At 42.3% G+C, this 144179-nt stretch overlaps 2 protein-coding genes, 1 long non-coding RNA gene and 1 other non-coding gene across 10 annotated transcripts; 1 reads left to right on the top strand and 3 right to left on the bottom strand.

The window, feature by feature from the left end:
* Positions 1-23415: 23415 nt before the first annotated feature.
* On the bottom strand, positions 23416-23518 carry LOC113835432. Its single transcript, XR_003484977.1, has one exon. It is a non-coding gene; the product is annotated as a U6 spliceosomal RNA (small nuclear RNA).
* Positions 23519-54444: 30926 nt separating this feature from the next.
* Positions 54445-84208, bottom strand: Nfkbiz (NFKB inhibitor zeta). Of its 3 annotated transcripts, XM_027412517.2 has the most exons (13): positions 83806-84208; positions 81901-81975; positions 62750-62889; positions 62164-62194; positions 61932-62035; positions 60917-61746; positions 60246-60351; positions 59711-59857; positions 59459-59522; positions 59005-59174; positions 57442-57552; positions 57183-57350; positions 54445-55769 (listed from the first exon to the last, which is right to left on the bottom strand). In XM_027412517.2, the coding sequence occupies exons 3-13, from the start codon at positions 62876-62878 to the stop codon at positions 55716-55718; spliced, it is 1914 nt and encodes a 637-aa protein (XP_027268318.1). In that variant the 5' UTR covers positions 62879-62889; positions 81901-81975; positions 83806-84208; the 3' UTR covers positions 54445-55715. The 3 variants fall into 3 exon arrangements, with proteins under 3 accessions (XP_027268318.1, XP_027268317.1, XP_027268316.1); XM_027412516.2 differs by lacking the exons at positions 81901-81975; positions 83806-84208 and adding an exon at positions 65105-65499 and having other exon boundaries at positions 61932-62032; XM_027412515.2 differs by lacking the exons at positions 81901-81975; positions 83806-84208 and adding an exon at positions 65105-65498.
* An 8062-nt stretch (positions 84209-92270) lies between these two features.
* On the bottom strand, positions 92271-137285 carry Nxpe3 (neurexophilin and PC-esterase domain family member 3). Of its 3 annotated transcripts, none has more exons than XM_027412512.2 (6): positions 137264-137285; positions 130105-130352; positions 111715-112469; positions 105405-105478; positions 97578-97784; positions 92271-93602 (listed from the first exon to the last, which is right to left on the bottom strand). In XM_027412512.2, the coding sequence occupies exons 2-6, from the start codon at positions 130195-130197 to the stop codon at positions 93052-93054; spliced, it is 1680 nt and encodes a 559-aa protein (XP_027268313.1). In that variant the 5' UTR covers positions 130198-130352; positions 137264-137285; the 3' UTR covers positions 92271-93051. The 3 variants fall into 3 exon arrangements, with proteins under 3 accessions (XP_027268313.1, XP_027268312.1, XP_027268315.1); XM_027412511.2 differs by lacking the exon at positions 137264-137285 and adding an exon at positions 136818-136960; XM_027412514.2 differs by lacking the exons at positions 97578-97784; positions 137264-137285 and adding an exon at positions 136818-136960.
* Positions 136849-141681, top strand: LOC107980238. 3 transcript variants are annotated; one of them, XR_004769898.1, is made up of 3 exons: positions 136849-137085; positions 137174-140172; positions 141473-141681. It is a non-coding gene; the product is annotated as an uncharacterized LOC107980238 (long non-coding RNA). The 3 variants fall into 3 exon arrangements; XR_004769897.1 differs by having other exon boundaries at positions 136852-137085; positions 137174-139359; positions 140070-141681; XR_004769896.1 differs by having other exon boundaries at positions 136850-137085; positions 137174-141681.
* Positions 141682-144179: the final 2498 nt, after the last annotated feature.

Genomic DNA, 144179 nt, shown 5'->3' with positions numbered 1-144179 from the left:
ACATAGCATCTTTGCAAGTCTCTAGAACTTCACAGTTGTTGTTTTACAATGAGTGTATTTCATTGTAAGCCAGGGTGATGAAGTTGGAGAGATATCTCTGAAGTTAAGAGCACTTGCTGCTATTCCAGAGGCCTGGAGTTCAGTTCCCAGCACCCACATAATACAGATCGTAACTGCCTGCAACTCCAGCCATAGGGGACTTGAAGCCTCTGGGCTCCTCAGACACCTGCACTCATGTGCACATACCCACAGGCACACAAATACACACACACACACACACACACACACACACACACACACACACACACACACTAAAAACTAATAATCTTAAAAATGGACCTTTTAAAAGGAGCCATTATCATTTAATTGTTGATGTAAAAAAGTAATGATGAAATAATAAGATTTTAATTTCTGTATATATGCATCACCACATACATATTCCTTCTCTAAACACATCAAGTTCTCATAATACAAATAACCTGAAGTCTGAAGAACATTTTGTGCTGTAAGATTGTATTATATTTAACTTTTTCAAGTGAACAGTTTCAAATTATAGTTTCATGCAGGAGCAAGGATCGGTGGTTAAAAACAGGAAGTTCCATGAGTAAACTCGAAACCAGTGAAAATGCAGAAGATAATGAGGGAAATTCAGACAAATCTGAAATTGTCCACAGATGTGACAGTTGTGACTGTTTCCTCAGTTTTCCCATGTGAGCCTGGAGTGAAAAATGATTGGAACACCCTACCAGGCAATCGGGCAACTTATCAACAGAGGGCGGCCACACGCTGTCTTCACTCACTTGCCAACTGAAAAGATTTGCCATAGTCTTGGGCAGATTTAATTAAGAACTGTTAATTTTGTTAAAGAGAACTTGGATAAGACCTTGGTGTTCACAGAACTACTGAAAATCGATCATATAAAGTCTCAACAACCCAGAAGTTAATGGAAAGCTCAAGTCAGAAGAGCCAAGCTCATGAAGTTTTCCTTCAGAGGGACTTCAGATACACACACCCAAATGTCCAGGGGAAGAAGCAGGGCCATGCTAGGAGCACAGTCATTCTCCACACTAGAAGAATTGCAGACCTGAGCTGAAGAAGCAGCAGCATGAGGAAGAAAGAAGGAAAACACAACAGGAGATGGACACCTATGTCAGCAGCTGTGTGAAACCCCTTGGAACATATAACTCCATGAATGGAGAGCAAAAGTGGAAATGAGAGACATGGCTTGGATAAAGGGAAAGAATAGGAATAAAATGTGCAGCTCTCATCCAGTCTTCTCAATTAGCCATACAGGGCATGTTAATTTCCTATTTTGTACATAAGGGTACCAAGACTCCACAAGCTTATGCAATTTGCTCAGGACAGAAGGGTCATTAGTAAGTAGCAAACCGTGCTTCTGAACTCAGATGCCTCTGTCTCCAAAACAGAAACCCTGTATCGTATCCTGAGTGCCATAAAGTCAACAACATCTGCTTAGTAAACTCCTCGCACGGAACCTCAGATGTAAGGAATAATTTAAAAATTACTTAAGACTTTATAAGATGACTCATTAATAGTGACATCGTTAACAGAACATACAGAAGCAACCCTGTAGACTTCGGAGTTCGATGGCATCCATGAATTTTGTTTTAGATATTCTGAGTTTGAACTGACAGCTGCCTATGGAAGCCCCCGTATCAGTTGGAAATTGTTAAAATTTATGAATTATCAAGAGGGAGAGTTCTAGATGAAAGGTAACTGAAGGAATTCAAGTGTAAAGCAATGAGTGGATCAGAACTTTTCTGAGACAAAGAATGGAGAGGAGTATTTTTATCACGGGGGCAGGTAGAAAGCAAAGCAGCTAGTTGGGGGACGATGAAAGAGACTCAGAAAAATGAAAGGACACAGAGGCATAAGAAAACTCCAAGAGATGGGATTTTTCTCAGAGATGGAGAAGTATTTAGGCTTTTCCATATCTAGCCTGGATATAGGATGCCTGTTGATTTCCAGATGGCTTGGTAGAGAAATAAAGGAAGGAGCCATGTTGTGAGGGATTTAGGGGGTGGGGGGGGCTTGTGAAGAGGAAGTGAAAGCAAAGTTTGTACTCTTTGAGAAGTGTGGTGTGAACGGAAGAGAGATAAGGTTGGAGCCTGCTACAACAGCAGGGTCAGAGGAGGGTTATTTTAGGATAGGGAGGGCCCTGGGCACATATGTGGGTGGAAGAAAGACTGAAGACAAAATAAAGCTAGGACAGGAGAGTGGCACACACACACACACACACACACACACACACACACACACACACACACACACACACACAAACTTACTTACTTACTTTCTCCTCCCCTCCCCATCATCCCATTTGTTCCTTTCCATCTCAACTTCCTCCCCATTCCTTCCCCTCCCCTCTTCTTCAACCTCTCCTCATTCCACACATCTTTTCTTCCCCCTCCTTCTCCTTCTCCCTTCCACTTCTCTTCCCCAGGCTCTTCCTTTCCTTCCCCTTCCTCTTAAGCAGGGACAGAATCAAGAGCAGGCTTCTTAGGGAGGAAATCCAGCTCACCTTCCAAGGTAAAGGAAAAGAGTGTTCAGGTGACACTGAGGGAAGAGAGTTTGCTTAGCCTCACAGGACTGGCTACATCCTCAATTAAACATATGATAAAAATGATCTCCATGAAGAGGGTGGGTCTCATCTCTAAAAGGAAGAAGGCATGTTTATGTAGGTCAAAGAATAAAATTCCATTCTGAAAAGTTATCAAACATCAACAGTTTCCTTGGGTGCTTTCTACAGCAGTTACTCTCCTTCTTTACAAATTAAAACTGATATTCTTAGGCTAGGAAGATGGCTCAGTGGGTAATAGCACTTGCTGTGTAAACATGAAGACCTGGGGCCCTGGATTCAAATCCCCAGCACATACAGAAATTCCAGGCGTGACCACATGCACCTGTAACCCCACTGCTATGGGAAGTGAAAACACAAGGATCACTGGGGTTTTCTGGCCACCAGCCCAGGTCCAGGTACAGAGACTCTGTCACAAAGAAATAAGATAGTGATAGAACATGGCGTCTGTCATTGCCTGGCTTGCACATACACACAGGGAAGCGTAAACTACATACATACATATACCAAACACATTCACATTGATATAGACAATTTTTTAAAAAGACACAAACTGTTATTCTCTAAAGGTACACAGTACCAAGAGAGGGCAGTTAGAGTGTGTACCCCTTTTCCAGGAAAACCAAGTTTGAGTTCCAATCCCCACTTGGGGCAGCTCACAATTCCCCCGTAACTCCAGATCCAGGGAATCTGATGCCTCTGGCTTCCTGCACTCATACACAGACACATAATTAAAAGTAGCAAGCACATTGTTTGGCAAGCAGGGTGAGAGAAAGTAGGTATTTAGAAGAAAAAGTGCATGTTTCTCTCTTAGACGGCAAGGCTATTCTGCTCTAGATAATGAAGACAGCCTTCACGTTATCAGAAATGAAGCAACTGTCTGGATTTCAAATCTACACTCTTGTTTCAGCTGCAGATATCCATACCAGTGCAGTCTACCTGCGTAACTTTTCATCTCAGTGCTCATCATCAAGACCTATCAAGCTATTATATAGCTAGTCTCATTCATTTAAAAATAGCATAAGCTGTTTTTCAATCTTTTTCCCTTCCAAGATTCTTTGTGGGTACTCATTGTAATGGCACTTCATTACATAAGGACAGAAAATGACACATTTAATAAATCATATGTGGATTAACAACAAATAATGTAAAATAAAATCAAGAGCCTGGGAGATAGCTCATGGATAGAGTGCTTGCTATTCAAGCCTAGGTCTGTGTTCAGATCCCCAGCATCCAAGGCCAAGTCCGGCATGGCAACTCATACCCATAATCACAGTGCTGGGGAAGGGAATATCAGAGAGAGGTGGATTGCCAGAGTGCATTGGCTAGTCAAGTCAAGCTGAAATGGTGAGCTTCAGATTCAAGGGGAGACAATTTGAGACAACTCTGTCTAAAAAAAGGAAGAGGGAGAGAGCTAGAGTAAGCCACCCAACATTAATCTCTGCTCTCCACGAATGTGTGCACGCATACACACACACCCCACACTAAATAAATCAGATAATAAATTATAATAAAAAAGCAGTTCCCAGAGCTGTATTACTGACGAATGCTTCCCAGTGCCACTCTTCATCACTCAGTGCTCACATTCCTCACATTCGTTAGTACTCTGCCTTGAAGGTGTGAGGTAAATGAATGGTTTCACTTGTTCCTCATAGCAACCTTCTGCTGTGGGTATTATTCCCATTCTCATCCTGAAAATGCACAGATAAGGACCAGGGCAAGTGACTCCCCTAGGGTCTCAGATGAAGGGGAGAACCAGCATTGATCCTGGTTTGAATTAAAAGTTGTCTAGCTAAATTGCTAAAGAGAACAATTTGGTTGGATTTTGTTCTCTTTTTTGCCTGGTTCCTCTCCCTAACAGTAATTGAAATTAGACATAAAGTATCCCTGGAACATTGTATGTACTCAAAAAATGTGAAAATATGTTTGAAATTCTAAAATAAATTTAGAAAAGATTGGCATTTGGAGATGAGGATATAGCCTGGTGTTGGAGTGCTTACCCAACATGTAGAAGGCCTTAGGTGTTTTTCTTCATTCTCCACCACAATTTTACTCCTACTTCCTATTTTCATTACTCCTTGGTCTTGGCAAATATTCAAGTTTGAAGATGTGACTATTGATATGAAATAACACTATTAAAATGGTTTGCATAAAACAAGGCACTTTTTGCAAGCATGGAAGTGCCATGATGAGGATTCTTTCATTAGCTCAAACCCAGGAAGATCTGAGCCCAGAACATCATCCACACAATGTTGATAGTCGGTGGTTCATTCACAGGCTGCTCTCTGAGTACATTCTATTTCTTTAACTCAATTCTCAGACAAGTGATGGAGACAGATAGGTGTGAACGGATGATAAAAACAGCTTGGTGATACCAAAGAAGAGGGAATGAGGATGGCTGAGCAACAGCTTGGTACAACATGTGTATTTCAACCCGAGTTCCCAATATGGGCTCATTTCCTTTTTGCATCAACATGAAGCCTCAAATGAAACCACAGAGTGTATTTCATTTCAAAATGAAACTCATGACACAGCGAAGCAATGAGTCATCCTTAGAGTCTGTGAAATTTCAATCCCAGCGGTTTAAAAAATCAACTGGGTCTTTTCCATCATTAAGCTCTATTGTGAATTCTCAAGCTTTAAAAAAAAAAATAGCATTCCTTGTCATTGGAATCTCAGAACTGCCCTTTGTGTTGTAACTTTCCTGTTAATAAAAAACTGAGTTTGGAGCAAAAGTGAAAGAAAGTAGGGAAACCTTTCTCCTTACTGGCCTAGATAATGGAAGAAAGTAGAGATTTGATCCCAGTTTTTCCACACTGACTAACCTGAAAGTCTAACCTACATGACAATTATAATTAACTGCATATTTTATGAAAATTTTCTAAGTTAACAAAAAGCTTTATCCTTTTACTTTGGACTGCAAAGCTAAACAGATAGATCCAGGAACTCTTACAGTAATGAATGCAGCCAAGTCAACAACACATTTCAGAATTCATGATGAGATCACAAAAGTAGCTTCCTATGTTACATGGGTGGCAACGTCATAATTGCTTGTCTGTTGCTCATCTTCCTTTTAGGTTGGAAAAAAAAGCCTCAATGGTTTCTCAGAGACAGAACACCAGTCAACCAGTCACTATGAACCAAAACCCCAGCACAGTTCATTGGATGCCCTTACTAAATGGGCATCCTGACACACAAAAATAAGTCCACAAATCCCAAGAGGAAACTGGCAACTGTCCCAGTGGTAAGGAAACAAATTCATCTTTGTCTCAACTTTCAGCTCCTTTTTCAAAGCCAGAGCAATTGAAATCTGTGTGCCCTCCATCATAACTCCAGCCTTCACTGCCGTGGTCATCTCTTCTGACAGCTATGGACATGAGTTCCACTGAAGGCTGCCAACCACAGTTACATAAACAGTGTACAGAGGAACCAGGAAGTTTAAAACCTTCACAGAGGCTTCAGATCACATGCAAACTGTGATAACTCCCGTGGCCCTGACAAGCATAAAGACAAGAAATTTATTAGAAGTGGTACTGGAATATCCGAAAGAATCACAAACTGTGTGAAAAGGGAAACTAAGACCTCCTTAGTCTATAATGCCAACATGACAAGATAAGGAAGGTGCTTAGACTTCGTAACTGCCCATACTTTGGTTTTGTTCAAGATCAAGGTCCTTCCTGAAGACTTATCATATAGAAAGTGGGACACCAGAAACACTTCTACTCTCAATATTCCTCTGTCAACCCTACTAACTTTGATGTAAACTTAGATCAAATTCTAGTCTTTTCTTTCTTCTTTCCTTCCTGCCTTCCTTCTTGACTTTCTTTTTTCTTTATAAATAGAGTCACATCTTATTCCATGATGAGGTGTGTGGGTCCAAAAAAGTGGGAAAAAAAACTCATGTAATTCAAATTACCCTTGAAAGCCCCTGAAGTCTCCCACTGACTTTGTGTCTCCTCTGGGTGATCTTATCAACACCTGTAATATAAGTGTCTCTCTCTCTCTCTCTCTCTCTCTCTCTCTCTCTCTCTCTCTCTCTCTCTCTCTCATCTTATTTTTTTTGAAACATGGTCTCCTATAAACCATCCTAGCTTTAAACTCACTATATAGCCAAAGATGACTTTAAAGTCCTGATCCTCCTGCCTCTGCCTCCCCAAGAACAGGGATTATAGATATGAGCCACCAAGCCTTGCTTAAGTGTTTTAATTTTCAATTCCTATATTGAGTGACAATACTCTCTCCCCACTCACCAAGTCCTTTAAACACATTTTGCATACCGAAAAACTCTAATAGCATTCATGAAGGAGTTAGAGAAATGGCTCATCAGTTCACAGTACTTATGGCTCTTGCAGAGGGCCCAGGTTCGATTTCCAGCATCCACTAGAAGTCCACAGCCACCTGTAACTCCAGTTCAAGGGAATCCAATGCCTTTTTCTGACCTCCTAGATTACCAAGCATGTACATGGTGTATATGCATATATGCTAGCAAAACACACCCATACAATTTTTAAACTAAAAAATATTAATGATTCGTACATATGGGTTGTCATCTAAGACATTGACTTTTTCGGATTTGATTAAGTCCTTTTCCACTAGTTTGGACAAATAACTATAGCACTAGTCACCTATACTTTCCTCCATCTTTCTATCACCCCTCCTACATCCCTGACTCTGTCTCTGCCGCCACGTCTTTCCTTGTCCTTTTTTTATTCCACAAAGTTCAAGTGGGCTTAATTAAAATTAACATCTACTAAGGAGCATGTGTAAACCCAGATTCCCTTCCTTCACAATAGTCCTTTTTATTGCTCTCACTAATTCGCTCTTTCATGGACTCACACTTCGGTGCATGCTCAGTTTGTACCAGCTCCATACCATCCGCCATTCCAGGGGTTGCCAATACATGTTTACAATAGGCCAAGTCCCTGCTTCAAGGGATTTGCTTTCCAAGGGAATGCACTAGCACTGCTACACAACGGCGACACAATGCAAATAACACATGACTTGTGCCCTGAGAGACCATCAGAGCTGAGATGTGGAAAACAGGTGGTAGGGAATTGAGTAAGGACAAAAGTGCTGTAGCAGACTTTTATGAGAGGAGGAGGAGGAGGAGGAGGAGGAGGAGGAGGAGGAGGAGGAGGAGAAGAAGAAGAAGAAGAAGAAGAAGAAGAAGAAGAAGAAGAAGAAGAAGAAGAAGAAGAAGAGGTGAAGCTAAAGGAACAAAGGCCAGTTAGAAAGAGAACTGACTGAACTCTCATACACTTTACGGTCAAGTTTTCTTTCCTTACCAAATCTCAATTGGTTCTCTCAGGGATTTCCCCCATAAAAGCTGATAGCACTCTAGAACTCCATAAGTGAAGTTCAGAGGCAGCCTTATTGAGTAATCTGCTTGATTTGCCTACAAATAAACATAATAAGTACTATTAATGAGTTTACTCAAGAATTTGAGTACTCCAGTGTGCCAGTATCAAAGAAAAGGTACTAGTTGCAGACGTGGTATGAAAAATACAGTAGTGTTTTATAACAACCACAGAGTTAAGAGTGCTAAAGTCCTGGTTAAACAGCTATCATTCATTATTCTCATATACTTCCTGATACCTCTGATACCTGAGTGGAAAAAGGGCAAGGCTAGAGTATTAGCACTGGCTGAATCTGGCACACCTACCCAGAAGGCTGCCCTTCCTAAAGACCACTCAGAAGGAAATTCAGACTGTCTCAGAGCACATTTTAAAAGGAACTGTCCATGTCAGGGGGAAATTCTTTTTGCTTTTCATTCAAAGGCAAATGACTAGACCAGGAGTAGGCTCGAGACACCATTTCCCTAGATGCCAGCTTATTAAACTGTGGGTCACAGCTCTCGTGAGGTCAGGAGTTCACTGCAGTCTTGGTTCTGAGTACACAATATGTACACTTTGCACTGTGCATACCAACAAGGCACTCAACAAACAGCTCAGGTTCAAGACTATTGTGTCTGCTTGCAATGTTTTTACTATATCTTTAGGGTTCTCTGCCTTTATAGAAACAATGGTTTAATTATAGAAAACAACGACTTTTAATACCTGAACTCGGATGTCAATGAGGAGGCCTCAGCACTCTATGGGGCCCCTGGTAGTGGATCAGTATTTATCCCTGGTGTAAGAAGGGACTTTGAGAGCCCATCCCACATGGAGGGATGCTCTCTCAGCCTGGACATGAGGGAGAGCCTAGGCCCTGCCCAGGATGATATGACAGACTTTGGGGGAACCCCCATGGAGGGCCTTACCCTCCCTGGGGAGCAGAGGGGTGTATGAGGTGGGGGGCTGGTGGAGGGTTGGGAGGAGAGGAGGGAGAGGGAGAAGGGATTGACATGTGAAGCAAGCTTGTTTCTAATTTGAACTAATAAAAAAATAAATATTTTCCTGCCCTCAGAATTAGGTGTATCTTTGGATTATATTGTGTTAGAATGTTTGGTTTCAAAAGTTGCTATTTGAGTCGCTGACACATAAACCACAAAAAGAGGAAATCCATCTGTGAAGAAATGGCCAGAGACAGCTCAAAAATTATAATGTGTCTACCATCTTAATCCAGCAGCCATTTTTCAAAGACATTAAGCCAAGCCCAAGTCCAAGTGAAAATAGAATTACTAAGCATACCCACCTATAGCGAAACAAATTTCTTGACCTTTGCAGATAAGTGGTTGTCAATAAATCAAGAAAGAGTGGCCAACTGAACTATACTCTGAACTGCCTGTGTGGGAGCATTAATGTTGCTATCATTGTTATTATTTGTTTGGTTACCTAGCTGCATAATAAAGCACCTGAGAACACACTGGCATAAACACAAACCATTCTGATCCTCACTCTGAGTGCTGGAATTTTAACAGGACACACGAGAGATGATTTATGTCTATTCACTGACATCTGGACCTCAGCCATGATGTCTCTGGAAGGATGCAAAGTGACTCGAGGGTTACGTCTGGGACAATAGAAATAGGAGAACCCACTTTCAATCTCACTTCCTTTAATCACACGGCTGGGTCCTGGCCAGGATAGAAGGACAAACTCAGCTGGGACTGACAACTAGAGTTCCTACATATGCTGTGCTGGTTAGTCACCATGACACAGCTAGAGTTATGTGGGAAGAGGGAATCCTAGGTGAGGAGCTGGCTCCATCAGGTTGGCCTGTAGCTAAGTCTATGGGGCATTTTCTTGATTAACGATAGATGCTGAAGGGCCCAGTCCATTGTGGGCAATGCTACCCCTGGACAGGTGGTTCTGTATTGTATAAGAAAGCAAATTGAGACAGCCATGGGAAGCAAGCCAGTAAGCAGCTATCCCCTGGGGTCTCTGCCAAATCCAGATGCCTAGATGCCAACATAAAAACACAATCAATAACAGCCAGGGCAATATGTCTCTACTTGGACCCAGCAATCCTACCACAGTAGGCCCTGAGAATTGCAACATAACTTAAGCACAAGAAAAAGACTTTAAATAGCCTTTATGCATATGATGGAGGTCCTTAAAAAGGAAATGAATAAATCCCTTAAAGAAATCTATGAAAACACAGACAGTGGAAGGAAATGAATAAAACTATTTGAGATATGTAAGTGGAAATAGAATCAATAAGGAAAACTTAAACTGAGGGAGATCTAGAAATGATAAATTTAGAAATTTGAACAGGAATCTCAGAGGCAAACCTCACCAACACAATATCAGAGATGGAAGAGAAACTGGGGATTGGAACCACAATAGAAGAAATGGATATCTCAGTCAAAGAAAATGTTAAATCAAAAAAAAAACACCTGGCATAAAACATTTAAGAAATCTGGAACACTATGAAAATACCAAATCTAAGAATAATAGGAATAGAAGAAAGAGAAGAAACCTAGGTCAAAGGCACAGGAAATATTTTCAATAAGTCATAGAAGAAAATTTCCTTAATCTAAAGGGGATGCCTATCAAAGGACAAGAATCGTGCAGTATACCAATTAGACTGTACCAGAAAGGAAAATAAATTGGAAAATTTTATACTGATAACTTAACAACACACCTGAAAGCTCTACAATAAAATAGAAGAATCACACCCAAAAGGGATAGATGGCAAGAAATAAGAAACTAGGCCTGAAATCAATAAAACATAAACAAACAAAAATACAGACTCAATAAAACAAAGAAAAGAATTGTTATCATTGTTTTATGACAATAAGATTGAGAAACTCTTATATAAATTAAGTAAAAGGCAGGCAGAAAATCCAAATTAAGAAAATTATAAATAAAAAAGTAGGGCGTATATAACAACAGATACCGAGGAAATCTAGAGAATCATTAGGACAAACTTTAAAAACCTGTACAGTACAAAATTGGAATAATCTAAAAGAAATGTATAATTTTCGATACATGCCACTTACCAAAGTTAAATCAAAATTAAAATAAGCAATATAAACAGACCTATAGCCCCTAGTGAAATGGAAGCAGTTATTAAAAGTCTCCCAACCAAAAAAAGGCTAGAACCAGATGGTTTTAGCACAGAATTCTAGCAGATTATCAAAGAAAACTTAATATTTCACAAAATAGAAATGGAAGGAACATTGCCCAATTTGTTTTATTGAGCCACAGTTACCCTGATTCCCAAACCACATAAATATCCATCAAAGAAAGTGACATACCAACTTTCCTTATGAACATAGACACAAAAATACTCAAGGAAGTACACGAAAAATAAATCCAAGAAAACATCAAGAAGGTCATCCACCATGATCAAGTAACCTTCATCCCAGAGATACAGGGAGTCTTCAACACATGTAAATCGAGAAATGTAATCTACCATATTTGTTTGAAATGTCTCACTAGATACAGAACAGGCCTTTGACAAAACCCAACACCGCTTCATGATGAAGGCCCTGGAGAGATTAGGGAAATGAGGGCCTCAACATAAATAATTAAGGCAGTTTACAGAAGCCTATAGTCAGCACAAATTAAGTGGAGAGAAACTCAAAACAATTCTACTAAAATCAGGAACAAGAAAATGTTGTCCACTTTCTCCACACCTATTCAATGTAGTACTTGAAGTCTTAGCTAGAGCAATAAGACAACTGAAGAAGATCAACAAAACACAAATTGGAAAGGAAAAGTCAAAGTATCTTTATTTGCAGATAATATGACTCAAAAAATCCCACCAGGAAACTCCTACAGCTGATGCAGCAAAGTAGCTGGATACAAAATTAACTTACAAAAAGAAACAGTAGCCCTCCAGTACACAAATGACAGACAAAGAAATCGGGAAACAACACCTTTCACACTAGCCTCAAATAATGTAAAATATCTTGGGGTAACTCTAATAGAGCAAGTGAAAGATTTGAATAATAAGAACTTCAAGTCTCTGAAAAAGACATTAGAAGATGGAAAGATATCCCATGCTCACAGATTGTAGGATTAACATACTAAAGAAAAAAAAAGACCATCCTACCAAAAACAATCTACAGACTCAATGCAATTCCTATAAAAATTCCAACAGACTTCTTCACAGATATTGAAAGGATAATTTTCAGCTTCACATAGAAACATACAGGAAAGCTCAAAACAATCCTGAATAACCAAGGAACTGTATCACTAATTCCAACTTCAAATTGTACTGCAGAGCTATAGCAGCAACACACACACACACACACACACACACACACACACACACACACACACGCACGCACGCACGCACCACGCACGCACACACACACACACACACACACGCCATTGGCATAAAAACAGACATATTGATCACTATAACTAAATTGAAGACATAACTCCTACATAACTCACTGAACATAGAGATGTTGAACTGGTTCCTACATAGAACCTTCATTCCTGTGTACTAGCATCTTTGGTGCACGAACACAACTGCATACTATCAAAGAGGAAACAAACACCAAGTTGCCACAAACCCTTTGATCTACTATGGTATATATATGATAGGGCGATGGTGGCACAAAATTTGTGGGAATAACCAACCAATGTCTTATTTGACTTAATACCCACCCCAAGAGATGTAACCTACACTTGACACTGCTTGCGAGACCAAGAACCAGAGACTAGACAGCCCAGAAACCAAACCAAATATTACTGTTCTAAAAAGCAAAACAAACAACAAATGTACTCAGAGTTTTCCTACCCCAGAAAACACTTCCAAATAACCACACAGAGGCTTATATTAGTTGTAAATGCCCACTCAATAGCTCAAGCTTAACACTAACTAGCACTCACATTTTAAGTTAACCCATATATCTATTTATGTTTTGCCACATGGCTTGTTACCTTATTTTCTGGACATCCTGCTTCCCCTGCAGCTGGCTGGCTTCTCCTCTGACTCCACCCTCCTTCTTCCCATCATTCTCAGTTTGGCTTTCCCACCCAACTTCTTGCCCAGCTACCAGCCTGCCAGCCTTTTATTTCCTAGTTTCTTTGGTGAAGAGGATTGTAGGCTGGTAATCCTTTGTTCTATGTCTAAAATTCATATATGAGTGAGTACATGCCATGTTTGTCTTTTTGTGACTTGGTTACCTCACTCAGCATGGTTTTTTCTAGTTCTATCCATATACCTGCAAATTTCAAGATTCCATTGCTTTTTTCTGCTGAGTAGTACTCCATTGTATAATTCTTCAGTTGAGGGGCATCTAGGTTGCTTCCAGATTCTGGCTATTACAAACAATGCTGCTATGAACATGGCTGAACATATGTCCTTATTGTATGAACATGCATTATTTGGGTATATGCCCAAGAGAGGAATTGCTGGATCTTGAGGTAGACTGATTCCCATTTTTCTGAGCAACCACCATACTGATTTCCAGAGTGGCCTTACAAGTTTGCACTCCCACCAGCAATGGAGGAGTGTTCCTTTTTCTCCACATCCTCTCCAGCATAGATTGTCATTGGTGTTTTTGATTTTAGCCATTCTGGCTGGTGTAAGATGGTATCTCAGAGTTGTTTTGAGTTGCATTTCTCTGATGGCCAAGGATTTTGAGCACTTTCTTTAAGTGTCTTTCAGCCAAGTAGACTAATGGAATTGAATTGAAAACCCTGATATTAACCCACACACCTATGAACACCTGATTTTTGACAAAGATGCTAAATCTATACAATGGAAAAAAGATAGCATCTTCATCAAATGGTGCTGGCACAACTGGATTCGGACATGCAGAAGATTGCAGATAAATCCATATCTGTCACCATGCCCAAAACTTAAGTGCAAATGGATCAAAGATCTCAACATAAATCCAGCCACACTGAATCTTCTAGAAGAGAAAGTGGGAGATACCCTTAAATGAATTGGCACAGGAGACTGCTTCCTGAACATTATACCAGTAGCACAGACAGTTAATAAATGGGACCTCCTGAAACTGAGAAGCTTCTGTAAGGCAAAGGACACAGTCAGTAAGACAAATCGACAGCCCACAGAATGGGAAAAGATCTTCACCAACCCCACATCTGACAGAGGGCTGATTTCCAAAATATACAATGAACTCAAGAAGCTAGCCACCAAAACACCAAACAATGAAATTAAAAAGAGGGGTGCAGAACTAAATAGAGAATTCTCAACAGAGGCCTATCAGTTTTTTTATTAACCAATTAAAGTAATACATATTCACAGTATACAGAAGGATTTTTCCTCTGCAAACAACAACAACAAAAAAAACTAGCAATAAAATGACTCCTAATGACATTCTGCTATACTCATAGATCAGAGTCTTGCTCAGCAGCCGTCATCAGAGAAGTTTCCTCTACTAGCAGGTGGGAATAAATACATAGTCCTACAGCAGACATTATGCAGAGAGTGAGAGACCTTGGAACACTCAGCCCTAAATGGGATATCTCCATCAAATCCCTCCCTTCAAATCTCGGGGAACCATGGAAGGGAGACAGAAGGAGTGTAAGAGACAAAGAGGATGGAGCACATTAAGAAAACACAGCTCTCTAATGCAGCAGGATTGACACCCAAATGAACTCAAAGAGACTGCAGTCGCACACATAGGGCCTGCACGGGTCTGTCCCTGATCTGGTCCTAGAGCGCAAAGGAGATGTAGACACATGCTCCCATCCCTAACCTAGAAGCTACCTCCTCCAATTGATTTAGTTTTCTCCAAGGAAGTCTCACTGGGAAGCAAACTACTCTTAGGGGTAGGCTGCACGCCTACCCATGCGGTAGGTGGCCAACAGAAAATAAAGTCAGTGGCATCTTTAGAGGCACCTTGTCTCATAATGTTATGTCAGGTCTTTTTGGGTTTTGGTTGTTGCTGTTGTTATTGTTGTTGTTCATTTTGTATTATTTTTATTTTTTATTTTATTTACATGTTTTCTCTATTTACCCTGAAGTTCCTTTGCATATATATTAAGGCTTCCAGTTTAGAGTTCCTCTGGGATTCCTGAGTGGGTCTCTGCATCTATTTCCTGTGCTTTTACTTTAGTTCTTTTCCTTCTGTTTGTTTGTTCTGTCCTATTTGGATGTGTTAGTGTTTGTTATCCTATTTTATTTTATCTTATTATTATCCCTTAGAAACCTGTTTGTTTTCTAATGAGGGACAGAAAGGGGATGAATCAAGATAGGAGGGGAGGTGGAGAAGAACTGGGAGGGATAGAGGAGGGGGAAAGTGTAATCAGGATATAGTTTATGAGAAAAATCTATTGTAAATAAAAAGGAAAAAAGAATACAAATAATACCATGAACTTAAAATTTTGAAAACCGACCCCCCCATGGAAGGCCTCACCTTACCTGGTGAGCAGAAAGGATATGGGATGGGTAGGGCGTTAGTTGGGGGGGGGTGGAGGGCAGGGGAGAAGGGGGGAGAGGGACCTGGGATTGACATGTAAAATAATGTTCTATCTAATAAAAAAATTTGAAAATCTAAGTGGCATATAAATTTTTATTAAAATATCACTTCCAACAGGGTATGGTGGCTCACATACCCTGTATGTGTCAATACTCAGGAGGCGGAAGCAAAAAGATTGCTGTAAGCCTTTTGCCAGCATGGGCTACAGAATGAAACCCTGCCTCAGAAACCCTATCTCAGGGACCAGGGAGATAGGTCCATCAGTCAGTAAAATTCTTTCTCGGTAAACATGAGGAACTGAGTCCAACCCCAGTACCATGGGGAAATCAGACATGGCACCCACTTATAATCCCAGAACTCAAGAGGAGAGAAGAAGCCAACCAAGCCCCCCCAAAAGGTTGTCTAATATACTGAAATGTTCTATTTCCTGATCTAGCTGGTGGGTACCTTGAGTTTTTTAAATCATTATCTTTTACTGAATGAATATCATCCAAGTATATTTTATATACTATTTATAGGAAGTACATACTCAAAAGAATCAAAGAATTTCCAGGAACACTTGACACTCAGACATCTTCCCCAGATGCCTGCTCTTCTCTGAACCTCCTTAGTTGGTGCCACACAACTCTGTTATGCACAACTTGGCAGCAGCATCTGGGGCGGGGTGGGGGTTTGTTTAAAATGAGTATTCTGGACCCCACTGCAGACTTTTGCAGACACCGGGCTCAAGAATACTTGTCTTTGATGTTTTTGTTATCATTGTTTGAGGCAAAGTATTACTTGGTAGTTCAGACTGGCCTAGCCCTTACTATGTAACAAAGGCCGGCCTTGAACTCATGGTAGGCCTCTTGTATCAGCCTCCCAAATGCTAGGATTACAGGTGTGAGCACGCCACCACACCCAGCAAGAATACCTTTTAACAAATCCCTCAGGCTCTATGAAGGCTTGCTCAAGTTTAAAAGGCTCCACTCTGTTTAACAGTGCCAACCAGTGAAAGACATAAAAGCAAAAGGCCGGGACATGAGACCGACCGGTAGAACTTGAGCCAGACACATTGTGCCCAGGATTATACCCACAGCCCTCCCTGCAACCCATGTTGCCCCATGCTGGGTTTTCCTTCTCTGAGAGATCAGCCTCACCTGGACCAGCCTTATTTTGTAATGGGAATGATCAGTTTCCAGTGACTCACATCCAAACATCACGGCCCTTTACAAGGTTCTTTATTTTAAGAGATTCCTGCTCTACACTCATCACCATGGAAGCCAGGTAAACTCATTTTTCTGGCTCTGCATGAAAGGGAAATGTTCATTCAGAATTATCTAGAACAGGGACTCTGCTTAAGTCTTTAATTCATAGAACAATCACCCATTTGTGGGAATATACAAACGCCACCTCCCTTTGTCCTTCCTACTGTTCTTCAGAATAAAAGTCCTGTTTAGGGCTGTGTAATCATCTGTCACTTATTTTCACACCTTGTGCATACATGAGTCTCTGCATTCACCACTGTTCACTGGAAAGAGAGTCCTCTCTGATTATGTCTGAGAGTAGCATTTGTTTATGGATATAAACATAAATATTTTGGAGACACTTTGATGCTATGTCAACTTAGCAAAACAACTATATTCTCTCTCACACACACACACACACACACACACACACACACACACACCTATGACCTCACCCAATATGGATTTTTGACCAAGTTTTTACATTACCAGATATGGATTCCCTATGTATGAGTGGATCTTAAATCCACTTGAAAAATAATAGTTGCATTAAAACAGTAGAGTCACTACTGCACAATGGGCACATCTTACCCTGCAGTTTGACGCCATAGATCATAGTGTTCACAGCTGGGTAAAACCATTGATTCCTTTCCCCCTGGCAGCCTGCGTAGCACCTTCTGAGACTACACAGAAAGTCTCCAGCTCAGTTACACCAGCTTTCTCTGTATCTTGCCACCAAAGTATGTGATGTCTTGAAAATAAAGCCTTATCATCTAGTTCCAGTGGCCAATCAAGAGTACAAACAAAATCTTGTATTGTTTGGGGAATCTCTTGGGGCCTCCCTAACCAACAACTCATAAGGAGGTAACCCAGCCCTGGCACTCAGATTTTTGTCTAATAACCCACAATGTTTTGGAGCAGCTTTGTTTTTGTTTGTTGTTTTTAGCTGTGCTGGGTATTCCTCTTCAATCTTAATCTCAACCCCCAAACTCAAACTTGCTTATTTTTATTTCATGTGTTTGCCTGCATAGTATGTATACATACTATGTGCAAGCTAGTGCCTGAGGAAGCCAGAAGAGGGCATCAGATCCCCTGGAGTTACAGATGGTTGTGATCTACTATGTGGCTGCTGGGAATTTGTTAGTCAAATTCAGGTCCCACTGTGGACCTACTGAAAAACATGTGTTTCTCACTTCAGCTAGATCCCCAAGGAATTTGTATGCACAATGAAGCTTGCCACCAAACCCCTTTTTGAATCAGAAGATACTGTCACATATAGGCTATTGTTATTAGACATGATCACCCTGAAATTGCTGTAGACATGCTTTGTAGCTGCATTCCAACTCCAATAAGTACATGGGGCTGAGAAAGCCCTATTTCTGTTTTAAAAGTGAAGCCTTTATTCCCAGCACATGGGAGACAGGCAGATAGATGTCTGCTTGAGTTTGAGGTCTGCTTAGTCCACATTGTGAGTTCCAGGACAGCCAGGGATATGTTAGAGAGAATCGGTCTTAAATAAAAATAATAAAAAAAGACAACTGTTACTTTGATGCATTCTCTTTCTGTTGCTTTTTTTTTTAAGTTGGTCTCAATTTTCCAAGTCAATAGACCAATGCCTGGGTAAGGAAACACAATTGGTGAGCTTTATTAATGAGTGGTTTTTTTTTTTTTTCAGTTAGATAAACACCATTTCCTGGTAAGTCAACAGTGATGGCAGGAAGAATACTCCAGCGGAGTAATAAAACTCTGAAATGGGGCTAGGAAAACAGCTCTGTCAGTAAAACCTTTGCTATGCAAGCATGTAGACCCAAGTCTGATTCCCAGAACCTGTATAAAAAACCAGGCACGCTAGCACTCACTTGTAATCCTGTTGCTAAGGAAACTGAGACAGGAGAATCCTAGCAGTCTGGCCAGCCAGCCTAGCCCACTTGTCAAATTCCAAGCCAGTGAGAGCCTTCCACAAAGAAAAAGGCCAAGCACAGCTACTCAAGGTGGTCCCAGACCTCCACATGTACATGTCTACACACACAAACAAGAACACATACACAAACATGCACACACACATGCATGCTCAAGCACACACACACACAATTAAGTGTAGACTTCAGATTGGCAAAGTTTTATGGATGCATTAGTGTGCCCAAGATTCATCTGTGTCTTGCGTCTCCTAACTTGGCAGCTGTCACCTTCTCTGGCAAGCTGGCTGGGGGATCTCCAGTCAGCTCTGTTTCAGCAAAGCTCCTGTGGCAGTTAGAGTCCAGGAAGCCACTGATTGTCTGGTAGGAGAGGATGTTATTCTAGGCTCAGAGACTAATCAGACCTTCAGCAATTCTCTTGTGAGAGGAAAGATGCTTTGTCAATTTTTCCAGTGGTAGTGTTTATTTAAGATATAATGTGAGTATAAATCACCCAGAAATCATTTTACAACACAGTTTAGGATTCAATAGGTCTGGGGAGGGGATAAAATTCCTTATCTCTAAGATGTTCTCAGTTGATGCTGATAATACTGATTCCCAGACCACAGTGAGTAACAAATTCCCATCTTACCAGAATTCAGGCAAACCAGACAGTAGTGTCGAATCGTGGATTCCTCCAACATAACTCACCAACCCAATGAAGCAAAGCTGATTTAATGATTCTTTAATAATGTGGGGTTCGGGCGTTGGTGGCACACGCCTTTAATCCCAGCACTCGGGAGGCAGAGGCAGGCGGATCTCTCTGAGTTGGAGGACAGCCTGGTCTCCAGAGTGAGTGCCAGGATAGGCTCCAAAGCTACACAGAGAAACCCTGTCTCGAAAAAAAAAAAAGAAGAAGAAGAATGTGGGGTTTAAATACCCATATTAAAACTATGAATGGAACTGGTGATGCAGACCTGTAATCTTAGCTACTCAAGAGGCAGAAGCAGGAGGATGACAAGCGAGGTATACCAAGGAAGTGCAAGGCAGCCTAGGCAAATTAGTGAGACTTTGTCTCGAAAGAAAAAGTAAAAAGAAGGATGGGCAATACAGCTCATAGATAGAGCACTTGCTTAGTTTGTTCATGCTGGTTCAATACCAGCAGTGAAGAAAGAAACTCTACTAGTGTTTAGACATATTATATAAAAACTGAGAGGAAGTACATCAAATGTTGAATTTTTCTATTATTTTATTTCTGCTTTCTATTTTTTCTAAAATAAATATCATTTAATATTGTAACATAAAATTAAAATAACTCCTAAAACATATTCTGTAACAAATTATACTAGGCAGGGTATGGTGGCATGCACCTTTAATCTCAGCACTCAGGAGGCAAAGACAAGAGAATCTCTTAGTTCAAGGACAGCCAGGGCTCCACAGAGAGACCCTGCCTCAAAAAACAAACAAACAAAAAATTCTAATCTTGTGCAATGAACATTGAATACTGGAATAAAAGACTTTGAAATTTCCATAAATATATATCCAGGTTTTCTCTGCCTTCCCACTGGCAGGTGTCACAGAGTCAGCTCTGGGGGCTGTGGAAGGTCAAGTTGTAATGACGCCAATTGTTTTCTAAAGTAAAAAAGTGCTTGTTAGTTTCTAATTTTGCCATCTCAACGGTCTTCATTAATAATAAGTACCTGCCACTCAAAGCCACCATTACCAGCTTCCTCATCAGAAAGACCAGGGTATCCCAGAAGCGCTTGATAAACATTTTCTTTGACTGATAAATTCATGGTTATCTGAAAGCAATTCAAAAAATGCTTCATTTTTAAACTCAGGAAATTATTAATGATTGGGTCCTATAAGCAAGTAGAAATTTTTCACGAAATAACCACTGAAAAAAATTTAATTATGTAACCTTCCTTGTCTTGGACAGCATCTGTTGATTTATATAAAACACCTCACTGACTGGCAAGTACTGAGGGATGACAGTAATCACACATACAAGGAACAAGTAACACTTGGGAGCTAAAAAGACAGGCATTTAACAGAGAGTGGTTTATTGTGGTGACATTTTGACGTAAAAGCCATTGCTGTCTGCTTCCTGATGTTCTTGTTATTGTGCCTTGTGATGTTGTCATCATCTCACAACTGTTTATACAATGGTATATTATTTGAGTTGTATTCATAGCCCAGTGCTGCAGAGAACAGATGGTTGAGAAAATGCTGGAATTTCCTCTGACACATGAGTCAAACAGGAAACCACTCGGTCTTCACGTTCCACTGAGGAAGCCCTGGAAGCACCATGGGAGATCCCCAGAAGTGCAGGGCTGAGCAGTCCTGAGCCAGGATCAGCCTGACTGCTTTGCTCCAGGAATGCACAGCTTGCCACAAAGTAGAATGACAGGTGACTGACCCAGAGGAAATGGGGAACAGGTGACGTTGAGACGAAACCCTGCACACGGCAGTGAAATTTTCTACAGTGCCTCTGGAAAGTAGAATGCAGATAAAACACAGCAAGCTCTTCCTTGACTCCTTTGGGAATACAGATTTGGGGCAGAATCCTGGCAGATAGCTCAGTGCACCCTTAAAGGATAACTGTGGCAGGTTCTGAGGACCAGCTGCCTGGGTTGTGTCACACTTGTGACCTGGACAAGTTCTGTGCTTTATAGCGCTTACTCAACCTCTCTGAGACTCAACTTCATGGTATATGAAACAAATAATTGACCTAACACAAAGAGGCTACAAAGATTAAATGAGGCAATGTTTATAAAGTGCTAAATGTAAAAAAGCATATAGTGGGTGGCATGTATCAGGCCTAAAAAAAATACATTTAACTATTATTAATTATGTGTCTGTGTCTATGCACTTTCTGTGTGTTAAATTACATGGTTATGCTTGGGGTACCTAGGATATCTCTTGACCAGGAAAGATGAGAAGCAGTTTGGTTTTAGACTTGTTAAATGTAATTAAAGTATATGGAATATTTTATATGACAGGACCCCGGTAATGACTCCAAGTAACCGCGTACCATGACAAAGCTATCCTGTGTTCTAAGTTACTGGTTTTTCAAACTCACTGGGGAATTAGTTAAGGAAAATAGTATTCAAGTTTCTATACATCATAGAAATATTCCACCAGGTAGAGTTAAACAAAAAAAAACACATCATTGAAGATTGCTGCAATAAATGGCTAAAGTTAACAGAGGAACCCACAACTGGTCAAAGGGCAGAGAGTCAGTATATGTGGAGTGCTCAGCCGTAAATGAGAACGTCATTACACCCCTCCAGCCACGGCTCAGGAACCACAAAGGAAGAGGGGACAGAACGATTATAAGAGACACAGGTCAGGGTAGACTGCTGTGACAATGGTCTTCTGGGGTGATAGGTCCACTGCACTCATGAATTTCTGGCGGCTGTTGTTGCCTGCACAATACCAAGCCAGTCACCATTCCAGCATGGAGAGGATAGGGACTCACTAGCCACCACCCCTAGCTGAGGAGCTACTGATGGCTTCTAGAAGAGGGGCAGTCAAAAAAAATTGGGGGGGGTGGTTTTGCTTTTTTTGGTTTTTGTTTTTTAGGTTTTTTTGTTTTTTCGTTGTGGTTTGGTTTGGTTTGGTTTGGTTTGGTTTGGTTTGGTTTTTCAAGACAGGGTTCAGTTTTTGGGTTTTTCTTTTTGGGAGGGGAGGCATGAACCTTAAAGGACAAGGGTAGGTCGGCCATGAAATGACCTCACATCCATGAGTATATGGGCAGCACAAATTTGACTTAATGGTTCATAAAAAAAAGAAAGAAAAAAAGGAAAAAGGAAGGGAAAAGGATACAAAAAAGTAAAAAGAGGGCACAGAGTTGAAATGGGGAAAGGCATGGAGTCAGGAGGGAGTGGGTTTGGAAGGAGTTAGGAAGAGGAGTAGAATGAAAATTATCAAAATGCTTTGAACACATTGATGAAATTCTTAAAGAAAAATAATAAAAATATTATATGGAGGGGAGAGACTACTACCAGTAGGAGTCAAGCCTGGTGTGATAAAGGAGACCAAATTCAATTCCCTTTCAACAGAAGGCGTGTGTGTGTGTGTGTGTGTGTGTGTGTGTGTGTGTGTGTGTGTGTGTGTTTAAAATACTATTTCTTTCATTTTTAAGATCATAATATAATTCCATAATTCCCTCTTTCCTTTCCTCCCTCTAAACTCTCCCATATATCCTCCTTGCTATCTTTCAAAGTCATGATCTCCTCTTTCACTGTTGTTTTATATATATATATATATATATACATATATATATATATATAAAACATGTACATATATATATATATATATATAACATGTACATACACACTACTAAATATAGCGTTCTCTGTCTATATAATGTTACTTGTATGTGTTATCAGAACTGACCATTTGGCATTGGATAACCACTTGGTGTGCTCTTCCCTGGGGAAGACTCTTTCCCCCACTCTCAGCATGCTTAGTTACTTACAGTTCTTTGTGTTCTTTGTGTAGGGTTGAGGCCTTGTGGGCTTTCCCCCAACCATGTCAGCATGTCTACTGTCGTCCTTGTTCAGTGCCTATGTAAGCAATAATAGTGAAAGTTTATGGGTGTAGATTCTGAGATTACTAGGAGACAGTCTCACAGCAAACACACTGATCCTGTGGCTCCTACAATCATTCTGCCCCTTCCCCTGCATTGTTCCCTGAGCCTTAGATGCAGGAATTGTTTTGTAGATGTATCCATTAGATCTGGGCTTCTCAACTCTGTATTTTGATTGACTGTAGTTTTCAGGAATGGCATCCATCTATTGCAAAGAGAAGTCTCCTTGATGAGGAGTAAGGGCTATACTTAACTGTGGGTACAAGGACAAATATTTAGAAAGTATTTAGGGACTATGCTGATTTAGTAAAAACAATATGGAACATTTCATGAGTTTGTATGTCATCCTTGTGCAGGGTCCATGCTAATCTTCTCTGGGTTGTTCCAATTTTAGTATACATGCTGCTGAAGCAAACATGGTAATGGAGTTTTTAAGCATAAACAGTGACCTAGTGAGCATATATAAAGGACACTGAAAAGAGAGGTTTGTCAAAGTAAAATGGTCATCTGTTTGCCAGTTGGCACTCTCTGAAATTGGTCCTCACACAGGTACCAAGAGACAGAGGCCCCATCTTTTTTCTTGGTGATCACATTTCAAATAGAAGTCCTTCAGGCAACTGGTACTTGTTGCCCCTACACCTCCAGGGTAGTCTCATGGGGCAGAGTGCCACCACCTGAATATCAGGCACTGAGTGGAACATGGGTGATGCTCATGTGACTGGCTAGAGCTTTGGGGGTAGGGTGGGGCTAATTTTTTTGGCCATGATCTCTTTTCCCTTTTTTAAAAAATTAAATAAATGGATCAAAATTAAATAATTCAAGCCCTGCCTTCAAAATGGAAAATAAAAAACTTTTTTTTTAGTATTGTTTAGCAAAAACAATAAAACCCAAATTTTTTTAACCATCAAAAAAAAAAGTCCTTCAGGCCCTGAAGAAAAACATTCCTGGCTTATAACATTGGTATAAGGCCAGGAGAAGATTTGCTGGAGTAAGTACTCTAAGAAGGGGGGTGGAGGGGATGTCAGGAGCCAGCAGTCAAAGAGAAGCCTAAATTTTAGATAAGCTAAGAGACTTCAGTACCACTGTAGAGCCATGTCCCGATTGACAAATACACTAGTCAGCTTTTCACTACTGGAACAAAATACTGAGATATCAACTTTAAAGGAGAAAGGTTCATTTTGCCTCTGAGGTTTCAATCCATGATTGTTTAACCCTACTGCTTTGGGTCTGTAGTGGCAGAGTATGTGAGGGAGGACTCACAGTGAGGGAGGACTCACATGATACAGGAAGTCTGTTGACCTAATGGTGGTCAGGGAAAAGACAGGAAGGGCCTAGATCCCAACATCCCCCTGAAGGGCAAGGGTTAGCGTTAATTATCATCTTGATAGAGTCTAGAATCACCTGGGAGTCAGGCTCCTGGGTGTGCCTGTGAGGGATCCTCTTAATTCTTGATGACCTTTGTGGATTTAGACCCATCATAATTGCAGCTGGGATCATTCCCTGGGCAGGTGGTCCGAAACAGTATGAAAACAGAGAAGTGAGCTGAGCAGGGCAAGCATGTGATCAGCCCTCTCTGCTCCTTTTTGTGGATACAAGTGAACAGCCGTTGTCACCTCAGGACTGACTTCCCTCCCATAATGCTTTGGATTGTGAGCTAAAACAAACCCTTTCTCACTTCAGGAGCTTTTGTCAGGGTGTTTTGTCACAAGACAAGAAGCTAAAACAGCACACAACCCAGGTGACTTCACTTCCTCCTCTTTAAGGCCCAAGTAGCTCCCAGTCACACCGCAAGCTAGAGACCACACCTTTAACACATACGTGGGCCCTTGGGGGACATTTAGGCTTTAAATTACAGGTCTGTACTAAGGGTGAAAGGGTGCCCATCTATGGTGAAAGTCTCCTGCTCCACCAGGCACCACCTGTGCAAAACAAGCTTCTCACTCCTATTTTCCAGGAGACCATTATTTTGGGTATTCACTTTAAAATCTAATTTTAAAACTATAAAAACTGTAAACTTTTTTTAAAAAAAAGGTTACACCAAAGAAGATAGAGACAAGTGTTTTCCTTCACTCATTTCTTTGTCTCAGCTGAATTCTAGAAGTTTAAAGAAAATGCAGGGCTATACCCAAAGGATGTACATTCATGTTCATAGCAGCATTATCTGTAATAGCCAGGACCTAGATGCCCCTCAACTGAAGGATGGATAGAGAAAATGTGGTTCATTTACACAATGGAGTACTACTCAGGGGGAAAAAAAAACAATGAAATCTTGAAATTCACAGGCAAATGGATGGAACTAGAAGAAACCATCCTGAGTGAGGTAACCAGTCACAGAAAGACTAACATGGTATGTATTCACTCATATATGGATCTTAGACATAGAGAAAAGGATTACCAGCCTACAGTCCACACCTCCAGAGAAGCTAAGAAACAAGGAGGACCCTAAGAGAGACATACATGGTCCCCCAGAGAAGGGGAAAGGGACAAGATCTCCAGAGCAAATTGGAAGCACAAGGGAGGGAGACTGAGAAGGGAAAGAAGAGAAGAGGAGGGGGAAGGAGAGCATGAGGAAGCAGAAAGATTGAGTCAGGGGATGAATAGAGGAGAGCAAGAAAAGAGATACCTTAACAGAGGGAGCCATTATAGGTTTAAAAGAAATCCGGCACTAGGGAAATGTTCAGAGATCCACAAGGATGATCCTAACTAAGAATCTAAGCAATAGTGGAGGGGTTACCTTAAATGCCCTTCCCCTATAATGAGATTGATGACTATCTTATATGCCATCCTAGAGCCTTCATCCAGTAGCTGATAGAAGCAGAAGCAGACACCCACAGCTAAGCGCTGAGCCCAACTACTGGAATCCAGTTGCAAAGACGGAGGAATGATGAGCAAAGGGGTCAAGACCATGCTGAGAAAACCCACAGAAACAGCTGACCTGAGCAAGTGAGAGCTCATGGACCCCAGCCAGACAGCTTGGGAACCAGCATAGGACCAAATAAGGCCCCCTGAACTTGGGTGACAGTTAGGAGGACTGGGCAGTCTATGGGACCTCTGGCAGTGGAACCAGTATTTACTCCTAGTACATGAATGCACTTTGGGAGCCCATTCCTCCATGGAGAAATACTCTCTCATACTGAATACCTGGGGAGCCAGGGCTAGGCCCGCCCCAAATGATGTGGCAGACTTTGATGATCCCCCATGGAAGGCCTCACTCTCCATGGAGAGTGAATGAGGGCATCAGTGGGGAGCATGGGAGGATCGGAGGGAGAGGGAACTGGGATTGATATGTAAAATAAGATTTTTTCTAATTTAAATTAAAAAACACATAGGGGAAAAAAAGAGAAAATGCAGGTCTGAGAGAAGGGCTCTGCTGCTGTCCCTTAGGGATAGTCTGAAGTGTTTTTTCTGGCTCAAAACTCTTTTGGAAGGTAGAGGTTCTCCTTCTCCACATACCACCTTAATTGTTTCTGCATTTTAGTCCCTCCAAATAATGTATTTGTGTATCTAAGGAACAGTTAAATGAATTAAAATAGAGAAAACAGCACTATAGTGTGTAGGTAAGTGATACATGTCAGCTATTATTTTACAGGGTGGTGGAGGCGGTAGTGGTGGTGGAGGCGGTAGTGGTGGCAGTCACACAACTCTAATTGTAGGGGAATTTGGCAATGGCAGAGTACATATGGCAATACTGTCATTATAGCCACTACATCAGCTGCTACTAAAGAGCCCATTACATTTCTGTGCAGAAAAATGTAATCATTGTGTCTTTTATAAAGAATAACATTTTTCTAGAGTCAGACTTCCACAAGAATACTGGTCTCTCCCTCTACTCTATCAAGCCTACCATAGGCACATGTAAGATCTGAACTGGAAAATTTCTGGCTCCACAGATCCTCTTCAGATGGTATGTTTCTTGTAGGAAACATATCAGAAGAAAAAAAAAGACAAGAGAAAGTCCTGTGTCACTTGAAGAATGGTCTCTCTTAGCTCTTGTCAGCATCCTCTAAAGGGGCATGCTTTTAATTTTGCAATATTCAGACACAGCAGCCTCAACTGCTATTCCTGGGAAAAGCCAACTTGTAAAATTCATTCTAGAATTATTCATACAACTCTGCTTCAGTGCTTAATTGACCCAACAGGGTCATGGGTGGGGGCTTTTAAAGGGGAAGAATGCCTCAAAGATAGTTTGTTTTTATGCCTGACCTAAATCTTTCGCTTCCTCTCACAAGACAGAAGCAGATGTTCAGTGCAGGGGAGGGGAGGGAATGGGGGAGATAAGGGAAACAAAATACATTGTGGTCCAAGTTATTCTTTAAAACACCAGCCAGATGCTCATTCTCTCCTGTTGGCATTTAGAATTTCAACTCAGACCATTTTCTACCCCACCTGTAAATGAAGTCCTCTTGCCTGCCCTCCTATGGGTATAGTCTAGAGGCCCAAACAAAACAAAAATTTTAAAAGCATGGTCAGTAATACAGGAGCCATCTTCTCAACAAGTGACGTTGGCTCTGTTAGACATGTTCAAGGAATAAAGATTCATCTGAACCCTTATCTCACAACATATGCAAACATTAACTCAAAATGAACCAAAGCTTTCACCTACATATAAGAAGAAAAAATACGATAAAATATTTGGGGGAAAATCTTTATGCTCTTGGGTTAAGCTAGAATTCATAAACAAAAAAGATTGACGAGTTGGACTGCATCAAAATGTTAGTCTTACATTTTAAATGATACTGTTAAAAAAAAAAAGACAAGTTGCAAACCTGTAGAAGGTGCTTGCAGATCTACTAAGGAACTATATTTGGATTATACACAGAACTCTTACAACAAAGGTAAAGAAGAACTCGATTTTTACAATATGCAAAGGATTTGAAACAAACACTAAGGGAGCTAAGGGAAGGACCAGGAAAGATGCTTAATAACACTTGTAACTACAGAAATTCAAAAGGCAAAAGAGAGACCCACTGAAGGAATACAATCCCAGGACAGACAAAGGCAAGTTTTAACAAGGAGGTAAAGACCTTGGCACACTGCTGATGGAAGTGTAGAACAGCTCCTTTGGAAACAGGCAGATTTTGTTTTTAATTACACATAAACTAACAGTAAGATTCAGCAACTCTAATCCTAGCTACTCAATGGAAATAGGGAGCTGGAGAGATAACCTAGTTAGTAGAGTGTTTGCCAGGCTCACTTAAGGCCCTGGGTCCAATTCCAATATCAGGTAATCAGGTGGAGTGGCACATCCTTAAAATCCTAGAACTCAAGAGATGGAGGCAAGACCATCAGACTTCCAAGGTCATTCTCAGGGTTAGGGATTTAGCTGGGTGGTAAAATGTTTGCACTAGGTTTGGTCCTCAGCTCCATGGAAGAAGCAAATTTATTAAACACATACACACACACACACACACACACACACACACACACACACACACGGTAATGTGGTCATCCTCAGCTACAGCAAGTTCAAAGCCAGCCTGGGTTGCATGACCCTGTATCAAAAAGACAGGAAGAGTGCTGAGGAAATGGTCCGGTGGTTAAAAGCAGAACCACATAAAAATGTCAGCTGTGTGTAATAGCCTGCCTACACTTCAGCCTCAGAAGGCAGAGACACGGGTCCTCAGAGCAAGCTGGCAAGCTGGCTACAGACAGTCAGTGGTGGTGCGTACCTTTAATCCCAATACTCTGAGTTCAATGCCAGCCTGGTCTACAGAGCAAGTTCCAGGACAGCTCAGGGATATACAGAGAAACTGTGTCTCAAGAAACAAAACAAAACAAAACAAAATTAAAAAATAAAAAAGATATAAGCAAACTAGCTACAAAACTAGCTACACTGATCAATTCTGGGAGACCCTGACTCAATGAATGTCACAGAATGATGGAGGATGATTACTGACATCAATATCAGACCTCCACACAAGTGTATGTACACCCACATACACATACAATATAGGTGTACACTCATGAGTGTACCCCACAGCCACTCAAAACTGGGAAAAGTAATAAAAGAAAGAGAAAGAGAGAGGTAAGATATATATCAACAGAAAGACTTGCACTCATAAAAACATTGCTGATAATGTCCAAAACCTAGAAACTCTCCAGCTGCCTGTCAAAGGAGAACCGTAAACTAATAATCCATGTGATAAAGTGTTAGATAGTTCTTGTCAGACACTGGGCTCAATGAAATAAGCCAATCAAAAAAGGCTCCATACTGGATGATACCCCAAATTGGCAGATCTGGAGACAGAGAGTAGACTGAGGACGACTGAGACCAAAGGGTTCTTTGGCACATAGTGAAAATCTTTTGAGAGAGAATTGTGATGATGGCAACCAAATCCTGTGAATTTAGTAAAAAAATCATAGAATCGGAAGCATATCTGGCTGGGTTTGTGGCATATAAACCATACTTCAATACTCTGAGATCCTAAAACATAAATATGCTTACATGTTCAGTAGAGCTATGTAGCTCTCGTTGAAAGCCACACTTGACATTCAGCTGTTACCTCTGATGAAAACCAGCCATGCAGGCAGGACCACATCTCTACCAACAGGAACAGCAGGCATCTTCCTGTAGATCAAGATTCACAGCATCTAGCCAGGCCTGAAAACACAGGCCTGTAATCTCAGCCACTTGGGAAGATGGCATGGTCAAAGCCTGCCTGGACATCTGACAGCAAGACCCTGACTCAAAACACGAAGTTAAAGTGGGGGAGGGGCTGGGATACAGCTCAGTGATGGAATTCTTGTCCTGGCTGCAATCCCTAGTACTGAAAAGGAGAGTGGGAAGGGCCTGACTTACCTAAACAACAGCACATATCATGTTAAAATAAAGGAAGTACCGGGACAACACTCACTGGCATTTAAAGTTGAGAGTGATTGACTACTAAGGAGCCCACTGTTGCACAGAAGGCTCTATAATCACCAGGAAAAAAAAGAAAAAGAAAAACCTTCATAAGACCCAGCAATGCTGCAAAATTCATGCTGCAAAAATTGTATTCTTTCTCTTGACAACAATAAAACCTGATTCAAAATGGGTATAGGACTTGCATAAACATTTCCCTGAAGAAAATATACTAATGGCACATGAAAAAAATGTTCAACATCACTAAATATTAAATAAATGAAAATCATAGCCACAGTGAGATTCTGCTTCATACCTACAAGGATGACTATAATAATAATTAAAAAAGAAAACACAGAGAAAGTACCAAGTGTTGTCCTGGAGGTGGAGAAATTGGAATTTTGTGTGTGTGTGCATTGCCAGGAGGGGTAAGGAATGATGCAGGGGCAGGAGAACAGAGTCCTGCAGTTCCTTAAAAATTCTCTGCAGCAGATATCCCTGCATCCATGTTCATAGACACAGAATTCATAACAGACGGAAGGTGGGAAGTACCCAATAGCAGGATACGGGCTAAACAAAGCATGGCATGCGTGAACATGCAGGTTAGTGCTGCAACATAGAAAGACTTTAAGGACATTGTGTCAGGGGAAATACGCTAACCAAAAGAAGGCAAATTCTGTGTAATTCCACTTCTGGGAGGTGCCTAAAGTCATCAACTTAGTGCACACAAAATATAGAATGCTAGTTTCCAGAATCTAGGGGTCAGGCAAAGAGAGCCATTTACCCTGGGAGCTTCAGTTTTACACAAAAACAGAGGTCTGGAGATAATTACACAAAAAAGTGAATCTTAACCCTAATAAATTGTGCATTTTAAAATAGATAGGTAACAAATTTTGTATGTATCTTACCATACATAATTTTTTAATCTTTAAAATTTTTGTGCCATGCCATAATTCTACATTTTACATGATTCTTAATTTCTCCATAAGAAAATCATCCTGAGGCTGGAGAGATGGCTCAGTGATTAAGAGTACTCACTGGCTTCTCTTCCAATAGACCCAGGTTCAGTTCCCAGAACCTTCATGGTGGCCCACAGCCATCTGTAATTCCACTTACAGAGATATGATATTCTCTTTTGGCCTTCATGAGTGTAAGACATATACATGGTGTGCAGACTCAAATGCAGGCAAAACACCCGTACACATAAAAATAAATAAGTAATTTTAAAAGGAAAAAAATCAACTTGTCAGATTATTGTAATCCAAGCTACTCTAAAAACTGAGGCTGGAGAATGAAAAGGCCTACCTGAAGTAAAGAGAAAGCTCAAAGCCATCCTGGACAAACTAACCAGACCCTATCTCAAAATAAAAAGTTAAAAAGGTGCAGGGGAGGGGGCGAACTGGGGATGAAGCTCCTGGTAGAACGTGAGTTCAAAACTGGCTGATTCTAACAGGATGTTGAACCAAGTGAGCCAGGCCTGTGGCTGACATTAAAAGCCAATATATTTTTGAGCTTATCTGTCAGGGCCTTCCCAAAAATTTCCCAGGCTTGAGCTTTGAGAAATAAATATAAAAACAGGAATATGAAGATGTAAGGTCACTAGACCAGAAACCTGGCCCATCCTAATCTCACTGGACCTCATTTGGGGAAGACAGTAAATGCTCCAGCATTTAATATTTTCCAACACCCTCAATCAAACAGCCAGCCTCATGGAAGTAAAGCACACTCTGGTTACGTAGTGGTGCTGGCTGACTACCAGGCTTTCAGTGTCTGTAATATAAATTAAAAAATAATAATACTCATGGTCGGTGGTGGCCACGTTCTGACATAAGGGGAGGACGCGGTTCTAGTCTTCATTCATGCGTGTTTCCTCCTTGCCTCGGCTAACCGAAGTCCTGCTGCAACTGTTCTCTCCACTGTCATCGGCAATCCTTCTGCACCAATAGAGAGATGCGATTGTGTTGCACTGCTCTGCAATACAGACCCTGCTTCCCAGGGCCCCTGACACAGTCAGCCTCCTCTGCCTGTTCTCCATTGGTTTTCCCCCTTCCTCAGTCCCCCTCCCCCTCGGACTCAGATGCCCACTCACAGGGCAGGGAACCGGTGCACATCACCTCTTTTTCTCTCCACCACGGGAATACTTATCAAATGCCTAAAGACACTGGTTGGTGGACTCAGGCACATCAACCGAGCTTCGCATTAAACTCACCAGCGAGTTTTCAGCTCACTGGAAATAGTTCTGATTTCACTGTTCTTGGATGAAACTCAGAGGTCAGTATTTCCTGAGTTTCCGTCTTCAGCTCAAGGGCTCACGGATAACATGCGAGGGCTCCAAGGACAGGAAAGTTGGAAAAGATGTAATTATCGTTCTCAAATTTAAATTTTTCAGTTAGATTTTTCAAGTAGAGCCTTGGGATTCTGAGACAACAACTTGGCAAGTCTCCTTAAAAGTTTGCATTAGGGGGGGAAATGTGTTTAAAATGGGCTTATTCGGGGCTACAGTGGCAAGAGACTCTTCTAAGCCTCTTTCAGCCAGGAACCCAAATGCAAACCAAGTCAGAAATGGTGTTGAGTGATTAAATGGCCCCAATGGCTGTGAAGATGAGATTGCTCTTCCTCTCCCTTCTAAGTTTGCCAGGGTTCTTGGGAGTGTCTCTGCCCCACCCTCCTCCAGCTTCCAAGAACCTACAGGTCCTTGCCCAGACTCGCTGGCCTTCCTCTCCCAGTCCATTACGAACCTGCCTCGCTAGAGAATTTTGCCTCTTACTGCTGGCGGGGCGGTGTCTGTCATGGGGATAGCGTGACCAGAGAGACATATTCACACACCGGCAGTTTTATTTGTTTCGTGCACTTAATTATTTAACTGTGGTTGTGGTTTTGGGGGGTGGGGCTGAGGGTAAAGAGGTGGGAAGGGGTTGCTTTAAAGAAGGCAATAGGAGTAGAGGCAAAACAACCAGCAGAGGCTGTGAGACTCAACCACACAAAAATGACTCCATTCCCCAACCCACCTCTTCCTCCTGCTTTGCTACACAGGCACCCCAACATTCATGCTAGAGGAAGGGGAAGGAAGGTCACAGATAGAAGCAATGCTTCAAAACTGCATCTTGAGCCACGGCTAATCTGAGTTGTTTTAAGATAATTTAAATAGTCACCTTAGGAGAAAGGAAATTAAGTGGTAATGATCCAACAGAGGTTGTGGTAAAGTCTAGGAATCTCGTTTCTGGGAGACAAAAAGTCGAGATATTCTCTCTCCTATGTCCTCTCAGCACAGATGCAATGTTTCCATGAGGCTCTGGGAGGAGTATGTCTACACACGTGAACTGGTAGAAACTCAGCTGTTAACGTGAAGCTCGGGGTGACAGTAGCACATGCTGAATCATATTGGAAATAGCTTCAGAAGCAAACACACTGAGCAAAGCACTTGTCATGCAATCATGAGGACTTGAGTTCAGATCCCCAAAACCCACCTAAAGCTGGACACAATGATGCCCCTAGGCAGGAAAAGAGTTGGAGATGGGAGAATCCCCAGGAGCTCATGGCCAGCTGACCTGATATACAAAGTACTGAAAGACGAGGTGTAAGGCAAGGACTGACACCAGAGATTATCCTGTGACCTCCGTGTGGGCACCATGGGAAACATGTAACCATAGTCACACACGAACACACACACACACACACACACACACACACGCTTAACAATTTTAAAAGTAATAAAATAAGTACAGAGCCAAGTTTATGTTAATGTTGGTAAAGATGCGTTCTATATATTTCATATTCTTAACAAATGGACTCAAAGGAAGGATGGGTTGGGGGAAAGTAGGAACAGAGGAAGAGCAGTCCACCTGCCAAGGAAAGAAAGTCAAAGAGTGATTACTACAAAACACTGTGTTGCCCCCCCCCCCATTTGCACCAGACAATGATGGCTGGGTTGTGGTTTCTACCCCAGTTTTGTCCCCCCTCTCTACTAAAAGTCAAGGTTGTTTCATGTAAGAAAGTGGAATTGTGGGTAGAGAGTAAGCACGGGGGGGAGGGAGGACCGGGGGAGAAGGTCTACTGCCAGCTGGTCACATTCATAAGCAGGGTAAGGTCATAGGGGAGGATTAAGTCAGAGACATTGGTCCAGGGACTTGGTGATTACAACACAGATTTTTGAAATTGTCATTCCATCCCCAGTGATCAATACAACTGTATCTAACTCCTGCTTCCTTGTTTCTACATAACCTTTAAATAAGTTTATTGGAAGTGTTCCAGAGTGATCAAGTTCACAGCACAGGTATAGGTTTTCTGAAGAAGAAGAAAATGTGAGATGAATTTCATTAGAGAGAAAACTAAAGAACAAAGACGTCTAATCAGGCAAGAAAACTCAGAAGGTCCCAGAACCCCTGGAAATCTTTCTTTCTCCATAATAATGGCAATCCCCCGCCCCGTAGAGAACCCAGCTGCTCCAGGGTTGTGCCTGGATGCTCCCCGGATTGACTCATTTTCACCCAAGGGTTGGGTGGCAAAATCAGAATGAGTTATTTGCTGGTTCTCAGCCACACTTATAAATCTAGCCTAGCCCAGGCTCCATGTAGGTTTTATTGCCAGTTGCCTCTCCTTGGTGATTAATGCAGTTCCACAGGAACTGTCTGTTCTCTCCTCCTACTACTACCTGGGGCAAGTACCAAGGATTCCCAGGATAGCTAAGAGAAATGGTAAAATGTGGCAAAATAATTAAGCCTGATGCCTTGATTAGAATGAGAGGCCTGAGTTAAAGTAACAGTAGATTGCTTTCCCCATGCTCACTGTGGACCATAGACCACCTCTCTACAAGCTCCAGGGCATCATAAATTGCAACCAAGGCCCGGGTCTTACATGACTGAGTTGTTTCTGGAGACTCTTCTCTTACATGTTCTTACTCAACCAACAATAAATCCCTTCAGTAGCTATCTCTGAAGCCAGGCGTGGTCACAGACACCTGCAGTCCTGCCACTTGAAAGAAAGAGGCAGGAGGATTGGGAGTTCCAAAGTCATCTTCAGACACATAAATTGAAGGCCAGCTTGGATTATAGAGACTACTTTAAAAAAAAAAAAAAAAAAAGCAAACAAGTGAACTCTCCAGCTCTGGCTGTCCAGGCTCATGTCCTAACATTCCAGCCCTCAAATCCTTGCAAAAGAGTTAAAACAAAATTATCTTTTCTATGTACACTTTTGTACATGTCTTTCCCTCTTTCCGATGTTGGAATGACTGCTCCATGAACTCAAAGTTACCTGAAGATGTAGTCAGTCCTGTTTTTCCTGAGTTGGAGCAAATAAAGGCCATTCCCTGGGACATAATATAACTGAAGCCATGAGATACAAGCAAGATTGCTTGCTCAATTTGACTTGCCATACACAATCAACTTAACTAGACTCCTCCAGATCTCACTTTTTGTGTGAAAAATGAACAAGCAGCAACCTCTTTGGGGTCAGCCCTCCATGCCAAAAAGGAAGGTGAGAGAGGGAGACAAGATGGTGCTTTTCCCTAAGGCTTATCTTCTGAGAAGCTCCCATGAAACAAAGGTTCATACCCTAACGTTGGAACCAAGGACTTGGATCTGAGAGTCCTACCTGGTATTGCCCCTTCCTCTCAGTCTTTCTCCACACTTTGCTCCATTTCCACTAAGTTTAGTGTTTTCTGGTAACTGGACTTGCATTAGTGATTTAGCAGCTGTTATGGAAAAGTAATTTTCTCTGGGTGTTACATGGCCATCAGCCATCATGGACAGAAGTTGTCAGGGTGACCTACAGATTGCGTGATTCCAAAGTCCAGGCAACAAATAAGAACACAACAGTAACATTGAAGTCTGTAATAGTGATGATACTGTGAACACTCCCTAGTCAAGAGAAGCAGGGGAGGATCACAGGGTCTCCATGGCCAGTCCAACCATTACTCTTCTAACCACGGGATGCACATAGTCTTACGGGAAGTTCTGGAGTAGAGTCAGAAAGTTGAATGAAGCTGGGATACGAGTAATGCAGCTTTGGAAAGTATCACCTGCATTAGGTTGGGACCCATAATCCTACAAGTGTTGGCTAACCTATACTTCTGTAAGCATGTTCACTAAACTCATTCATTCACCAAGTTACACTTGGGTGGGATCAATACTTTGGTATCCTACTGAAGTCTTATCCAGGGTGCATAGACATTTGTTCGAATCTGTCCAGGAAACCCAATTCAGCAAAGCAGTAAGTAATGAATTCAAATGATTATTTCTTCAAATATTTAAAAAATCATGTTAGAATTTGGATATAAAATGTTTCCCAAAGGCCTTTGTAATGGTGGCTTTGTCACTAAGTAGCAACGATGAGAGGCAGGGCCTTTGAAGAGAGATGAGTCATTAGGATTCATAATAATGCACAGTTGAGAAACATTGAGTTGGGGGAAGAATAGAGGAGAGAGAGCAGGATGAGAGATACCATATCAGAGGGAGCCATTATAGGTCCGAGAAGAGATCTGGAACCAGGGAGATCTCCAGAGACCTACAAGGATGACACGATCTGACAATCCAGGCAATGGTAGAGAGGATAACCTAAAAGCCCTTCCCCTAAAATGAGATTGATGACTTCTCTTTATGCCATCCTAGAGCCCTCACCCAGTGGCTGATGAAAGCAGAGATAGACATCCACAGATATACACTGAGCCGAAATCGGGAATTTAGTTGAAGAGAGGGAGGAATGAAGAATGAAGGGGTCTGTACCAGGTTGGAGAAACCCACAGAAACAGTTGACCTGAACAAGGGAGAGCACATCGACCCCAGATGCTGTCGGGGAGGCCAGTACAAGACTGATCCAGACCCCTGAACATGGATGTCAATAAGGAGGCCTCTGCACTCCAGGGAGCCTCTGATGGTGGATTAGTATTTTTCCCTGGTGCAAGAAGGGACTTTGAGAGCCCATCCCACATGAAGGGTTACACTCTGGCCCTGGACACATGGGGAAGGGCCCAGGACCAGCACAGGAAGATTTGGTGGACTTTGCAGAGCCCCCGTTGAGGGCCCTACCCTGCCTGGGGAGTGGTGGGTGGATGGGGTGGGGGTGGCTGGGGGTGGGGGAGGAGGGTGGGGGTGAGGGGAGGGAGAGGGAAAAGGGACTTGAAACAAGCTTGTTCCCTAACTAGAACTAATAAATAAATTTTTAAAAAAAGAATTTTAATTAACAGATAAAAAACAATTCTTAAATCATAAAATAATAATAATAATAATAATAATGCACTGTTGAGCGGTGGTAGGAACTTGGGAGATAAGGTGTAGTTTGCAAAAGTGGATCTTTGCTCCATGGCTACTTTGAGGTAAGCAGCTTTGTTCTACTCCATCCCACCCCCCCACTATGACCCCATGATGACCCCACCCCCATGATGACCCTACCCCCAAGATGACTCCACCCCCACAATGACCCCACCCCCACAATGACCTCTGTTTTGCCTGTGGTGTTCCACCTTGCCACAGGCCTACCGTGATGCGGCCAAGCAACCATGGACCAGAACTTCTGAAAGCCTGAGCCAAAATAAGTCTTTGCTCATTCTGAGTTTATTTCCTCAGGCATTTTGTCCTAGTGACAGAAGCCTGACTAACACAAGTCACACACAGATTTTTGAAAACACATGTTCTATGCTTTCTTTGGGGGGTGGTATACAAGGTATTTCATAATACAAATCTCAGAGTTAAATATTTGGTCTTCACCTTTGCAGAGTGTGTATTTTACCATTGAACATAGAGGATTACACTGCATCTTTGTATCTGTTCAAAGGCCTGGGTTTTTTTTGTTTTGTTTTGTTTTTATTATTTTATTAGTTCTAGTTAGGGAACAAGCTTATTTCAAGTCCCTTCTCCCTCTCCCTCCCCTCACCCCCAAACTTCCTCCCCCACCCCATCCACCCACCCCATCCACCCACCACTCCCCAGGCAGGGTAGGGCCCTCAACGGGGGCTCTGCAAAGTCCACCAAGTCTTCCTATGCTGATCCTGGGCCCTTCCCCATGTGTCCAGGGCCAGAGTGTAACCCTTCATATGGGATGGGCTCTCAAAGTCCCTTCTTGCACCAGGGAAAAATACTAATCCACCACCAGAGGCTCCCTGGAGTGCAGAGGCCTCCTTATTGACATCCATGTTCAGGGGTCTGGATCAGTCTTGTACTGGCCTCCTGGACAGCATCTGGGGTCGATGTGCTCTCCCTTGTTCAGGTCAACTGTTCCTGTGGGTTTCTCCAACCTGGTACAGACCCCTTCGTTCTTCATTCCTCCCTCTCTTCAACTAAATTCCCGATTTCGGCTCATTGTATATCTGTGGATGTCTGTCTCTGTTTCCATCAGCAAAGGCCTGGTTTTAAATTCTATCTTTTTTGTCCCTTAAAATATGCCCGACACAAACAACTCCCCATTTAGCCTTTGCTTCTAGGCTCAGACTTTCATCAACCCTCTATTGACCTTTTAAATCTTTGAATCCTCGTGCTAAACAGATTACCAGCCATACTGTTTTGCATTCCCCTCCCACACTCCCTATTGTCTGTTGCTCCTGTGCTTTCTAAATCTCAGCCCAAGCCTGTTGTTAGTATGATCTAATTACATTGGTGGCTCCCTTTGCCAGTACACACAAGGTTCAGACTCCTCCACATAATTGCACAAAGTTCTCCAAAAGCTGCCCTTTGGCTGCCTTTAATCTTGTTTGTCACTCTCTAGACTTCAAGTTTGTATAGTTAGCCACAGATACATACATGCTTGCTTATGTGCTTATGACTCTGCAAACCTCTCCAGTTCTCAAACACCTTGTTGGTCTTTATCCACTTGCTAATGTCTCCTCACCATTTGAGACACCGATCTGCGGTTTCCCATTCTGTGAACTATCCCCCATTTCCCTAAGGCAGAGCTACCTGATCTCTCCTCTTGTCACAGTGCAACCCTGTACCTAGTCATAAGATGATTTTTAACTGTTTTTGCAGTGTATTCATTATACATTAATTCCTCTAAGAAACTATGAAAACTCCATGAAGAGAACTAATGCCATATCTTTATCTTCTAACAGATTACACAGTTTGATACAGTTAATTTATAATTCATTGTTAAATAAGCGAAAAATGAATGCCAAGAACGAATGAACAAATGAGTGAGTGAATGAATGAATGAGTGAGGAGAAAAGAAAGGTTACCATAGGCTTATTAATTCTAGTCAGACTTAAAAGGGAAATGAGCCAGATTCAGGGAAGCTAAGCCTCTTGCTCAGATCAACCTAGTAGCAAGTTGTAGAAATAGACCTCAAACCAATGTATTCTCATGTCAGACCCAGAGGTCTCTCTTCAACTATCTTCTTCCAGTCAAACGCACACAGTAACTGCACATCTGAGATAAACCTGAACTCTATATTCTCATCTCTAATGCAAAGCTGATAACATAATGTGTGTGATTTGTAAATCAAACTTTGTGACCTGTACTTGGTGTGCAAGATAGACTGCTTATTTATGACCACATAAACCAAAGTGAGCAACTTGAAGCATCATATAATGGGACTAGGGCACCAATCCAGCCACAAAACCTTCGACCTACAACCTTCCTGTCTGCAACATGTGCTGGGGCAATGGAGAACACAGAATGTGGAGAGTGGCCAACCTAGTGCCTGGTCTAATTTGAGGCCCACACCATGAGAGGGAGCTCATGCCAGACACTGCCTGAAATGACCAGAAACCAGATGCTAGACAACCCAGAGACCCAGAATAGAACCAAGCATGACTGGGGAAAAAATACAATGAAATGATTACTAATGGTATTGTGCTGTACTCATAGATCGGTGCCTAGCCCAATCATCAGAAATGTCCACAGGCAACAGATGGGAGCAGATGCAGAGACAGCCAAACAACAGGCAGAGAGAGAGAGAGAGAGAACACAAATTGGAGATCCATCTGATCCTTCCCCTTGGAGCTTGGGGAACCCCACAAAAGAGAGGGAGGAAGAATGATGGGAGCCAGAATGATAGAGAACCTGGCCCACAGAATCAACTTAACAGGGCTCATAGGGGCTCAGAGAGGCTTATGCACCAATCATGAAGCCTGCATGAGTCTTCCCTTGGCCCTCCACATATATGTAATGGTTGTTAACTCAGTGTTTTTGTGGGACTCATAAGAGTGGCAATAGGGGTGTCCCTGACTCTTTTGCCTGCTCAAGGGAAGACCCTTTTCTCCCCTTGGGGTTGCCTCACCCAGCCTTGATATAAGGGTTTGTGCCTAGACTTATTGTTTGTAACTTGTTATGCCATGTTTGGCTGATATCCCCAGGAGGCCTGATCTTTTCCGAAGAGGAACAGAGAAGTGGATTCAGGGAGGAGGGACTGGGAGGAGACAAGGGGAAGGAGGGAAAACTGTGGTATTGAAAACAAAGAAAAAAGAAAAGAAAACTTTAAAAGAAAAGAGTGTCTGCCATTAAGTCACCAACCAATACCAAAGCAAACTAACCCTGAAGCACTTTTCCCTCCCTGCTTCTTCAGCCCAATTCGATTAATATAAAGCATGAATTTGTGGGATAGACAGCTCATTGGCTCAGAATATATACTGCCCAGCACCCAAGTTAAGTCCATTTAAATTGTCTATAATCTCAACTCCAGGTGGTCCAATGCCCTCCTCTGACCACTATGGGCCCCTGCACCCATCTGCGCATACCTATACACACACATAGAGACTCACAAATAAAAATAAAATGAAGTGTTCTTATTGTATCTATTTATTATTCTCTCATACAATGCAGCTCAGTTATAACCTCCCCTCCTTCCCTTCCTCCCAGTCCCCCCAACCTCCCCTCTTCCCCAGATCCACTTTTCTTGTTTCCCTTCTGAAAATAACAGACTTCTCAGTTGTAGATAGCAACCAAACTCGGCATAACAAGATAAGACTAGACATGAGTTTCAACTGCAAAAACTGCCATGAAGGAGAATCAAGGATTTTACAGAGTATGATTAAGGTTATTAGTTTGATTTATGTCTTGGCTTCAATGACATAAGAGAAAAATATTTGCCAGCATCTAGGGGACATTGTAAAATTTAAACAAACTTGAAGCTAAGGCTACAGCCCCATAGATGCATCCTAAGTGTTGGTGTTCTTCCTTTAGAATTACGTACAGTCAGCTGTATAAGACTGCCCCTCATACTTTAAATAGCTCTTTCTTGCATAAAATTCATCTCACAACCACAACAGGGAACTGGCAGAAGAGTCTGGTTTTTTCCAGCCATTTTTGTCCCACTGGCTGCTGAGTAAGGTTCTAAAATAGCATTCAGGAAATCTCTCAGCAGCAAGAAGGCAGAAGCGTGTAGGTTATAGACGCACAATTATTCAAATGATGTTTTATGTTAATAACCCGAATGTCCTCTCTTTTCATGTTAAGCAATAGGTTTCCTGTTATTTTAGGAATTGTTTTATTCTAGGTGTATTACACTCCAGAAGTCCATATTATTTTTTTTAACTTTTATTGATTCTTTGTGGATTTCACATCATGCATTCCCATCCCACTTATCTCTCTATTCCCTCGAATCTGCCCTGGGCCCTTGCAACAACCCCCCCCAAAAAAAATTTAAAAGAAAAACCAAAACCAAACCAAACAAAAAGAAAGAAAAAGAGAGAAAGAAAGACAGAAGGGGTGGGGGGAATCTTGTGGAAGCTGTAGTGTGGCCTATTGAGTCACTCAGTTTACCCATAAGTCGGTTCATCCTTACTCACAAGTGTTCATTGCCTCTCGCCGTTAGTCTGGCGGGAGGTCTCTGGTTTCTGCTACACCACCCCACCAATAAAGGGCTCTCACTGGGGCTACTCTTGGGGATCCCGTTGCTGTCCTGTGTCATGGAGATTCTACTGTTTTGGACTTGTAGGTCTGTCCCCTTCACATGTTCCAACTGTCCATACATGAGGTGGATGTTGGGGTGGCAACTCAAAGCTCTGGTTCTGGGGCCTGGGTGGTAGCTGTGTCGGTGAGCCTGTCAGCTTTCCCTCTTCATCAGTACCCAGGCAAGCTCTCCAGCACCGCCTCAGCTAGCTCATCCAAGGCAGCCTGTAGGAAGGGGAGGGGCCAGTTCTCCTGATCTTAGGTCCTCAGATCCTGCTCATCCACACACACAACTGTTTTGCCCAGGCAAGGTGCAGAGCCCTCTCCAGATTGCTGTAGGGGGTATATGAGTGGAAGGTGAGGTTAGCTCTCCTGCTCTCATGCCCTCAGGGTTGGCTCTGCTGCACCCCTGACAACAGGGTCAGCTCTAGTGTGCTCCCCAGGCAGGATACAGGGCCAGTTCTCCTGGTGCAGCTGGTGAGGGGAGGGGCTAGTTCTCTAACCACCCTGCTGCAGGTGGTAATGGGTCAGGGGGGACGACATCTTTCCCTCACCCATGCCACCACACGGCAGACGAGGGGGACAAGGTCAACTCTGTTGATCTCACACCCTCTGAGTTGGCTCACCTGTATCCTTGACCATAGGGTCAGCTGTAGTGTGCTGCCCAGGTGAAGTGCACACCTGTGGTTAGGGGTGGGGACATCTTTCCTGGGTGCATGGTGGGGCAACTCTCCCCTGGGAAGCAAGACCAGCTATCCCAGAGTCAGTGAAAGAAGGGACTGGCTCAAACGAGCATGGCTCAAATGACCTCCTGCACTAACACTGGCCACGGACATCATCACAGACCCCAGATGATTCATGGACCCAGACATGGCCCCTTGGCAGCAGATTGGACCCAAATGTCACCATTGTCCCAATGGCATCATAGGCCACCCAGATCAGTATGGTCATCGAGCATCAAAATGGTCTCAGTGGCTACCAGACTCTGGGCATCTGTACAGCCCTCGGTGGAAACAGGAACCATGGACATCACCCTAGACCCAGGTTGCTGCAGGGCCATGGACCAAGATATGGCCCAGGCCACTTGCCTCCATGGCCCCAGGGGGCAGCACCAGCCACCCAGATCCTGTTTCTTTTCTTTTTTATCATGAGAAGTTTGGTTACCATAACAACTTCCCATTCAACCCTCATAACATAGAAGTCCATAAATACAGAAATCTCCATAAAGTACCACCCTGATAAATAGTGCCAAGATTCACAGTGTTTTTTAATTAGGAATAGAGAAACAACTAGTCAATACCAGATTCTTTTCTGCAAAGGAGGTAGTGTTGTAAGATAAATGAAGGTGATGATTAGTTAAATATAGGATGGGCTGTGCCATGATCTGGTATTGTTTTCTTTGACACTTCTTTCAACATCAGTTTTTTCACTCCTCACTTGGCTACCATGCAAGGCTGTTAGAAAGAGTGAACCAAAACCAGGCCTCTGAAATCAAAGTAACCAAGAGGCTTTCCAAAGTGCTACTCTTGGCATTACAGTGGCAAGTTGCCAATTCTGGATACTCTATCCAAGAAAATGAGAAAAGGGTGGGAGCCTAGAAGCTGGGGAGAGCCAGGGAAGCAAGTTGTGGAAGGAATTGGGGGGCAGTCAAGGAAGGGTGAAAGCTAGGCTGGGCAGAGTGGCAGAGGAGGTGATAAGGTAGGCCAGCACCAAATTGTGAGAAGGAAATGAAAGAAGTAAAATGTATTGGTTAAAAACTTGCAGCTACAGCACAGCAAGATTTGGTGGACTTTGCAGAGCCCCCGTTGAGGGCCCTACTCTGCCTGGGGAGTGGTGGGTGGATGGGGTGGGGGTTAGGTTGGGGGTGAGGGAGGAGGGATGGGGATGAGGGGAGGGAGAGGGAGAAGGGACTTACATTTGAAACAAGCTTGTTCCCTAACTTGAACTAATAAAAAAAATTAAAAAAAAAAACTTGCAGCTGGAGAGATGGCTCAGCAGTTAGGAGCACTGACTGCTCTTCCAGAGGACCTGGGTTCAATGCCCAGCACCCACCTGGCAGCTCACAACTGTCTGTAACTCTAAGATCTGATAACCTCACACAAACATACATGCAGGCAAAGCATCAATGTACGTAAAATAAATAAATTAAAAAAAACTTGCTTGCACAACACACAACAACTTTCAGTAACATGTTTTCAAGGACTTTCCTTTTCAGGGTGTTTGCCACAGATGCAATTGTTGTTAGAGCCTGTTCTTAGTATAGCATCCAAGAAGAGTTGCATGTCTGTGTGCTTTTGCCAGAGTGAAAACAGGATTAACAGCCTGCTTAAGCTAAAGAGAATCACCTCAGATTGTTGTCCTTCAACAATCCTGGCCCCTACTCTTCAAACTTTGTGTGTGTGTGTGTGTGTGTGTGTGCTTTCCTTCTTTAGGTCTACTCTTGATGATCCTATTTTAGAAGAATGCAATCAGCAAAGGGAGAATGATTTTAATATTATCATAAAATGTTATTTGGTCCTAGAAAAAGTGTATAAGCTATGTATCTATCTTATACCAAGAATTTTACAACACTTAAATAATGATTCAATCTATGTAAGTTATAGGTGGTAATATCATACAGATGAAAACACAAGGGCTTGACAGATGGACTGACATGATCAGAGTCATACAAACACGCAAAGCGCAATCTGGTTTTTGACTCAAAGAAAGTTTGCCAGCAAGAGAACTAGAATCAGGACTTTGTGCTCTACCCAAATGAATCCTTGTCCAAAAGTTTGAATTAAACTTTATGAGTTTGGGAACAGCAAGTGCTGGAACACTGCACTCTGGAGTGGCATAGGCAGGTCATTGATCCTTGCCAAGCCCTGTGAATGTCAGTGACATCAAGGAAGAATAACCTGGGCTAATATTGTTTTGTCATTAGGAAGACAGACAACTGCCTGACTTATAGGGATGAAAGTAACTCCAAGAAGTTGAGACTAATGTCTCTAAGGTCCTTTCCTTCTCTATTCCATATTCAGTTTGTTAGCACCATTGTTAGGAATTGTAACGTAAATATCTGATATGCAGGATATTTTGGCCCCTTGAAAGGGTCACTTGACCCCCAAATTTTGAGACCTGCTGTCCTCAAAGTTAAAGCACCTCCAAAAAGGCTACAATTCACTGAACAAGGCTTCATCCAACACTTAAGCCTTCAGGAGAATAATGTTCAGATTCCAACAGTAAGAATGGACAACTTCTAATTCCCTCAGACCTAGAACTAGGACTGTATAGATAGAAAATTGTTCGTTACAGTCCCATGAAAGCTTTTCTTCAAGAAGACACCAACCAAAGGCCTGTCCTTGGGCACACATGCCATTTATATCACTGAGATATGTGTATGTGTTTCTGGAGTCTGCTGTGATATTTTGGCAGGCCCCCTCACCTCAAATTCCTCATCATCAAGGCAACATTCGAGAAACAGTTGCTTTAAGGCTCTCTCTGAAAGTGTCTTGTGTCTCCGGGATGTTATGTAACTTATAATTCTATGAACCTCATGCCGAATTACCCTCCACCACTCCACTAATCACCTCCAATTCCAGAGCCTAAAAACAGAAGAATGCTACAGTGAGACCAAACCTATATTTTGGAGACCTGTACCAAACCTGGAGACCTGAACCAGCTTTTTGAGTCATAGGTAAAAGCAGGTTAGGAGACAGCACATCTGTTGTATTCTTCAGCATACAGTACATCCTGTATTCTTCCTCCCCATACACTTGCACTGCCAGGTCAAATATGCCCAAACTTCAAGTTGACACCATCCTCCTAGCAGCCACATGGCAGCAGCCGCTAGTAATGCAGATTCAGCTGATTCCCCAATGCTGTCAAAGAGAAACATCAGGAGTGAGCTGGAAAAATGGACATTTACATAATGCTAAATTAAGTATACCACTGACCAAGACTACAGCTCTTCACTTTCAGCTGGGTGTGGTGATCCATGTCTGTAATCCCTCAACTCCGGAAGCAGAAGCAGGAAGATGACAAGTTTGAGGCTGGACTATGTTTGTACGTCTCAAAAAAATAATCTCTCCACTTTGAATTTCTGGGTGTTTTCCACAAGACCATTTTAAATTCCAGACATTGGAGGGGGATGAGGTTTGAAGAAGAAAGTCCCAGTTATGTTTAGTTTGTTTTGTTTTGTTTTATACAATGAAATGACATTAGCTTTGACACTGTGAAGAGACTCAGTGTTTCTCCTTTCATTAAAAAACAAAAGGACTAAATTCACTTCCACAGTAGATACCTTAATACCTTCAACCCAAACACCTTGGCATTGAGATCCCTGGGCTGAAAATTCATAAAGCAAGCAAATCTCTGAGCACCATACAGGAGATAAAAGAATGGCCAGCTGTGTGAGCTGAGACAAGCCAGGCCCAAGCCAGGCCCAAGCACAGTGGTAGATATTACTCTGAGCTCCAGCATAGAGGAAGTTCAAAGACAGACACCACTGGGAAATTCATGTCCACTTTCGACATACCCTGCTTTTCCCTTTTTTCATTTCCATAGTTGCAAACTGAGTTTCTTTACGCAAGCAAACCAGCTTTGGGTAAGTCTTGTTGAAATAATGCCAGATGGCAAAGCCACATTAGATGCATACTGTCTGATAGAAGTCTAGGAAAAAAAATGTCAAAACAGCATGATTAGTAGCTAGGAAATCAGCTCATTAACCTGGTATACAAGCATGAGGACCTGAGTTCGATCCTCCAGAACCCAGGTAAAAAGCCAGGAGTAGTGGACAAGCATTTGTCATCTTTGCTGGGGAAATGGAGACATGAAGATCACTGGGGCTTTCTGGTCAACCGATGTAGCCAAATTAGCAAGATCCAGGATCAGTGGGAGAGCCTGTCTCAAAAACATAAAAAGAGATATATGGAGAGTGAATGAGGAAGACATCTGATGCCAAATTCTGGCTTCTACATATGTGAATACACATCTTCACACACACACACACACACACAGAGAGAGAGAGAGAGAGAGAGAGAGAGAGAGAGAGAGAGAGAGAGAGAGAATCACTAGGGTCTAAAGGAAATCTAAGATATCAAAAACTAGATACATTTTAAGCACATTTATAAAAATGCATTGAAGTGCGCAATGAGTATACAGTAAACACTTTGTTCATCAGCATATTCACCAAATGTCTCTTGAGCACACAGTATGACAGCCTAAACAAGACCCAAACAACTCCAACACAAGTTGGACATCCCAACAGAGATGGGGAAAAATTGCACAGACTCCACCCCTAGATGAAGAGCTACAAGACATTAACAACTGCTGAGGAGGAGGAATTGATCTTCCCCAGTGATGAGCCCTTGGATTGCCCAACACCAAGTGGTCAGCCCGATGCATGCAGGCAACACTGAATGGATTCGACAAGTTGTATATGTTTACTCATGTATATTTATATGCATATGTAGCAACAATGGTTAAAGTATAGGAGGCCATAAATTTTGGAGGAAGCTGGGAGACATGGGAGCGGAAGGAAGAGGAAGGGAGGAAATGTGGCAATTACAACCAAATTTGTAAGGATGTTTATTGAGCGCCTATACAAGGGGTGCTGTTCTAGACACTGGCATTCAAGGAAACAAGAGACAGACTTAGCTCAAAGAGAATTTCTACTGAGTGAAAGACAAGCATGTGTGCATAAGATGCTATTAGAAACAACAGGTTTTATGACAGGTAGACGTTTAACTGTGGAGACAAAAGAAGGAATAATTGTGTGCTGTTTAGAATGTAAGCAAGAGATGCCATGTGTGTTGTCTTTAATAACAGATATTCATTGGCTGGTAAACAGCTGAACAAACACAGAACACCTTTGGAAATGTCAAACTAGTTTGGGAACACTGGAACGTCATACAGTGTAGACAACAAGACTCAGTAAGGATGATTCAGAAGTAAGCAAGGGCCTTGTGAAGAAGTGTGAATGTCACCAGATATGTCACCAAATGAAAATTATTTGATCTCTTTGCACTTCAATTTTATAGGTAAATAGGTTAGTAAATAGTAACAAATGTTTGGGTATTGACTAGTAGTTAATTAGTAATTAACTGGTAATAAATTAGGTAATAGTATGAATGATATTACAATTAACACAAATAAAATTTAAAGACACCACTTAAAACATTCAGTATTCTAAAACAGCAACTTCTTCTTATGACTGCTATAACAGACCTTTTCTTTTAGCTTCTTAGAGAAGCTGGCTACACAGTTTAAAGAACTATAAAGAAAATATATTCTACCATACTAATGTCCTATGAATAGAGCCAGTGTTGGATGGAATCTGTGATATTAAAATTTACTTTTCATTCAAAAAGAGGTTTGGAATCCATCGCTGTTAAATCCATTCCTGTTTATGAGATCTAGTATTTGTTTATGAAATCTAATATACAAGCTTTTCTCATGCTATGCTCACAACAACCCTACCTCAAGTCCCCTGGGACTTAACATTTAAAAGCATGTCTTTCAAACTTTTACCAGGTGTGATGTAGTAATGAACTGGCCCTCCAACTCTAAACAAAAAGTTAGATACATAGCATGAGGTTTTTAAGCATTGAACAACAGGAAATTGAACACAGATTCATGAGAAAGTGGAAATTCACTGGGTGAGTCCAAGGGTTACTTTTCCCAAATATGCCACAGAAAGTTGAAATTCAAAGCAAGCATCATGGTTGTGTGGAGCTGAGGAGACAGGTCAGCAGAGGTCATCGATAAGAACTAAAGCAGTCCCAAGTCTTCAGGACACAAAACTAAGAAGTGAAGATGCCATATAGAATTGGGAAGAACAGAGTGTTCCAAAAGTGGTATGGCAGCTTCCCTAAAAAATTCTTAGCTCAGGCCTAAGATAAGCATGCCCCTGGTAAGACATCTTGAGGCTTGTCATAACTGCAAAGAACTGAAAGAAAAAAGGCAAAAATGCCAAACAGTGCTGATGGACATGAGTGATCAAACCTTGTCACCAATTCATTAATACACTAAGCCTCTAAATGAGATACCAGAAAAGATTAAAACCTTCCTGTAGAGCAAGGGCCACTCTAGTCCACCATAACAAAACTTCAAATCAAGCCTTTAAGAAGTCAACAGAGAAAAAGAGAACTGAAAGATTGTGCTGTCGCAAAACAGGGGGACTTGGGAGACACTGAGTTTTCCAAAGATGCACCCATGCAAAGCAAGAAGCCAAGCCTATGGAACTGCCAGGGAACAGATGTCTAATAGAGAAAGGTAGTACTTTTCAAAAGAAGATTACTGAATGATAGAGCCTACAGTCTATACAATATATAAACTATTAAAGCCTACATGTACACAGTATATGGAGCAACAACAAAAATCAGGCAAATGTGCTCCCCAAAAAGGGGGAAACACAAGAATAGGTAATACCTGATTCTGGATTTAGAAATCAAGGACCATAGTAGATACTACAAATGTGAATGGAGAGATGACATGAGAGAACTAAGAAAAGTACAGACCTTGTGGATGAAAAAAATGAAATCTCAGCAGATAAATTTAAACTATAGTCTAGAAACTATGGGATTTCTGGGGCTGAAACGTTCAATGACAATAATAATAAGTCATAGTTAACCAAAGATGGCAGTAGAACAGCAATGAACTTGAATGGGGAAACGGGTCAGTTAAAAAAACTCCAGACTGATAACTAGAGAGAAAACAGATTGAAGAAATATAAAAAGAATCTTAGAAATATTAGGACAATCAAAAATTCTATAAATAAGTATATAAAGTCCCAGAAGAAAAAGAACTGATCAAAGTACCTTTCTAACAAATGATGAAAAGGCAACCAACACCTGGAAGACATTTGTATAGTAAATTGTCAATGGAAACATTCAAACTTAAAACTGAGTAATAGTAATAATGATTATACAATTTTGAGACAAAGTCTCACTTTATAGCCCAGGCAGGCCTCAAACTCACTGTCTAGGCAACCTAGGCTAGACTCTAACTTATAACCCTCTCCCATCAAATTCTGGATGCTAAGATTAGAGATAAGTACCACCTCCACCTAGCTGATGATTTATTTTTCAATGCTAACAAGGCTTGAACAGACTTTTCATGAAAGAAGGCATAAGGGATAGCTAGGAAAGTAGTTTATTCTGTAGATGCTTGTCTAGTGTGCATGACGTCTTGGGTTCAAGCCCAAGGCATGGTGGTACAAGTCTATAATGCCAGTACTGAGGACATAAAGGATGACTAGAGGTTCAAGGGCATCCTTGGCTACATAATAAGCTTGAAGACAGCCAGGGGTACATGAGACTCTGTCTTTGTTTTTTAAGATATGCTATTGATCAATAAACACAAATGATATCAACTATCTTAGCCATTGGGGGTGAAAAATAAAACAACACAGTGATTCTGTTAATCCTGTTAGATGGGCTAAGACTGAGAAAACTGGCAATACTAACTTTTTGGGAAGGAATGAAGTGAGATGTTACTAGGAAGAGAAAAGTGGTGAAGGGGTTGGTAGAACAGCTCAGCGGTTTCTGATAAGATTAAACGTCCATGGATGTAAACTCTACACCTGCGTATTACCAAAATGAAGGAGAAGTTGCACCCACACAAAGGCTATCTGTAATAGCAACTTTATTCATGAAAGCCAAAACTGAGAGGAAAAAAGGAACCCAAATGGCCATCAATAAAGGAATGACTAACAGACTGCTATTTACACACTAGTCAACAATAAAAATATACTACCAATAACTGCATCAATGCCAATGACTCTCCAAAACACCAGGGTGAGTAAGAGATGCTGAACAGAGAGAGTATATACACTGTGTGATGCCATGTCCATGAAGGACTAGAAGATGCAAAGCCAACTTGTAGTGACAAATTAATAATCACCTTAAACAGTGTGTGGAGGGGCTGACTACAAATGAAGGGGGGAGGTAACTTTCTGGGCAGGTGGGAATGCTTTCTATCATGACATGAGTAGTGATTATATGAGTATACACATTATTCAACCTTACACTTAAGATATATCCATTTTACTGGATATGAATTATACCCATGAAAGGTGATTTTGTTTAATTTAAGTCTATTTTATGATGAAACATATACACACATATGTCTAGGCAAAAACAATATATACACATATTCATTTCTGAATAGTAAAGTAATTATAGACAGCAAGGTCATGAATTTGAGAGGGGGACATGGCAGGAGTTGGAGAATAGATCAAGGGATGAAATAATGTAACTATTTCACTTATATACTTATTATATACTATTAAATACTTGTGTATGAAATTAATTACCCCCAAAATTTTTAATTCAAAAATGTTGATTTTTTAAAGGACATTAATCTCTTTCAATTGGGAGCCTTATCTTCATCATCAGTCTATGAGGACTCATTCAGAAAAACAAAATGGATCTTCATGAATTACACCCAGGCACCCCACATGAATGTCTAGCCATATGCATTACTTATTCATAACTGGAGTAAGAGATGCCCATCATTTCTGATGTAACTGCAGTTCTCCCCTTTCTAAGAACTCCGAGTTATGTTTTTTTTTTTTTTTTGAAGACTAGTTCCTGAAGTGAGTATCTGTATTCATTCTATGAGCAAGTCACACCATCTGCCACCTCAGCTATGGGAGCACTTAGGTCCCCTCTCTACCTGCCCCATCCTGATAACACAAGTAAATGGTCAGTCGGACCAGTGAGCTGATGATACTGATGGTCACTATGCTGTCCTATCACCTTCGCCTGCTCAAGGAGGTTCTTACACTCTGTTTTCAAAACACTGGCAATAACTAGACTCCCTTTCCTCTGAGCTATTCCTAGCTGCCATTGGAAACTGATGGACAGCAGTATCATAACAAATCTGCAAAGCTGTGCAATGAGCCCACTTACTGAGAAATCTTCCTTGCTGTTTTGGGGTCGTAGATACCCAGAATATACAAACTCACACTACAAACTCAAATGCTGTGCTGCCTGTTTGTTGTGATTGTTTTTCTGTTTCTGAGTACCATTCTTACAAACTTAACAGCTTAAAATGTCTATTGTATGTAACCTGAAGTTCAGCAGATCTGAAGTCTAAATGAGCTTGGTGGCAAGACTTTGTTAAAAAATAAAAACTCAGTTGGGAAAGTCTGCTCTCCATAAACAGGGTCCTAAGTTATGAATGAGCACCATGGACACTGGTAAAGGCATCCCTGAGAGTCACACTAATGCAAGCACTCAAGATAAAATACTCTTTGAAGTATACAATGGGTCAGAGGGGAAGCACACTGGAATGTCACAGCTTCAATTAAAAACCAGTTGCTGAACATCTACTGTGTGTCTGATACTGTACAAGGCACAAGGCCTCTCTCAATGACTAAGCCAGGGCGCTAGCATGAAAACCCAGATGCCAGCAGCACAGTTCTAATGAAGCTCCAACCCTGTTCAGTGTCCTAAGAACTTTGCCAGAGCCTGAAGTTAATGTCTCCCTGAGGTCACTTTCAATATACAGTAACTTATAATATTATAATACCCTATTCACTAATAGGGTATAGTATTAGTGAATGTGGAAAATGGAAACCATTGATGTTACGTTTAAGAAGTTGATATTTTCTCAAATCTAGAAGAATTTGAGAAAGTTCACTTCTGGCATTACTACTAATCTGACGAACAACAAAGCTGGAAAAGTTGGTGTCTGACTTAAGGAGATTCTGCAGTCTGCTCAAAATACCATTGTTTGCAAAGAGGGACATACTGATGCACAAAATAAATTTTAATAGTCCAACTACACTCCTATCCTTACTGATCATTGATGCAAAATTTCATAGCTAAAGACACTAGACATTGATTCATTAATAATGAATCCATGTTCACAGTACTACTTCCCCCCATAACCAGTGGTTATGACCACCACTGGCATATACCAAACCACACTGAGATCACCTACTGTTTCCACAAAATACTGTGCCTGGGTTTTGCACTGTTTTCTATTTCTTCACTTTCCTCCTCCTTTTCTGAGCAATGAGACCAACTCTCATATCTAGTGCAAATATCCTGCCTTGATCCTACCAAATGAAAGCTCTCTTTGGAATCTCTCATACTTTCCCCTTTTGACTTGTTCTTAAGGGTATTTCAACTAGTTTACCCAATAAAGTGCATGCCATGCCTCTTTTCTGTTTGTTTTGGTTTGTTTGAGACAGGATCTCACTATGTAGCTCTGGCTATCCTGGAACTCAGTTTGTAGACCAGACTGACCTCAAACTCACAGAGATCCAAATGCCTCTGCTTCCTAATGCTGGGATTAAAAGCATGTGTCACTGTGCCCAGTTACTTATCATACCACTTACATCTTTGCCTCATATTATCCCCCATACACGTGCACACACAACACACATGCACACCGTTGTTAGACACTATTGAATTGATTGTTGAAAGAATTGGGAGCTGAGAACACTTAGGCTCATCTAGGGAACTGTGTAGGTATGTTCAGTGGGTGCATTGTTTCTACTGTTCTGGTCATCCATCCATGTGCATTTGAAATAGATGATAAAGAATTTATCTAGAAGAAAAATTGGAGAGGGGGGATGGAGAGAGAGAGAGAGAGAGAGAGAGAGACAGAGACAGAGAGAGAGAGAGAGAGAGAGAGAGAGAGAGAGAGAGAGAGATTCTCCTGAGAACCAGTCTTCTGAGGCTACGAAATACTTGATACTGTATACACATTGTGTATATATCCTGTCTTGAGAATTTGCTTTCTGGGAAGGGACTAAGCAATATCACCTAATAGTTCCCCCTGAAGATCCAACAAATTTTTTAGGCATACACTTAAAGAGTTAAAGGGTTACTGACAAAAGCATTGATGAACCCAAATTAGTCACACCAAAAAAAACTGTATCCCCAGCATGGATTGCCCATGCTGCACAGATGGGATCCCTTTCCCCTAGTCTTCCCTGACCTAATACACTAGCCCCTTCCCAAGACCCTGAGGCCACATGCAATTAGAGTAGAAATAGAACTGTTTGGAGTGGTCCAATATTCAAGTGAGTGTCCATTGACACTCCTATTACCTCCTTCTGTGAGGGAAAGTCAACAGTCAATAAGATCACCTGTGAAGATCTTTATCACAAACAGGCATAGCTGAACCATGAAGATGGTGACAGGTTGGATTGGAGGGCAGTTTTGTGCAACATACATTTACAGACATTTCCACGAAAAGAACTCATGGCTTTATCGGGTGCTCAAGACTAGGATACATGGGCAGCAGCTGTAACGTTGGGAAAGGGAAGTGCTTCCACCTGACACTGTTCTGAGACGGCCATCCCTCTCAGGTTGACCCACACTGTTCTCTGAGCTCTCAGCCTTTTTAGCATATAAACTGCTGAGTAGTCAACAGCATCTATTATTAAACTCCATATTTTCAGAACTTAAACTTTTACTCATGAGCATAGCAAGCCATTCTTGAAGTTAAAAGGCATTAACTTCAGGAAACATGGTCTTTAAAAAACCAAAAACAAACAAACAAAAATGTAATTCAAAGATATGTAGTGTTTGCCATTAATAATACTTTCTCTGGGCTGGAAATATAGCTCAGTGGTTGCAAAGCTTGCCTAGCATGCACAAGGCCCTAGAGTCAATCTTTAGCAGTGGGAAAAAAAAAACAGTACTTTTCAACCAACACACACAAATAAAGACACTAAGAAAACAACATGCAGATTATAAAACAACATGAGTTTATTAATATTCATTTAAAACTATGCATGAGTTTTGTCAGTGAGTGGACTGAGTTCATACATTAGAGATGCCAAGTGACTGAATCAAATTTTTACCCATAAGGTATCCTGAATCAAACAATATAAACAATCCAATTCAAAGGTCATCTTTTAAAAAAGAACATGAGTCCTTAGCTACAAAGATAGTCAATTAAAAGACATCATTTTAATGGGTCATATTTATCAAAAAGAAACAGTGTATAATCAAAGCTAAATATATTCTTCCCAGGTATATCAAATGTAAGCAAAATAATGTTAAAGAATTAACATTACTAAAAAGTAAAACATTTTTATGAATAGTATAAACATCACAACACGTTATTACTATTTGACAATAGAAAACAAGCTCTGCTTCAGTGTTGAATTTTCATAATTTCTATTAAGGACAAACAAAAACTTCAGCAAGAGGTGATTCACAAAAATGGTCTCTTCAAGAACATACAATAACCTACAAGTATATCTCTTTCCAATGTATGAAACCGCCCATTTGCAAACCAAACAGCAATTTTGGGACACACTCTCATGAGCTTCATCTGTGAAAACTATAAAAGTTGCTGTTGAGTGTGCGTAATTTTAAAGGCAGTAACGACCCACTAGCTCTTTTCTGTTTTATTGATTTGCATGCTTCAAATGTCCTCGTTAACAATCACAAACATACAACATTTTAAAGGTAAAAATAACAATTATATACAGCTTCAAAGACCACATTCTAGCCAGCGGCCTCTCTCCTCTAGTGCAAGAGAGTATTAACCACCAGATCCTGCATCAGACCAAAGAAGCATCAACAGTACATCCAAATTTTTTGTCCCCTTTCAAATGCTTTCATGTTTCTTTTCAAGTTCCCAGTCCACCTAATTTGAAACTGGCAATAGCCATGTGAGCAATGCTTTATGCCACAATCAAGTCTTTTCCCATGAGTCTTTTCCTACCCCAAGCCTACTGTTTATTGAAGGCAATTTTACCATTCAGATCAAATTCAGATGTATAGATCCCAGATACCTGGGTATGAAATATGCAAATCTGCCAAGAAAATTAAATATTTTTCTTCTTTTCTTTTAATATAATCCACTATATAATAGTGAACTAAATGTGCTTGTTTCATAGAAACAACTTACATTTGCCAATACAGGGCAAATGGTCTATGTACAGATACATCAGGACTGCCTAACTGACAGTGAGTGTTGCTGGCCAGGCTCCAAGCCAAGGGAGCTAGTACGGTGGTGCTCGCTGCTGAATGGACTTCCCCTTCAGGATACGTCGGATCTGGAAGAGAAATGAATTGGGAAGTTTACTTCTAATGATCAAAGTGTGCTACTTTCTCCAGAGTTTCACTCCTCTCATAAACCCTCTACAATGCCCCTAGCTTGTAAGCATAGCTGAGTCAACTCACCAACCCCAAGGGTTTTAGAATGACAACTTTTACAGCTTATTTCAAGTTTCTTGTAATGACTGTTGCGTGCGAGACAGTAGAGCATTTCCACTAAAATTGAAAGTCAGCAACTGAAACAGGTCTGCCTTCTTCTGCTAATCCTTACCACTAGTGTCTGTGAGAAGATCTACTACATGGCAGTAATTGTGGCATATTAAGACTATCACGCTTATTGTGAAGCCAGCCTCTGGTAACAAGAATGCAAAGTCCCCGTCACACACACTCAAGTACATCTCAATGACTTCCAAGTCAAAACAGTGGCCAGATTATCCAAATGTTAAAGCAACTGTGTGTAACTCCATGGGTCCCAAGAAAGCCACCATACTCGTCTCCAGTGATTTTGTATTCCAGTAGGACAAATTATGGTGTCTACCTCTCAGCCCACAAGAGATTAGAAGAGAGGACTGTGGTGGCTGCTTATAGCTGCCAAAAGAAAACCTGTCCAGCGGCCACAAAATAAAATAAAGGGGAAGCCCTCTCCATGACAGCACACCCCATACAGAAGGAACAATGACAGCACTCCAAGAACATTAAGTGAAGTGCCTCATAGCCCAGCAATGCCTCAGAGCACTGCTATGTGAGAGTACACCACATGAAAGCAGCAAGTACTGGGCTTGAGCTTACTAACTAATTATGGTGCCTGTCCTAAGTACGATTTTTTTTTCTGCTAAGCCTTACTGAAAGCCTTTTATATTTTTTAATGAAAACTGCTACAAACTATCAAGTGTCTACATTCCAAAGAGATTCCCCAGACAAGTTACTAGAACATTTTGGTTCTGATGACAGCTAGAGATTCAAAGGAAAAGCTAACCTGCATAAATTAATTTATAATTAATAATGCATGTAATCATCTAGCCGCAGCTTCCGACCACCCAGATTCCCTCTGGGAAAATATGTCCATCAAAGATAATTTCTCAAAAGATTAAGTTCTTATGGAGAAAAGTTTACTCGTGTGAGACTATTCACTCCCGAATGATAAAATATAACCATATGTAATAAGCACAGCATAATTTTAACATGTTCTAGGCTCTTTTCCATTTCTTATGGAGGACCAGTTGGTGGGATTATAAAAACTGATATTCACTAAGCATTTATTATATGTGCCTATATTACTTCAAACATCCGACACTAGAACAGCCTGCTTGCAGAGCATCAGCTAGCGTTTGCCCTGCACAGCCTCCTCCTTCTATATATTTCAGACCGAAGGGCGCAAGGGAATGTCCACGCCCACTGTGGCCCTCCCTCACCTGTTCTCCCACAGGGCCATCAGGAACCAAATGTACTGGCTGCTCATTCTCCAAGTTCCGAGTGCTCGGGTCTGCTCCCTTCCTCATCAACAGTCGGACTGCATCCAACTGTGTCACCCGATATTGGAGGCTGGCAGCAACATGGAGGGCAGTGTTTCCATTGTAAGCCTGAAAACAAACAGAACGGCACACATCAGGAAGGGGGAAAACTCAAAAACTGGAAGGTGGGAAGGCCATTCCAATGCTTTCTAAAAACTACCTTTGCGTTCACAAAAGACAGGCAACTGGGCAACTCCAAAAAGAGGCGGATGAGTTCCAGATTGGCTTCTTCTGCTGCCAAATGCAGGGCTGTGCGGCCACTTTTACGATCCTTGTAAAGGCAAGAAGGGGAAGAGTGAAGCTCCAGACACCATGCTTTAGACAGTATGCTTTTCATCCTCTCAAACGTCCAAAGCAGTTCTGAGACTACTTGAAGAGGTTTCCCCTTCGCCAGTCTCCCTGAACCCTAAGTTATTCCTCTTCTATTCCCAATTAATTTTACCTACTCCATTCTGATCACATTCTACTCATACATAGACCAGCCATTAAAATGTAGAACTATAAAATGCCACTTTTTTATGTGTCACATCAAAGGCTACTTATTATGTATTACTGTGTTTCCAGTCTTGTTGGTTGCCTTGTAGACCTAGCAACAGCAGGGCGGGGCCACACAGCAAGCCCCACAGAGACCCACGTGGGCATCTGTATTCCCAATGTACTTAACACAGTGATTTAGGACACAGACAATAATCAGTAAACAATCCCTGGATTTAAAAAGAGTATTTTCCAGTTTAAAACACTTATTTCCAGTTTAACACAGGGCCAGTGAGATGGCTCAGGGAGTAAGGTGCCTGCTGCCAATCCTGATGAGCCAGGCCAAGTCCTGGGACTCACAGTGGAAAGAGACAACCAACTCCCGTGGGCTGTCCTCTGACTGCCACATGGACCCAAACACATGCACAGACAAAAATCGAACAAAAATATTTAAAAAATCAAAATTTTAAAAGAAACAAAAAAAAAAGAAAGATTATAATTGACATGAATGTTTCTGTTGTATTTTTAATGTTTATGTAAAGATATTTGTAATTTTCTTTATCATGTGTTATAATATCAATCAAAAGATATCAATGCTTTTCATTTTTAAATTTGAGATAATAAAAGAATGCCCTTCAGATGGCATTGTCACCTATTTTAAATTTGTAAGGTATTTGTAATAGTACAAGTGTTAGTTATAACATGTTAGGCATCATTGTGAACTTATTATTTTCTTTTAAAAATTTTGCATGACATAAGTAAAGATGATCATCTGTTAAGCTGACAAGAGTTGGACTTGTTATAGCTATTCTTGGATGATGTCAACTTGACTATATCTAGAGTTAATTAAAACGAAAAATGGCTGGGTATATTTCTGAAAAAAAAAAAAAAAGAAAAGAAAAATCATTCCCTAAAGTACCATCTCTATTGTCAACACAAAAACAGAAGCCAGGGTAACATCAATTTCCAGCTTCTTTAAACTTTTCAACAAAAAAATAATTTACTTCACAGCTAAATGATTTTGTTTGTTTGTTTGTTTGTCTGGATAACCCACAGATTAAAAAAGAAATCAAGAGACCGGATTAAAGGATTTTTTTTTTTCAAGGCTAAGCTTCTTAACTGCACATACAAAGCTATTCACTCCATCAACTTAAAAACAAGAGTGGGGTGAGGAAGTAGTTTCAATCTGCGCCTGCAGGCCACCCACACACACCCCCTCCCCCACCTCCACCCTCCACCTGGAAGTCACCTTTGCCTCTACTGCGGCTCCCATCTGAATCAGACACTTAATGGTGTCAACCAGGCTCTTATTCTTCAGTAAAAGATCCTGCACTTCAGGTGAATGGGGTTGTTGATTCCTCTGTAGTTCGTGCACCACAGCGTTATGAGCCAGGACCGCACAGTGGAGGGGAGTCAGGCCTGGGAAAAGGGTCACGAGAAGTCAAGCCCTCCATCGAGTCTTCTGGTCACTACAATTAATTATCCTAAGGATGGATGGTTCCTCATTTCACTTAAAAAACGGTCTCTATGAAACCTAGTGCAGTGGCCCGAATACTGCCAGGCAATTTAAACACCAATTTTACCTAGAAAACATTTAGCTTTATTTCCCTCCTCTCTTTCTTAGTATGACGCTGAATACTCTTAGAATTTCTGTGCCCCATCTCTCATGCAGTTCTTTATCCAAGAAAGTCGCAGTTGCTTACCATCGTAGTTAGTTGCCTCAAGATCCACAAACTGATTGCTCCTCACTGCTCCCTTCTGGATTGCCTGCAAATTTTTAAGATACACACCTGTTATCCAAAGGCAAGGTACACAGTCACCTGCTATTACTGTGCTAAGAAATCAATAAATCAACTCAAAACAGATTGATTCTAAGCAGCAGCCTACACGCAACTTCTTACATCCAAGCCTTTGGCAATGCAATGATGATGGAAGCCAGCTTTCTGGCCTCTTACCTGGAGCACCTGGGAGTGGCCCTTCTCTGCACAGACATGCAGAGGGGTTCTTCCCCAGCAGTCTGTGGTGTTCACCTGGGCACCAAGGTTCACCAGATCTTGCACAATGAGGTGCTGATTGGCAGCTACGGCCACCTGAAAGGCACTCTGTGGACATTTAGAGAAGAAAGATGCTTTTGAAACCCATAACACTATCATAACAAGGACTATGAAACTAACTAACCGATGGCTGAGGGGAATGTCCACACCAAGAAAATAAGTCCTATTAATAAACAACCAACTACAGCAAGACAAGGAAACTAAAATAAGCTAAGGGTGCGGCTTAATTATACCAAATCTTTGGCCAAACAACTTCAAAGAGAACATTAATGACTTCAAGGCTGGCAGTGGCAAAAAGTCAGCTCAGTATCTCAAAGTTAATATTAACCTGGAAGTCTCTGGATTTGGGGCTCTTCAACAGTCTGCACCTGAGACTGGCTAGCCCCCACTCTGGCACAAAGTCACATCACCTTGGCCATGTCAACACCCTCCTCACCTGTCCATTGTGCTCTTTAACGTCCAGCATGTGAAATGCGTTCATCTTTCTTGCGAGAACATAGGACAGTGCCCGTCTCCCTTGGGCGACAGCGATGTGGAGAAACCTGGCAGAGAGGCAAGGAAAAGAGATGAATTGCTTCTGACTTCATTAAGTCAATCTAAGAAAACAAACACTTCCTTCCCCCTATTTCTGCTATATTGATACACTCCAATGAAATGTTACAGAGAAGAATTTGGCTTTTCTGAAACGCAGGCCGCCTGGGCTGCAACAGAGAAAAGTTAAGAAGAGGCAATGCTGAACGCATGCTGAATACTTAAAATCTATTATTTTTTAACACTCACATGAGCATAAATACTCATATATAATTCTATGACAGAAACATTAGTATTGTATATGTAAAGAAACTAGAGGTATGGAGATTTTGCGTTACTTGTCCAAAATTCTAAAGACAAACCTACGGATCAACTCCTAACTGACGGATTAGTCATGATCTCATTGTTTCCACTGATCTACATTAGTCTTCAACACAGGTTATTATTCATAGGAAGTGCATATATTTTTAAATGATGAAAAAATATAAAAGGAACATCCTTTCTAGGAACATGAATTATCACTGTGCCAACCAATAAGGTTCAACTATGAAAATACACGAGATGAAAGATACTCACGTGTCACCATCTGAGTCCTTATAGAGAAACTGGTCTTGGGAAATATTTGCCAATTTGCTTTCTTCCTGCTCTACCTGCCACTGAAAAAATGACTTCCCTAGCTGTGTGGTGTTCATTGGGCTTCCCATGATGTTCTGGAGTGACAGGGAAGTACCCAAAGAGGGTGAGCCGGCATCATGCACCCTGCCTGCCTCACAGGCATTGTTTGGCATCAGGCTAAAGCTCTGCAGGTGAGTCTCATTTTGTTGTGGGATGCTGGAGGAAGGCTGAAGGGGAACAGCAATATTCTCAGATTCCCCGTGGCCACTCAGGAGAGACACAAAACTCTGGCTTGTGCAGAACTGTGGATCTTGACTATCAAAGAGGTTTGATTCATACTTGGGAGACTGGGATGTTCTGGAACAAGAACTGAACTGCAGAGCTGGATTGTGTGGATAGTTCTGCTGCTGCTGTTGCTGCTGCTGTTGCTGTTGCTGTTGCTGTTGCTGCTGCGGCTGCGGCTGCTGCTGCATGCTCTGGGTTTGTGGCAAATACTGATACATAGAAGCCTGGTCCATCATTTGTGGAGAGCCACTGACTTGGAATGGTTGGTACTTCTGAGGTGGAGAGAAGACCTGCCCTCCATGGAAATCCTGGCACTGGTCTCTAGGGGAGTTCTGGGGTACCGCAGGGCTCATCCAGCTAACCTGGACAGTGTTTAGTGAAACTGAGCTGCACTCATTCTTGATGTTTATAATGTTCTGAAGCAGATCAGCACTGCTATCCAGTTTGGATTCATTTGGACGAACATCTTCCATGCTCTCCCCAGATGTAGGTGTTTGAGGTGATGTCTAGGAAGAAGGAAAAAACAACTTTCACTATCACTTCCTTTAAAAGAAGGCCAAGAGCCAGGTGTAGACTCTGTGGTAGGGTCCCATGACTAGACTTCAATCACAAGTGCCAACTTCTCTGAATAGCAGCAGTCCCCCAGGAATGGTTCCACAGAGTGTTCGGAGGCAAACAGTGAGATGCTTACCACAAAGTGTGTAGACAACAGAGCCGGCCTTTTGCAAACTGGTCCATCAGACAGAGGATCCGTTCCCTTTCTTTTCCCCACTGCAGATACTGTGCTCTTCACTTCTGTTCCCAAAGAGAGAAATATGCAACCTGTGATCATTTCACTTTACAAATTCTACCTATTTCCATAGTAAGTCATTTTTACTGTGAAGACACCAACAAAGTTATGAATAGCCAGAAGTAGCTCTTACCTGTGAGTTGCTCAATGTTCACACTCTGTGCCTACAAAGGAAAAGATTGCAGGTTAGCACATATGAAATGGTTTCTCACTTAGTACAGATTTCTCTCTCCCACCCTCTACAACACACTGTCAATCTCTGACAAAACAAATACTGACAGAACAGCTATCTTTGTGTTCATTTTCTCTCTCTCTCTCTCTCTCTCTCTCTCTCTCTCTCTCTCTCTCTCTCTCTCTCTCCACGTCTCCATTTTCACTTCTAGCCTAGTCAACCCTGGTCAAGATGAAATAATTAAGACGGTCTGATTCTTTCCCCTCTAATCAAAATGTTCCACTTTTACTGAACCCTGTGAATTGCCTTGCCCCTAAACCACTGTCATTTGTTCTCTCATTAAATTTCTCTCACATACAAGGCACTGAGCCAAATGCAAGCAAATAACAAAACAAATATATCCTATCCTATGAACTCGGGTAAAAGTTTATGACAAAATGCATGTGACTTACTAGACCTACATTAGCAAAAAAAAAATAATAATAATAATATAACCTTGACAGACTAGTCTCCCGCTCCCTCACTCAAAATAAAGAGCAGCTGGCACCTTAAACTCATCCACAGATAGGCTGGAAGTCTTCTGTTTGTGACTTCGGATATGCAGCAGGAGCTCCTTCACTGAGTTCTTCACTCGAACGCCTTGGAAAGGTCCTCTTTGCTGCCGGCCAACCCCCATATGGGGCTCAACTGTTCAAAAGAAAAGGAAACATCTCCATTACATCTCTTCACAGCCATGAATCATGACAGTACCCCCCTCCCACTGCAGCCTGATGGAGAAAGTCCTCAAACAGCAGACTGCAACTCCTTTCCACCATCTCAGTCAATGGGCTCTCATCAGTGTCCAGTTCTTCTCTAGGGGTCAGTGTGACTGATAGGGGTTCCTACCAGGCACCCTAAGGAATTAAAGTGCCATCAAACATGGTCCAGGATCCTTGGAGCCAAAAGACAGATATACCCAAGTAAAGCCTCTCTGTCTCTCGGAACTATTTACTCATGAAAGAGGATCAGAGGTTTGGCCAAGATTGTAGACTTATAATTATTCTTGACTTTGAGAGATCCTTGGAGGAGCAGAGTATAAACGAGGCGTTTGTACTTTTTAAAACAAAATCTTTTATGTTTATGTACAAAGTATAAAATACCTTCACTTCATTCACCTAAGAAGGAACAAAACTTCCTCTAAAGACCTCAAGGTACCACAACCTAACAATTAACACTGCCTTACACTTCTCAGTATTTCCTTAGTTCATTTGTGCCAAGAAAGCTGCTTGAGTTCACTGAGCACATTTCCACATACACACACAGGATTTCCCCCTCACTTATTGCTCTTAGAATTACGTGCATGGGCATTCTAAGTAAAAAGGAAACAGGCGCATTCACCTTAAAACTCCAGACTGCAGTTTAAAATTTACTATGAGCACAGGTTCCATTCCCAGCCACAACTTAACAAGCTCTTGCATAGTAATTGAGCATAATATTTATAATGCCAGAAAATGAATAGCTAGCTGGTCCACTATTTAAAACAGGAAAAATAAAATGGAGACCAAAGCATAATTTGACCATCTATATCACAAGCATATGAGACAAACATCTCAGTTACAGGCAAGTGAAATGATCAGATAGTCTTCCGTTTTAAGTTCAGGGTTTTCAACAAACACCCCAATAGTCAGAATCTAACAGCATTCCTTCGGAGTGACAGAGTTAAAAATCCCATGCTCACGTCACAGGGAGAAAAATGCAGTTTCAGGAATCCCCAATGATAAACCAAGAACTAGAAAAAAAAAAAAAAAATCGGTTCAGTCAATGTCGGCAAAGGGCCCAAGGACCTCAGAAAGGGCTGGGAATGCATATACACCCAACTTTTTAGATAGGCTATACGTGACACTGTGGCTTAAGGCACATCGTTTTAAGTTAAATGTATGTTTTTTGAAAAATAAAAGACAACCAAAGCTTGAGTGGCCATCAGCAAGGAACAGCAAGGAGTCGTTCTTTAAAATAATTTCGATTAGAAGCTCCAACAGCTGAGGTAATCTAGGCGGTCTTTAAATCTACCCACAGCGGCATCCCCAAATTATGCAACTGGGTTTATGAAGAAAGGAAACCATGCAACTCGCAGCGAAAGAAAGAAAGAAAGAAAGAAAGAAAGAAAGGAAGGAAGGAAGGAAGGAAGGAAGGAAGGAAGGAAGGAAGGAAGGAAGGAAGGGGAAAGGAAAGAGAAAGAGAAAGAGAAAGAGAAAAAGAAAAAGAAAAAGAAAAAGAAAAAGAAAAAGAAAAAGAAAAAGAAAAAAACAAACGGGCTTCGCTAGCTTAACTTTTCCATTCTAAAGCACACAGAAAAACAAGACCGCAGAATTCTGAGCAGACTTCTGAAACTCCATCATCATAAACTACGCGCTGAACCTGAATCACTTTTCCGACCCCAACTTTTCCCTTACATCTTGATAAATGTTTTTCCTATAAATATATTAGGAATGAGACGTGGCTCTAAACCCAGCACCCAAGGTTTTATCCTCTAGCACTGCTTCTCGCTAAAAGAATTCCAAGAAGAAAACTACAACTCTGTGTCAGAGGTGGTCGAGTTCTGGGGCGGGGGAGAAGTGAAAAGGTAAAGGGTTAGGAGATGAGAGACTCCCAGGTTTTTATCCCCAGGTGCCAGCGCTCTATCCAGCAGGGTGCTCGGAGCTGGAGCCCCAAGTCGCCGGACTCCGCAGACAGCCGAGTACTTCGTGCCCGAATCAGGACAAGGCATCTTAGCAGTCACTCATGACTACTCCGTGTCTGTCCCGCCGCTCAGGAAGTCGCCGGAGCCGCTTAAAGTCTAGGCGGCCCCTATCTGGGGAGCCCGGCCCCATCCTCCCAGGCGTGTGAACCCCGAATAGAGACGCGGGGTCCCGCGGGCCGGTACCTTGCGGGCGCTCGGCGCGGGCGCCGCCTCTCGGACGGGACTCCACGGCCCCGCAGGAGGACACAGAGGAGGTGGAGGAGAAGTCGGAGGAGTCGGAGCCGGGCGAGCCGGGCGCCGAGGGCACGGCGGACAGGTAGCCTGCGTCGCCGGCACCTGGGGCGGAGGGCGGCGAGGCGCCGTAGAAGTAGGCCAGGTTGAGCGGGCTGGTCATGAGGCCACAGTCGCCGGCCGCGTCCAGCAGCCCCTCTCCGCCGCGGCTGTCGTCCAGCAGCTTGTCCACGATCATGCTCCCAGGCTAGGCGCTCGGGGTCCCTAGACACCTGCGCCACCGGCGGGCTGCGTGGCTAGCTGTGGCTGGGCGGCTCGTACGTGCGCGCCCCGAGGCGGCCGGGCTATTTAACGAGCCGCGATCGCCGGCTGCCCCCACCCCCTTCCCCTCCACCCACTCCGGTACCCCTCCCGCCATTGGCGGCGCCTGGGCCGCCTCCCGCCCCGCCTCCGGATGCGTCTAGTTTCCAGTAAAATGCCCAGAATGAGGCAATGTGCCCTCCGCCCTCGCCCCGCCCTGCCCGGGCCAACCGGTTGTTTTCCGGCGGCTCACCTGGAAACCCCGGTGAGCACCCAGCACCCGCGCCCCGGACCCTAACCCGTGCCAGCAGCTCCAAGCCTCCCCGGCCGGCCCGCCGCACCCCCAAGGGTCCAAGCCCCGCAACAGACCGTGTGTCGGGGCCTGCGAATCCCGGATGCCTGCGGGGAGCCCCGGGCTGCTGCGGGAACGGGTCCGCCCGGTTCCCGGAGTGGGAAGACCCGAGCCAGCCGTGCGTGCACGCAACCCTCCGCCCTCAGAGTTCAGTCTCCTCCCGTGCCTCCCAGCACTTAGCCGCCTCCAAACCTGGAAGCGTTTGCCCGCGTTCTTTCAGGTCTCCATTTCAGAGCGCTTAAGTTTTTCTAACTTCCTATCTGGGCCATTACTATTACTTTTAGGTGCAGTATTGGAATAAAAAGCAATGTTCACACTTCATCTCCTTCAATACTAGAATAAAGTCTTCCTTGCCAGGTATATAGATGAGTGCACATACATGCATGTATTTTTTTTGTACATATGTAATGTTTTATTCTGCACCACTTTACTGTCTGATAAACACAGGGATTTTGATGTTTGTCTTGAATACCTTTTTCAATGATGATACAAGTATTATCGCAAATCCATCTAGCAAGAGGACAAGGAAAGTTTATTTGGGAGGAATAAATGATTAAGTCCATCCTTTCAAGTACATTTTAACCGTAGGAATAAGGTAAGTAAACATGTTATATTAAAAGACGCCGACTGTGAATAAGCATCATGAGTGATAACAAAATTCAGTGCACAGTTTCTTGTGGAGACAGGAGGTCAAGGGGAAAGTCTTTGTAAAGAATGATGCTTGGAGATGAGAGCTAAAGGATGGGCCCTACGGGGTTTGCAGGAAAATCATCTGCAAGGAATTAAGGCCAGGAGTCAGGGAAGAATTTACAGTGCCTTTTAGGACTGCCAACGGGAAGATGATAGCATTAAATGTAAAAGGTAACTATAAGTGGAGCACCTCCGGGGCTGGTGAAGTTACTGGAACTTTGACACTCACTGAAGGAATGTGGAGGAATTTCAAGCGGAAACAGTTTTAGAGGAGATGAGACTGAGGGAGTCGGTGGCCAGTAAGAATTAATTGATATGGCCCAAGAAAGATGACCCAACCTAGAGGAAGAAACAGTGGCAAAGGGGACAGTAAAAATGAATAGGTGCCTGACGATGGTGCAGTACGCCTTTGATCCCAGCACCTGGGAGGCAGAGGCAGGCGGATCACTTGTGAGTTTCAGGCCAGCCTGGTCTACAGAGCTATGCAGAGAAACCCTGTCTTGAAAAATCAATCAATCAATAGATAAATAAACAAATAAACAAACTGCCCTACTAAGGCAGAATCCACCAATCTGGTGTGGCTGAAATGGTGAGACTGACCAGGGCAAGCCACAGTTCTAGAAGGCATCAGGCAGGGGGTAGCATTATTAAAAGCACAGCTAACATTAGTACTAATGAGTTCTTAGAGATGGCACTCCTGCTTGTTTTCTGGAAATAAACAAAGATGGGAAAATGAGAGGATTCCATTCCCTGATTGATTGCTGTTGGGCTCTTGCTCTGTGCTCAGGCAGCCTTGAGAAAAGAACTGTCAAACCACTTTAAACACTCCACAGAGCTACATGCCAGCTGCAGCCATTTGCTAAAACACAACTCAGCTTCTAAAGGTGCAGGTCAGAACTGTCTCAAACAGCTTGTACCAAACTTTTCTTGGAACCATTTCCATGCAGGCCAGATTGAGGACATGTCCCCTGCTGGTAGCCTACAAGAGGGACAGTTGTGACTGGTACAGAAGGGACCATGTTGTGGTTAGTGTCAATAAAACCCTTCCTTTGCAGGAAGGTCATAAGTGACTAGTACAAACACCCCCTTTCTGGCTTGTAATATAAACAGACTGCCCCCAGTTCAATCTGTGGGCCCCCAGGCAGATACCCTTTGGTTCTTCTCATTGTTACAATAGGCCCAATTAAAGGCTCTTCAATGGTATGGCCTTTTCATGATAAATTTTTAAGGTAACATATAGAAGCAATGGGTTTCATCGCTGCCATTTTTTATATATATCTGTCACTATACTCCGTTCTAACCGCGCCCCCACACACTATGTGTCCCCTGCCTCCATTACCTAGATACCTTTTCCTAGAACATAACATACCCCCTTCTGATTCTATCACCCTCTCTACCTTTAAATCTCATGACCCCTTTTTCTAGTTCTATTACACACACACACACACACACACACACACACACACACACACACACATTGTCACAGTGATTAAAATCCTCACATTTCACTTTTCTAACACGGGGCTGATGCTGTGTTTTAAAGGGGAGATTAGAAGACCTGTCTCCAAGGCTTAGATAGACTGCATCTTAAGGACACTGGAAAATGCAAAAATAATATATCAGAGAGCTGTGTGGCTTGTAGAAAGGAGAACTCTATCCCAAAGTGACCTCAAGAAATCCTTTCACTTGGCTTTACAGATGTTAATAATTTACTTTATTGTGTTTTAACAACAGAACAGTTTGACCAGTTTTACGGTACCAGTTGTGTTGTAATATCATTATCAGACCGATAACTTAGAGTTCTAAAAATGGAACAGAATTTTTTAAATGTAAATGTAATGGACTTTTTAATGCCATAAATAATTTAGAATAGCATTTCATATTTAACATGGAAGCACTAGCATCTAAGAGGGTGAGCTATTGTACTATGTTGGCTGAAGAAGAGAACGGGCAAGAAGTCAGTAATATCTGAACATCGATTTTGTTGACTGACAGAAAGGGGGAAATTTTTTACAGTGCTGTCACTGTCAAATGAAACAGCAGCTCATCAAACAGTAAACAGATCTTGTCTGAAGATTCTGCTTCTGCCTGAGAAAGGACAATCCTACAGACTATTCCTGCTATTTGTTTGCATTAACCTGGTATCAGCTAAGCATATTACATGAATGTCTGACTACAAATTGGAGGGATGCTAAGCCAGCTGAAGTGTAGACTCACCTTTTGCATCTCAACACTTAATGCTGGGCGGGGAGGGGGGGGATGTGTTTCACTTAAGGAAGTCCTAGATAAAATCATAATGAGTCTAAATTGTATTCATATTGATCCTAGAAATATGTACCACTTTAATTTTCTTTATGACAAAAGAGGAGACATATTGAGATGTTTGTGCTGTACCTTGAATTACGATGGCCTTTAAGAAGAGTATCTGTCCATCAGGGTGAACAGTATGGCTTGCCATTTGTTCTAATCAAACACTGGGCTGTGAGCTGAGCCATTGTTTGTCACAAAAACCAATTTCATGCAAGTGACAAACTGGATGTTCAGTTTCTTTTTAATTGCAAAGTAAATCTGCCATATCAAAAAGACAGCTATCAGTATTTGTTGGCAATGAGAAAATTCAAATTTTTCAATGAAAAGCTGAACTTTGAGGCAATATCTGACAGATCTCTTGAGTTGGACAGCCTCCCAGTACTTAAAGACTAGTGATGAGGCCAGTGGTGATGTTCTTCACAAATATATTTTTTAATAATGAAACATATGTATATATCGTTATTCATCTGAAACATACGGTTAATTGAGTGATACAGATTTTCTAATGCTTTGTCATGGTTATAACGATATATACATATGTTTCAATTAACCGTATGTTTCAGATGAACAATACCAGACATTACAAAAATCATCTATAGGTAAAAGAGCTATTAAAGTACAAGACAGAACAATGGATTCAATGGATCAGGACATAAAAGTTAGCTGGGGTCTAATGTAACTCAGTGGTAAAGCACTTGCCTAGCATGAAAAAGGCCTTGGGTTCAGAGCCCAGAAACACACACACACAAATTTTGAGAGAATGGTGTTGCATACCTACAGTTCTAGTGCCTAGGAAGCAGAGGCAGGAAGATCTGGAGTTATAAGATCAGCCTGGACTATATGGTGAGCTCTTGGCTAGCCTCAGCTACATAGTAATATCTCAAAAACAACAATGTTGATTGGACTGATTTAAATGTCAATTTCTGTTTTTCAGAACTTTCACATTTGAGGGCTCAAAAGAAGACTCATGGGTTAAAGTACTTGCTGCTCTTGCAGAGGACCCGGATTCAGTTCCCAGAACTCACATGGTAGCTCACAACCACTTCCAGTTCCAAGGGATCTGACACGATCCTCAGGATTCCAAAGGCACCAGGCACACACATGGTACACATACATACATACATACATACATACATACATACATACATACATACATAATACTCATACACATAAAATTAAAAAATAATCTTAAATACAAATTTCACACTCAAAGTCTCACTTGGAGTCGCTCTGTAACCGAGGCTGCCCTGGAACTCACTATGTAGCCTGAGACAAGCTCAAAGTTGCTACAGTCCTAGTGTCTCTGCCTCTCAAGTGCTGGGTTTAGAGGCAGGAGCCATCTTTTTTTAATATTTGTATTACATACATTTACTTGTGGAGTGGCATGTTCATTCCACAGCAAATGTACAGAGCAGCTTGAAGTAATCAGGTCTCCCTTTTGTTATATGGGACTAGGGATTCGAACCCAGGTCATCAGGTTTGGCAGCAAACACCTTTACCAGCTCAGCCACTATGCTGGCCCTGGCATGGGCCTTCTTTAACCTCACTTTCTTTTAAATACGGTTAATACACATATGTCACTCATTCATTACATAAAGAAATGAGTGCCATATGTGCCAGAATTTTAGTTCCAGAACTTTTTCTAAGGATATTCTTTAATGTACAACCCTAATTCGGAATCTAAAACTTGAAGTGTTTGCTTAGGGAGAGGGGTTTGTTATAGTTGTTGCTTTTTATGGAGACTTACTCCAAATTTCTACAGATAAGGAAGTAGTGTATGGCAGATAAAAAACATCAATTATAAAAATGTTTAAGAGCTGAAAAAGAAACCAGCCTACGGCATGTACGACACAGGCATCACCAATGAAATAATGAAAACGATAGCCTCACAGTATAATCTATACTTTGGCACACTGATAATGTTAATGCTAGTAACTCCTGAAAGTCCACCATACACTAAATGCTGTCTTAGGGTTATTTACATTATCTCTAGTGTAAGTAATGGCTGGAAGAATGGTCAAAGACTGAAGTAAGATCAATAAAGTCAATGGTCAAAAATTCAAGTGGCAGTTAATGAGGTCATGCCAACAACAGCTCATGTGACAAGATAAAAATACAGCTAGCTATGGATGGGACCAATGTAACCCAGATAACAACAATAAAATCTGAACCTTCTGATATCAAGAGATATGTGGATTTGATAGATTTAATTACCTCCCCTCCCTGCCACAGACTGCTTTTGCTTACACTTTTGGTATACAGTCAGAAACTGGGGGCCCCCAAGCTCTAAGTAAAACAAAACCCTTTGTGCAAATGGCTACCTAAGAATGGTTTTTGCATTTTCCAATCATTCATTTTAAGTGCCTATCTTAGTACCTATGTAATATCCTCCATCTTCTCCCATGGTCCTCAAAACCTCAAATATTTGGCCCACAATGGAAAAAAAAAATTCCATTCTCTGGTTCAAGCAAAGGCACCTAGAGATACTGTGGTATGTCTGTAAAGCCTGCAACCCAATTCTAGCAATTTCCGGCTGTGTGACCTTGGGCCACTTCCTTAATCTCAGTATCAGTTTCTGCTCCTAAAACCTGAGAAAAGCTAGTATTTAAATCAAACTGTTAACATCACATGAGATAATGAACAATGCATGCAGTGTACTGGACATGCTCTAGAAACTGAGCAAATATTAATTCCCTTATCATTCATTTACATTATTATGAGCTGTGAGTAAACTCTCTATATCTGTGTCTGAAGCTGGAGAAGGAGGAATAGATCACAGACAGGGCAAAAAAGACCTGTTAGTCATACCTTGTGTCTGTATAGCAGACTCACCAACACCCCTGCCCCAAGCACTTTCACATTTGTGCCACTAAGCTGGTCAGGAAGGAGCTGGATGTCATTTAAAACATTGTATGGCTAAACTAATATACCAGAAAACTTGGGATGAGCAATTCCTGAAGATGTACCAATTAGCTATGAGAGTCAGCAAATCAGCTCTCCTCTCAGCATCCTTCATCTTTCCTGTTTCTGGCCAGCATGTCAAATTCCAGCTCCTAAATCTCAGTCTAGATTTTTATAGACTTGCCCTGTTACCCACAAGACGATATCTCTGTCAATCTACATCATCCTTTGCAGTGCAGAGTTCCAGAAAAGGCCCAACAAACAGGGTCAGGGTGAGGGTGGACAAAAAAATGTTGTGCAGAAAGAGCAAAGGACACACACACACACACACACACACACACACACACACACACACACACACAAAGATGCTTTGGTTTTTTTGGATTTTTGGTTTTGTTTTTAGTTTTATATGTGCAAAGTCTCAGAATCCTTGATCAGTGACTCTTGGCCATTTTCCCCAGGTTTCCAGATGGGTATGACTTATCAGATGGAGTCCTGTGCCTAGTATGATCTTCACACTGGTCTGTGGTTCCTGAAACACTTCCCCGGTGATTTTAATAGTTCCTAAAAAAAGGAATTCCCCATCTGTTGGAGGACCCTCATTTAAATTCCTTCATCCAGTACATCTAGTGCCATTTATACCATTCAGACTGCTGAGACAGAAGGGTTGCTATGATAAGAGAACTCAAAGTAGGTTCAACTGTACCTTGGATGGTTCCTTAACAGAGTTGGTTTAAATGCCTAACCAACCTAAGGCTGTATGGCAACTGTATGGCACCATTCCATAGCAGCAACACTACTGAAGAAACATGTGGACAACGGTGGCAGACACACTTGTTATGTGTGAGTGGAGTGCTGGCTACAACCAGATAAGAGTCTAAGTACAAATATAGCAAGTAAAGGGGAAAGACATCTTGCCTTGCAGAAACAACAACAACAAAAACTCAATAAATAACAATGTAGATGCAAACAGATAATCCAGGAGTAACCAGATTGCAAAAATGGCTGTTCCTTTTAAGCCAGAGTCACATCTGGTTTCCTACAAGGAAATGCAGTGGCAGCGGAGGATACAAGGTAACCTTTGTCAGATTGAAATCCACAAGTGAGGGGAAACGCAAGCAGAAACAAAATTAATTTTTCAGGTTGAGCCTTTTTGATTTGTGCTGGTGTTCACTTATCAAATAACATTTGTTAAAGAAAAAAAAAAAACTTGAGCCAGGGCATTAGTAGCGCACACCTTTAATCCCAGCACTCGGGAGGCAGAGGCAGGTCAATCTCTATGAGTTCGAGACCAGCCTGGTCTACAAGAACTAGTTTCAGGACAGCCTCCAAAGCCACAGAGAAACCCTGTCTCAAAAAAAAAAACAGAGAGAGAGAGAGAGAGAGAGAGAGAGAGAGAGAGAGAGAGAACTTGAACACAAAATAAAAGGCAATATCTGGAATATGACCATCCTAAATGCTATCAGTCACAAAATCTCACCTATTTGTACATTCATTCAGTAAATACTTAAGGAACACACAGTGCTGTTGACACTCTTCCGGGTGGTGTACTGGACAGTCCTGAACTTCTGTGTCTGTGTGCAGACAGAAAACAGTGGAGCTGCTGTGTAACTCAGGGCAAGTGGTGTGATGTGCTAGGAATGGAGGCAAGGTAAAGAAAGCCAGAGGCGCCATTTCAAATGGACTGCAAAGCCTTCCTTCTGCCTTCCATGCCTAAATGACCACAAAGCACTTTGACACCTGACACTTCTGTTTTGTTTGGGGGTTTTTTGGTTTATCTGAGGTATAGTCTTACTATGTAGCCTTGAATAGTTTGGGACTCTCTATGTATTCTAGGCTGGCCTGGAACTCACAGAGAGAAATCTGCCTGCTTCTGGCTCCCAACTGCTGAGTTTAGAGATATGGATCAGAAGTGAGACTTTTTGATCTCATCCTTTCTGAACTTAATAAAAAAACATCACCCAGTCCCACAAGTGCAGCTCTGACCTAAGTAAGGTCTCCAGGTTGTGGTGCTGGCCTTACCTCTATGTTCCAATCCCATGCTGCCACAAAAAAAACCTGTGGGAGACAACTCACCCAGTAAAGACATGAAGACCTGAGTTCAGTCCCTAGAACACATGTACTGAAATGTCAAGTGTGGTAGTACACACATGAGAACACACATGCATGCATGTGCACACCACACACAGAGACACACAAAGATGGACAGCACCTGAGATAGTATTCGCAAGGCTATCCTCAGGTTTCCATATGTACACACATGCACATCTCATTCATATGTACATGCACACACAAATATGTACATACAGGCATACACAAGAAGGAAGGAAGGAAGGAAGGAAGAAAGGAAGGAAGGAAGGAAGGAAGGAAGGAAGGAAGGAAGGAAGGAAGCCAAACTTATTTTCCCTCTTTGCACCATACACCCATCAAACCTGGTTTGCTGAGAGTGCTTGTTTTGCAAGCACAAAGACCTGTTTGAAATCCACAGCACACATGTAAAAAGTCAGGTCCAGCTGCATGTGCCTCTAGCCCTGGCATTGGGAGGTGAAGACAGACACATCCCAAGAACACACTGGCTAGCCAGGCTAGCAGAAATGGTACATTCTGATTCACCGAGAAACCTTGACAGAAGGCTTTTTGACAGACATCGAAAGGAAGACACCTAAAGTCATACTCTGACCTCGGATGTATATATATGCACCAGCACATCCAAATGCATTCATTACACACACACACACACACACACACACACACACACACACACACACACACCACATTTCCAGAAATTCCTAAATGACTTAAAGATTTGATGCTTTTCCATCTTCATTTCACCATAGGAAAGTTCTAATAGTTCTTTCTCCAAAATGGTCCCTACCCACCCCTCTGCACTCATTCTCACTATCATGTTATTTAAAAGTGGCTGGGGGACTCAGGAAATGACTCAGCAGGTAAAAAGGCACTGCTGTCAAGCCTAAGGACATGAATTCAATCCCAGGACCCACAGGTTAAAGGAAAAAACAGACCCTCAAAATCTGTCTCCTGTTTTGAGAGCCCATCCCTTGTGAAGGGATGCTCTCTTGACCTGGTCACCTGGGGAAGGGCCTAGGCCTGGCCCAGGATGATGTGGTAGACTTTGGGGAGCCCCTTTTGAGGGCCTGGGGAATGGAGGGGGGATGGCTAGGGGCAGGTGGGATGTTGGGGGTAGGGGAGGGAGAGGGAGAAGGGATTGACATCTGAAGCAAGCTTGTTCCTAATTTGAAATAATAAAATAAAATAAAATAAAAGATACTCCAAAAAAAAAATCTGTCTCCTGACCTTTATACACACACCATGGCACACACATGCCCTGCTCTCGCTCTCTCTCTCTCTGTCTCTCTGTCTCTCTGTCTCTCTGTCTCTCTGTCTCTCTGTCTCTGTCTCTGTCTCTGTCTCTCTCTCTCTCTCTCTCTCTCTCTCTCTCTCTCTCTCACACACACACACACACACACACACACTAAAAATGTAATTTTAAAAGTAATAATAATAATAGCAACTAGAGAGGCTGTGGGAATGATTTGATGAGTATAGTGCTTCCTGTGCAAGCATAAGGTGCTGGTCCCCAGCAGTCCTGTAAAAGATAGGTGCTTGGTATACAAGTCTATAACCCCAGCAAAGGAGACAGACAGGCCAATCCCAGGGGTTCTCTGCTAGCCAGTCTAGCTGAAAGGGTGTGCTCCAGGTCAAGTGAGTGACCTGGTACTGAACCCCCAACATAGGAAAGAAGATAGAGGAAGACACTCCTACGAACAAATAAATGATTAAACAAACAAAAGTAACTGGAAGTTTTGGAAGACATTTCTCCCGCTCAACTGCTGAACCCAATGACAAAGTCCAGATCACACTAATCCCCTGAGCCTGGCTTCACATCCTCTAAGGTGTGGCCCTATCAAACCTACCAGTCCAGCTGCTCAGTTACAGTCTGAACTGTGCCCCCGACACGAGAGAAAGTGGATGCCCTAAACACTGGGACTTCAAAACGAGACTATATTTGGAGATAAGCCTATTCCTATTCATTTAAATGGTGTCTTTAAAGGTACCATTGATATGCAAGGAACAGTGGCCCTGTGCATACAATCTGAGAAGGGTCCATGTACAGTCTGGAAAGGAAGCCTCAGGAGTAGTCAAACTTCCTCGGCGTGTGTGTGTGTGTGTGTGTGTGTGTGTGTGTGTGTGTGTGTGTGTGTGTACATGGACATGCATGAGTTGTGTGTGTGATAGGAAATATTATTTTAAGGTGTGTGACTTTTGTTTATGCTCCATTTGTTTAACTCTGTAAAGCTGTGATTCTTTGCTTGTCTAAAACACCGGATGGTTTAATAAAGAGCTGAATGGCCAATAGTGAGGCAGGAACAAGGATAGGTGGGGCTGGCAGGGCTGGCAGAGAATAAATAGTAGGAGAAAGGTGGAAGGACAGGAACAAGAGAACAAGAAGAGGGGGATGCCAGGGGCCAGCCACACAGCCACACAGCTACACGGCAATCCACGGAGTAAGAGGAAGGTTTACAGAAATAAGAAAATAGGACAAAAAATAGATAGAATAATCTAAAGATAAGAAAAGTTGGCTAGAAACAAGCCAAGTTAAGGCCCGGTACTCATAACAAAGAATAAGCCTCTGTGAGTGATTTACTTGGGAGCTGGGTGGCGGGCCCCCAAGTGTGGTGTGTGTGTGTGTGTGTGTGTGTGTGTGTGTGTGTGTGTGTGTGTGTGCTCGAGCGCACGCGCGCGCGGCGCGCGCGCGCGCGCGAGAGAGAGAGAGAGAGAGAGAGAGAGAGAGAGAGAGAGAGAGAGAGAGAGAGAGAGAGAGCACGGGGATGTAGACGCCAGAAGGTCAGTCTTGGGTGTCATTCCTCAGGCACTGTACACCTTGGCTTTCTTTGTTTGTTTTGTCTTTTGAGATAGGCACTCTCTTTGGCCTAGAGCTCACAGAATGGATCTACCTGTCCTTACCTCCTCATGATAGGATTACAGTCAAAACCAGCATGTGGAATATTCCTTTACACTGTGTGAATATATGTCACTGTGATTGGTTTAATAAAGACGCTGACTGGCCAATAGCTGGACAGGATAAGGTTAGGAGAGAGAGCCAGTCAGAGGACACTGGGAAGAAGAAGGGCAAAGTCTGAGGAGTTGAGAGCAGTTGCAGAAAGAAACCAGATGAACATGCCATGTTGAAGGAAGATACTGCCACATGGCATCGGGTAGATAAGAAATATGGTTAGTTTAAAATGTGAGAATAGTCGGGCGTTGGTGGCGCACGCCTTTAATCCCAGCACTTGGGAGGCAGAGGCAGGTGGATCTCTGTGAGTTCAAGGCCAGCCTGGTCTCCAGAGAGAGTGCCAGGATAGGCTCCAAAGCTACACAGAGAAACCCTGTCTCAAAAAAAAAAAAAAAAAAAAAAAAAAAAAAAAAAAAAAGTAAGAATAAGCTAGTAACAAGCCTAAGCTATCAACCAAGCATTTATAATTAATATTAATCTGTTCATTTATTTTGAAGCTGGCAGTCCTGACAAAAACTCCACCTACATCACCATGCCCAACTATTTTTTTTTGCTTGGGTTCTGGGGATCAAACTCAGGTCCACAAGCTTATGAAGCAAGCATTTTACCAACTGAGCTATCTCTGGAACCCTAAATTCCTAATTTTTTTAAGCAGCTAAGTCGGAGAATAGTTTCACTGTAACAGCTCTAGCAAACTAATACTTGATTCCAGTATATTTATTTCCTCCTGGACCACATTAGAAAAGGCACATTAATTCTTGCTACAAGCTTTTATCCATGGTTCTTGCTGTAATTTTTTCATCCTTTGTTTGAAATCACAGGGTTTTTCAAGTACAGCAAACTTTGGTCCAAATCCCATCCATTCACTTAATAACCACCTATCACTGACTGTCTCCTCTTCGACTCTTTTTCTCATGCTTAAAACAGGTATTTATTATTTTGGTCAGTGTGTTGGTTAAGTGAGTCAGTATACATGATATGCTTAGCACACCAATGATGGTAGTTATCATTACTATTTTTCAAATCTGGGTTTAATACTTGATAGTTAAATATTCTTACATCTTGGGCTCACCAACCTAACCTGAAGAAAACAAAGAAAGGGGACAATCTTGAAGTCAGGTTTGGAGCCCCCTCCCAGAGGGCTTTGGCTGCCTAAGAACAGCCAAAGAGTGAAAAGTTGGTGTGACAAGCCATGGGAGCCGTGCAGAGTTTTTAAGCAAAGTGGGATATCAGAGATGGCAGCTGTGTGCAAGCAGGTAAGTGGGACACCACAACAGTCAAGGTCACGAACAGCTGAGCCTGAGTGGCATCTACAGAATGAAAGGGGGGTGCTATTCAGGGAAATGATTCAGAAGTATAACCCATAGGGCTGGCAGTGAACCAAAACCCAGAGAACACACAGACGGACCACTGCAAGGCTGACAGTGTAGGGTGCATCATGAACAGAATTAAGCAAGCCAGCTGGAGACAGGGGGAGTTTGAGTTTCCTGTTCTGCTGCTGGCCTGCATCTCACCTCTTCCCTGCAACTGACGAGAGCCATCACTGCCCCACCAACTTCAAGAAGGCATCCCACAATCCGTTCATAAACAGGAACCTTTACTTACATTTTAAAGAGGGACCCCCCCTCACCAAAGTGAGATACCATAAACTTTGGGACTTAGATAATGTATGAAGTATAGACCGTGGCCCCTGAATATTGCTGCCACATTGTACCTCCTGAGTGACAGCCAGCTGTGATCTGTCACCATGTCCTAGATATTTAATTTGTGTTGCATGTAAGAGTCCCTCTTATCTTAGTGCTGGATGCTGTTCAACACCATGAGTAAACAAACAAAACTGTTTTCCTTGGTTGTTCAAGAGATAGAGAACTTTGGTCCAGGATGACAAGCTCGTAAGGCCCTACTCCACCCTGCCTCTGCCATCTTGGATCAAGTTCGTCTGACATGACACTATTTCGAGGGTAAATTCAGCAGCCTGGCCCAGACAACTGGAATTTTAGTTCTCCTCTGAACCTTGCCTTCCATCTCAGACTGAACCCACCTTCTTGCCCTTATCAGAGGTAAGAAACACTTTCCTGATCCCTTCCCACAGGCAGCCATTCCAGCAAGAAAATGAATTGGTTTTGCTAATTTCTACATTGTAGAGTGTTTGTTAAACCAAAACTCATGGAGCAACTGTGTGTTAGGATGTGGGGGGGTGGAGACAAAGAAAGGAGGAGGGTGAAGTCAGAAATACCCCATTCTCATCCTCTAGGATGGGAATTCTTCCATCATCTTTGGTCATAGGCCAAGTCACCATGAGTCACCTTGCAGCTCGGGGCCTTTTAAACTCGGGGAAACCTCCCAGGGTTTCTTTTGAATTTGGAATTCCACAGCAAGTGGTCCAAATATTTTAAAGGATGTAGGGTGTATGAAATCCAGCACATATACCCCATTGATTCTCACAGGCACAGTTTCTAGCCATGCACTTTTCTAAGGCACAGGTAAACTTTAAGGGAGGTTTTTGTTTCAGTCATCATGGTGCTGAATTCGGAATCACTGGGTAGATCTGTACTCTTCTTCACTTGATTATCCATCCTTGGCTTACACTCATGGTACATATACTTATTCACACTACTCAACCAAACACTGCAAAATACCTTAAGAAGAAATAGGCAAGACAGTTCTGTGGGTAAAGGCACATGTCACCAAACCTAATGACCTCAGTTTGAGCCCCAGAATACACATGGTAGAAGGAGACCACTGAATCCCACAAGGTGTCCTCAAACCTACACATACACACACACACACACACACAATATATATATGCATGTGTGTACATATATACAAATGTATGTAAGTGTCATAAAAGGGTTATCAAGAAGAAACCCGTCATGATATAGCCACTATGAAAATTGGTATGGCAGAGCTTCAAAAAGTTATACATGGAGCCAGCAAGATGGCTCAGCAGGTAAAACCACTTGCTCCAGTAAGTTCAATCCCCAGAACCCACAGAGGAAGGGAGAGAACTGACTCCTGAAATTCTGGCTTCCACTGTGCCATGCACACAGGCTGACAATAATAATAATTCAAATTTAGCATTAATAGTCATATACAAAATTACCGTATGATCTCGCAATTTAACTTCTGGGTGTCCAGACAAAAGTACTTAAAGCAAAGATTAAACAGACACTTATCTACACAGGTTCATAGCATAAAGCTTACAACTTTGATTTCAAACATAATTTTACCATAATTTTTATAGCATTTTGAGATATTTAAAGATCTATTAGAAGAAAACTTCTCTTACGGATAAAAGAAGAAAAATAGAATGGCTCCTTCTTTGACGGCCTGCACTTTTAAAACTCTTAGCAATGATGGAGGCTATGATGAAGACATAAAGAGACAAGCAACCAGAGAAAAGCCGTGAAAGTCATTTGAATAAGTACAGGTAGAGAGTTTACGGTGGGGTATTTTGATGATTTCTGAATCTTTGCATGGCCTATAGAAAGTTTCCAACATGGCCGGGCGTTGGTGCACGCCTTTAATCCTAGCACTCGGGAGGCAGAGGCAGGTGGATCTCTGTGAGTTCGGGACCAGCCTGGTCTACAAGAGCTAGTTCCAGGACAGACTCCAAAGCCACAGAGAAACCCTGTCTCGAAAAAAAAAAAAAAAAGTTTCCAACATGAGCATTTAGTATTGCAGATATTCTGCACACTGATCTGCATGCCATGGCTCCTTGCAGGGCATGCTGATGGGTGTACATTGTAATAGCTTAAGGTGTTCCCCCCAAAAGAACAGATATTTGCCCTCTTGAGGTGATGTTATGCACTTTGAGAATGTACCATTTATAGCATGAACCTCTTTCCATTGGGTGCTATTCAAGAAGCAAAACTTAACCAAAATAGTCAGAGGGCCTTGGAGTGGACATGAATTACATGGTGCATTTTATTCTTACCTAGCCAAATAGACTCATTTTTATTCCTCTCCTTAAGTGATAGCACAGAGCCTGTAGGAAATGCAGGCTGGAAAGGGATTGTGAGACATTTCTACAAAGTAACCAAGGAGATCAAATACGCAAATGTTTTTAGATATCATTCTGGAGGTTGCCTCTGAAACCAGATATTTTGGTTAACTTATTAGCTCACTCTGAACTATCAGGGATAGTCGGTGGGTTTACACAAGGCTCCCTTCTTGAGAGGCAGCAGCAGTGGGCCTGTACCAGGGGAGTGGGAATTCTCCCAAAGTTTATCTTTCCAACATGGAGGGAAAGGTTCTGAGGGGGCAAAAGGAAATTTGTAACCATACCTATAGCATCTGCTATTGTTTCCGAAAAGGACATAGAAAGTAAATGGCCAGCTCTTACCAAAACTTAGACCAATCACACCTGTGACTCCAGTCTTTGATGTCCAAAGCACTTTGCTGTGGTCTCCTTCAAATGTGTATTAGCATGGTGGTTATTAAGAAAATCTGTATCAGTTAACTATGAACAGGGAGTAAGTAGTAGCCAATAAATACTCAGCCCAAGAAGTAAAAGGGTAGAAACCAGCCTCTCCCATTGACACGTTCATGTAACTGGCCTGGTGGCAAGTCTAGATTCTACCACATAATACTATCTGGGTGACTGTGAGCCAACCGCTCAGATCTCCTGAGTCTATAAAATATGGCTGAGTACAATGCACCTAAAATGCTAATATGAGGAAGATGTGAGCTCTTGCAGGTTCACCTCCTCAAACAAGTGTTTATAAACATTAATTTCAAGTCCAGTATTTTTCTCCATGAAATACTTGAGGCCCCACAGTTCCAAACCACGGATACAAGCCCATACAAGCTTCTTCACCCACCCTGGGCAGACATGATGCTCTCTGAGCCCATGAAAGATCTCATAACCCTGAATATGTCCATCAAAAGAGGCTGTGTTCCCCTCTGAGATATGCCCATGCCCTCCTTCCATGAAGAGTAATGGAAAGTCAATATACTGTTTCAAAGAATTGCCAAGCCACCAAAACTTTTGCTTCATAAATCCCAGTTACCTACTTGTAAGTAAACTTCAAACCTTAGTTAAATTGAGAGCTATGCAAACCTTAGCTCTGAATAAAACTCCCCATTTCCCATTCTGACAATATCATCCAAAGGCACAAATAACACTTAGATCCCAAGTAGAAGCATTCACCCTCTCACCCTCAGAAGTTCAACATCAGGCCAAGGAGATCGAAAGGTGAAGTTCAGCATGGGCCTCAGAATCTTCTCAGTTAGCTGAGGGGAAGAGACCAAGAGGCCGCCAGGTGAGTGCCAATCATTAACCAAAAGAAAACAGTCTTCAGGAGGGATTTATGGTTGCTCTCTGAACAATCTGCAAGCCTTCCTGGAGATAATGCTCCCAGGAGTCTACAGCTTTGGGGAAGATTGCTTTCTGTGTTCTGAGAACAGCATCTTTTTTTCTGAAAGTAAAGGACAAGTTCCCCCTTTTCCTTCCTAAACTAAACAGGCCAGTATCTTAATAATTGTTATGCTGACCCTGGCCCTACCTGTACACAAGGAGGAATGCCACTAAGTGCACAACCTCAGATGTGTTGCGAACTAACAGTGACTCATCCTAAAATGACTCTGTCCCTTCAGGACTTGGCACCTGTACCCTGCCCAGCTGTGTCCTTAACCCACAAAATGTTAGAGAGATGGTGGAGGGAGTAGAAGGCACACTGTATTCTCAAACCAAATAAAAACATGTTTACATGACATGTGGTTTAAGTTTTTCTCTATCAGAGATAATTAAGGGCGGTGACTGGGATTGGAATTTTTTCTGTTTTGTTATCCAAATAACCTATTGTCCAACAGTGGTCCCCAACCTTCCTAATGCTGCCACCCTTTAATACAGTTCCTCATGCTGTGGTAACCCCCAACCATAAAATTGTTTTCATTGCTACTTCGTAACTGCAATTTTGCTACTGTTATGAACCATAAGTAAATATCTCATATGCAGGATATCTGATATGCCATTCCTGTGAACGGATCATTTGACCCGTCCAACAGGGCTTCAACCCACATGTTGAGAACTACTGGACTAAGAGAAACCAAAAACATTCCATCCAACCAGGCACTGCATTTCTTTAGATACTAGATTCAAATTGAGAATGCACATATTGCCAAGTGCTTAAGATTTACATAATAAATGTCACATCCTCTTTGGGCCAGCACCTTTGCCCATTGTAGCCAGTTCACTAAGGCCTGTGTAGAATATTTCTAATCCATTCCATCTCAAAACATGCTTTCACTTGGACAAAACCTTTCAAACACTTCAAATAGATTGTTATGAACCTGAAGATTCTACCACATCATCAAATCAATGTTTCTCTCATAAAATGGCCATTCATAAATTTTAGCTTTACAGAGATAATATGAGAATTACCTAGCGTATGCTATAAAATATTTCAATTTACTCATATATTTTCCCACAAAAATGCAGTTTCATGTTTACCCTTGGTGAGAAAATATACCTTTAAACCCACCCATCAAACTTCCTTGGAAATTTCTACCTTAGGGTACCACCATTCTCCATCACTGGCTAAAGATAAATTCATACATTAGAATTACAAGGTCTTCATCACCCATCATATGCTCCCTCCACCAGTATCTTAGTTCTTTGTGGGCCTTTAAGGCAAACAGGCATGATATATGCTATTACCAAAATATTAAAACACCCTGGATCCCACCCTCCAAAAACAAACAAACAAAAACTGTCCTAAAATATTTTTGCCACAGAACAAATGTCATTATTTAAACAGCAGACAACTCCCAAAGTAAGAATATGGGAGAGGAACCTGTTGAGGACAGTTTAGCACTTAAGAAACCTTTTCATGGGCCAGAGAGATAGCTCGGCAGTTAAGAACACTGGCTGCTCATCCAGAGGTGGTAAGTTCAAGTCCCAGTAACCACATGATGGCTCACAACCATCCATAGTAGGATCTGATGCCCTCTTCTGGCATATAAAGACCTACATTTAGATAAAGAGTACTCATAATCGTTGAATAAATAAGTCTAAGAAATAGAATACCTTTTCATATTAAATATCAAATGATAAAAGTATACCTTTGTGTTTGAAGATTCAAGTGACACAAATATGTAAAAGCAAATCAACCGTCTCCAGCAGTAAGCAATGATAATGCCCCAGTATGTGAGAGCATCAGAAGGCTGATCGGCTTCCTTTTGAGGTTACATGATAAGGAGCAGTAAGCAGCCTCTTTCTCTAGAGCTCGCCGTCTGACCTCGTGGCAGGAGGAGCCAGTCCTCGGCCTCGGCCTCCTTTATAAAGCTGGTTCTCTTCTTGCCAGCTAAGTGGGCAGAGGGGGCGGGGAAGCCCAGCTCGCCTAAAATACACTCTATGCTCATCCTCGGGTTCGATTGGGGGTGCGTGGGCACCGAGAAGGGCCAGAGAAGGCGAAGGGGACAGGGAGGACTAAGTTTGTGGACTTTTTCCGCACGCTGGAAATTCCCAGGCCAAAAAGGTACCGACCCGAGTCCCGGACATTCCCCCGCGAGGGCCAGCTCCAAGACCTGGACCGGAGCCGCGCGGAGGATCGAGAAGCTGCCGCTCAATGCGGTTTTCGGGGCGCCCGGTCCCAGAGTCCTGGGAATCTAGGGGTTAGGACTCCTCGTTAGAATAGTCTCTACAAATGTCACCTTTTCACTGTGGCTTCTTAGGGTGAAACTGAAATTGTCTGAAGGATTACTTCCCCCAGTACAGCTTCGTGAGCATGGCAATCAGAAAGTGGCATCTCTGCTGTGTGTTCATAATCTGCAACACAAATGAAACAGGGCTTCTTAGCAGGACGAATGCTGGTTCAGGTGATGGGGGAAGTGGGCTTAACTGCGGGCAAGCCATTGCACAACACCGAAGGGGTTTCTCCTGACTTCAGTTTCACTGCTCGGTTTTGGAACACCCGCTGCAATAGTTTCAGGACTATTCTTTTCTTTCATCATCTCCAGGCATTCGTTGTGACAGTCTAGTTTTGTGATTACATAGGAAACACCCAGTGTCCTTCTGGGGCAGTAAGAATGTTCATCTACAGCACGTAACTTCAGATCCTTAAAGCTCAAGAGGCCTGACTAGCTCTCGTTTGATTAAAAAATAACTAAAAGGGAAATTTTGTATGTGTATAATGCATCTCGGTTAGCATTTTTAAAAATCACTTATTTATATGTGTATTGGCGTTTTGCCTGTGTGTGGGTGTTCCAGGAACTGTAATTGCAGACAATTGTGAGCCATGTGGGTGCTGGGAACTGAACCCAGGTCCTCTGGAAGAGCAGTCAGTGCTCCTAATGACTGAGCTGAGCCATCTCTCCAGCCCCCTCGGTTAGCTTTTTTTTTTTTTTTTTTTTAGATAAATATTCCACCAGGCGGTGGTGGCACACCACACCTTTAATCCCAGCATTCAGGAGGCAGAGGCAGGCAGATCTCTGAGAGTTCAAGGCCAGCCTCCTGAGTGAGTTCCAGGACAGGCTCCAAAGCTACACAGAGAAACCCTCTGAGAGTGCACCGCAGGGCGCGCGGGGGGGGGGGATCCTAAAATGAGTTTCTGGCAGTTCTGTCTCAGAGAAGCCCACACCAAAAAGTGTGTCTTTTTTTTTTCTAAGCGCTTGTTTTTCTTTTAATCGTCGTGCTTGAAAATCTATACTTAAAATGTCATTTAATGAAAAAATTGTTTTAAAAGTAAGTGCCCTTTATTTTATTAATTTTGTCTGTTTGTTTTGAGACAGGGTTTCCTCTGTGTAGCCCTAGCTTTCCTGAAACTCGCTCTTGTGGACCAGACTGGCCTTGAACTCACAAAGATCCACCTGCCTCTGCTTCCCAAATGCTGGGATTAAAGGCATGCGCCACCATCACTTACCTGGTGAGTCTATTTTAAAAAGATGGGTTAAACTGAACTGATGAAGCTCATTTTTGCTACCCTAGTTTCTGTGTTTTAAACTTCTGCCTTAACAGCTCTCTGATCCTCTACTGCCTCTCAACTGCCCCAGGATTCCCACGTGCCCCCAGCACTCAGGTACTGCAGACCGACATCGAAAGCAGAAACAGCAATTCCAAAATCATATTTATGGTCCACCCATGAAGCAGCTCTTCTGAGTGCACTGACTCTAAATGCAACTTTGTAAGAGGATGAAGGTGTCTTCTTTCTCGTGCCCCCCCCACCCCGTGTTTTTTCCTGACCCCACTCAGCGACTGTCATTTTCTCTCCATCTGGGTCCAGAAACAGGAGACTCGCTTCTACACTAGCACGTGAATATGTAAAAGCTTACCATATTTGTTCTTGCCAAGGACTCTGATTTATCAATCTGGAACTTACCATCTCCAGCCAGGAAAGTCTGTCAAGTGGTATTAATATACTGCGTGGTACGATGGGTCACATACATCTGTCCTGTATCTGCTGAATTATTTTTAATGGCATGGTGTACCTGTGGAGAGGTATGTGCAACTGAGTGCTAGCATGGGGCTAGATATCCTGGAGCTGGAGCCGCAAGTAGCTGTGAGCCTCCTGACAGGAACGCTGGGAACCAAACTTCAGTCCCACTGCAAGAGCCCTGCAAACTCTTAAGTGCTAAGCCATTTCTCCAACTCCGAGAAAGGTTATTCTTAATAGGATAACTTCTAGAAGATATAATTTCCATAGAATGTTATTATTGTGGGCTTTTCCTTTCAAAATACCAGCAAATCAAACATTTCAGTTCAGGAGTCTGGGTCACTCATTATATTTATGCTGTCACTTCAAATATAAATTTTATTTGTATGTGTGTGCGTGTTTTCCTTGTGTATATGTATATACTCCATGTGCATTCGGGTTCCACAGAGGCCAGAAGGGATCAGAAATGCCTCTCCCCCAGACCTGGAATTACAGATAGTTGTGAGCCGCCATGTGGGTGCTGGGAATCAAACCCATGAGACCTCTCCAAGAGCAACAAGTGCTCTTAACTGTTGCCCCATCTCTCCAGCCCCACAAATTCATAGTTTATTTCAACAAAATTGCATATAAACCATTTTAAATATTTTATTATGAGCTCAAACTTCCAACCATAATGGCCAACTGACATAATAAAACTGTTACTAGATAGCACAACTTTAGGCAGACCTTTATCATTAGTAAGGCTATTTAACATATAAAAATATTTCTACTGACAAAAAGACAAACATGGTATGTACTCACTGATATATGAATTTTAGACATAGAGCAAAGGATTACCAGCTTATAATCCTCTTCACCAAAGAAACTAGGAAACATGAAGGACTCTAAGGGATAAATGGTCCCCAGGAATGGAAGTGGCATGAACTCCTGAACTAATTGGGAGCATGAGGGTAGGGGGGAGGGAGCTGCTACAATAAGAGCAAGAGAAGAGGAGTAGAGGAGAGGAAATGGAGGGGCAGAAATATTGAGTTGGGGGAAGAATAGAGGAGAGAGAGCAGGATGAGAGATACCATATCAGAGGGAGCCACTATAGGTCCGAGAAGAGATCTGGAACCAGGGAGATCTCCAGAGACCTACAAGGATGACACAATCTGACAATCCAGGCAATGGTGGAGAGGATAACCTAAAAGCCCTTCCCCTAAAATGAGATTGATGACTTCTCTTTGTGCCATCCTGGGGCCCTCACCCAGTGGCTGATGGAGGCAGGGATGGACATCCACTGAGCCGGGGTCGGGAGTTTGGTTGAAGAGAGGGAGGAATGAAGAACGAAGGGGTCTGTACCAGGTTGGAGAAACCCACAGGAGCAGTTGGCCTGAACAAGGGAGAGCAAAACCCAGATGCTGTCTGGGAGGCCAGTGCAGGACTGATCCAGACCCCTGAACATGGATGTCAGTGAGGGGGGGGGCCTCTGCACTCCAGGGAGCCTCTGGTGGTGGATTGGTTTTTCCCTGGTGCAAGAAGGGACTTTGAGAGCCCATCCCACGTGAAGGGTTGCGCTCTGGTCCTGGACACATGGGGAGGGGTCCAGGACCAGCACAGGAAGATTTGGTGGACTTTGCAGAGCCCCCGTTGAGGGCCCTGCCCTGCCTGGGGAGTGGTGGGTGGATGGGGTGGGGGATGGGCTGGGGGGAGGAGGAATGGGGGTGAGGGGAGGGAGAGGGAGAAGGGACTTGAAGCAAGCTTGTTCCCTAACTAGAACTAATAAATAAATTAATATATATATATATATATATATATATATATATATATATTTCTACTGTCGGCTAGTTTTTTAGAGGCCCTCCCACATTACATGTACTCTGTGATTCTAACTCCAGCGATCACTCAGGATTTGGGTGCTAGGATCAATTATACTATAATCTGTGGATGCTTGACTCCTTTATAGAAAATGGCATAGTATTTGTGTATAACAAACATCCTCCCTTATACTTTAAATCATCTCTAGGTTACTTATAATATCTAATAATATGTAAATGTTATATAAATTGATGTTGCACTTTATTATTACATAGAACGACATGAAAAGTCTATATACAGTTAGCACAGATGCGATATTTTCCCAAATATTTTTATCTGAAGTTGGCTGAAGCTAGTGATATTGAATCTAGACATAAAGACTGTATGTGGTTTAAAAAAAAAGGCTACCAAAATTCTAATGTTCATTTGAATTCAATTGAATTATCTAACGTTCAGTTGAATTATGGTTTGTATCCTTAATTAAAACTTTGTTGTTTTTTAAAACTATGATTCCCCAATCTACCTCAAGACCCAACAATACCACTCTTGGGCATATACCCAAAGGATGCACAATCATACCACAAGAACATTTGCTCAACTATGTTCATAGCAGCATTATTTGTAATATCCAGAACCTGGAACCAACCTAGATGCCCATCAACTGAAGAATGGATAAAGAAACGGTGGTACATTTACACAATGGAGTATTACTCAGCTGAAAAAAAAAAAATGACATCATGAAATTTGCAGGCAAATGGATGGAACTAGAAAAAAACTGTCCTGAGTGAGGTAATCCAGACACAGAAAGAAAAACATAGTATGCACTCAGTCCTAAGTGGATACTAGATAGACATAGAGCAAAGGATAACCAGGCCACAATCCACAACCCCAGAGAAGCTAGGTAAAAAGGAGGCCCCTAAGAGGGTCACACATGGAGGGCCCCAGGAAGGGAAAACAGTTAAGATCTTCTGGGTAAACTGGGAGGGGGGATAGAGGGGAGGGGATGGGAACATGAGGGATCAAGAAGACCGATGTCGGGAGGAGGGTTGGAGGGGCAGAGAACAATGAAAGAGATATCTTGATGGAGGGAGCCATTATGGGGTTAGGGAGAAACCTGGTGCTAGAGAATTCCCACAGTTTCACACAAGGATGACCCCAGCTACGACTCCTAGCAACAGTGGAGAGGATGCCTGAACAGGCCTACGCCTGTAATCTGATAACTGACTACCCTAATCGTCATCATAGAACCTACATCTAGTAACTGATGGAAGCAGATGCAGTGACCCACAGCCAAGCACTGGGCTGAGCTGGAGTTCAGTTGAAGAGAGGGAGGAGGGCTCATATGAACAAGGAGGGTGGGGGTCAAGATCATGATGGGAAAACCACAGACACAGCTGACCTGAGCTAGAGAGAGTTCATGGACTACGGATAGCTGGGGAATCTGCATGGAACCTAACTAGACCCTATGAATGTGGGTGACACTTATGAGGCTTGATCTTTTGGGGGGAGGTGCTGGCAGTGGCACCAGGCACTATCCCAGGGGCATGAATTGGCTTTTTGGAGTCCATTCCCTATGATAGGATACCTTACTCAGCCTTGATACAGGAGGGGGGCGGGGCTTGGTCCTGCCTCAACTTGGTATGCCAGACTTTGTTGACTCCCTCCCAAGGAAGGCCTTACCACCTCTGAGGAGTGGATGGGGGTGGGATGGGGAGGAGGTCGTGAGGCGGGAGAAGGGAAGGGAGGGGTAACTGGGGTTGGTATGCAAAATGAAAACTAATTTTTAAATAAAACCATGATTGTTTTGTATTTATTAAGAGAAATGTGTATTTAAATGCTTTCATCTGACATGCTGAAATTCACAAATATGTGGGACTAACTAGCCTATAAATTTTTTATAAGGTTGAGAAATCCTTATCTGAAGTCCTTAGGACCAGAACCGTTAGATTTTTAGATTATATTAGATTTGGGAATATTTGTGCATGTGTGTGTGTGTGTGTGTGTGTGTGTGTGTGTGTGTGTGTGTGTGATACATATTCACACACAGGTATGTACATAACTCTTAATGTGTCACAAGCCTAAGTAGGAAATGTATGTCTCACATGTACTTTACATATATAACCTGAAGGAAATTTTATGTAAAATTCAGTATGTCTGGTTTCTAAAGATTATTTTTAAGATTTTAAAATCTTGTTGTATATATTTGGGGGTTTTTTGTTTGTTTTGAGACAGTATCTCACCATGTAACTCTGGTTAGTGTGGAAATCACTATGTAAACCAAGCTGGCCTTAAATCCACAGAGATCTGCTTACCACTGCCTCCCAAGAGCTGGGATTAAAAGCAAATGCTATGCCTCATTTTTAGTATTTTATCTGTGTGTGTGTGTGTGTGTGTGTGTGTGTGTGTGTGTGTGTGTGTGGTCTGTATGCCTATGTGTGTGTCTGTGTGTCTGTGTTTGTATATGCATGTGTCTCTGTTTCTGTGTGTGTGTGTGTGTGTGTGTGTGTGTGTGTGTGTGCACGTTTGTGTCTGTGTGTCTGTCTGTTTCTCTGTGTGTGAGTCTGAGTGAATGCCACATAAATGCAGGTGACCCTTGTAGACCGAAGGGGGGCATTGGATCAACCTGTAGCATCAGTTACTGGTGGTTTGTGAGCCACTTGGCATGGGTGCTGGGATTCAGGCTCTGTCCTCTGGAAGAGTAGCAAGCACTGTGAAATCTAAGCCAGATCCCCAGCCCTACATCTGTCTTTTGAGTGTGACCCGTTGATCCAAAAAAGCTTTAGACTTTGGAGAATTTTGAATTTTCAGATTAGAAATCCTCAACCTGTATCTAACTGTTCTGGGAAATATTTAGGTAACATTTTGATTTCTATAAAAATTTCCACACCAGAGCATATAAAGACAAAAGAGGGATGAAAGTGTTAAAAGAGCTTCAAGAAACTGTGCCGTCAAACTGTTAAGATCTTTTGCAAGCAAACTGAAAAGCAAAAACTGAGCAAGGTGACAAGAAAGCAGCTACAGAAATCACTCTAAACCAATGGTGGGAAGTCCTAGAAACTTCACTGGGCAAGGGATTCTCTACCTCCTTCAAAGCCCTCCTTAAGGAAACGTTCAGAAGTTCTCAAAACATACATCCTCCGTATGGAAGCCAAACAAGCTGTAGCTGAGAAGGGTGATGGATTCCAGATACCTTAGTCCAATTCAAACTTGAGTTCTTCCTGTAAAATCGGAGCTAATATCAGCTAATTATTGAATCATGACCAGAATTAAGTACTTGATAAAGTCTTGAGACAATAGATTAGCAATGTTACTCCTCTAGATCAGTCTTTTCTTTGTCATTGTTTCTCAAAATGTGGAACCCTACAACTGCATCAGGATCTCTGGGTATTTATCACAAAGGTTAATTCCATACTTTTTGTCATATACCACAAGCTTAAGGGCCATTTAAAACAAGCAATTTTAACCAGGCCGGTGGCACAGCCACCGGTCCAGTTACTAGAGAAGCTAAGACAGGAAGATGGCAAATGAAAGACTATGTAGGCAACAAACCAAGTTCAAGACCAACCTGTGAACTTATGGAGACTTTCTCTTAAGATAAAAAGTTTAAAAAGGGACTGGGGGTTCAGCTCAGTATGATAGCAAGGCCCCAAAGGTTCAAGTTTCCACCCTGCAAAAATTAAGCTGTCATAACCTATTTAACTTCACTGGCCTGTTCAGACTCCAAAAACAATTATAGAACTTTCCCCAAAATAGTTTGTGAACTTAATGGTCAAGAGTAGTGAATTTTTCACTTTTTGAGGGGTGCGTAAACAGATATAGCTTTAAGTATCTGTCTTCATCTCCCAAGATACCCCAGTGTTTACACATGTCTGTTTAGGAGAAATAAAAGTAAGTTCTAACCTCTCATAATGCAAAAACTACTTATTAAGTGATCCCTAAATTTAATTAAAATCATTTAATATTAATAAGACAAAGTCCAACCTGTTAATTTTGGATATCCAGTAATGGGTTAGGAATGTAACTCGGTAGCCTACATAGTATGGTCCAGGCCCTGGGTTTGAGCCACAGTCCAAAAAGACAAAAGCTGAAAGGAATAGCAGATAGCTAAGTAGTAGCTTTTTACTTCCAAGCATGAGACAATGTATATGTATATTTTTTGCCCAAATCAAAAATATCTGTCATGGATATTTTTAATATCTAATTTTATTAACTTCTGATCTGGTGTAATGTCTAATTTTGGCATATACTTCATGACAGCTAAAAGAGAGAGACTTGGAATTGCTGATGGGAGAAACTCTACAATTTTATGATAGTTGGCAGCATTCTTCACATAAAAGTCAATTCTTAAAACCCACAAGCTCCAGAACATAAAAATAAACGTCTGTTCACATATTTATTTCCAAAAGTGGTTATTCCAGAATAAGTATTCATCACATAAAACTTAGCTGAATCAAGTAAGAAATAATTATCAAATGCGAACACCAATCCAAAGCACAGATTTTATGCTCTTCTGTTTTGCTTCTTTCCTAGATAAAAGCAGGAAATTGGTAGTATCCTTATTACAAAATTCTGACCACACACATTGGCCTTTACAAGTAATTCAGGGGGAAAAAAAGTCAATAGAAACTCCTGAGATACAGCAGTCTTCAGCGTGGCCAAGAAACCTCTGACAATAAAAACACTCTCTATTCCTGAGGAGAGACCCTTGTGCTATTCATAAAGACATGTCCCATTTCCTTTACTAGGTAAGTGGCAAACATAGGACAGCCAACCAAATCTATCCATTCTGTTTACTCAAAACACTTCTCATAGGCTTTAGCACAGAAATCTCCACCCCAGAAGAAGCTGGTTCAAACACACTCATTAGCATCTTTGGTTACAAGGGCAATACAGTGTGTAGATACTGCTAATAAGAGCTCTACGATGGCTAAGTCAAGACTGAAAAGTCCTATAGGTAGATACAAATGCAGTCTACACTGCCTAAGTTCTTTACAAGTCATTATGCAAAGTACAGCTCTTTTCTGAAATGTCAAACATATTGATAGTATCCATCTCACAATGGAGTCAATCACAAACATTCTATACTACCAGTCAATTGGAAAGTCACTGAATGTGATTCCTTTAGTGTACTTGAAGATAGTTAGGTCTCCAAGGGGCATACATAAGATAAGAACATGTCTAATTGGTTCTTCACAATCACTTCATCTGGATGCAGCTTGTGGGGTAGATGATGGGCCAAGGTCATCTCCCAGGCATCAACAAGATAGACTCCAACCCCTGAGAACATCCTCCGAAGAACAGTGTCCAGTTGAAAGTTGTACCAGTCACTGTTGAAAAGGCTCACCTCAGGCCCCAGCTCTTGGGCATTGCCTGTCCGGATGACAACCACAGTCTTAGGGCTTCGGTCCAGGAGCTGGACCACTGCTCGTCGGATGTTCCTGAGCCTGCGAATATATACTTCCAAGGGGAAGGTGCTAAAGTGAGACCATACAGCTATGGCCACCACTGTGTTCTTCCCTCCCACAATCCCATTCAGTTCATTTGCCACATAATGAAGCTCATTACTGAAGACGCTCGTGAATCGGATGGGTGGACCGTGGCAGCGATATTTGAGCAAGATGTTGTGCTTCTGGTCCACTGCGAGGAAAGGACCAACGTTCTTGGGACTCCCCAAGTTAAACTCCACCAAATCTGAAACAAGGAAAAAATCAAATTCATTACAACCTTCAATCTAAACACATACATTCTGAATATTCAAGTGGCTTTGCAAAACAGTTTCAAAAATAGCCGTCCAACAAAGAGGGGCATAAGGAAGTTTTATACTGGGCAGATTCCTCTGTGGATTTCATTGCCAACAAACATCATTACATTCAGAGACTGTGATGTAGTTGAAATGTGAGATCTCTGTGCTACAACACTTGAGAGCTTCCTTGTTTAATAAAAATATATGAGGTCAAAACAAAAAGTAATGCCTATTACCTGTGCCCCATTTTCAATCAATGGACCTTTAGTCTAGTGCCCTAATTATTCAAACATAACATAATAAGCAACATTATCAGTGAAAGAGTCTATATATGTCTAATATGGTTACCTCCATTAAGACAAGAAATCGTGCTATTTTCATAGATCATAGAATGTTTAATTTAAGAATAAAGTTGGCATTCATATATTATCCTTCTAATAGGTGAGTATTTTCTCTTCTAGGATGGGGGCTGTAACTTCTGTTTTATGAGCTCATTTCAGTAACCACACAAATCTTTTGGGAAATCCTGCCATTTGCAAAAACATGAATAAGCCTGGAAGGATGCCACACTAAGTGAAATAAGCCAGACACAGAAAGATAAATATTCCATAACCTTCCTTATATGTAGTAACTTTAAGAGTTTAACTCTCTGGGAGCTGGAGAGATGGTTCAGCGGTTAAGAGCACTGAATGCTCTTCCAGAGGACCTGAGTTCAAATCCCCGTATCCACAACTGTCTGCAACTCCAAGATCTGCACACTCATACAGACATACATGCAGGCAAAACACCAATGCACATAAAAATAAACTAAAAAAAATTTTTTAAGAGTTTAATTCTGAGAGAGGAGAAACTCACTGGAAGTGGGGGAGCATGGAAACAAAGGGGAGTGGTTAACCAAGGACACCTATTCTAATCCAGAAGAGTCAGTTTGTGAGACCTGCTGCACAGCAAGGTGGCTGCAGCTGACAACAGCATATGTCAGAAACACCTGAAGAGACATTAAATGTTCTCACTGCAAATAAATAGTATATGAAGGGAGAGGTGAGTTGCTTGGCTTGACAAGATCATTATATCACTACATCCCATGGTACCCTATAAATACATGCAATTATTTGTCGGTTAAAAATAAACTTTTAAACCAAGAATGGCAGCATATAATTAATACCAGCACTTGGGAGGCTAAGACGGGGGATTACTGAGTTCAAAGCTATCCAGGGCAAAAGAGAGAAATCTAGCCTCAAAATAGGTAAACAAATAAATAAAATTTTTAGAAAGTAGAAAAATCTAAATTCATACTCCTGAATTTAAGGAGAGACAGGCACAGAGAGAGAGAGAGAGAGAGAGAGAGAGAGAGAGAGAGAGAACAAGCTCCTTTTTTCCCAATAAGCAAAAGAAAAAAGCTGGCTCTGTTTTTGTTTTTTGTTTTTTTTTTTTTTTGACTTTTAATTTTACCCCATGGTTGGAAAAACCGTATCACTGTCCTACAAGAAAACTTGTCTAACATAAGAAATAAAGTTAAGGGGTGGTGCACGCCCTTAATCCTAGCACTAGGAGGCAGAGGCAGGTGGGTCTCTCTGAGTTTGGGGCCAGCCTCATCCCTGTAGTGAGTTCCAAGCCAGCCAGATAGTGACACCCTGTCTCAAGAAAAAAAGAAAAGGAAAGGAAAGCAAGAGAGAGGGGGAGAAAGGGAGTCAGCAGCACAACTTAGAAATCCTTTTGCTCCCTCCCCTCTAAGCCATGTTTCTGGACCCAGTTCCTTGCATGTGGGAAGCAGAGGCAGGAGGATCTCCACAAAGCTGAGGTCAGGTTGATTATAAAGCAAGCTGCAGGCTAGCGGGAGTACACAGCCAAACCTACCTCACATTAAATACACACACACATAGTACATGTTGATAACGCAATTCCATTCACAATTCTGTGCCCTCTACCACAGGTGCCACACGAGTCGGCCACAAGAGACATCAGAGTCTTGCCTCACAGTTCATAGTCAATTCTGAAATGGACACATCAGACTATAATAGTCTATATTCCCCTTAAGGGTTAAGGCGATTTCATTTTTTTTTTCCCTTCCCAAGCTTCTCCTTTAGACTCTCCTCCTTGGTTCATTACTACGTAGCCTCCAGAGTTAAAGTGAATCAAAGTTCATGCTGTCATCTTCTTTTGATAAAGATCAGGCGCCCACACAAGGCTGTATTATATCAGATGAAAATCTATCTGAAAAGGGGCTGGTGGAAAATGAGCAAAACAGTCAATGTGATCATGGCTATTAAAGGAAATATCAGGCTACGTCATCAGAAATTATGAAGAAGCAACTGCAGACACCTTGAAGGCCTGCCCGGTCAGCACCAAGGCTTACCCAGCATGGTACCGTTCATAACTTCCGCCTCCAGATTTTTGATCTATGCTTCAATAACTGAACTCAACCATGTCCGTCTCATTGAAAAGCTGGAATTGACTTTCTACTTTTTGGGGTAAAATCTACTTCCTTTTCTTTTAAGAAGTATATTAGAGGTGATTTTTTTTAAGTCATAAGCAACTCACACACAAAACAATGAGAATTCATTTTATTTAAAAAAAAAAATTACATGGGGAAGGGCCTAGGCCTGGCCCAGGATGTTGTGGTAGACTTTGGGGAGCCCCTTCTGAGGGCCTTTCTCTGCCTGGGGAGTGGAGGGGGGATGGCTAGGGGCAGGTAGGATGTTGGGGGGGAGGGAGGGAGAGGGAGAAGGGATTGACATCTGAAACAAACTTGTTCCTAATTTGAACTAATAAAATAAAATTTAAATTAAAAAAAAAAACCTATTTACAGAGCAGGAGAGATGGCTCAGTGGTTAAGAACACTCAGTGCTCTTCTGAAGATCCTGAGTTCAATTCCCAACACCCACAGGGCAGCTCACAACTGTCTGATGACCTCTTCTGGTGCACAGATGTTCATGCAGACAAAGTACCCATATACATAAATACATAAAAAAATAAAAAAAAAACCTCCACTTACAGCCGTTAAAAAAGAAATAGTGCCCATATAGACTGAGGAGAACTAAGGCAAAGTGAGGGAGACAGTCCACACACTTGCAACCGTGCCGGAGAGGCAGGCACAGCCAGGTCTCTCAGCATTGCTAGCCAGTGGAAGACTCTACCTCACAAAACAAGCTGGACAGAGCCTAAGAACAACACCCAAGGCTACCTTGGCCTCCATGCACATTGCTTTACACACACCCATGTGCACCCATACGCGCACGGGCACAGAAACACACAACAATCCCCACAGTATCACCTGCTCCTTAATAGATAAGTGCACAAGCTTAGAGAAGAGAGTGCCTCCTGTTAGCGGTAGGTCCCCAACCAGCCCAGTCTTATTCTGGATCTAAGGAGTAGTCTCAGAGCTGGGCAGACGCTAAGGATGCTGGGACTTGCCCAGAGTCTCTCAAAACTTTGCAATCTCGGAGTCTCATCGACAAGAGGCCTCGTGGATGCCTTTGCTACAAGGTCACATTTGGCTAATTCCTTCCAGTAAAATCCTGTAGAGACCTAGAGCTGAGCCAAACAGAACAGGAAAGGAAACACCTAGAAGTGGCCAACTGTTTTATAACCCAGACTAGTAGAAGCGGACGACACCTGCAAGGTGACATAGTCAGCGGTCTAATCTGACACAGCAAAATGAAGGCCTGAGAAGTAAATGATTCATCCAAGGCCAGAGAGAGGCAACGGGATAAGCCTCTGTGAGAACCCACACTTCTGCCGATACAAGACTCTGCTGCGGACCAGAAGCTGCCACACATCTCCCAGGGCTAAGATAACTCTTTAGTCCTATTGCTCCTCTCACCTGACGCCTCCTTCAGACACCAGGAGGAGCCTGCTCATCTCAAATCTGGTTTCACACAGACAGGGAAAGAGTTAACGAAACCAAAAGCAAAAGCACCAACCTGGGACAAACATAGTGAGGTATTCAAACCACTGCCTGATTGTTGAGTCACCAAATAAATACACCATTTTTCTCTGTAAGCATTCTGTAATGTTATCAGGGTCATTAAAATGGCGCATCTTAAACCTCCTGGGTCTCCACTGGTCTTTGTAGAAATATCCAGAAGGAAAAGTTCCTGAACCTTGAGAAATATCCAGGTTGTTAGTTTCTGCAAAGAAAAGGGGAAAATCTATTATAAGATTCTGAATTTCAACTCCAAAAACAGAGTAAAAAAAAAAAAAAAAAAAAAAAAACCCTATACCCACATATTTGCTGGCCCGAGTGGTTACAGGCAGTACTTCCTGTTGTCATAGCTTGAAGAAATCCCAGGCTTTCCCCCTTACTAAAATGGGAAGAGGAGAAGTGGGTGTGTGGGTATGGGGTACTGGAGGGCACAGGGGGAAAAGGGCACTTTAGGCATTCCCTTTGTGTGTGTGTGTGTGTGTGTGTGTGTGTGTGTGTGTGTGTGTGTTCATCAACATTCAAAATAAAGGAAGTCAAACCCAAGGAAAAGTATCTGCCCAGTGTTATTGCAGAATGAGAGGATCCTTTTTTATCCCCATGCCTGAAAGCAAATGATAGCTTAATCTCACAATAAGTTTTATATGTGATTATATATACACCTATATATTAATATAGCAATATGAATACAATGTCTCCCGGTCCATTAAAGGTTCTAATTCATGTGTTCTAAATTCAAATTTTCATTCAGAAAACCACCATTGTCAACTTCAGAGAAGAAGTTTCAATGCCATGTGATGGAGCATTCTCCCGAATGGTTCAGGTCTTTAGGATCATAGGAAGCACTGAAAAGCATCAGCAATGTGTACTCACCATTGCAGCCTAGCTACACATGGCACTGAGAGAGTCAACATCTCTCCGCCCTAACACCTCCTAGCTAGTACCATGTGGAAGCAACACACGCCAAGGCTTCGAAACACACGGTACTAGCTAGGATCCCTTGTAAGTTAACTCTGTTCCGTGCTCTGGGTGGGGAAATGAAACACGTCATTTCATGTAAGCTCACACAGTCTCTTTAAAGTTCCCATTAGTATTCCTGCTGTTTAGAGCGAGCAAGTGGAGCAAGAGCCAGGACCTGACACAGACACTGTCTGAACCTAAAGCATGCGGATGAGAAACACAGCCCAGCTTCTCAATTACCACGCCAGGTCACCAGAAGAAAATGGGAGCTCCGAGGTGCAAGCCATTTCTTTCATCTTTTCCCTGAGGATATAAACTTTCTCCTTCCTTAATAACTGAAATCTGTAATCTCCAAATAACACCAATCATTTTATGCCACTTCCTTATACACCTCAGGGTTTAGCAACAATCCCAGTTCAATCATTTCTGTCACCATTAAGCCACAACTGGAATGTAAATGCTGTGTGACCTAGAAATGTAAGTCAGCCTCCTATTTGTGACTGTTTTCAGGTTATTTAACTCCCTAACACTGTCTCAATCCAAATTATTTTGTATTTCCAATTCTCTCCTTAAAAATGCGTATTTTAGCTGGGCGTTGGTAGTGCATGCCTTTAATCCCAGCACTAGGGAGGCAGAAGTAGGTGGATCTCTATGAGTCGAGGCCAGCCTGGTCTACAGGGCGAGTGCAAAGCTACACAGAGAAACCCTGTCTCAAAAAACAAAAATAAATAAATAAATAGAAATGCATATTTTCTAGCTTGCTAGATTATGTAAAGAATACAGGAAAATATAATACATTCTAATATTTATCTCCAAAAATAGGTGAAAAGTGTTCCCATAAATATAACTATGCCCACATATTCACTGGTCTGCTAGCTTATGGATGGATGACATTCCCTGTTACCACATAACAAAGAAATATCAGGATTTCCCCTCCTTAGGCGTCTGCTAATTCTCCATTGGTTCAGAGACTAAGTAGAAAAGTAACTGGTATTTTGCAAAAGTTTTAGTTTGGCCAACATGAATACCAAAGAAAAGTGTAGAAGGCAAAGAACGAACATTTAAATGACTTATTCAAGAGTAATTTCCTTAGCCAGATATAGCAGAATATAATTGGAGTTACAGCTACACAACTCAGGAAGCTGAGGATCGCTTGAGCTCAGGAGTTCAAGACCAACTTAGGCACATAGCAAGAAACCATCACAAAACAAGACCAAAAATCCCAGTGGACAAAACCTCAGCTTGCTATCCAATGTTGCTTCACTTCCGGCTTCCCAAAAACTCCCTCATTGTTTTATTATTATTACAGTGTGTGTGTGTGTGTGTGTGTGTGTGTGTGTGTGTGTGTGTGTGTGTGTGTAGCACCACAATACGCATATGAAGTCAGAGGACAAGTCAGAGGAGTCAGTTCTCTCCTTCTGCTATGCGGGTGCCAGAGATCAAACTCAAATTATCAGGTGCGGCAGTCGGGGCTTTACCAGCTGAGCTGCCTCGCCTGTCCTCCTTGATTTAAGGTATCAAAGCTGCACAGCCAGAGAGCTACAAAGAACACACCTGGGGCACAAAGAAAACATTTACTGGGATGAAAATTAAAAGTGATTTTGAAGTTACAGTTTTATCCCTGGTAATTTGGCAGATTCAGTTATTTTGTGTCAAATACGTGTTAAAAAGAAAAATATATATCACACAGGAAGCAATTACTATTTCCATGAGAATGTTAATTATATTTACTACCAGAGTTTAGCCAAGCAAAGCAAATCAATTACTGAACCTGACGTTCATTCTTTAAACGCAGCGTGCCGTTTAAGAGTGGAGCGTGCATGCCTATATTGCCCCCTTATGGTCAATTTGTGCAACAGTATTTTCTGACTGATTTCAAATAATTCGAAGTTGCTTAAAAAGTGTTTCTTGGAACTTTGGGGGCCTTCAGTAGTTCATTGAGATGTGAAAGTCTCTTAAAATGATAAAATAACTCCAATCTACTATTTCTTCACAATAAAAATAAGACAAATAAAAATTTGATGTCACTAAATTGTTATCCCGAATGTTAGTAAAGGGAAAAATTTACCAAGACAGATGTTTATGCAAAATATAAATATGTATTTGGCTTATTCAAAAATAAAACTTTTGAGAATCCTTTTGTAAAAGCAGAAGGCACATTTCTGATTACTTGCAAGTACTGTCCTGCCTTCTCTAAATATCTTAGCTTCTCTTCAAGCACTAAATCTGATGTTTTTTTCTCCAAAGGGTGCTATCCCATGTGTAGCAAGAATTTTCCCCATAGGGGAGACTAATCAATATCTATGTCCCACCCACAACAGTGCCCCAGACAAACCAGGTTCAGTTCTACCTAAGTTCACCCTGGGAAACCAAAGAGTTTACTAGGCTCTCTTACAGAGCATGGATGAGGGCTTACTCAGGAGTGTTGGTGACTTCCCAGTGGCAACAAAGTGAGTCCCTTTCTCATAGTCTTCCCCAGCCTACATACTCTAGCCCCACCCAAGACCACCTGCAGTAAAGGCAAATGGCTGAGGGAACTAGCTGGTGACAGACCACTTCTGTGAGGGAATGCCAACAGTCAACAAGCCCAGCTAAGGTGATCTTTTGCAAGCAAGACAGGGCTGCTCTTATGGTGGTGACAGTGACTCTGCTGGGGGGCAGGGATGGCACTGTATAACTCCACATCATTATCCATTAACCTAATGAGGGCTCTCTGAACCAAAAACCAACAAAACGAGAGAGAAAGGGCCAAAGCATTTTCTTCAACTGTCTACAAACAACAGGATGAAAAGAACACCATGAGAATTGAGGGCATACGTTTGGGAACCATCTCAGCAAGATAAGCAAGGTCCCCAGTAAGGTATGAGTTCAAATTTCCAACGAGGGGGGCTGAGTTGTGAATGTGTAGTGATCGCAGTACAGATTCTAATGAAAATTCATCAGTAATTCTGACCCTGGGAAAGTGTGTCTGCCACCAGACACTTGCATCAGATAAGCAGGTGAACTCCATCAAAAAACTTTCTTGCTTTTGACTGAAATTATAGCATCCTGTGGTGGTAATATGGCGGTCTTAGGCAATACACTACACTCTAAATATACATCTTTGGGGAAAATGAATTAACTTACATATAAACAGTAAAACGTGTAGGGAGAAAAAAAGCTTCAAAATATAGAAGCATAGAAAAATAAGAAAAAGGTAAAGATTATGAATTCATTCAAATAAATCTATAAGTCTTCCTTGACAATGTTATTCAGAGCCTGGTAAAAAGTGCTTGTGTGTCATTATTTTCCTGTGGGCGGGAGAGAGAGAGAGAGAGAGAGAGAGAGAGAGAGAGAGAAGATTCTGAACTCTTAAGGCTGGGGTGGAGATGATACAGAATGAGCCTAGACATCTTACGGAGTCAGGAAGTTATGAAGTGCTCAACAACTAGGCGAGCATAGATCAAAGCGCAGGAGAGCAGTGGCACCCCCTCCCAATGCCATCACCGGAGAGGCTGAGGCAGGCAGATCCCATATCTGAGGCCAGCATGGGTCCACAGATTCCAAACTGAAAATGTTCTCAATTTGTCAAATTTGGAACAATTTTGGCACACAAAAATAGTGATTGGGTTAAGCTGAGTTTTATCTCAGAAACAAAATAGCTGGGCGTGGTGGTGCATACCTTTAGTCTCAGCACTCTCTGTGATTTCGAGGCCAGCCTGTTCTACATACAGAGTTCCAGAACAGCCAGAGCTACATAATGAAACCCTATCTCAAAAAAAAAAAAAACTAAATAAGGCTAATTAAAATAAAAGAAACAAAATAATGGCAAGTCTATAGTGAGGTAGACATGAAAAAGGACAACCGTTCTTCACACTTGCGTTCCAATTAATAAACCCCGAAAGGAGGGGCTGGAGAGATGGCTCAGAGGTTAAAACCACGGTGTGCTCTCCCAGAGGTCCTGAGTTCAAGTCCCAGAAACCATATGGTGGCTCACAGCCATCTGTAATAATATCTGATGCCCTCTTCTGGTATACAAGCAAGTATGCAGACAGAACACTATACACATAATAAATAAATCTTTTTTAAAAAAAAATTAAAGGAATGTCACAGAAATCATTGCTTCGGTTGAATCCAAAAGAAGCTGCAGTTAGTGGGTGAAAGTTTAAATAGAAACATAATGTTTGAGTAGAAGGAAAACCAGAGAGCCTGATTAGGGTCATCACGTGCTATCTCAGGTCAATGTGGACTTCTGGGAAGTTCTCTCTATCTCAGTCCTTTGGATATGCAAAGAACATTTTCCCTAATGATGTCCCTGCTATAATGTGACTTCCCCCACTCAAAGCCAGAGTATTCAGTGCCAAGTAACTGGACTGCTTTCTTCCATTTAAAAACAAAAAACTTCGTAAGTAAATTAAATCTATCTCCTCTCTACTCAAAATAGTGCATCACAAGCCCATATCATTCCTGGCTGATCTGGGTCCTGTCGGCAAAGATAAACTGTAAAACCTCTGCTTCAGAATAATGCGAACAGAGGGACCCGCAATGTGACCATTAGTCCCTCAGTACCGAAGCTGAGCTTCCTCCCACTGGCTCCTGGTGGCTTCCTGTGTGTTCTGTCCATCCTTGATATAGACTCTTCCACTATTACAAATTTGAAGAATGAAAAACCCCTCCTATTAACTACTCTACAGGACACCTGGTAATGGTGTAGGACACCTGACAAGCATGGCAGAGTGGAAGGGAAGAAGGGTGGATTCATTCGCGGAGTAAGGATTTCGCTTGAAGCGAAGTGTTATTGAGGAACACCACATCTCCGAGCACCTTGGTGGAGGCTCAAAGGAAATTCTGATTGTTGAAGGTAAGCATTTTCGCTAACGATACTCTGCACACCCATCCCTACAATGAGCAAGTCATCTGGTTCAATATCAATCAAATATAGGTCTTTGTCAGAAGACTGAGACTTCCACCTAACTGTGGAAGCCAGAGCCTGTATATCTGGTCTGCAAATATTTTATGTGTATCATTATAACTTTTCACGGATTCTGAACCAAATACCAATGTTTTAAAATATGTAACTATCACACTTTAAAACTCAGGTTAATTGGGGAAAACAAACAAACAAGCAACCTCAAGATTTCTGGGTGGGTACAGTGTAGAAAATCGAGATCTCTGGGTACCAAGGATTTGGTTATGCAGGAAAACAGGCGCACACTGCCCCCTTGAGGTGGTCTTGGCTCCTTGATTCATTCTGCACAGCTTGCATAGGCACACATCTATAACAGCCAACCTTCTGGGTGCATGGGAATTAAAAACCTACTACCTGTGGCAAAAGAGATGGCAATATATGTGCTGTGTGGGAGGCAAATTTCTCAATAACCACAAAGCTCTTTCTCCTATGTAAGTCTCCTTTCTCTCTACGTCTGCTACAGCTAAGGTATCACTCTCACTCCTCTGAGGTTCACTCTTTTATGGTTTTGGTGCTTTGACACAGAATCTCATTCTGTAGCTAAGGCTATCCTGGAACTTTCTATGTAGTTCAAGTTAGCCTGGAACTCAATGCAGTACCCCAGCCTCAGTCTCCCAAAGATGACAGATGTAAGTTGTTACTCTCGTTTTACTATTCATTTTTAATCCTTACACCAGTAGATCAGAATTGCATCCACTCATCAGTTTGTATGTGCTGGTGTGCATCAGTGTCAACCACAGACGGAGCCCAGGGCCTAGAGCATGCTAAAAATGGTAAAATATTGTTTTTTCTACCGAGTCACAAGTCCATCCTCTACTCAATTGGCTAACTCTTTTTCTGTAAGAATTATTTGTTATGTATAGTGTTCTGCCTGCATGTATCCTTGACTACATTACAGATGATTGTGAGGCACCATGTGGTTGCTGGGAATTTAACTCAGGACCTCTGGAAGAACGGGCAATGCTCTTAACCCCTGAGCCATCTCTCCAGCCCTCAATTGGCTAACTCTTTCGGTAACAATTTATTTGGTCTTGATTATCTATAGTACAACACTATCAAACAGAACTTTTTACATACTGCCAAACATAACAAAGTTACTGAGTATGTGATTTTAAAAAACTGGGTTTTTAATTTTATTTCATTTTGAGTCATTTCTATCTTAATAGCCACAAAAGGCTAGAGGCTTCCATATTGGACAACACAGCTCTAGAGGCTCTTGAAGAGATACAGCGTGTCCAAATGAAGAAAAAGACAACTTTTGCATTAGCACACCTAGAAAAACCCAGAATTAAGTACACAAGATCCAGCTGATTTTTAACATGAGCCCCTAGTGTTCTCAGATGGTGCTCAGAAGTAGCCCTGACATAGGAATGGGTAAGAATGTTTTGTCTATCAATCCCCTTAACAACAAAACCACACATCTGGGCTGGAGAGATGACTCAGCAGTTAAAAGCCCAGCTGCTACTGCAGAGGACCCGGGCTGGATTCCCATCATGAACATGGCCACTCACAATCTTCTGAGACTCCAGTCCCAAGAGATCTGACACCCATGCCTGGCTCCTGTGGGTACTACATGCCTGTAGTGTACATACATACATGCAGGGGTGTAGGGAGAGACCCTGGATACCTGTACCGATGACCACACTGGTACGTAGAGGGGTAGGATAAAGAGTAAGAGAGGCACTCACTCTCTTTCAGGGTCAAGCCAGATCTTGGAGTGCATCTGGGACTGGGCTGCTCTGAGTGCTAATCTGTTTATCGGCTACACGTGTGAGTTATTTTCATCGTTATCATTTATAATATACCATCAATAACCATATCTTGTTACGGTTGTGCTCCATATCACAGGGGAAACATGCATAAAATAAAAAATTCATATTTTTTAAAAGAAAAGAAAAACATTATCAAGCTCATTTTTACCTTTTACTCTCCTGGAAATCACAGTCACCCAATCAGGTCCACTGGAGTTGATCGGCATTTTGATATTGACACCACTTTAGAAGGAATTTAAAAAAAAAAAAAAAGCACAAGCTTAGATTAAGATTCAGGGACATTTGTTTGAAGTTGTGTATCTTTATCTGTAAGTGGGAAAAATGCATATGCTTTCACGGAGTCTTATAGTGAAGCAGAAAAATTAACCAACACAGTTAATGGTTAATAAACTAGGGCTCCTGAGAGAAGGTAATACACCCTAAAGATAAATTTACTAGATCCTCAGTATGTTTTCACTGTTCTCTCTCTCTCTCTCTCTCTCTCTCTCTCTCTCTCTCTCTCTCTCTCTCTCTGTGTGTGTGTGTGTGTGTGTGTGTGTATGTGTGTCTTTCTCTCTCTCTCTCTCTCTTCACACACACACATACACACACACACTCACACACACACACACACAGAGAGAGAGAGAGAGAGAGAGAGAGAGAGAGAGAGAGACTATACATACTGCTTAGCCAGTCTTAGGAAAGCAAATGTGGCTAACTCAAGGTTGAATATTCCTTTTGGAATCAGAGAATTCTACTTTGTTACTACATGGTTCTGATGCTACAAGTCTATGCTGAACTAAGTCTCGTGCTAGATTTCTTAGGCATGCCCAGGTCTGAGAGGCCATCCCCGTGAAGATAGCCTGCCTCCAAACAGGACTCAAATAGTACTTTGTTCACCAGTTCAAACTACGAGGTGTCTGCTCCCCTTTCTACAACACATATTCCTCAAGGATATGGCTGGGGCTTCCCTCGCCTTTGTATCTTTAGCACTTAGCACAGGCCATGGACCAGATCTATTCTCAGTAAATTCTTTTGAAAAACTGAAGGAGAATGAAAGCCAGCAGCAAGGGATGGGAATCAAGTACAGATATTCCAGAGTAGAGTCCCTGTCAGGACTCTTATACTCATATAAAAACAAGCTTTAAAGGCGTAGGCTGCTTGGCTTCCCGTTGGGATATTTCAACTGCTCATCAATTTCAGAACAATGTGTTCATCCTACAGATGATTAGGAAGCTTCACTTGTATTCTGGGCACTACTCTAGCACTGGCTTATGTAGCAAAACTCCCAGAATCTCCTCCCTAATTGGAACCAATATTCTACAGAAAAACAAGTGATGAAGGACCTATACAGGGCTGGCTGCACTGGAGAGTAACAGAATTCCATATCTTACATAGCGACATTTGAGGATTTCCAAGAGGGCACATATAAACCACTCTCAAGAGCTTAGAGTTTATTATCCAAAAATACATAATAACTTTCACATGCTGCTTGAAGGACAGTTTTCTCCGTAATTTTCCTGCAAAAATAATTTAACCTCAATTTAGTCATGAAAACAACAAAGCAAATCTAATGTAAAAGACAGTTAACAAAAACATCAATATTGAAGTTGTCCATATCTTAAAAAGCAAAAGTGATGAAAGAACTTTCCTAGATTTAAAAGATACCAAAGTATAGAATGTGATTGTAGATTAAATTAACAAAGGACATTACTGGGGACACTCAACCATGACCTAGATACACGGATCAACAGTGCTGTATCAATGACAAATGTCCCAACTATGATAACTGTGCTATGATTACATACTGGACAAAGTCCATGCTCTTAGGAGATATAGGCTACTGGGGTCAGTGCTGTGATGACTATAGCTTACTCTTAAATGGTCCAAGTGGGAAATATACACAAACATACATATAAGGCAAACGTTGAGAAAAAGAAAGACAATATGGAACAACCAAGAATCTAAAAGAAGGTGGGTGGGTGGTGATAACATCAAAGTATTCCCCCAAATTTAATGTAGCTGCGGAGTTAGTGTTTGCTTACTTATTGTTGGTTTGGTTTGGTTTGGTTGGTTGGGTTTATGTGTCCATTTGTGAATACAGGTATACATGGTGTGAGTACATGAATGGTAGGAAGGCCAGAGAACAACCTCAGACAGGGTTTCTCATTGCTTTGGGGCTCACCAAGTAGTCCAGGCTGGCCGGCTTGTGAGCCCCAGGAGTCTGCTTGTCTTTGCTACCTCTGTGCTGGGATCACACACACACACCACCACCACACCCAGACATGAAGTGTGTTCTAGAGACCTAACCCAAATCCTCATGTCTATAAGCAATTGGTTTTCAGATTGAGCTATTGGTCCTGCCCTTTTCCTATTGTGTTCTATTCTGTTTGAGCCCAGGCTACCCTTGAACTCCCAACCCTCTTGCCCTAGCCTCCTGAGTTTCAGTTAGAGGTATGAACCACCATGCCAAAAAAAAAAAAAAAAAAGTACAAGTCATGTTAAAATAAAAGGGGAACTGCTCCGTGATAGCATCATTTTGAAATGTCTGCCCTTAGAATCTTTGAGAATTGTTCCCAAAAGAAATATTTTCTCTCTCCTAAGGGTAAAAGGCAAAGATCCTTCATTGTCCACCTATGGTTTGAAGAACCAGACGCCAAAGCTAGGCATGTGCAGTCACTCTGTCTATAATCCCAACACTTGAGAAAATGAGGAGGATCACCACAAATTTGAAGCCAGCCTGGGATACACAATGAATTCCAGACCAGCCTGAGCTACTGTGAGATCCTATCTCAAACATACAAAATGACAGCAAAGCTTCTTAAATTTTTCTAACATACACAAGGCTATGCACCAAGAACAAAGGTAAAGATGAGGACAAACTCAGTGCATTTGAGGGAGTTCAAAACAGTTTGTCCAGAGTTCAACTGTTTAAGATCAGTTATCTTTTCCTTTTGAGATAGCCTGGTGCTACCTAGAACTTCAGCAGTGTGAAGGATAACAAAATGAAAATTAATTATTAGGTTTCCATCAAATGTAAGCGACCTCAAACACTTTCCCTAACAAACATCCCAGCCAGAGAGAGCTCTACGATGATTCTACTACAACCTACAATATGCCATTAGCCAGCCGCTCCCAGGATTTGCAAGTCATGGCAGGCATAAGGCATCATTTTCTCTTTCTGTAGTAACAGGGTTTTGTGTGTGCTTTGTCTCTAATGGTGGGATTTAGTGCTAGCAACATCTTTATATGCTTTGCTATTCAAGTCCCTATTTCTTTATCCCACTATTTTCCACATGGAACTTGGTTAAATTATAGACCTTCTTCTTCTTCTTCTTCTTCTTCTTCTTCTTCTTCTTCTTCTTCTTCTTCTTCTTCTTCTTCTTCTTCATTGGGGAGCCACTAGACAGACTGACAACCCAATTCCAGAATGGAGCAACTGGATATTCTTCACATATAGGCAAAAAGGAAAATGCATAGAAATGAAATAATCTGCTCACACTCATTGAAAAATAGTAAATCTTGGGTCTGGGCGCAAGATTAAAATATGTAAATACAGTACACATATGAATTTTTTAATAAATTTAATTTCAAAATTAAAAGAAATAAAACTTGAAACTTGGCATGGTATCACACACCTGTAATTTTCATCATTTATGAGGCTGCGTCCAGAAGGTAAGTTTTCTCGCCAGTGAGATTCCGTCTTAAAAATGTATAAGTATACAGGTGGTGGTGGCACGTGCCTTTAATCTCAGCACTTGGGAGGCAGAGGCAGGCAGATCTCTGTGACTTCAATGCTATCCTGGTCTACAGAGTGAGTTTGAGAACAGCCAGGGCTACACAGAGAAACCCTGTCTCAAAAAACCAAATAAATAAATATAAGCAAACTTTTAGATTTATATGTAGGGTTTTTGGGTTTTTTTTTTTTTTTTTTTTTTTTTTTTTTTTTTTTTTTTTTTTTTGGTCTTTGGCTTTTTGTTTTGTTTTGTTTTTTATTCAACCACACAAAATACTTGACTTCTAGAGCACTGTGCAGTAAATGCATGGGGTCAGGCTCCCTCTGCTGGCCATGTAAATGAATGCATGACAGGAGTTCACAGAGATAATGACAGGACCACCAGCTGACTTCTGCAAAGCGGAAAAGCAGTTTTATTTAAGAAGCTTCTCTAACAACACGCTTCACAAAAACATTTCTTCAACCAATATGAGTGACTGTAAAACATTAAATACTAAAATTTCAGGATGTCTAACTTTACTCAACCAAAATAGTTCTCTACCAACGTCTTACAAGTAAGCATTTCTTAGGGGAAGAAGAGCCAGAAGGAGGTGGGAAGGGAGAAAGAATATCACCAAAATATGTTGTATGAAAAGAAATTTCAATCTAAGAAAGAAACTCTTATAAGGGCTGAAGAGATGACTCCATGGTTAAGAGCACTTGTCAATCTTACAGAAGACCTGGGTTTGACTCCCAGCACCCACACTGTCTGTGGTTCACAACCATCTGTGACCACAGGGGATCCAATGCCTTCTTCTGAGCTCCACAGACACCAAGCATGCACATGGTGTACATACATAAATACATGCAGGCAAAACACTCATACACACAAAAAAATAAGTCTTTTAAACTTCTTAAAATATAGGTTTATACATTCTTCTAAATGATTGTGCTTTGGGGCCAGGTATTTTTATAACTTCATTTCTTCTTTGTTTTTGTTTTTTGTTGTTTTTTTGTCACTTAGTAATTATAAACTCTTACAACATGGCTTTTGAAGGTGGGGTTTAAATCAGTCCACCAGACCCAAGATAAATAATAAATTGGTATTTATTAGGGAAGCACTTACACAAATAATAGTAAATAACTGCCACAGTCTTCCTGCTCTAGAAGATGAAGTCTCTGACCTTCCAATGCTCTCACTGCAACCCAAGAGAGCAAGCCAGCACCTCCTCTGGGGTCAGGGCTACCTACACACCTGAAACCACACCCATAGAGTGTGGCCACTGGCAAAGCAAGATGCCACTACAGACTTTAATGCATGCTTATATATAATAATTAGAAAAGGGAAAATGACATCATCATCGCAAATATTAACCACTTGTTTATGCTGGAAACATTAAACGCCATTCAGTTATTTTTTTAAATATTTAGTTAGCTATTGTCGGCCATAGTTTTCCTACATAACTTTCCCCCGTACTGTTATTTCACTTCAGAATTACATGCAATGTTGAAGAAAACACAAATTTTCATTCAGACTGATTCTATATTTTTCACCCTGCCCATTACCACCCATACTGACTGTGCTGAAAAACGATTCTGTTTCATGTTCAAAGTAGATATTTCAGCACAATACCATAATACTTTCCACAGCTGTTAACATGCAGAGTTTGCTCTGGAACGCCTTGATTCTATTCTAAGTTACCTCAGTAATACTGCCATGTCCATAGTCTTTTACTATAGATAAACATTTCTAATACTTAAAAGCTGATTTTTCTGTTTCTTCAAAATTTTAGCTCCACCCGACCCTCAAGCACCAGTGACTAGCCCTCAATACCTTTGTTCTGGGGTAGGGGGGGCAGGGAGTTGAGTACACAGTGCCATAGGGTGGAGTGGGTGCAGAGAGCTACTCTTTCAGAGTTGGTTCTTGCCTCCCGCTTTGTTGAGGTAGGGCCTCTCTTGTTTCTGCCGTGTCACATACTCCAGGCCAGTTGGTTTGCAAGCTTCTGGACAATTCTCCTATTTCTGCCTCCCACCTTGCCACAGGAGTGCTGGGATTACAGATATGTGCTATGGAGGGCTTTTTATGTGGATTCAAAGAACGGACGGAACTCATGTGTCAAGTTTTCACAACAAGCATGTGCTGAGCCATCTCCCGATATTCTTGGATTTAAAAAAAAAAAAACAAAACTGTTCTGTGAATAAGTGGTCTTGCCAATATAGCAATAAACATGGCATGTATCTCTCTAACATAAAACACAGCAGAATAAGAAAATTGAAGGGTAAAGGGTCTTTCATTTGAAGTTGAACAAGCCCTAAACCTCACTTTTAAAACACTGAACAAGCCGGGCATTGGTGGCACACGCCTTTAATCCCAGCACTCGGGAGGCAGAGGCAGGCGGATCTCTGTGAGTTCGAGACCAGCCTGGTCTACAAGAGCTAGTTCCAGGACAGTCTCCAAAGCCACAGAGAAACCCTGTCAAAAAGAAAAAAAAAAAAAAAAAAAAAAAAAAAAAAAAACACTGAACAAAAGTGCAGATTTCTATTTCTTATGCAACACCTCTTCTGAACAGGGCCAGGTTCGGACAGATAGGAAACGCATACTTACAAGAGTCTCCCAAATGTGGCAAAGACAATGGGGCAGAAAACACACACACACACACACACACACACACACACACACACACACACACACACACACACACGGCAGACCTCTTTACCCCCTCACACACACTCCCACCACCACCCAAGAATCGGGACCGCATACCTCTGAAAGAAAGCACTGTCGGCAGCAGTGAGAAGACCCTTCGTGTAGCCGCCCTTGAAGTGGTTGATTCTGCTGCTGCAGGGCAGCTTCTTTGGTTTGAAGCAGAACCAGGGCTCCCCGGTGTAGAGGTCTGTAAAGTTGCACAGGGGAAGACTTCCCGGGAGACACACGTTGCACTTCATTGTTTCCGAAATCCTTCCGGAGCGGAAGAGACTCTTGAAATAGACCCTGTCTGGTTTGGCTTCCTGCAGGTACTGAAGAACTCTAATCCCTTCGCTGGGGTGAACCAGAGATATGGACACTCTAACTCTGCCAGGCCAGAGCAGGGTAAAAAACACTTTGTAAAAGCCATTCTGGTAGTCTACCACTCTGCCCACAGCCCCCGCCTGCAGTTTTGGCGAGTGAATTCGGGCCTGCAGGTAGTCTCCGCCATACTTCTTGGGCTTGCCTTGGAAATCGTGCACGTGAACCAACACCTCCAGCTGGCTCCCCACCTTGAAGAGGGCTGCAGAATTCAAGATGACAAAGTAGCTGGAGGCAGGGTCGGTGCTCTTCACAAAAGGGACCAGGTCCGCATCGGGCACCTGCCACTTTGAGGCGGCAAGCAATGCATCCTCTTCTAAGCGCTCCTGACTGGACAGGGTCTGGTGTTCATAACCACAGTACGGATTCCGGATGAGGCCTGTGGCCTGCGAGGAAACAAACTGTCCACTGCTGTCGATGAATGTCCCTGAGAGAGTCTCATGGTCCAAGTACTAAAGAGAAATGACAGAAACCACGCTTCTCTGAATGTTAAGCAAACAAATCTCTACTTCGCTTTACATTTGTATAAAATGTAACTGTTTCAAAAACCACAGCCAGCAAGTTTCACAGTTGTTGTAACAGAGTAAGATTAATGGAAAATTCATAGAGAGGTCTCTCATAGGGAAGGCTTCACATATCTTACCTGTAGGAGCTGTATGTGGGTTCTCACTGTGAATTATCAGAGAAAAATTTCCTTGAGCAGCTAGCCATGGAATGGGGAAAGAAACCATCTTGTACAAAATAATATCGATTAGAATTAACCAAGTGTGGTGGCTTAGATGAAAATGGCCTCTATAAGCTCACAGGGAGTGGCACTATTAGGAGGCATGGCCTTGTTGGAGTGGAAGTGGAATTTGAGGTCTCAGATGTTCAAGCCAGGCCCAGTGTCACTCTCTCTTTCTGCTGCCTGAGGATATTGACGTAGAACTCTCAGCTCCTCCAGCACCATTTTGTCTATATACTACTGTGTTTTCTGCCATGATGATAATGGACTAAACCTCTGAACCTGTAAGCAGGCCCCAACTAAATGTTTTCCTTTTAGGAGCAGGAAGGTTGTGTAGGCGGAAGAATAGAGGAGAGCCAGATAAGAGATACCATCAGAGAGGGAGCCATTAAAGGTTTATAGAGAAATCAGGCACTAGAGAAATGTCCAGAGATATACAAGGATGACACCAACTAACCATCTAACCAACAGTGGGGAGGCTCCTTAAATGCCCTCCCTTGATAATGAGATTGATGACTAACTTATATGCCATCCTAGAGCCTTTATCCAGCAACTGGTGGAAGTAGAAGCAGACACCCATAGCTAAACACTGAACCCAACTGGAATACAGTTGCAGAGAAGAAGGAGTGATGAGCAAAGTGGACAAGACCAGGCTGGTGAAGCCCACAGAAACAGCTGACCTCAGACTGATCACTGGGAAACTAGCATGAAATTGATCCAGACCCCATGAATGTGGGTGTCAGTGAGGAGGCCTTGGAAATCTATGGGGCCTCTTGTAGTGGATCAGTACTTATCCCTAGCATAGGAATGGACTTTGGGAGTCCATTTCACAGAGGAATACTCCTTCAGCCTCGACACATGGGGGAGGGCCTAGGCCCTAACCCAAATGATATGACAGACTCTGAAGACCCCCCATAGAAGACCTCATTCTCCCTGTGGAGCAGAAAGGGGATGGGATAGGTAGGTGTTAGTGGGGAGCAGGGGAGGAGGGAAGGGAGAGGGAACTGGGATTGACATGTAAAATAATCTTGTTTCTCATTTAAATAAAACAATGGGGGAGAAAAAAAAGAGTTGCAGTGGTCACAGTGTCTTTTCACAGCAATAGAAACCCTAATTAAGACACAAGGTGAGAAACTACTTTTCCAAACCCTAAACCCACCTGGGAAAAGAGACACCTCCAACTCCAGCCTTTACCAAAGGTAGGGACCAACACGCACTAAGGAAGTCCACACAAGGGGGTACATGTTCACCTAAGGGCTCGAGCTAAACATGGAATAGCAGACTACCCCATACATGCTACCATTTTACTATAAGCCCAGAGAGCACCGTTTCTTTCACCAAGCTCATCATGGCTAGAATTCAGCAACAAATTGCAGACAAATTAAATTTTTAAAAATTAAAAGACAAAAACAGAATTTGAAGACAGCATTCGGAAGCAGCCACATCGGGTGCAGTAGGAACGCTAGACCTCTCAGAGCAGGAATTTAAAACAACAGTGAATGCTGCCCAGTGGCGCTGGGCTTGCCTCACACGGACAAGGCCCTCAGCTCTCTGCTTAGCACCACAAAATTCTAAAAAATATATATAAAATAAATGTTGAAATTAAGCAACTTATTCTCAGGCTAATGCCTCTGATGGCCACTCAGGGCTATCACATATGGTGGCTCCTCAGGCTGTGGGAGGCTCCAAGGACCTGCAGCAATGGGTGTGGCAGCACCTCAGCCTCTGGCCATTACTGTCTGGAGCTGCTGTAAAAACAAGATTACAAAAATGACTTGTGCTCCCTCCAGAAGCCCAGACTCTGCTTTTGCACCCAGGCAAGGCTGGGGTTAAGGACTGTAACTCCTAGAAAACAATCACACTGGTGTGATGTAGAAAAAGTTTATGAGAGCTACATATTGTGACAATCCACCATGTTAGCCTGTGGCCACTAAGCTATCAAAAGACATCATCTGGGCCACTGAGATGGCTCAGTGAGTAAAGGTACTTGCCACCAAGCCGGATGAACTGAGTTTGATCCTCAGAACCCACGTTGTGGAGGAAGAGAACCAATTCCTGCAAGTTATGCACAGTGGCCGGGGCACTCACACACACACACAAAATAAAGAAATAAACTTTTTTTTAAAAAAATTGTTCAAAGAACACTCTTCCACTGCTGGTGGGAGTGCCAACTCATACAGTCACTTTGGAAATCAGTATGGAGATTCCTCAAGGAAATGGGAATCAGTCAACTACAAGATCCAGCAATTCAACTCTTAAGCATATACCCAAAAGATGCACATTCATACAACAAAGACATCTGTTCAACCATGTTCATAGCAGAATTGTTTGTAATAGCCAGAAACTGGAAGCAACCTAGATGCCACCCAACTGAAGAATGGATAGAGAAAATGTACACAATGTAGTACTACTCAGCAGGGGGAAAAAAAAAAACAATGGAATCTTGAAATTTGCAGGCAAATGGATGGAACTAGAAAAAACCATTCTGAGCAAGGTAACCCAATCACAAGAAGACAAACATGGTATGTACTGACTCATATATGGATTTTAGACATAGAGCAAAGGATTACCAGCCTACAATCCACACTGCCAGAGAAGCTAGGAAACAAAGAGGACCCTAAGAGAAACATACTTGGTCCCCTGGAGAAGGGGAAAGAGACATGATCTCCTGAGCAAATTGGGAGCATGGGGGGCGGGGAACTAGGAAAATGAGAAGAGAAGAGGAGGGGAGAAAAGGATATGAGGGAGCAGGAAGGTTGAGTCAGGGGAAGAATAGAGGAGAGTAAGAAAAGAGATACCATAGGAGAGGGAGCCATTATAGGTTTAAAGAGAAATCTGTCACTACAGAAATGTCCAGAGATCTACAAGGATGATACCAACTAACAATCTAAGCAGCAGTGGAGAGTCTACCTTAAATGCCCTCCCCTGATAATGAGATTGATGACTAACTTATATGCCATCCTAGAGCCTTCATCCAGCAGCTGATGGAAGCAGAAGCAGACACCCACAACTAAACACTGAGCCAAACTCCTGGAATCCAGTTGCAGAAAGGGAAGAGGGATGAGCAAAGGGGTTAAGACCAGGCTGGAGAAACCCATAGAAACAGCTGACAAGGGGGAGCTCATGGACTCCAGACTGATTGCTGGGAAACCATGGGACTGATCCAAACCCAGTGAACATGGGTGTCAGTGAGGAGGCCTTGGCAAACTATAGGGCCTCTGGCAGCAGATAAGTATTTATGCCTAGCATACAAATGGACTTTGGGAGCCCATTCCACATACAGGGATACTCTCTCAGCCTACACACACGGGGGAGGGCCTAGGCCCTATCCCAAATGATATGACAGACTCTGAAGATTCCCCCATGGAAGGCCTCACTCTCCCTGGGGAGCAGAAAGAGTATGGGATAAGGTGGGAGGTCAGCGAGGGAGAACGGGGAATGACATGTAAAACAAGCTTGTTTCTAATTTGAATAAAAATGGAAGAGAAAAAATTGTTCAAAGAAGACAACTTGACTAAAAGGTGGTTTATGAAATCATTGCTGAAAAAGAAAGGAGTTAGATGGCAAGCAGGAAGCTAAAGACCATACTGAGAGTGCAATGAGCTCTTTGTCCCCTAACACCAAAAACACAGGTTCAAATGCTGATCATGCAGATCATGCTCTGAGTCACACTGGAAAAGGATAAGCCACTACCACTGGCTTGGGAGCAAAACCCTATCCCAATAGCAGGAGAAGAACAGTGCCCCTTCCCAGGCCTATTTGCATGCTGCACGGCATTTCACAAAATGGCTTTCTATGCTGAAAACATGAGATGTGATACGGCCATCCAGGGGCACCGACACCTGAAACTTGTTCCTATGTGAGATTTTCCTGCTTTCCTTAGACTTCCTCAATATCATTTAAAGAAAATTCGGTAAGTTGATTTTCATGAGCTCCACCCAGCTTTATGGCAGAATACATCAATGCCATTACCTTTGCATGTGCAATCATGGAAGAACATTATTTGTTAATGTTATGGCATCAAGAAAGAAAATAAATGGAACAATAAGGAAGGGGCAAATAAAATGAAGGTAAGAATAAAAATATTTTTTAATAAGGAAGTATTTGTGTGTATAATGACTATAGTGGCTGGATGCTTCCAAAATGGGAAAGAAAGCTGGTAACCTTGTGTAAGTTATGAAGGTCTGAGTAAGTTACATAAGGTAAAAGATATGACGTGGAGACAATATGTATGATATAATCATTGCTAAGATCAAGATTCAATACAGTGATATCAGATCTGTCTTAAATCAGTGCAGTTATTGACCTGATCTGAGTTATCTGTCATAGAAACTTGCTTAAAGAATGCAAATCTGTCTCATCAGGTTCATTTTAAAGTGTTTGGTTTTTTGTCCAGGCTTTTCTAAGTATTATACAGTAGTTAAAATTATCACATAGATGTAACTGACCTTGGAGTGTTCAACAACCATACTTGGAGGCCTGTGCTAATGAACGAGGAATTTAAAGGGACAATATTTTGTCCTCTGCCCTCCAAGGCCAACAAGGTCCCAGGGTACTTAGGGACAGATCTCAAAATATACTGATACTATGCTAAATCACCTGTCCTCTTGTTCGGTGAGGCCTTGGAGACCTCACTAGGTGGAATTTAGTCAGTGTCTAATCTACACAGAGGAGGCTCAACACACACACATATTGCCCTCAGTACTTCCAAGTGAAGCCACCATCATGCAAGGCCTTTGATTCATTCTCAGACGATGAAACAACTGAGAAAAGGAGGGAAAGGCCCCTCTCAAGCCTGGATAACCAACCCCCTTGAGATCCAGTTCCTCCTCAATGGGCTTGACAGTAAAAAAAGAAAGTGGTTAAATTTTGGCACCTGCATTGTGGTAAACACCCCAATAAGAAAATATAACCAAAGGTTAAAAATGATTCATGTTTCTTTAGTAGTCTAAAGCATCATATTCTAGAGACATTAGACTTAAATATGAGATGTTATTTGAACAACTATTTCTCGCTAATGACTTCCTTTTTAATAAGAAAAATACTACCGTAATATAGGACAGCAATAACTTTGGCTCAATTTCAACACTGCAGCGCTTACCTGCAGCCAGGAGAGATGGGCTCACTATGGTTTCAAAATAAAAATCAAGGGAAAGGTGGGAAAGCAGTGCAGACAAGCTCCAGGAGGTAAGGCTTGCACACCCACCTCCACTCCCCATCCAACCCAAGCCCACCCCCGCCCCAGCAGCCATCTGATCTGCCCAGTGTAGGCACAATCAAGGACATCCTCATCTTCAACAACCAGAGGAAGCTGTAGCTTTCCAAGTTCTGCCAGCCCTACAGTGAAGTTATGCAACAGCAAATCATCAAGGAGACATTCCATCTGGTATCTAAACGAGATGAGATATTTGTAATTCCCCAGGAGGATTATTAATTGAAGGATCTGACAACAAACCGGTTTATAGACATTATGCTACACTATATTTTGTCTTCCATGTGGACTCCTCAGAAAGTGAACTTGACATTTTAGATCTAATCCACATATTTGTGGGAATATTAGACAAATGTTTTGAAAATGTCTGTGACCTGGATTCAATATTCCATGTAGACATTTTTCTTGCAGAACTGGTGATGGGGGAATGGGGCTGGACACCAACATGAATGAGGTTGTTAACACAAATTGACACACAACATAAAGTGAAGCAACCTGAGGCTGGCTTAGCATACACTACAGCCCATGATGGATCAACTGTACAGAATATGAATCTTAGAATGGAATATTACTCAGACATTAAAAAATGACATCATGAAATTTGCAGGCAAATGGGAAGAAATAGGAAAAAATCATCCTGAATGAGGTAACCCAGAAAGATAAATATAATATGTATTTGCTTATATGTGGACATTAGTCATTAAACAAATGATAACCAATCTACAATCCATTGGTAGACCCACAGACACTAGGAATAGAGAAAGGGTCTGGAGGGACACATGGATTTCCCTGGGAGAAATAAATCGAATAGATTTTATAGATGGACTGGGGGTGGGGGAATGGGACCAGGAGGAACAGGTAGGGAGGGGAGATGGAGTTGAAGGAGGGGAAGTGGGGTTGGGGAGGGATTTGGGGAAAGACAGCTAGAGATGAGGAGCACTTGAGGGGTTGTATGGAAATCTAGTGCAGTGGAAGCCTCCTAAAATATATGAAGGCTAACCTAATGAAGTCTCCAAATAATGGAGGAGACAGAGTCCCAACTGACCATCTCTTGTCACCAAACAAAGCTTCTAGTAACAGGACTGGGTTACATCCAATTGAGTTATTGAACAAAGGGACCCCATGGAACTCCCCCAAAACTCCAAGCTATTGGTAAGACAATAGTTTGCTCTCCACAAACTTTCCATTGCTGAAGCAACACCCACACAAAATGAACATGAGGAGGTCACATTGGTACTTACATAGAACCTTCACATCTACGTTCTAGTGTCTTTGGTATAAGAAGGTAGGCAATCTGACAGCTGCCAAAAGAGAAACATAAACACCAACCCAGAGACAAAAACCTTTGATCTACAATGCTGTTCTGCCTGCAAAATATGCTAGTGCAATGGTGGCACAAAGCTTTTGGGGAGTAACCAACCAACATCTGACTTGATGTAAGGTCCGCTCCATGAGAAGGAACCAATACCTAACACTGCTTGAGTGACTAAGAACCAGAGAATAGACAGCTGAGAGACCTGGGTTAAAACCAAATACTACTGGTCTTCAAAAAAAAAAAAAAGCAGTGATGCAATGACTCCTAATGATATTCAGCTCTACTCACAGATCAGTGCCTTATTCAGCCATCATCAGAGAAGCTTCTTCCTGCAGCAGGTAGCAACAAATAACAGAGACCCACAGGCAGACAATATGCAGAGAAAAGAGACCTTGGAACACACACTCTAAGTGGGATGTCTCCATCAAATCCCTCCCCTCAGAACTCAGGGAACCATGGAAGAGGAAGCAGAAAGCGTGTAAGAGCCAGAGATGGACGACTCCAGGAGAACAAGGCCTCTAAATCAGCATGAGAAAAGCTCATATGAACCCACAGATACCACAGCGTGTGCACAAGCCAGCCCGGGTCTGCACCAGGTCCTCTATGCATATATTATAACTTCCAATTTAGGGTTTTTATGAGATTCCTGAGAGTTCGAACAAGTGGGTCTCTGAATCTTGTGTCATCTCTTGGATCTTTTCCTTCTGTTAGCTTGTCTTGTCCAACTTCGATGTGATAGATTTTGTTTTATCTTATTATACTTTCCTTTGTTACACATATTTTATTATATTTTTAAAGAATGAATGAAATGAGTGGAGCGGTGGTGGCACACATGCCTTTAGTCCCAGCACTCAGGAGACAAAAGGAGGTGGATCTCTGTGAGTTCGAGGCCAGCCTGGTCTACAGAGAGTTCCAGGACAGCCAAAGCTACACAGAGAAACCCTGTCTCAAAGAAAAAAAAGAATGAATGAAATGAAATGAATTAATGAATGAAAAACCTAACCACTAGGGTAAAAGTTAACAACTGAACTGTCCCTTATGCCTTCTGGGAAAAACAGTTTTATCCAATGAAATGACACTGGTTTGGTATATTAACCACTCTAGGACAGGCTTCATGGTCATGAATAGGTGTCCAATATACAATAGACTCCATGGGGGAGAGGAGAGGAGTTTTGTATGCTTTTATTTGCTACAGTTTTGTGGGGTTTCAGTTGTTTGTTGTTTTGTGTTTTGTTGCCTTTTTGGGTGTGGTTTTCTTTTCTTGGTTTTGGAGGGGTTTGTTGTATTGGGTTTTTGTTTTTGAGAAAGAACTTAAAAGTTAGGGAGGGAGGGAGAGGAAAAGGATTTAGAAAGACTTGGTGGAGGGAAAGAGTATGACCAAAATATATTTAAGTTTTAAAATTGTTTTAAATAATACACACACCACACACACACACACACACACACACACACACATATATATATATATATATATATATATAAAGAAAAGTGTTGTGCAGAAAACCAAAACTGACACTGAAAAATTCCCCATTTCAGGAAATGTTTCTGCCTCACTTTTCCTATTTAGTTACTAAGATACTAAGAGGGCCAAATGATGTGTTTTGTGCTCACCGTGTATACCCTGTGTTCTTCCGATCCCTTAACTTGCTTCCTCTCTTGGTGTGTTTCTTGTTCCATGACTTGCAGTCAAAAGTCCCAGTATACTAGGATTGTACCACACGTAGTCAAAGCAATCTTACACAGACACTACTAGAGAACCACAATACCTATCCTCAAAAAATACTGCATAGTGACAGTAACAAAAACAGACATGTGAACCAATGCAATAGATTAGAGGACCCAAAACAAACCTACATAACTATGGTCACTTAATTTTTGACAAAAGCATCAAGAACATACACTTGGGAAAAAGACAGCCTGTTTAACAAATGGTGCTAGCAAAGCTAGACATACACCTGCAGAAGAATGAACTTAGATCCACATCTTGACCCTGAACAGAAAACAACTCAAAGTGAATCAAAGATCATCATTTAAAACTTGAAACACTAAAAAAAGCATAGGTAATACGCTTGAAGTTAGTGGTATAGGCAAGAAGGCAAAGGAACCAGTCCCAAGAATCAACAAATGAGATTACATGGAATTAATAAGTTTCTGCACAGCAAAGGAAGCCATTAACAGAGTGGACAGCTTCCATATGGGACGGGGGGAAATCTTGTCATCTATATCTCAGACAGGAGGCTCATATCTAGAACACAAAAAGAACTGCAAAGATTGAACTCCAAATGCACAAAGCTGCCAGTCAATAAGTAGGCTAATGGAATGAACAAAAGAAGAGAAGAAAACATAAGTAAAAACAAGAAACAAAACAGCCAATTTTTCTTTTAATGTTCAACATCCTTAGCCATTGGGGACATGCAGTTTAAAACTACTTTGAGACTCTAGCTCACCCCAGTCAGAAAGGCTACAAATCAGAAAACAAATGGCAATAACTGCTGGATGTGATGGGGGAGAAACCCCTATGCACTGCCAGTGGGAATGTAAATTGATACAACTGTTATGGAAATATGTATGGAGATTCCTCAACATTAAAAAAAAAAAGATAAAATGACCAGCTACACCACTCTGGGTCATGAACCAAAGAGAACTTTATATCCTACCATGTTTTTTGCTACTCTGTTCACAATAGCAAGGAACTGGAACTAGTTAAATGTCCATCATGCCCATCAACTGACGAAAGGATAATGAAAACATAGCAAATACATACAACAGAAGTTTACTTAGCTATTAGGAAAGATGAAATTGCGGCAGAAAGAAGACTCAACAGTTAAGAGTGCCTACTGCTGCTCTTCCAGAGGATCCACCAGAACCCACAATGGGCAGCTTACAACAGCCTGTAACTCCAGCTCCAGGGGAATCCAGTACCTCCAATCTCCATGGCACCTGGACTCAACATACACATATACACAGACATATGCATATACACATAATTTTAAAAATAAAAAGAAGGAAATTTGTTGAAAATGGATGCAAGTGGAATATATTAAGTGAGGTAACCCAGCTTCGGAAAGACAAAACTCACATAGTCTCTCATATGCGGGTCCTAACTGTTAGTAGTTACATGTATGTAAATAAGGGATTGTGTGAGTGGATCTAGACTATGCAAGTGGGGAGTGAGGGACCAAGGGACAGAGCAGGGATGGAGAAGAAAGGAGAGAAAGAAACAACATAATCAAATACCGCTTAAAACTCCATAATAAAAGCTAATTCTTTGGTCTAATTCTTTAGACGTTCGTAAGAAATTAAAGAATTCACCAGGAGGTGGTGGTGAACACCTTTAATCCCAGACTCAAGAGGCAGAGGCAGGTGGTTCTCTGTGAGTTCAAGGCCAGTGTGGTCTACAGAGCGAGTGCCAGGATAACTAGAGCTACACAGAGAAACCCTACCTCAAAATAAGAGAAAAGGGAAGAGAGAAAAAGAAATTTAAAATTTAAAGTCTTATGATGCATATTTTGAAAATACATAAACCATCTATAAATAAGGCCATGCTCAAAAGAGTTTACCAGGAGAATAAGTCTACCTGCACTCTTCCCTGTATATACCACCTCACATTAATTTTCTAATTAAAATTGAGCCTGTTACTGTTACTGTTAACAGACTGAGCCCTGCATCTGAAGCAACTTTAAACAATAAGGCCCAAGTGTATTAAATTATGGTTTTTCCAGACATTGAACATGAGACTGTAAAGAAGTATAATGACCTCATAATTACCTTTTGCTTACTCCTTGAGAGGTTCCAGACTGCAGCACAGGAAGAGGGTAAAGGGTGGAGTTGCCTAAGCCGAAGAGATGGAAGAGATGGAAGAGATGGAAGAGATGGAAGTTGCCTAAGCCGAAGAGTGTTGTATTAAAAGGCCAAGCAGAGGTTGGGGAGATAGCTCCGTGAGTTAAAAAAAAGAAAAAAAAATCACTTTCCACACCAGCCTGAAGACCCTGAGGTTGATCCCCAGAAGCCACAAAAAAAATAAATATAAAAAAAATTGGCCAGATGTAGTAATAGTGAAAGTAAATTCACCATGGTGAGATGGGAGGTGGAGACAGAAAAAAAAATCTGCTAAAAGCTTATCAGTCAGTTAGCCTGGTATACAAAGAACTGCCTCAAAATAAAGTAGAAAACTGACTCCCAAAAGTTGTTCTCTGACTTCACACACACATGCTAACACATATACACACACACACACACACACACACACACACACACACACACACACACACACAGACACCACACTTTAAGACAAATTATGATGAAAATTTATAGGACATAGTAAAAGCTTTAGAAAGAGAAAGTGTGCCACCCAAACACCCAAAGACTGGAGCATTCAGTAGAGTGCTGATGAGCACGTATAAGAGACTGTAAGACTCTGGGCAGTGGTGGTACACAGCCTTTAAACCCAGCACTTGGGAGGCAGAAGCAGGAGCATCTCTGCAAGCTTGAGGCCAGCCTGATCTACAAAGCAAGCTCTAGGACAGCCAGCGCTGTTGTTACACAAAGAAACCCTGTCTCAAAAAAAACAAAATATAAAAGAGAAAAACTAATACCAGAGGCTGCAAAAAGAACCAGGTAAAGGTATGAGGAAGAACAGTACCCCAAGCACACATGAGGCCAGGGACAAAACTTGTTCTCACCGCCTAGACTGAACCCCCCCTCACTGTTCACAGCTGTGGGGCAGACTGCTCAGAAGAGTCTTAATGAACGTATCATTTGAATGCTGTGCAGAGGCCAGGAACAAAAAGAGCTCAGAGCAGTATTGGCCATGCCCTCCTCAAGTTGACGGGGGGGGGGGGTGTCAACTCAGTAAAATCAGGAATGTGCTGTTGGCCAACAAGGTACACACTGCCACCTGTGCTGGCAACACTGCCCCATGTAATGCCACTAGTCTGGACCCAGGAAGAACTCTGCCTTCCTGAGCTGCATCTGTACTAACAAAATGTCTCAGACTCAAATAGGCATTTTTCTCCTATAGTTCTGGAAGCTGTCTGAGATCAGAGGGAGGCCATGGTTAGGTTCTGGAATTGTCCCTCTTTCCACCTTACAGAAGGCTACAGTTTATGGGCACAGCCTTTCCTTTAACTACTCCCTTTTCCTTATCCTAAAAGAGCATTAATGGGGTGGGGGAGATGACACAACCACAAAGAAACTCTCCTTTCCAGATCTAGCCATTGCCACAATAATCTCCAAGAGCACCACTGAATTCCAAAAAGTTCCCAAATGATTAAGACTGGAGAGAAAGTGGGAGTCAACAAAGCCACAAGCCTGAGCATCCATCTCCTTCTTCAGCTTCAGACTGATACTCCAGCAGGTGTGTGGCAAGGACAGTACTACAACTCCAAAATAACTGACACAATGGAGGGCATTCACAGTCCTGCCACAGTATGTCCACGTACTACGACATCAATACCTTATTCAATCATTAATGGGGACAAGTGAGTCCTGGCCTTTTCTAGGAAAACTGGTACTGACAAGGTATGAGGGTTAATACTGACTATCAACTTAGGATCTAGGACCACTTAGGAGACACACCTGTGGCCATGCCTGCGCAAGAGTTTCTAGACTGGGTTAACTGAGGTGGAAGACCTGCTTTAAATGTGGCCGGCACCCCTCGCTGGGCTACCTTGCTAGCACAGCTCCAACAAAACTGCAAAAGAAGAGTCAACAGAACTAGATGACAACAGGGGATTTGGCCTCTTTGACTAATCTCCAAAAGGCAACCAATTCAGCTAAGAATTATTTGTGAAATAAGAAATAAAGATTTCTCTCCTTAAAAAAAATTACCAGATTTAGTAAAAACTCTAAACACAAATCCAAGACCTTACCCACCCCAAGTAAACACCAGAGCATGTCAATGTCAAAGTGATCAGAGCTCTTCCAGAGGTCCTGAGTTCAATTCCCAGCATATTCTTCTGGCATGTGTATACATAAAAAATACATAAATCTTAAAAAAAAAGTGACAGCTCATTCCGGTGAGGATGTAAAACAAGAGGAATATTCCAACATTGCTGGTGGGAGGGCAAACTTGTACAGCCACTATGAAAATCAATATGGCAGTTCCTCAGAAAATTGGAAATCAATCTACCTCAAGAGCCAGCTATCACACTCCTGGGCATATACCCAAAGGACGCTCTATCCTACCACAAGGACACTTGCTCAACTATGTATAGTGGCTCTATTCAAAATAGCCAGAAACTGGAAACAAACTAGATTTCCCTCAACTGAAGGATGGATAGAGAAAATGTGGTACATTTACACAACGGAGTACTACTCAGCTGTTAAAAAGACAGTGACAACATGAAATTTGCATGCAAATTGATGGACCTAGGTAAAGTATCTTCCTGTGTGAGGTAACCCAGACCCAGAAAGACAACATGGTATGTACTCACTTACAAGTGGACCTTAGCTGTTAAGTAAAGGACAGTCCTGCTACAATCCAGAACCAGGGAGGCTAAGTAACAAGTAGGGTTCAAGGTGGGAGAATGGATCTCCCTGGAAAGGAGAAATAGAATAGATTTTCATGGGTGGACTAGGGATTGGTGGGAATGGGAACAGGAGGGATTAGGCAGGGAGTGGTGGAGGGAGAAAGTACTGGGAAAGACAACTGGAATTGGGAGGGAAGGTACTGGGGGCATGTAGAAACCTAATGCACATTCCAGGAAACTCCCTGGAAACTAGGGCAGTTACTATTACGATAAATCTTTCCGCCACCTGCTTGAGTTCCACTCGCTGCATTAGGGCCCCAAATAATATACAGAGACTTCTACTAGGTACAAATGCTGCTTGGCCAATGATTAGGATTTCTCATCTGTTAGCTCAGTCTTAATTATCATAAATCTATATATTTTATAAGACTTATCTTATTTAGGATGCCTTCCATTGGCATCCTCATCCCGAGATCACATGGTGACTCTGGAGGAAGAGAGAAGGGGCCCACTTCCTTCTTGCCCTTGTTTATATGAGTCTCCCTGCCATGTCACTTCCTACGGATCACCACTTCTTTACTACATTTCCCAGAATCCTCCTTGACTCCTAGTCCCGTCTAACTTGCTGCCTCACTGGCCAAACAGTACTTTATTTTTATCATCCAATAAGACAAACACATACACAGAAGCACTTCCCCCATCATCTCCTCTTTTCTGTCTAAAAAAGAATAACATCTTTTATAATAACTGAAGAAAACTATAACCATAACTATTCCACGCCTGCTAGAAGCTGGCTACAGGTGTGCTTGACCATGCCCTACACCTGTAGCCAGCTTCTCAAAGGCATGGCTTACACTGTCCCCTACAAGTTACCCTAATGAGGGCTCCTGGTAATGGGGGACACTGAGGCTGAGTCAGCCATCTTCTAAAACCAGGCAAAGCTTCCGGCAGTGGTACTGGGACACCAACCCCACCACAAAACCCTCGACCTACAATCTGTCCTGCCTGCAAGATGTGCTGGGGGAAAGGTGGTGCAGAGACTGTGGGAGTGGCCAACCAATGACTGGTCCAACTTGAGTCCCACACCTGGCATGGCCTGCATGACCAGGAACCAGAGGCTGGACAGAACCAAACACAACTGAAAAAGAACTGAGTGAAATGGGTCTAAGTTGGGTCATTTGCATATAAGTAATAGTTATGTAGCTGAGTATTCTTGTGAGAATCCTAACATTGGGAAGTGGGGGGTGTCTCTGACTTTTTTTTTTTTTTGCCTGCTTTTAGGACCCTTTTCCTCCTACTGGGTTGCTTCGTCCACTCCTGATGTGAGGGTTTGCTCCTAGTTGTATTGTAACTTGTAATGCCATGTTCAGTGATATCTCTGGGAGGCCTATTTTTTTTAAAGGGAAATACAAGAGGAACAGAAATGGGGAGATGGCAAGTTGAGGGATAAACTGGGGAGAGAAGGGAAACTTCAGTTGGGATGAAATGTATAAGAGAAGAATTTTTTTAAAACAATCAAACCACAAAAAAAAAGAAAAGAAAAACTCTACCACAATGACATTTGCCTCTGAACAGCAAGCCTTTGGCTGGGCAGGAAGCAAGTTGTTGAGTCTTGGAAGGTTGTCAGTTACCAAGACAGTTATTTAGCTTATTTTGGCTCCTTGTACACTCAAAGGTGATCTGGGGGGAGCACAGTTAATTCCTTTCCTCCAGCAACATAAAGCCAATCTCAAGGCCATTATCGGGCAATTCACTGCTGGGAGACTCTCTTCCTAATATACATAAAATTGCCCCTAGTACTTATTCTATACCCCAAAGGCTACAGATGTTAAGTGTGGGAAGCCATGCAGGAGTGAACCAGGCTGTTGATAAAACCTGCAGAAGTAGCTGAGTTTCCAGTAATCTGGAGTGTACCTGCCTATTCCAAGAGGCCAGACTACTCAGCAGGAGCTGGTCCTGGGTTTATAAATTAGGAGCCATGTCCTGCATTTCTTACAGACGACTGGGGCAGACAGGTGAGTAGAGGCATCTGGCAACACAGTTTATAAGTCCTGTGTGGTAACGTGGGAGCACACAGAGGTGTGTCAGTTTTCTGTCACTGCGACTAAACACCCGAGAAAATAACTCACACTTAGGTTTCAGTCCAGGCCTGTGGGAAAGCAGAGGAGCGCGATGGGCACAGCATAGGACAGCAAAGCTACTCACCACCAGGCATTGAAAAGCAGGAAGCAAAATCCATGCCTCATTGGCTTTCGTGACCCACTACCTCCAATTAGGACCCACCTTCAAAAGCTTCCACCACCTCCCAATTGCAAATTATGCTGTGACTCTGTCACCTGGATACTCTGAGGATGAGGTGAGAATCCTCTTGGTTTAATCATTTCCACTAAGTACCAATGAGTTTAGATGAAGACTTGAACAAAATAAAGAGCTTGTAAAGATCCAAACTGAGAAACAGAAGCAACTGGATCACACAGAATAGAATTTAAGAGTCCACAAAACAGTAGTATTTAAGTTCAGTCTGAACAAAGAGCAGAAATTGCCAAAGATGGGGCAACAGAGAGCAAAGAACTTTTCATTTTTCAAATGGAAACTTAAGAACATGTGACAAAAGGAACTATAAATCCCAGATGTAGAAATGTAAGATACAAGACCAGATTAACAAGAACTTTCCAGACCACTGAGTTTCAGCTTTAACATCTGAGCAATGAGGCTGCCTACATCTCATGATGGTTACATGCCCTAGTTCTGATAAAGGAAGTGGCATCAACAATAAAGAGTATGGGATTCCCAGTCAGAAAAACATACGCCTTGCTTCTACTCCACCCCCTTGTGAACCTAAGTGAGCCTTATTTCCCACAGAAATAGAAAGAATACAACACCATGGCTGCTACACTGTCCTTGGAAATAAAATCCATCAATTGGATGCTAAATAAACTATGCAATGGAGCAAAATAGAGCCACGAAGCTGATGTTGTTGAGCAGGCATGGTTGAGAAACTGTTTGAGTAAAATAAAAATACAAAATAAAAAATATCACATTCTGTCATATTTTATTAATAGGAAACTGGAGTGAGGAAGGGCATTACGAGAACTCCACTTTCAGTGTAATTGTTCTATAATCCTAAAGCTATGCTAAAGCCAAAGCTGTAGTAAATATTTTTAAAGGCTGTATGGGATTTTTCTTTCAAATCTACCAAAAGTGAACACATTTATCACCAACAAACCTGTACCACAAGAAATGTCAAAGACAATTCAAAAGAAAGAAACTAATATGATACTGAAATACAAACGCACAAGCAAGAATAGACGCTACTAAAAAGCAAAGTCAGCCGGGTGTTGGTGGTGCACATTATTTTTTTTTCTTTTACTGAAAATAGATTTAAAAATCTGTTTGAAGCCAGGCGTTGGTGGCTTGAAAAAAACCAAAAAAAAAAAATCTGTTTGAAAATTTGTATACAATACATTCTGATTACATGATTACATCCCCTCCTCCTACTCCTCCCAAGTTTACTCCCCACCTCCCCTCTCACCCCAAACCACAACATTTCTGTCTCTCCTTGGGGAAACAAACAGACATCTAAGGAACAATAATAAAACAAAATAAAGTTTGGGAACCTAACACAGTAGGTAACATTCTTAATCTAAAACACCAAAATCTGAAGTACTCCAAGGTCCAAACTTAAATATTTGAGTGTTCATGTTTGGGCACATGTCTGATTTCAAGATTTTCCAATTACAAATATTCAGTCAGTAAAGTCTATGTAAAACTCCCAAGTCCAAGCCCAGGGTGCTAGTGCATGCTTTAATTCCAGCACTCAAGAGACAGAGGCAGTAGGGCAATGGTGGCACACACCTTTAGTCCCAGCACTCAAGAGGCAGAGGCAAGTGGATCTCTGTGAGTTCAAGGCCAGCCTAATCTACAGAGTGAGTTCTTGGACAGCCAGAGCTATAACACAGAGATACCCTGACTCAAAAATCCAAAGAGGGTGAAGGTGTCAAGCAGACCTCTGAGCTTGAGGTCAGTCAGGGCTACGTAGTGAGACTCTGTCTCAAAATAAATAAATAACTCTCCCAAATTCAAAAATGTCTGATATTCATGAGCTAAATGAACTCCCTTCTTTGTAAACAAAACAAAAAGCTCTAGAGTACAACACATTTCATATAACTATTCTCTGTATTTTCCCACATACACTCAGATGTGAACTCCACAGGAGCGGCCACTCCTGTGCCCCTGGTGACCGGCACAGCAGATGGATGCTAGAGATGCTCAAATACATACCACAGCAATGGAAAGACGAAGCTGGCCTAAGCTGCCCTTTGACCTCAGACTACTGAGGCCCAAACCCCCAGATCCGAGCACTCACCTCCACCTGAGTGACATTGACGACCAACACTGCCACCATTAGCACTGCAAACAGACAGCAGAAGACTCGTAGTTTGAAGAAAGTGGTCCACATTGTCCGGCTGTGTCCTGATGACCCATGGCCGACACCATGCTACTTTCACCTTCAAAGCTCCATGTCGTCCTTTGTTCTGAGCTGAGGGTGGATGAGTGTTCAATTTAATTTGCTTCTATTCTGCCAGCAAGCTTAAGAGCTCGGTAGAGGAGGGACTGCAATGATTCAAGAGGCATGTTTTTCATCAATAAACAAGAAAAATGAAACTCTCACCAACTGCAGCAGAAAGTAAAAAGTCCATTTCCTTCCCTGGGCCTTCTCCAAGGTCCAGTCACAAAGACAAAACCTGGAAACAGTAATATCTTTTCTTGTTTGGTTTTTTTCTTTTTTTTTTTTTTTTTTTTTGGTTTTTTGTTTCTTGTTTTTTGGGGTTTTTTTGTTTTGTTTTGATTTTTAGTTTTTCAAGACAGAGTTTCTCTGTGTAGTTTTGGAGCCTGTCCTGGAACTAGCTCTTATAGACCAGGCTAGTCCTGAACTCACAGAGATCCACCTGCCTCAGCCTCCCAAATGCTGGGACTAAAAGCGGTGTGCCACCACTGCCCAGCGAGAACAGTAATATCTTACCTGCAGGTAATTGTTTCAGTTTCCTTTTCTAACTCTAGGCTTCTATGTAGAGATGCTAACAATTACCTTATTAACTATTTAGCTTATAATTTTAATAGAAAAATCTTCAAACTCAGAAATTGTGAAATAAAAGGGCACATTAAATTTCTAGAGTTCCAAGTAAAATCACCTCGCTTCCCTTATAGATTAAGTAATATAGCAACCTCACTGTGTTCATTAGATGTAAAGAGTGTTAGGAAGGGACTCGTGTTTTTATAAAGAGCTCCAGAGAAGAGCCTAGGCCTGGCCCAGGATGATGTGGTAGACTTTGGGGAGCCCCTTTTGAGGGCCTTACCCTGCCTAGGGAGTAGAGGGGGGATGGCTAGGGGCAGGTGGGATGTTGGAGTGGGTGAGAGGGAGAAGGGATTGTCATGTGAAGCAAGCTTGTTCCTAATTTGAACTAATAAAAGAATAAAATTAAAAATAAATAAATAAATAAATAAATAAATAAATAAATAAATAGCTCTAGAACACTGTGCGAACCATCCTGCCCTCTGGAAAGCCAGACTACCACAATCTCCTCAGCAAGACACAAAGCAGCCTTTGGGTTTATAGCTGGTTCTTTTGTCCTTCAGCAAAGTGACAAGGTGTAGGAAGAAAGACACCTGCCCTGAAGATGTGGGGAAGACACTTGGTTTGAAGAGTTTGTAAGAGGTCCTGATTCCTTTATCCCAGATGTCTAGGGGCAAAGGAGTAGAGTCCCATAACAAATTCAAAATGGTCTTTCCAGTTGCTGGTTTTGTGGTGTTGTTTCTGATGCTGGGTTTGGGAAGGAGGTGTTGCAAATCAGTAATGATTTGAATTATTTTCTCATGCCGATAAACATAATTTTATAACATTTATGAAATTGCCATAACTTCTCTTTTTACAGAAGGGAACAGATAGATATCTGTTTTTTTAAAAAGAAAAAAAACACATCTTATTTTTATAGAAAAATAGGAGGAAAGAATAATACAAGCTGGGCAGTGGTGTATACCTTTAGTCCCAGCACTTCGAAAGCAAAGACAGGCAGATCTCTATGAGTGTCAGGAAAGTGTGGTCTATAGAGTGAGTTCTGGAACAGCCATGGCAGTTACAAAGAGAAACCCTGTCTCAAAAAAAAAAAAGCAAAAGAGGAGGAGGAGGAGGAGGAGGAGGAGGAGGAGGAGGAGGAAGAAGAAGAAGAAGAAGAAGAAGAAGAAGAAGAAGAAGAAGAAGAAGAAGAAGAAGAAGAAGAAGAAACAAAATTTTCCAGAAGAAAAAAAAAACAAGAAATATTTGCTCTGATCTCTTTCCTTCTTAAAAAAAAAAAGAAAAGAAATGACAATTCAGTAGAAAACATAGTAATTTCTATAGAGAATCTAAGGTTTTTTTTCTTGTGTATCATGGGAATTCCTGATTCAAGAATGGGTTGATTTTTGTATTAGTGTAAGGACATTTTGCTACTTTCTATAAAAACAAAAATTAAAGCACACAAATTGATGCTTTCACAACTCCAGTCTCTGCTGCTTCTGAACAGTTCCCTGGCATGCTCCAGCTGAAGGGTTCAGCTCTGCACTAACACTGAGGGTGTTTCCAGTCTCAGTGCCAGAGCTGATAAAGGCTTGTTTACAGCACCCGCTGGGGCTAGACATCAAACACACGACTGTAGACCTTAGGGAGAGAAAGTGTATACACTTAGAAACAAGTAAGAGATACTGTTTAGTGTAAGCCCAGCGGTGTTGCTGGGCTTGAACAGTTAAGCTCTTCGTCTATAACAAATGATTACTCCTTAAAAATGGGTCAGTGAGACGACTCAGCAAGTAAAGGTGATTGCTGGCAAGCCCGACAGCCTTCGTTTGATCCCCAGGACCCACAAAGTAGGAGAGAACTGAACCCTAGAAGTTGTCCTTGAACTTCCACATGCGGGCCATGGTGCACACACACGCTCTCTCTCTCTCTCTCTCTCTCTCTCTCACACACACACACACACACACACACACACACACACACACACACACACGGAAGAGGAGGAGGAAGGAAAGAATAAATGTAATAACAGGAACATGAAGTGCTATACAGGCCGTATGAATCGGGAATGATAAAGTCTGAGTGGCATATAGCAAAAGTAGCACACATATTGAATGAAAAATCCCCAAAAGAACGAATATAATTGCTATTTGATACAGGTAAACAGAGAGGTACCAGTATTTTGTTCTCAAGGACAGTTTCTTGGAGGGTAGGTACACATCAAAGATGGAAAGAGTTTGAAGTAGCTCACAACAGCTCAAATGCATCATCACTCCCTTCAGCTTTCTGCTGGACCTAGAAGCTCCTCTACTCTACCTGTCTGGACCATTCCCACTTCACAAGAACTATGCTAGCTGTCCCCCAACCTAGCTGCAGAAATGGGACAGGACTGAGCTAAAGGAACGCACCCTCCTTCTCAGAATCCTACCGCCCTTATTTTCAGCTGCTTACTCTTTGTATGTGTTTCTAATCGCTCCACACAGCTACCAGTCACGACTATACTTTAAAAGAAAGAGGAAGAGGAGGAGGAGGAGGGGAGGAGGAGGAAGAGGAGGAGGAGGAGGAGGGATGGGAGAGATGGCTCAGTGGTTAAGAACACTGACTGCTCTTCCAGATGGACCCGAGTTCAATACCCAGTACCCACTGGGCACATGGCAGCTAACAATTGTCTGCACCTCAAGATTTGTGGCACTGTCACACAGACATGCATGCAGGCAAAACACCAATGCATATAAGAATTATTAAGTTTTAAAAATTAAAAAATAAAGAAGCTACTTATCAGAATAAAAGCAACTTAATGATAATATTCCTTATTTTTTTCTTTTTTGACAAGTGTTTTTGTTGTTGTTATTTGAGTCACTGTCTTACTATGTAGCCCTTGGCTAGCCTGAAACTCACTATGCAGCCAGGTTTGCCTAGAACTCATAGAGATCCGGCTGCCTCTGCTTCCCAGGTGCTTGGGATTAAAGACATACACCACAGTGCCTGGCCGAATATTTTATGTTTTCAATTCTCCTACACTATTAGCTCTTTACATGATACACATTGATTCAATCCATAAAACAAATATTACAGAGGTCCATTCTGTAACACACTGCACTGAGGGCCAGAAATTCCCTTTTCAAATTTGGCATTCATATTACAGTGAGTTACTTCCTTTGTTGAAGAGGAGTGTGGGCCCAGGATATAAGTAACTGAGTGCTTGCCTAGAACGAATGACCCAGGATCAGGAGGGAGGAAGGGGAGAGAAGAAGACACAAGACGAAAAAGGCAATAACTCCACCATCCTAACCAACTCCACACAACACCCAAACCAACTTAACCATCTCATGCCCAACCTCAGTACCGTTCTCCCATACCAAGGCACTCAGAAACCATGAAATGTCTATAAATTCTGAGCAGGAAATAGCTAAAAACAAAGAATAACTCTGTCACCAAGATCCCACATACTCTACTATAGAAAGTCTTCTCAAAGAGCTGGGCCTGAAGGGCATAGGTTCTCCTGATGATGCTCAGAGTGAAAGACCAAGGAGGCACAAGAGTCCAACTGCATCATGGCTGGGTACAGTCTGTGGCTTTGCACAAATGGGAGCCTCACAGACTAGTACATCAGTGTGATTCAGAGTCAAGAAGCAGCCGCAAAGCAGTGGTCAGGGCTGCAGACAGAGAGTAAAGGCACCCCAAAGATAACAGAACTACAGGGTTACAGAGCAATACAAGACACCCCTTGTGGCTGGAGTTACTCATGGACAGTAATGCCGGGAAAAGACTGGATGTCATTCTACAGCACATAGAGCCCTAACTAGACATTGCTTGAGAATCTGTAGAGATCTGTCTTTGAAAAGACATAATACTAAAATGCTCAAAGGATCACTACCATGAAGCTCCCCCCTCCTTTGTTTGTATGTTTTAATCTTTTCATCTGGAAATAATAATAATAGCAGAAGAGAAAACTGATTTCTAAAAATCAAAAACTGGAGTTTAGAATTATTGAGAAACAAGTCAGGTGTGGTGACACACTGTTGAAGTCCCAGCACTCAGGAGGCAGAAGCAGGCAGATCTCTGTAAGTGCAAGGCAAGCCTGGTCTACATAATGAGTTCCAGGACAGTCAGGGGTATGAAGAGAAACCCTGCCTTAAGAAAGAAAGAGAGAGAGAGAGAGAGAGAGAGAGAGAGAGAGAGAGAGAGAAACGAAAAACCAACCAACAAAAAGAACTTGAGATTCAAGAGAGCAAGATGTACAGAAAGAACTGGAGTTCCATTCAAGACCAGGACCACCGTGAACACAGATGAAGCAGGGCGCCTTTCCATAGCTTCCAGTTCTGTCTCATATACTCCCACATCAAAATGACCCAAAGTGATGTCTCCACTGGACCTTCTCAATCTGAGTATTCCAAGGCAGGACCCAGTGCCTTCATGGAGTCTGCGTGGCAAATGGAGAAGCTTAGTAAGTCACACAAAATTAAGTGCCATAAGGGAAAAAATAGGCCATGGCACATTAACAATCATTGTGAAAACTTTTTCCTTTTTTTGTTTTGTTTTGACAGGGTTTCTCTGTGTAGCTTTGGAACCTCTCCTGGAACTCTCTCTGTAGACCAGGCTGGCCTCCAACTCAAAGAGATCCAATGGCGTCTGCCTCCCAAATGCTGGGATTAAAGGCGTGCACCACACTGCCCAGAGAGAAAACCAAAAAAAAAAAAAAAAAAAAAAAAAAAAGACCCTGGGTCCATACAACAAATTAAACCAGAATCTACCAGAATGGGCTTGAAATTGTTCCTTAACAGTCTCTTGATAGCTATAGTATACAGTCAAGTAGAAGAGTCATACATAGAGTGGTCAGGGATATTACTTACATCAGTAAGGGCTGGTGGTACTAAAATGAATTCTGAATTGTGCCTTGCCACGTTCTCGATTCTGGGGCACTACAGAAAACCATTCCCTCTTCAGTGACCTATCGATCCCATTGTTTCCTTACTCAGTAACAAATTATAGCACTTTGTCAACCCAGAGGATATATAAGAATAACAGACATGGAAAGAAGATGGTAAACCCAGTCAAAAGGGGGCAGAGCCCAGCACTGCAGAGTTAAAAGTATGGTGTGCCGTCCCCTTGAGAGGAATAGGGCGGTCACAAGGGTCCGGGCAGTCTGCCAGCTTCAAACACACACAATGTTCCAAATGACAAATAATGGCAGTGGGAGGAGGAGGGCACGACCACCAGAGCAGCGTGATTCTTTATCTATTGGAAATATGGCAAGTCTTCCTTCGAAGTAAATGATGAGAAGCGAAGGGAAAATTAACAATTTCATATTCATTTTGCAAAATCCTGCCTCTTAACCCCTTAGCACACCGCCCTTCTGGACTTGGGCCAAGCAGAAATGGACCACAAGCCAAGATCTCAACATCACACTGAGTCCTGCCACACACTGGTTTCTCCCTGAATGATTTACCCTGATGCCTCCAATACTGCAGCTCAGTAAGACCAGAGTAATCCAAAGTATAACAGGACAACCAGCCAAGAGACAGCTGGCTCCCAGAGCAGCGATGAGACTAGCGATAGGGGCTGAGAGCTGTGTCGCCACGCTCTCTGTGCTGGGTGTGGGAAGAGAAGGGAGTTACCGGGTGGGAGGGGGGTACAGGAGCTTGGCTGCGTTCGGTGCGGTGCGGGCCACCTCAAGTGCCCGCTCCCCTGTGCAGCGCCGCTGCAGCAAGCGGAGAAACTGAGGGTGGAGATGCTCAGCCTCACCCCGCCCCATTCTGCAGCGGCTCGGATCCTCCTGTCCCAGGCTGCCGCAGCCCAGGGCTGAAGCTCTGCCTGCGCCTTCGGTCGGAGCCTCTGCTCCGGGGCCCTCGCACGCACTCCGGACTCCCGGGGCCACAGTTCCCCACACCCGGCTGGGGTCGCCAGGGCGCGGGGTCCTCGCGTGGAACACAGGGCTCTGCAGCCGAGAGGCGCGCGAGGCACGCTGCACCGGGCGCTCCCGGGACGAGCTCCGCCCCGCTCCGCGCACAGTGGCGGCTCGCACTCACCGGGTCTAAGTCTCAGCCGCCGCTCGCCCTCTCACAGGACGCGCGGATGCTCCGATCGGTGGCCTCTGCACCAGGCCGTTCTTTCCCGGCTTCCTGACCCCGCTACGGCGCCTCACCCCCGACCCCCGGCTACCATTGGTCCGACTTCGGGAGGGGCGGAGCAGGGATGTTGACGGACAGCCACGCAAGCTGGGTGCTGTGCCCAGAGGCGAGGACAAGGAGTTGGCACCGCCTGTGCTAACTGCTGCCACCAGGCTCTTGTACTCAGGTGACTGTGCGCCTCCGGCATTCTGGCCCGAGGGAGACCCAAATATTGGTGACCTTAGGGCTTATTGTCCTGCCGCTTCCCTCAGCAGGATTTTCTCGGCCTGCGGACTAACCACAACGCTGTCCCTGCAGTGATGGAGTTGCTGGTTCCTGCCTGACACCAGAGTAACAAGGCTTACCAAAGGCGAGCATGGAGATAGCAGGGCCTTGAAGCTCCTTGCTTTGAAGTTAGTCTCTTGGCAAAAGTGCCAGAATACTCCACCCAACCCCACCCTCAATTCTTGATTATCCTAATTTGGAGATTTTAACTGGAGAAATGTCAGAAGCAGTTTGGCGAATCGGAGGAGCTGAGAGGAGTCCCTAGAGGATAGAAGGGCCTTTATGGGACAAAAGACATCCCTGGATCGGCTGTGTTTCTCGAAAGTTCATAGAGCACAGTGTTGTTATTTTGTAAAAGTTTAAAAATTAGAAAAGAAACTGTGAGATGGAAACCGACGGGATGGAACACAAACTAGAGTGTACATTAACCATAGTTCATTACAGGTGGGGGAGGGGAAAGACAGAAAGTGAGAGCAAAGAGAGAGAGGGAGGCAAGAGAGAGTCAGTGGCGGGGGAGTGGGGTCTGTCTTTTAAAGGGGTCCTTTACACCTGCAAGCGGACTTAGTTCCCACGGAACCCTGAGCTGACCAGGGTACTGCCTGAGTGGATTCTGCCAGGTAACAGGGTAAAGCCTGAACCTTTCACTCAGAGGGGTCAGTCTTTTAATCTGAGAAAAATACTGGGTTGGAGGGGAAAACCTGCTGTCAGACTGCGTCCCCGGGTTGAATTAATATAAATTACAACTGGCGTTAATTATCTTTATATTGACCACGGTGCTATAAGAGCCTGAGGTCAGAGAGTACTAAAGCAAAACAACCGTCTTTAGGACATGATAGGACTACTGCACTAAGAAACTCAAGCACCTGCGGTTGCCCTCACATGAGCTGAACAAAGTCAAACCAACCAACCTTCTATCATAGCGGGAGAAAGGGTTCGTGTGTGCCCGCCAGTAACTGGAGAGTTGTTGATGGCTTCTGGGGGAAGAAGATACTGTTTCCTTGAAGGGTGTGGGCCCTGGTAGGTCAACCAGTCTCCAGTTGATGGTCCCACACCTGTGAGTATATGGGCAGTACAAACTGGACTAAATGGGTTTGTTTATTTTTATTTTAAGAGACCATAAAGTTATTGAAAGGAGGTGTGGGTGGATCACGGGGGAGTTGAGGGTGAAAATTATCAAAGTACATTGCCTGAAGTTCTAGAGGATTAACAAATGTAAAGGTTCTGCCAGCACACAGGAAGCAGAAGCAGATGGATCCCTGAGTTCAAGGCCAGTCTGATCTATGTAGTGAGTTCCAGGACAGACAGGTCTACACAGACAAACCCTGGCTCCAAAAACAAAACAAAGTATAGATTCTGATGCTAGGAACTAAGAGAGTAATAGAACCCTTCTCTGGCATATACAGGGCTTTGAGCTTGGTGCCCATTGTCACCGTTAGCTGGCTGAACAGGTTTCCATTGCCTCTGTCATGCACTGGGCAGCAGTGAATGGCAGCAAGTGGCTTCCTCTGTTGTTAGTCTCTGTCCATGCCTTGATATCAGAAGCCTACTAGTGTTACAGTCCCTTAACCCTTGACAAGCAGCCTGTATTTACAGCTCTCAGCCTGGGGTCTGAGACCTTCTGGCCTGAGGATTTGCCAGCTCACTCGTTCTAGAGAGCAAGTCTAGCATGCTCTCTTCTTTGGTTCCTTAAAGCCTTTTAACCGGCTTTCAGTTCTTGTTTCTCAACTCCCACTTGCCTTCTTCCTACCCTGGAGGCTCTTCCACTGTTCAGTGCTTCTTCAGCTGTCAGGTAAACCCCTGCCTGACCCTTTTCTACAACACAATAGCTGTTGCTGCCCTGACATTGGGTACCTGCCTCTGTTGGGACTGCCTTCTGAGACCAGGGCACCCACCACAGCTCGAGAGTATCGGGTCGGCTGGACAGAGTGGCACAAACCTTTAATCCCAGTACTTTGGAGGCAAGTGGATCTCTGTGAGTTGAAGGCCAGCCTGGTCAACATAGTGAGTCCCAGGACAGTCAGAACTACACAGTGAGACCCTGTCTCCAAAAAAAAAGAGAGAGAGAGAGAGAGAGAGTGAGCATGGGGTGCCAGACACAGCCTGTCATGATCACTTACCCATAGACTTGGACATCATATGCTCTGCGCAGAAATAATCAAGGATCACCAGCCAAGGGGTGAGTATCTGTTAGTGACTGTGAAAGGCATGCACCTTCAGGGGCAAAGACTTATATTAATACATCTTCAATGTATCCATTCCTTATTTTCAGCTAGAACTTTTTGGTGTGGTAATGGCGAGATGGCTCAATGGTTAAGAGCACCCAGGGTGGGTTTCCCGCACCTACGTGGTATCCCACAACTATTTGTAACTCCAGTTCCAAAAGATCCAATACCCTCCTCTGGCCTCTACGTGCACACACACATGGTGCACAGGCACACATGCAAACTAAACACCCATATACATACAATAAAAATAAATCTTTTTAAAAAAGCAAAACAGCCATCCAAAAATTATAAAACTTTATGGTGCAATCTGAGCATGCCCAGAGGCATTTGTCCGTCATTGAAACATGATCTAGTGCTAAGCACACCTAAAATAATGTGTCTATTATGGGATGACTAAGACCTAACAACCAACTTACCTAGATAGGTCCTCACTAATATTAAGAGCATGTGTAGGAAATACTTCCTAACACCAATCTGGGTCTGCCTGAGGGCCTTGACAGCAGCAAACAAACCATGGCCAGAGATGACATGGACCAAGGAAAAATGGCGATATCACATCAGCAGATGCCAATACAACAGATCCTGCCCCCAGGCAAGATGGGGGTATATTAGGCTTGCCCCTTCCTTAATAAACCAAGCTTGTTGCTTTGACATGCTCTAGGTGTCTGCATCGCTGAATCAGTGTCTACCTGCCCCCTCCAGCAAGGGAGACCCGTGGAACCCTGTAACATCTGATGCCCAACGTGGACCATTGACCAACATAGGTATGAGCCCACCTGTGTGGGGGTCCTTGTTGCCTCAGTAACTTTTTGGGAAGATTTTTTTTTTTACTTTGAGACTCCCTCCTCCTTGATCTCAGTGCGGGTTGTGCCCCCCAGATTGGGTGTTCATATAACTAGGGCCCTTGATGTTTATTGTCTTCAGTCCCAGAAGTAAGTACAGGGACCCCCCTCTCCTCTCTATCCATTTGTCCTGTCTGTCTCTCTGTCTGTCTGATAGGGAGAAACATATTCCCTGTCACTTGCCTGTTGTTTGCTGAATTTTCACTATGGGTAATCTACCCTCTCATTATTAGGAGGCTCATATCGGAGGATTTCGGGCCAGAACTGCAGACCTAGAGAGGTTTTGGACAGAGGCCACAGTTGTGTTAGTGCCATGACTTTCCCCAGAAAACAAGTGGGAGCCTGATCTCTGGATACGGGTTTTATTTCTGTTCAGGAAAAGAGAGGTAGCCTCAGGAGTGACTCCTCAATTTTCCTTCACTCCTATCTTGTTGTCGATAATAACCATTTTAAAATCCTCCTCAGCAGAGGAGGTGATCAAGATCCACAATAAACATTGCCAGGAACAAAGCCTTTCTAGAGAGGCATGGAGAAGGGCACATGAGCCAGTTAAATATGGCTCTGAGGAGAAGTCAAAAGGACGAGTCCTGAGATGTTTACAAAAAAGGGTGATTGGTTGCCAAGATCAAACCAGACAGGGTCACTACATAAACGGCCTGGGTTAGGTAGGTAAAGCATAGGGCGCCCAGGCACATGATTGGCTGTCCTTTAAAACCATTGGCTGTTTTCCCACTCTGTGGTTTTTTGCTTTAAAAGATGCTTACTGTGGGGCAATAAGATTTCCTGCTTGACTAGACTCCCCACTGTGTCTGATCATCTGGGAGGCTGGGGAGGCTGGGGAACAGGCGGACGAGGGGCGCGCTTACCCTTCCTCGGACCCAGCTCAGCCTTCTGTGGTTGGGCTAAGACCCTGCACATGGCTTACTGAGATACAAAAGGCTATGCCTGACCCACCACCCTGGAAGCTCGCCCAGGATTGATGCTCTTTGAGGGCTGGAAGTCAAGGAGGGGTAAGTGTGTATTCAGCAGGCCGACTTAAGACAGGCACAGTCCGTTATGTTGATCCCTCCTGAGATAGGGGCAACAAGGTTGGAGCAAGGCACCCTAGCTCCCACGGAGCATGTCCTGTAAAAATAATAAAAGGGGTGGGTGTGTGAGATGACTAAGCCCTAACAGCCAACCTACCTAGATAGATCCTCACTAATATTAAGAGTATGTGTAGGAAATACTTCCTGAACACCAACCTGGGTCTGCCTGAGGGCCTTGACAACAGCAGCCAATCCATGGCAAGAGATGCTGTGGACCGAGGAAAAACAGTCATGTCACATCAGCAGATGCCAACACAACAGATCTTCTCCCCAGCCCGGTGGGGGGGGGGGAATATTACACCTGCCCCTTTCTTAATAAACTGAGCTTGTTGCTTTGACCTGCTTCTGGTGTCTGCATCATCAACTCCTAGGCTACTTGTCCCCTGCCCCAAGAGAGACCCATAGGACTCTGTAATAGTCTATTATTTCTTTAAATTATGACTTTAAGCTGATCATGTTTAGAAATTTACTCCTTAACTGAGGATGCTTCTAAGTGAACTCACCTTCATATGAATATGTATAGGTCCCTTGGATAAAATCCCCTTGCTTCCTTTGTGGAGAAAGAGCAAAGCTTTGGAAAGGATTCTCATATTCTCTTTATACGATATGTCAACGCTCTGGAGTTTCTGAACTAAAACTGTTCTGAACTTTATCTACACATTAACTGTGAGCACAATGAATCATAACTATGGCTACAGATCATTGAAATCACCAGATGTCACACTCAAATGTATAAAGCTTTTATTTAAAATTAGACAGACTCAATACAAATGAAGAGTACAATATGAAATAGTAAACCTTCATCAAACATACTCCAGCCATCTTAGGTTATACACTATAGTAACATTTTTTTAAAAAAATCAAGAAATAGTACAAAATCAAATCATATTAAACTCTTATTGCCAACATTAGTGATATTCTAAAACACAGGGCTACAGTGTAGTTAAATAGTACGGTGCTTGCCTATAATGCCAGCACCATACACAAATTATTACAAGATGTTCAAAGGAATTGAGTAGCCACTAAAATCAATAAAATAATTAAAATTCAGTGTGATTTCTATTCATTCACAAATGAAAAGCACCTCATCCTAAAAAGACAGTGATAAATTTCTTTCCAAGGCTATGAGGACGGCCTTGTTTACTTGATTTTTAATTTTAATATGGCACAATAGGCTTTATCACTAAAATTTAGAATTCAATGTTTCTATGCCTATAGTCCCAACTACTCTGGAGGCTGAGGCTGGGAGTTCAAGATTATTTGAGGCTGGGAGTTCAAGAGCAACCTAGGCAACATAGTAAGACCCACACACACACACCTCAAAAAAAATTGGAATTGTTTCTTACAAACTATTTCTGCTTAACTTCAAGAATAATGGTACTAACATGCCTTTAGTCCCAGCACTCAGGAGGCAGATGCAGGCTGCTCTCGGTGAGTTACAGGACAGCCAGAGCTTTATAGAGAGACCTTGTCTCAAAAAGAAAAAAAGCACTATGTATTTAAAGTTTAAAACATAACTACAATAAACTTTTAAAACAGATATGGCAAAATAGGAATATACGTTAAACAACCATGTAATCAAGACAGTTTTTTCTTTTTCTTTATGAATGAGAAACAATCCAGTGACTGTATTTCTCCTTCCTACTTCAGAAAAGAATATATTGTTATAAAATCCAATCTTAATACTTTACATGAAAAAATTACCAGGAGAGAGTGTAATATTTAAAGCCTGCATATTCCTGGAAGTATTTATGGAAAGTATAACTAGACTTGTCTTAAATAGACAACAGGAAAGTACATTATTATGGCGCTCATATATTTAAAATAAATAAAGGAAAAACATACACTCAAGAAGGGCGCTCATGTGGTTAAAGAATGAAGTTATTTACAAATATACAACTACGTGACCAAACAAACATTTTTTTAAAACATGCATATTATGGTGTCCTTTTATATTTAGACATATAAGAGTAAACTACTTGAATATTATCAGCTGCCATTATTAGAGTAAAATTCTGGTCTGTTGTTCTATAAGAGGCAAGATGAAACAAGAAACCCAAAATCAGTATTTCTTGAGAAAATTGTATCTACTTTGGCATCCTATAACACCGCTTGTCATCAAATAAATGCAGTCCCAGATAGTGATTTTGTTGTTGTTGTTTTTTGTTTTTGTTTTTCAAGACAGGGTTTCTCTGTAGCTTTGAAGGCTGTCCTGGAACTCTCTCAGTAGACCAGGCTGGCCTCAGACTCCCAGATATCTGCCTGCCTCTACCTCCTGAGTGCTGGGATTAGAGGCGTGTGCCACCATCACCCAGCCAGACAGTGATTCTTTCCTGGAGTTTTAACTTCGCTATTGCTGCTTTCTGAAACAGAATCCCAGGTAGCCCAGGCTGGTAGCTAAAGGTGGCCTTGAACTCCTGATCCTCCTGCCTCCACATCCAAGTGCTATGATCACAAATGTATACCAGCAGTCCCTACTGCTACCATTGCTCTTTATAAACAATTGTAATGAAGTCACATTTGTTTGGAGAACATTCATTCAAAGTTCTAGAAGAAGTAGCTATTTGCTACAACTCTGCCATTAAAGGTACTCCCTTCTCTTTAAAATGCAGAGACTTTCTCCTTCACCGACTGTACAACCATACACAAGTCGGATATCATCCCTGGGCTTCTGTTTCTACTCAAAACAAAGGAGCCATGGCAGTCCCTGCTGTGAGGCCAGCACCTCTTTTGAACTGTAGTATAAAAGTAATAATAATAATAAATTTCAATAGACAATTTTAAGATTCCTTCTGACTCTCACATGGTACAAGTTTATGCTTCTGCAGTAATTCCAACTGA

Source organism: Cricetulus griseus, chromosome 4, assembly GCF_003668045.3.
Source record: "Cricetulus griseus strain 17A/GY chromosome 4, alternate assembly CriGri-PICRH-1.0, whole genome shotgun sequence".
Lineage (NCBI taxonomy): Eukaryota > Metazoa > Chordata > Mammalia > Rodentia > Cricetidae > Cricetulus > Cricetulus griseus.
The sequence above is the reverse complement of the archived record's forward strand: the minus strand, read 5'-3'. Positions and strand labels throughout refer to the sequence as shown.

Excerpts from the sequence above, each read along its gene's own strand:
- Nfkbiz (XM_027412515.2), bottom strand. The coding sequence starts at position 65,390 with ATGATCGTGGACAAGCTGCTGGACGACAGCCGCGGCGGAGAGGGGCTG. Across the intron at positions 60,352-60,916 it reads AAGGACTCAGATGGTGACAC|GTTTCTCCACATCGCTGTCG; the intron begins GTGAGTATCTTT and ends CCTCTCTGCCAG. Across the intron at positions 59,523-59,710 it reads GCCACTCCCAGGTGCTCCAG|GCAATCCAGAAGGGAGCAGT; the intron begins GTAAGAGGCCAG and ends AAAAATTTGCAG.
- Nxpe3 (XM_027412512.2), bottom strand. The coding sequence starts at position 130,197 with ATGTGGACCACTTTCTTCAAACTACGAGTCTTCTGCTGTCTGTTTGCA. Across the intron at positions 112,470-130,104 it reads TCAATGTCACTCAGGTGGAG|TACTTGGACCATGAGACTCT; the intron begins GTGAGTGCTCGG and ends ATTTCTCTTTAG. Across the intron at positions 97,785-105,404 it reads GATTTCCAGGAGAGTAAAAG|AAACTAACAACCTGGATATT; the intron begins GTAAAAATGAGC and ends TTTTCTTTGCAG.